This window comes from Bubalus kerabau, chromosome 13, assembly GCF_029407905.1.
Source record: "Bubalus kerabau isolate K-KA32 ecotype Philippines breed swamp buffalo chromosome 13, PCC_UOA_SB_1v2, whole genome shotgun sequence".
Lineage (NCBI taxonomy): Eukaryota > Metazoa > Chordata > Mammalia > Artiodactyla > Bovidae > Bubalus > Bubalus kerabau.
In genome coordinates, this window is record NC_073636.1 from 42851420 (window position 1) to 42989873 (window position 138454).

Below are 138454 nucleotides of genomic sequence, written 5' to 3' on the forward strand. Positions count from 1 at the left end.
TAGTTTCTCTAAAATTCAAGTTTATGGGGTGCCCTGTATTTTAACTGGCAACCTTAGGGAATGGGTGTCAGAAGCCAAGCCAGGCCTTTAGGTGACCTCTGGACAGAAGCCACAGCACTGCCACAAGTAAGACAAGCTGTGTGCAGCGTCCAGGAGCCAAGTCCCACTGTGCCTGTGGTCATAACTGGAAAATCTGGCAGCATATGAGCTTCAGGGTGGGTTTGATCCAGGAGTTTGTTATGGCTGAGTCTCTAAAATTCTCCCTTTAGAGCTTCCTCCTCAGCCAGGCTGTCCTCCTATACCAAGAAGGCTACCAGCAGCTCTGGGGGGGCTATGTGCTGCTTAACTGATGTACATGAAGAAAAAGGGGGGAACAGGATCGTGAAGCAAGACACATTTCCCTCCCCCAGACCACAGACATAAGTCCTTTGGTCATTTGTCCACCTGTTAACCCACTGAGCTAACACGGGCCAATCAGAGCCCACTTCAAGAGCTGGTGTGAGCCCCTCCTAAACAGAACCTCTAGGCTGTGGGGCCCAATGGCCCCCTGCCCCACTGCCCCACTGCCCTGTCCTGACCATGCAGACAGCAACAGGTGTGGTAAAGGTTCACCTGCAGGCTTACCGCAGTGAGTGGTAAAGTCAGGGAGGCAGGGTCCCTTCCAGAGAGGTTTAGCCTTTGATTCTCTCTGGACCCACCCGAGGCAGACATGTCCCCTCCCCCATGCCCTTCTTATGGTGACACTGGCCCTGAGAGATGGGGCCGGCTTTGTTTCCTGTCCTTTGAGTCTAAGTCGGTCTGCTTCCCTGGTAGCTCAGCTGGTAAAGAATCTGCCTGAAAGGCAGGAAATCCCAGTTCAATTCCTGGGTCGGGAAGATCCTCTGGAGAAGGGATAGGCCACCCACTCCAGGATTCTTGGGCTTCCCTGGTGGCTCAGACGGTAAAGAATCTGTCTACAATGTGGGAGACCTGGGTTCGATCCCTGGGTTGGGAAGATCCCCTGGAGAAGGACACGGCAACCCACTCCAGTATTCCAGCCTGGAGAATCCCATGGACTCTACAGTCCACGGGGTGGCAAACAGTGAGACACAACTAAGCGATAAGCACAGCACAGGTCTGTGGTTGTGACAGAAGTATCCCCGTGTGACTTTGAAGGCTAGTTCATAAAAGGCAATGAAGTTTCTGCCTGCTGCTCCAGGAGCCGCAAGCCCGACAGCCCTGCAGAGATCTGTCCAGACGGGGCTTCAGCATCTTAGGTGATTCCAGACACCCCCTGAGGATCTCCGCAGGGACATCCCAGAGCTAGTGGAGCAGCTGTGCCCAGCCATGCAGCCCCCACGTGCAGAAGCATGGCCTTATGAAGGGTTGTGGGTGGCACTGGGTGTGGGAACCCCACCCCCAAGAGCACCAAAATCCCCCAGGATGAGGCCCGGCCTGGGGAGGGTGAAGAGCCCCCAGGCCGAAGACCTGCAGGGTCCTCTCTGCTGAGAACCGCGTTTCCCCAGAGAGAGCCGAGGTCTACTGAAATCCATCACCAAAACAGTGCAGATGTGAGGACAGGAGCAGGGGGGTCCCAGAGCAGAAGAGGAAGCCCCCAGCCCCCAGCCCCGAGCCTGGGAAATGCCAGGCTAGACCTGCTTGTTTCTTGGGTCACAGCACCACCATGTGGGCAAAGTCTGCTCGCCCCCCACTCATACCAGCAGCTCCTTTTGGACCAAAAAGCACCCTCCTGCTTCTCCATTCAGACAGCTACTGTGGACTTTAGAAAATAAAGTACATGCAGACATAAGAGGTCAGAAGCCCATTGGATAATCTTCTCCAGGGGCAACATGTTTTTGTGTATCTTCTGTACATTGTTTGGGTGCGCAAAAGTCACACACACACACACAGACCACTCCCAAGGCTCCCACACTCCCTGTTCTGCAGGGTCTCGTAATGCTTTGGCTAACAGTTGTGCTGGACAGATGTCAGCCCCCTCGGGCCACCATCAGGGACCCCCATGGCCAAGCTGACATCTGTAGGCTTGCCAGCACTTCAGGCTCGGGCCCCTGGGCAAGGTTGGGTGTAGGGGTGCAGGACAGCGGCTAGGACCACACTGCTTGCCCAGGCCCCGGCTCTTCAGAATGCCCTGTAACTCCTCAACCCTTGTGTCTCAGTTTCCCTGTCAAACAGTGTGGGGATTTGAAAAATGGAGCTTAGAAAATGCTGGGCACAGAGCCAGTGCTGGGACATACCCTCCAGTCGTCACCACCGCCGTCACCAGAACTAATGTAGCAGCTCTGCAGGCAGAGCCCCGGCTCCCCGGGCCCGGCCGTGGCCGAGACAGGCAGCACCAGGCAGGAGGCTCAGGACCCGAGAGCCGCAGGACGGCTCCAGTGTCCCATTCACTCCATGGCCATGTGGCTGGGCTGCCCAGGAGGACAGTGTGAGAACTGGATGGCTCCAACCAATCAGCAACGGGCACGGCGTGGAAGTCAGAAGGACACCATGCATGCCAGTGACCCTCCAGGCCAGAAAGCTTGACTTGGAGACCAAAGTTCTCGTGGAGGGTTTGTGGAACATTCCTGGGTCCCCCTCACAGAGCCCGATCAGGAGTAGAGCCCGAGAAGCTGCACTTACATCCGGGGCCCAGGGAGTCCTGACCACACCGGGCAGGGGACCACACACCATGCTTCACGCAGGAAGAAGTGGCAGGAGGTGAGTGATGAATGGACCCTCGAATGAATGAGTGGGGCTCAGTGCAGAGTCTGAGACCGCCAGGCCACGGGTGGGGCAGAAAGAGTGCATGTACACAGCTACACACAATCACACATATGCACAGACACACGCACAGAACAGGCAGACTCGCAAGCTGTATACACTCTCACACAGATACACACACATGCATAGACACACATACACATGAACAGGCAGACTCTCAAGCTGTATACACTCTCACACAGATACACATACCCTGCCCAAGGGTATCAGTCAGGTTCTCCAGAGAGACAGAGGCAGTGGGGAGGGATTTATCACAAGGAATTAGCTTGTGGGATCAAGGAGGCTGAGAAGTCTGGACCCAGGACAGTCCCAGTCCAAGTCTGAAGGCTGGAGAAGACAGATGACCCAGCTGGAAGACAGGCAGGCAGGGAGGACTCCTATTCCTCAGCCTTTGTTGTATTCAGGCCTCCAACTGATTGGACAAGGCCCACCACACAGGAGGGCTGGGTGCCTTAGTCAGTTTACTGGCTTCAACCCTGATCCCTTCTAGAAACATTGCTTATGAACACACACGGGATCATGCTTGACCAGGTGTCTGGGCCCTCAGTGGCCCAGTTAAGTTGACGCGTAAAACCAACATCACAACATACATACGAAACACTCACTCACACAAACTTACACACATCTGCTCATAAGCACCTACACACCTTTCATTCACACTCAGAAACACATGCTTACACATGGGTTCACAATCAGACACATGTTCACAAGACTGAAACAAAGACTGCTGGATGTGCATACACAGTACACACACACACACACTTCCCTGGGGTGCACATGCATACACAGGACACATGTAACACAGTATACACACACACACTTTCCTGGGATGTGCTTGCATACATGTAACACACACACTTCCCCAGGATGTACATGCATACACAGGACACATGTAACAGTACACACGCACACACTTCCCCAGGGTGAACATGCATACACAAGACACATGTAACACAGTACACACACACACACACGCACACGCACACACACTTCCCAGGGTGCACATGCATACACAGGACACATGTAACACAGTACACACACACCACACAAACACCTCCCCGGGATGTACATGCATACATGTAACACACACACACACTTCCCTGGGGTGTACATGCATATACAGGACACATGTAACACAGTACACACACACCACACAAACACTTCCCTGGGATGTACATGCATACATGTAACACACACACACACTTCCCTGGGGTGTACATGCATATACAGGACACATGTAACACAGTACACACACACACTTCCCCAGGGTGCACATGCATACACACACACACACACACACACACACACTTCCCCAGGGTGCACACACACACACACTTCCCCAAGGTGCACATGCATACACACACACACACTTCCCCAGGGCCCATAACACACTCCTTCCTCATCTCCGGGCTTCTGCTAACTCACAGGCCTGGGCAGCGAGGTGGACTGTCACCCACATTCACAGATGACAGGGCCGAGGCCAGAGATGGGCCGTAGGCAGGTCCCATAACCACTCTGAGCCCCCCTACCCCAGAGCTCCTGAAAGTGGGAATGACCCCTGGTCCCGAGGACCGGCAGCAGTGACCACAGGCCCCTGAGTTACTGCAGGGTCAAGGCCATGAGCACAGGGCAGCCTGACTCCCTGCCGCACCTGGTGGAAGGCGCAGGTAGTTGGTGGCTCAGACAGTAAAGAATCTGCCTCCCATGCAGGAGATCCAGGTTCGATCCTCGGGTCGTGAAGATTCCCCTGGAGAAGGTAATCCACTCCAGTATTCTTGCCTGGAGAATCCCATGGACAGAGGAGCTTGAGGGGCTAGTCCATAGGGTCACAAGGAGTCGGATACAACTGAAGCAACTGAGCATGTACACACACAGGAATCTAAAATTTCACACCAAGCAGAGGAGAGAAAGAAGACACCCTTACGATTAATGGGAAAATAGCAGTTTAATCTGGAGAAGGCAATGGCACCCCACTCCAGTACTTTTGCCTGGAAAATCCCATGGACGGAGGAGCCTGGTAGGCTGCAGTCCATGGGGTTGTGAAGAGTCGGACACGACTGAGATTCACACTAACACTAACAGGCTGTAGCAAGGGCTGTTACATTCACAATGTCCACAAATCCTCAGCACAGACTAACTGAGGAACTTAGGCTTGGAGACCCTCGCCCCAGGTCACCCAGGTGTTCAGGGGCTAACCCGCAGGCCACATGGTTCCAGAGCCCCCTCTCCTAACCGGGGATTGGGTTTGTAGAGGGCGCTCGGGCAGGGGACCAGGACCACTGGGCCAGGCCCTGTTCCTTCCTCTCCTTTGCCGGCTCTGAGTCAAAGGTTGGAGGATCAGTCACTCATCAGCAAACCTGCTCCTCACCTGGCTCCTCTGAACTGCAATCTGAGCCCTGGTTTCTGGCCACTTCCCAGGGAGATTGGCCCGTTTATGCCAGGAGGACGGTCTCCTGCAGCGGGCCACTCGGATCCCAGAATCTGGGCCTTTGGGGGAGAAACCCCGAGCATCTGTTCTGAAAATCCCTGCTTGTTTTTCTCTGGACATCTCTTCCACGTGTTTCCAGGGCAGAAAATCGCAGAGGTTTTGCTAGCCGCTCTCACTTCTTCCTCCTCCCTCTGCAAATAATCGTTGTTTGGAAATTCTTAGAAAGGAAGTGGTTGAGTTTGTAGCTGAGAGATGTGGAGGTGAAGAGCAAGAAACCACCAGCCCACCCCAGACAGGCGGTTCACTGGGCGGAGCTCCCCCACCACCTCGGGGAGGCGCCCCTGCCCAGCACAGTCTGAGCACAGCCATGCACCCCGCCGGGGCGCTGCTGACCATCTGTGGCCTGGTCCTGGGTGTCTTGGGGAAGTCTTCACCAGGTAAGAGGGGATCTCCTCACTGCCTGGGTGCTGTGAACTTGCTGCTCACATGTTGTCACCAAGGCACGTTCCAGGGGACCTCACAGTGGCTGCCTTTGTGGGGAGCAGGCTTTGGGGATACTGGGGGCTCTGGGGGCCAGGGAAGCGCCTTCTGTTCCCCGCCACTCCTGGTGTCTGTGGGTGCCCAGAGGAGGCCCCCCAGGGCCCCTCCGAGGGGACAGCTCGCAGGGTCAGGCCATTTCTGAGAGCGCATCCTTCCAGCCTCCACTGCGCCCCTTTGACTTGTCTGGGGGAACCTTTATTCTTCCGGCCAGGCCACCACTAGGGGAAGGCGAGGGGAGCAGCCAGGAAATGAGGCCCAGAGAGGGTAGGTGACTTGCCCAGTCACACAGCCCCTGAGCACCTGTCCCCACGTGCATAAGGAAGCTGTTGGCCGGAGCTGAAATGACCAGCGGCAGTGTGAGGGGTGGGAGCAGTGCCCAGGCAGCATCTGGTCTCTGCCTTCCTCCATCATCAAAGGGGGCTGAAGCATGGCCACAGGTGACCAGGTGGAGATACCCGGGCAGGTGACAAGGAGAGTCTGATCCTCTCAGTCCCTGGAGGGGTCATAGCCTAGGGAGTAGGCGACACTGCCTGGGGCTCTGGCCCATCTCGGGGATCACAGGAACCAGACACCCCGCCTCGGTCCCCTCTCCCAGGCCACAGTCTTAGCTCACACTGTGAACCCCACGGGGCCTCTCTTCTGGGCCGTCTGTCCAGCTGGGACCCTGAGTGCCCATCCGAAGGGAAAGCCTGAGTGAGGGGCCCATGTCTCCATTGCACTGGAATGGGCGTTCCTGCCCTCCCCTGCCCTAAGCTGCTTCTGCTGCCTCCCTTCCTCCCCTAACAAGGGGAATCCTGGCCCAGAGGCACTGGGCACGGGCCTTTTCCCTTGGTGGGACTGCCTGTCCTCTGCCAGGGTTTGGCCCTGGACCCAGCCATCTCCAACCCCGCGGGAGAGGCCTGTCCCTGCCGCCCCACCCACTCTGGCTGGCCGGGCCCTCCCGTCAGCTCTGTTCACAACCCTGCAGCCCAAGATGAAGGAGGGCCCAGGGTCCAACTCACATGCAGAGGCCTTGGGAGCTCGAGCCTCTCTGAGCCTCAGTCTCACCATCCACAAAATGGGCAAATCACCGCACCGCCTGAGGCCCAGGAGGAGCCTGGCTGCTGTGGCCCAAGGAAGGCAGGCCCCCTGGGTCTGGGGCGCTGGGCCCCTAACCCTAACCCTAACCCTGAGCCTCTGCTGGCTGCAACCCCCATGCCACACAGACTCTCTCTGCTGTGACGGAGGCCAGGCCCAGTGAGGGGCTTGGAGGCCCCAGGCTGGTGGTCCAGCAGAGACAGTTCAGCCCCAGCCCCGACTCTGCCCTCACCACAGCCCTCCTCCAAGAACAGATTCCAGAGCCTTCCACAGCAGGGGGACAGGGTCCCCCAGTGTCACGCCCTGGGCACCTGACTTCTTCCCACCCCTGGTGCTGAACTGTGCTAACCCGAGCCCTTTAGAACCTAGGAAACCACTGCTCTGATTTCTTCAGCTGTTCTACCTTCGGTTGAGAATGGAAAGCCCTTCTCTCTCAAGCTGACTCTCATCTCTCCTGGGAAGCCCCCCTAGTCAGGCTCCAAGGGGCCCAGCTTCCCACCACAGGCCACCTGAGCAGGGCCAGGGCACACCCAGAGACCACCCTCCACAAGGGAGGCCCAGGCTAGGCTGCATCCCGGGGGGCAGGGGAATGCCACATCTCGGCAAGGGGGCCCCTGACCCACCCTCTGCATTCTGAGATCTCTGTTTTCCAGCTGGGACACCCTTTACCCTCACTGCAGCCATTTTGCATATGTGACATCTGGCAGTTGCGACACAATTACACGCCCGTTAGCGACAAGACCTTCCTGGGGACAGTCTCCTGTACTTTCACCACAACCCTCAGGGGTAGGTGCCATCAAGAGAGGCTCAGAGAGGTCAAGCAATTTCCCCAGGACCACACAGCCTTTAAGAGACAGAGCTGGGATTCACTCTGGGCGGGTCCCAGTGGGTTAAGGGTGGAACTAATTAGCATCCTGTCTGTGCCGGGGGACACATACGCCCCCTGAACAAAGGGCAACTCATCCCTCAGAGCCCCCAGAGCACGGCCGGTGAGTGTGGCCCCACAGAATTAAGGGCAACCACTGGCTCACTGAGATGTGATATCACTGGAGGGGGCATGGCTCAGGGTGAACCTCCAGGCAGACCATGGACACCAGCACCCCAGTTCCTGGGCACGACCCCTCCCCCCCAGTGTGAGCCCCAGGCCCTGCCCACGACAAGGGCCCCATGAAGCTGGCAGGGAAGCAACCACTGGGAGGAAATCCCCAAGGACACGGGGTTGGGGGTGGGCCTTCAGCAGAGACGTCAGAGTGTTCCACTCGTGGGCACCCTGGTTCTCTTCTCGGGTTCCCCCCGCCTCCCAGGCACACCTAGAAGAACATTCCTGAAACAGGAAGGGGTGGGGAGCCTCTGGCCGCCCAGGAGCCCCCTTGCCCTTCTACTCCAGGAAACTCCCCTCCCCGCAGGGACGCTCATCCACCCACGGGGAGGGACTGCAAGGCCGGGCCCGGCCCCCTCCCCAGCTTCAGTGCGTGGACCACGGCCAGTATCCCAGGCTTCAGTGCCTCCCATGTGTCTTCATCTTTTAGAAAAGCAAGTTAAGGGACATTTGTTTACGCAAAACATTTGCTACTGATTCATTTTACAGCCGGTCCTTGTCAGGAAGTTGCTGTCCTCTCCCGGGACGCTTTCTGAACGTTTGGTGGTGATTCGAGGGCAGACCCCATCCTCTGCAACCTGCATGGAAACAGTTAACTGTTGCTGCGGACAGCATCCCCTGAGCTCAGGTCCACCTGGTCAGCAGTGGACCTGCCCTGACCCCTAGACGCCTGTGAAGTGCCCACACACTCCTGGTGGGAGTGGAGTGCCCCACCCCGTGAGGGCAAGCACAGGGCCTGGCCACCAACAGCACGGAGGGGGCTGGCGCTGGTTCTGAAGAAGGGGTTGTCCGGCAGGGAGGACAGGAGCTGGAGGAGGAGTAACTTAGGATTCTGATGGAAAGTTAACTTTTCAGCCAGAAACATCAGAACGGTTCCTTGATGCTTTGCTTCCCACTCTGATCACCAGGAGAGGAGAGAGTCCTCAATTCCCTTGAATCCAGGGGTGAAGGGGCCTGGGGTGACTTCACAGAAGGGAGTGGCCAGGGAGTCCACTGGGGCGGCCTGGTCCGAGCCGCCCGGAGGTCAGTGGGAGCAGCCTTGGTGATGTCTGCCAAGAGCTGGCCCTGCACAAGTTCCTGCCCATGATCTGTCTGGGCCCAGTTCTGTTACCCTGGTCTGAGATGACACCCCGTCTCCACCAGGGGCGTCTGCTCTGGCCGCGGGAAAGCTGGGCCTCTGCCATCCTCCCCTGCAGGCCTTTGCGCTCCTGCCCAGGGGCTCATCCGGGTGTCATGACAACTGTGTGCCCGGGGGCGGCCAGACCCCCCCCACTTGGTGCCTGCCACCTGCCGCCATCCCCCTAACCTCCCCAAGTCTCTGGCCCCTCCATGTCTTCTTTGCCAAATCTCCTGCCACCTGAGTTATTTCTTCCAGACAGAGTCGTGAGGGAGCTTCCTCTCTCCTTCCTGACTCAGCCCACCCCCCTCAGGAATCTGCCCACCTCCGTCTCCCCTGTGCCCCTCAGGGCTGCAGCCCCCATTGCCCCACCTCATCCGGAGACCTCACTTCCATCCACGCTGCCCCTGGGTGTGGGAGGCAGAGCGTTTGTTCCTCCTCACAACCTCGCTTCCTGGTGGTCCTCTCAGCCCACGTCACCAGGCCACCACCTGCCACCAGGGTGAGTCACAGTCCCGCTCCGGGCCCCACACCCAGCCTCTAGCTCAGGGCTCTCTCTGCTCTCCTTTCCCACCCTCCACCCCCCAGCCCCATGCACCGCCCAGCCCTCTAACTGGTCCCCACCTGGCTCCCTCCTGAAGCCCCTTCTGCCAGGTCATTGTCACCATCACTGTCCCCCGCCTTCTGGACTGTGTGCCCCCCAGCCCCCGGCATCACTCCCAGCACCCCTCCAGAAACACCTCTTGAGACAAAAAGAGCATGGCTTTAGAACCTGGAGTTAAACCTGCCCTGCACTCCTAGGAGGCCTCTTTTCTCCCTGTAGATGGGGTAGAGGTGCGAGAAGACAGCCCCCGGGACCCCCTCGGCGGGGGTGGGGGGCCGGGCTACCTGGCTGGGACCCTGGTTCCCACCCAGCTGCCTCTCTTCTGGAAGAAGAGCCCCCCCAACCTTGGGCTTATTCTGCCCACAGCTTTTCCCTGTTGATGTCTTGAAGAACCATTCTGAAAATAGGTTTGACTTTTCAACTTTTTCAAACTAAAAATGAGGTTCTACCGTTTGCTTTGATAGCTCTGCTGACAAGCCCTCGGTGAACTGAAGCCTATACTTTAGGAAATGTAGTTAAAAATAAACCAAGTTCAATGATTCTCATAACCTCTGTAATTTTACCGAAATCACTTAGGAACTGACGTCACACGTTTGGGAGGGACGTTCATAGGAGGTCTGGCCTTGCCTAGTTTCACTTCGTTATTAATACAATCATGTTAAGTTCAAGTGAAATGAAATCTAATACATTTTATTTAAAAAACAGGTGACAGTGATTATCTTTGCAACACTGAGAGTGAGCTCTAACGTTTCTGTTATACTTTTCTATATTTTTCAAGTTTCCTACCAGATACGTAAGCTTATAATCAGAAAAGGCACTATATGTAATTTGTACAAAGGAAAAATCGACAGCCATGGATATAGATCTATAAACACACGGGAGACTGGGCTGTCCACCAGGTGCTCCTGCTGTTTATAGACTATGCTGATGAGCAGAAATCAAGCTGTTCTCCCAAAAGAAAACCACACTGGACTTCCCGGCGTGAATAGCAGGCCAGGAGCTCTCCAGCACCAGAGTCAGAGCCACGGGCTCAGGGCCCAGACAGCCAACCAACACAGCTGCCATGTCCAGAGACTTCAGCCACAGCCGGCGTCTGTGGGACATCACATGAGGGCCGGGTCACTGCAAAGGAGAGTCTCAGAGACACTGGGGACAGAGCTTTGTGGGGGACCAGTGACAGCATTTGGTGCTGGGAGGTTCTCACCAGAGTGGAGCAGGCCCCTAGTTGAGCGGCCCTCGCAGAGCCATCCAGAGCTCCGTCTGGACCAGGGACCCAGCTGCGCCCACCTGCCAGGAGGGGTCCCACTCAGGCAGCCAGTGCCAGTCCCCCTGACAAAGAGGCTGTCACAGGCACCAGCGAGTCACACGTAGGGTCAGGGGGCCTATGGAGACCCTACCCAGACCCAGATGGGGCCCACGCCTTCTCTGCCCACGGCCAGCGCCCCCTCCATGCTCCACACACACGGAAAGGAAACCCTGCAGCTGGGCTGATGTGGCCGGCCCAGCCAGCCTGGTTCTCACTCCTGGTGGGGGTCTCCTGTGCCCGCTGCCGCATCAGACACCCAGTTCTAAGGGCTTTGTGAAGACCTCAGGCGACGGTGGAACCAGCCTCCTCTGGGAGCCTCGCTCTAAGCTACAGGATCACTGACACTCCAGCAAGACCACCCTGCCAAGCTGAGCTGGGTGCCCGCCACGTCCCTGCCTCTGCCAGGACCCGTGGACAAGGCAGCCCCAGGAAAGGTTCCAGCATCTCTTGACTGACCCCAGCCCGGGATCCTGGGCACACACACCCACACAAGCCATCCTGCCAGGTTCCTGGGCCCCGGCCCAACCAGCCCACTGGCCCTAACCCCCACCCACCCCCAGCTCAAGTTGAAGGTCCTCTCGGCCCATCAGCCTCATGACTGGGGGTCTCTGTCCCCCAGTCTGGCCCCTGAGGAATGAAGCCCCCACGCGCTGCTGACCTCACAGCAGTTTTCCTCCCAGGAGTCAAGATTTCTTCACAACCAGGGAGCTGTGTATCCTCTGATAGTGGGGCCCACACCCAGCACTCCAAGTCTGCAGTCTCCCGTGAAGAGGGACCCGGGCAGCACTGACCCCTTCTCTCCACACTCTACGCCTGGAAGCTCGTCCACACGTCTGTGGCTCCAGCCTGACCACCTTGTGCTGACCCCAGCCCCACTGAATCCTCCAAAAGATGCTCCCCAAGGTCACGGCCAAGGGAGGCAGAGTAACCTCCAGGCAGCGCAGGCCAACAGACCATCCACACTGGCCAGAACGCAGCTGAGCCCTGACTTGGGCTGTGCATGAAACGGGAACCCCATACTCCACGCAACTCAGAGGAAGACCACAGCTGAGCGGTCACTGGGGGATGGGTCAGCTCTGGGTCACCTCGGACACAAGATGACTTCAGGAAAATCGGGGGAATTCCTAGTAAAGAGAAGTAATCTACCGCCCAAACCCTCCTCCCGTTCTCCCTCCCCCACAATTTTGATTTTAATGCACAAGTAGTCTGTGACCACTGCAGCAAAACTGAGAAACGGTTGAAATCAAGTCAGCCTTGAACCACCAACTACAATTTCTGCCATCCACCTGCTTCCTGGACTTCCAGAGGAGCAGCACACAGGTGCCCCGGGGACCTGGCAGCCTGGTGGTTTCAGTCCAGAGTCCTGGGAGTGATGGACGGCCTCCAGGCACCTCCCCCTCGGCCACTTGCTGGAGACAAGTGGAGGGTCAGAGCCAGAGGGCAGCCTCAGAGACCGGGGCAACTTCTCTGCACACCAGAGCTCATTCTGACAGGCTCTGGGGGGCTGTCCAGGTTCCTGTGACTGTCAGAGATGATCTGGCTTCTGAAAAAGGCCAGGTGGGCAGGGACGGGACCTCTTCTTACCCATCTCTCTGCACCGCCCCCCCCAACACTGGCCCTCGGCTGGGGACAGGGCAGCCACGGAGACACACAGGAGATGCACCAGGAGGCACGGGGTGGACAGGCCAGGAGAGTACACGACCAGGGGCAGGGGGGACAGGCCAGGTGGGCGGATGGGGGGGTGGATGGGTGGGGACCACACTGGGAGCAGATGTGGGAGGCGTGATCCCTGGGCCAAGCCCCCACCCCTCAGCAAAGTTCTCATCTGGTTCTGTTTCTCGTCCAGACTTTTGCTCCCAGATCCTTAAGTCAGATGCGAAACCAGGATTTCCCAAGACCATCAAGACCAACGACCCAGACGTCCTCAGGGCGGCGCGACGCAGCGCCGAGAGCTTCAACAACTGCAGCAATGACGCCTTCTTGTTCCGGGAGTCCCGTGTTAGCAGAGCCCTTGTCCAGGTGAGGTCTGGGCTCGCGCAGGGCAGCCAGGTCTGACCAGATCTGACCTCCCAGAACCAGCCTGGGGCCCCCAGCATCAGGCTCCAAGGCCCGCACCATCTCTCAGCAGACCAGGCTTCCCCAGGGTGGACAGTGCAGCCCCTGGGGTGGGGGCACAAGCTGCACTGCTGCCCACCTTCAGGGCTGCCTGAGGGTGGCTCCGCCACAGCCCCAAAGCACTTCTGGCCACGTTGCCCCCACCGTGCCCTGTCCCCACACACGTCACATCCTGGGAGGTCCCCATGCTTCTCAGTGACCCCGTATGGGAGGCCTGATGCTCCCCACACAGGGACCCCATGGGGCAGCCAGGCCTGGCTCCTGAGAACACAGGTCGAGGGTACAGGACCCAGTCACTCGTTCCCTAAAAGCGGGCCCAGGGCAGCTGGTCACAAGCTTCGCATCCACTGGCCCAAGGACACAGGCTGCACAACACCACCCGGCATGCTGACACACACTCACGGTCACCCCCTGGGCACAGGATTGGCAGGTGACTGTGTTATCTCTATTCTCTTTGGCGATTGCAAACTCTGAGAGCAGGATGCTGTCTGGATCGTGGAGGGCGGTCTGCGCGGGTGAAAGCTGCATCAGGGCTCTAAGGGCCCAGACCGGGGGATCGGGGTCTTCCCTCCCCACCGCCTGCAGGAACCCGGGCCCAAGCCTGGAGGGAGGGAGGCGGCCCCCAGCTCACTCCCTCTCACCATGTACTGGACCCAGTGTCCCAGGCCCACCCTCTGTCCCCTCAGATAGTGAAAGGCCTGAAGTTCATGCTGGACATGGACATTGGCAGAACCACCTGCAAAAAGACCGGGCACGCAAACCTGGATGACTGCGGCTTCCAGACCAACCGTACCCTGCAGTGGGTAAGAGGGGGTCTCGCCTCCCGCCCCTCGCACCCCCCAACCGCCTCCACAGCCTCGAGCTCACCCTCAGCGCTTCTCTCCCTGTGAGGCTCCAGATCCCACCCCGACACCAGAGGGTGGGAGGCGGCCCCCTGGGACTTTCCAAACGCCCAGCGCTCCTCGCTCCCAGAAGCACGTGTTCAGGAGCACACACTGAAGGCATGGAGGTGCGGGGAGAGCAGAGACACCTTTGACATAATTCAGAAGTTATATATACACACTCAGGGAGAGCAGAGGCGGCAGAACTTAGGGTCAGTCGCTCAGTCACATCCGACTCTTTGTGACCCCACAGACTGAAGCCTGCCAGGCTCCTCTGTCCGTGGGATTCTCCAGGCAAGAGTACTAGAGTGGGCTGCCAGCAGCAGAACTTGGTAATCTATAAACAGAGGTGTGGAGGATGTGCTGATTTCCTCCTTTTGGCTGTGCTTGGTCTTCGTGGCTGGAAGTGGGCTACTTTCTAGTCGTGGTGCAGGGGCTTCTCACTGCGGAGGCTTCTTTTGTTGCGAAGCACAAGCTCACTAGTGTGGTTCACGGGCTTGGTTGCCCAACAGCAAGTGGGATCTTCACAGAAGAGGGATCGAACTCGTGCCCTCACGCTGGCAGTGGACTCTGAACCGCTGGACTGCCAAGGAAGCCCAAGTGTGTATTCTTGAATTACTCCTGCAACTTTTTTTGATGTGTGAAGAAAGAGGGGAGTTCAGAGCCTGTGTGCTGCGTCAGGTGCGGTGGATTTGAAGTTTTTCAAAATACAGTCAGGGCAGGAAGAGAACTCTTCAGCAAAGAAAACATACATGCCTATGTGTGGGTGCACACACAGACGTGCACACATGTGAACACATGCACATAAGCACACGTGTGTGTACATAACCCCCCCCAAGGCAGTGGCACTGGGAACCCACTTCTGCAGTGGGTGGGGGTGCCCTGGTGGGATGGGCAGCCTCCGGGAAGGGAACCCTCAGGTCACCCCTCCTTTCAGACCCTCAGCTGCTACTCTGAAGTCTGGGTCATCCCCTGGCTGCAGACTACCGAGGTGTCCATCCTCCGCTGTCACTGACTGCCGCCTCCCAGCTCCATCCCCGCTGTCACCCGTCCTCGGGAACGGCATCTGCCAGGAACAGAATGGTGGCACCAGGAGCCCACGGATAGCCACGTCGTTGCTGGGATGGGAAGCCGGTCTGCACAGATGGGGCGAGTCCTCTGGTGCGAGTTACACGGGCTCTCGACCCCAAGGGCCCTCCCACCCGACTGCCCCGAGGTCCCAGGCCCTCGAGGAAAGCCCAGAGGGCCGTCCTTCAGGCTGATAATCATCCCAGCACTGGGCAGGGACCCAACCAGCTCAGTAAGGACCTCCAAGGTGAACACTTAGGAATAAACCTGAATAAAGAACTGATCCCCTCAAAGCTCTGCCTGGTGCTTGACCCACTGAGGGGAGAACTGGAAAGGCAGCTCAGTGACGGGAGGGCCCGACATACGGTGGGGCACGGCAGGAACCCCGGGCCCAGTGCCTCGGGACACCCCTGTGGGGCCACCACACCTGACGCAGCACATAGGCTCTGAACTCCCCTGTGTCTTCACACACCAACATGCACTTAAGCATAAGGCCAGGTTTCTCCTGACAACCATGGGGCCACCCAATGCTGCCCCACAGGCCTCACGGGACATCAGAACGGACAGGTGTTGGGGGAGTGGCCCCAGGGCCCCCCCGCCCCTGAGCCCCCCGTGCCCATGACGGCGTCATGTACCGCAGGAGGAGGGTGTCAGCCAGCAGGGGCCTCAAGGCCCACACTGCCACCCAGTCTGCATGCTTTTTAAAACACAGCAGCTCTGCCCTCAGAGTGAATGATTCTGACAGTGGCAAGCTGGCCCTCCATCTCATTCAGCGTCACCAGAGAAATGTCAAGTTAAGGACCCAGGATTCTAAGACGTACAGAGTTACCACTATGAAGGAACACTCAGGTCTCAAACTGACCAAAACCAAACTCCAGCCAGCAAGCCCACCCTGAGTATTCCCCGGCCTCCCTGCCAGGCCCTCTGCCCCTGCCCATCAGCCGTGGAGACTCTGGGATCAAGCTCCAGGCCCCCTCCCCGCCCCGCCCCAGGCTGCAGATGGACCAGGCTCTGAGGAACACCCGTTGCCCGGTGAACTAACTGCTTGCAAGGCTTAGTCTCACTGCTGCCCAGCCTCGGTGCCAGGGACCCAGGTACCCGTAGGTCTGAGCCCTGGGCTGGGCGGTCACCCTGTCCCTTGCCCCCGGCCGCCTGCACCTCTGGGAAGGTCCCTCCCCAGCCTCCGCTCCCAGTGAGACTCGGCCAGTCTCCCTGTATCATTACGAGGTCAGCACATGTGAAAACCCTTTAGCACGGCAGAGCGAACGCTGACGACAGAACCTCAACGTGAGGCCTCGGTCCTATAAAAGGCAGTGACGGATAATAAAGCAGCACACAATGAATGAATCACTTGCTTTAATTTTAAGAGCATGTTACCAATTCACATTAGAACAAATCCATTTTATGTTACAACAAAAGTCTATCGTATATTTAAGACTAATGAAGCTATACTTTACACCTTACCATAGCAAATAACCACAAAGAACACAGGAAATGACACTTTGAGACAGAAAAGCAACACCTGAGTCAGGGGTAAAAAAAAAAGACACCTTTGCTGAAAACTGAAAAGCTACGAGCTCCTCTGCACTGACAGCGCAGCCCTTGGCTCCCGGCTCTCAACCAAGGAACGTTCAGGGTCAGCGCGCCTGGGCTGCGTTTTCATGGCAGAATGGTCAGGTTTTACCCTACTGTTCCTGCAGACGTCATACACGGGTGCACTGTTGCCTATTAAACACCACTTCCCATGAGGCTGCATCACCCGACAGGACACGGGTCACTGCCACGCAGCCAGTCTGGCTGCTCTGCACAGCTGTGTGGGGAGCTGGCCCTGAGCAGAAGACGACCCGGGACGGGCCCCCGTCAGACTGATTGTTCTCCCCTAAAATGGTCAAGGGGCCTGAGTCAGCACACGACACAAACGGTTCAGGTTTCACCGCTGCTGTCGGCCCTCCTTGACATTGTTCACTGTTGTCATCCATTCAAAATACCATCTTTTCAACTCACAAAGACAACTCCAGACACACAATCCCTGATGTGTTCTCACAAATGCCAGGAAAGGGAGGAGCAGACATCAGCCCTACCTGGAAGGCTGGAAACAGAACAGCGGTGTCATGTGGACTGAGTCAGTGTGGGAGGCCATGGCGGAGGCACCAAGCAAAAGCAAGCATGATCCCAGCAGAACAGCCCTCACGACACACGGAAAAACAGACCTCACTCGCTGTTGGAGCAAATCAAAGCAGAGAACAAAGTCCCGGGCAACACCACCCACAAGTCAATCCACAAGGGTCACCCACCACCAGGACCACGTGTGGGCACATCTGTCAGGCTTGTGACATCAAAGCAGAAGCGACCCCAGCACATGCACTGTTCACACTTGGGTCTAGGGACAAAGAACCAGCTGTGAACAGGACTCCTGGTGCCCAGCGCCCACCTTCCATCCCCATCCTGTGATTTGCACAGCAGGCTGTACACAGAGAAGCCGGCTAGTCCTCTGAGCGGCTAGAATCAACATGTTCTTCCTCCATACACATCCAGGTCCTTGCCTTCAGAACACTGGCGGGGGCCCACGGATGGAGGGAGGGGGCTGGGCTGGGGAAGAGGGTGGGAGCCACAGGAGGGACGCCCGGGGCTGAGGCCCAGTCCCTTATGACTCTGGGGAAGAGTCTTTGCCCGCACAGCCCATCTTGAGGTCTCACACACATTTGTTCTGAGCTCTCCTCACCCTCCTGGGGTCCCTCCCCCAAAGGCAGGTATCACCTGTTTAACAGCAAAGACACCAAGGCTGGTGAGACACAGCCAGCAGCAGCAGGGATGAGACCCCAGCTGCCACCCACAAATCCATCCCCACCCAAGTACACCAAGTCCCCAGGTCCCAGAGATAATCACCACGCTTGGGGAGGTTTTTAAGAGAAAATGACTTTACAAGGACTCATCTTCCCCTCAGCAAATTCAAGGCCTAGCCCAGGTGAAGGTGTCCTGGGGCCACACACCTCCCGGACCAGCAGGCATGGGGGAAGGGCAACCACGTGCCTCCAGGCCCAAGAGCGGCACATAGGGTGACAATGGGCTCCAGGTGACAATGGGCACAGGGTGACAGCAAGCCTAAGCAGACTACAGGCGGAGCCTGCACAGATAGGGGGCCCTGAAGGAGCCCAGGTAGAGGTGCCCGCTGTGTTCGTGCGCCTCGCTCACATAGGTGACCACCTGCCCTTCGGGGTCATGCAGACTCCTCAGGAAGGCCCCGCTATCACTGAGCTCCAGGACAAGGCTGTACCGCGGCACAAATTTCATCACCGTCTCTTGGCTGAATAGCTGCAAAGGAAGCACAGAGCAGAGAAGAGTATGGCAGGGCAGGTGTAGACCCTGGAGCCCAGACAACAGGCCCACCTGGAGACCCGCAGCCAGGCACCCAGTCCTGTCACCTGCTGGGTGCATTCCACCTGCACTGCCCCCCACTGAACCACCTCCCCACCTACTCCCCTCCACACAAGAGTGCGACTGCCTTTTAAAAATATTGGTCCCAAACATTTAGTCAAAAAATGGCTTGTGGGGCTGAGCAGGCTAGGTGCGTGCAGGGGTTGCCCAGACCAGGGAGTCAGTCTGAGTAGGGAGCTTCCACCCTGGAGGAGAGGCCATGGCTCCAAGCAGGGGAGATGCTGTCCTACAGTGGAGTGGCTGGCACAGGCCGTGGGCCCCCAAGGAGACAGCAGGCCCCTACACGTGGCTGGGAGGAGGGAGAAACTGGGAGGAGGGAGAAGGGCTGGCCTGGGTACCAGAGCCCTAACCAGGGCCATGTGATGCTGGGGACAAAGGCTACAAATGTGGACACCCGGGGAATCCGATCGAACAGGCATGAGGGAGCACGGGACCCAGGTTTCTCACCCTGAGAGAAAGGAAGTACCAACATGGATGGTAAGAAGACAGGCACAGATCCTGTGGTGTTGGACCAGAAACATCAGTCTTACTTAGAGTTTTCAGTTTAAAGGAACAGATAAAGATATATGAATGTAGGTACAAAGGTCTGTCCACGAGCACGTGTGCACAGACTCACTCAGGAACCGCCACCTGGCACCTTCTAGGACCTTAGGTTACAAACAGTTCAGTACCAGTACCATGGGCAGGATCCCACAGAGGGCATGACGAGGCTCCAGGGAGGCAGGAGGAAGGGGCACCTAAACCACTTGAGGAAGAGCCAAAGGCTGGGCGTCCGGGGGAGAGCAAGAGGCACAAGCAGGACAGAGGCCCAACAGGTCATGATGGTGAGGGTGACAATTCCAGACGAGGAAACAAGGAGGGAGAGTCAGAGCACTCAAAGACGTAAATTTACATTTTAAGCCAAAGGATAAGTTCAAAGAAGTCACTGAAAGTATCAGATATCATAAGCAGAACTAGAATTTTTAGAGCTTTCACAAGGGTCAAAAAAACCCACAGTGAGATGCAGTTTCATTTTGTTTCTTGAAATCATAGTTTTCATGTTTACCTTAAAAATCACTTTTTTAAGAAAAGGCTTCTCGGATAAGAAATCCAACATGGAGAAGCCGGGATTGGCGCGGATGGCTGCCATGCTGACCCAGTACCCCCCGGAGCTGCTGGCTCGGATGTTGTCCGGGAAGCCAGGCAAATTCTCCACAAACACGTCAGCCCCTCCCTTCATCAGGCCAGACACGTAGAACCTGAAAAAGTCAATCAAGCAGGCAATGAAGAGAAGCCCCCCAAAACAAAAAATTGGAGCCAAACACCAATGCATCCATCACAAACGAGGGCACGTCATGCAAGGGCCCGCTGCATGGGCCTCAGAACCCTGGGTCCAGCAAGAAGCAGGGGCGGGGACTGGGCCACGGCGGGAACCAGGCCGGGTCAGGACCGCAGTCAGCCTTCTGCCGAGACTCTGCCAGCCCATGACACTCAAGAAGGCTTAGGGAAAGAGAGAAGACAACTCTCCCCTCACAAAGGACCGACCTCTGCCACGTCCCAGGCTCTGCAGCGGGTCTCTCACACAGGCCCCGCCCTGCTTCTCACCCAGGCCCCCAGGCCCCGCCCCACCCCTCAGCCCGGTCTGGCGCCCGTCACGCCGGCCAGCTCACGCACCTCCTGATCCTCACCATGGCCAACTCCACCACCAGGACAAAGTCCTCCGCAGGAGACAGCTGCACCCCGTTGGGGAACCGCAAATGGTCCAGCAAAACCTTCACCTCCTTGGTTTGAGTGTCGTACTCCAGCAGGCTGCAGGCGCCAATGCAGAGGGTCACAGGGGGCATCTGGGAGCCCTGCTGGGCTGGAACCCTGGGCCAGGGCCTGTACAGGCACACTTGGCCTCCACTGGAGTGGCAGGGCCCCCATCCTCCTCTCAGACCAGTTCCAGGCTGGCCCTGGAGGGCCACCCAGGCACCCCCCTCCAGACAAGCCTACGGTCAGTTCTCTCGCTGACCTGGGCGCTAGCTCACACCAGGGTGGGTCACCATGGCTCCAGCCTCACAGGAGTTGAGGTTCCCCGCCAAGTGCCAGACCACCCCCCACACCCTCAGATGGCCTGGCTGTTCTTAGCTTCATTTCTCCAAAGAGAAGTGAGAACATCTCGCTGCCCTGTTGTGTCTACCACCTATTTCCAAGAGACATTAAAATCCCCCCTTAATAGCTGAGCAGATGCTCAGAAACACCCACCAACTCCTGGGCGTGATACACTCTGATGTGATCCTGCCCATCTACAGCCGCCCTGGGCAGATTCAGGAGGACACTCACCGCCCGTCATCCGTCCCCTCCATCAACAGGAGCAGATAATCTCGTCTTTGCCATTTGCTGCTAGAATCCGTAAAGTAAATCTTCCTCCCGTCCCGAGTTACTGTAAGATCATTCAAGAAGGACATTTTCCTCCCCTCAATGGGGGTCTCGGAGGACAGCAGCAGTTTTACTTCACCTGAGGGGACAGGAAGGAAGAAAAGGAAAGACACAAAGAAAGAAAGAAGAAAGGGGGGAGACTTACTTTCATTCTAAGAACATGTAGCTCAATAGTTTCAAACTATTAATCAACCTAACTTATTTAAAAGGAAAAACTAAGGGAGTTTCCCCACTCCCTATGTCAGAAGATGCAGTACTTCGCACAGTGTTTCCCTCCTTTCTGTTCAGTGATGAACGTTTTAGAACAAGCCCACTAAAGACAGAATCCTCCCTATGGATGAAGAACTCCTTTCCCCAAGACCAATGGACTTAAAAATCTGTGAAGAGTCTGGGGATAATAAGGCAATTTTCTATTTGAGAGAAATACACAATGCTCCCCTCACCTGCTTTTAAATGTGAAAAGCAGGAGTAGTAGAAAGTCTTTTCAGGCCGTAGCACAAACACTCATGGAGTACTCGTTCTCTTAACGTCCAGCCCCGTTTAAACCCCCACAACAATCCCCCAAGGCAGGCCCTCCCGTCAGCCCTACTCTGTGGTGAGGCAAGCAGACTCAGAGGCTGAGTAACTGGCACATGCCGGCACCCGGCAGAGTGGGGGCCACCCAGGGGCCCTGTGCACTACCCACGATGACATTCCTCCCTTCACATGACCCTCCATGTTAAGCATACACAGCAATATCGCAGCACTGGTCCACAGGACACCATGACCAGTCAGGGGAGGGAAACAGCAGAAGCAGCTGGAGGAAGGAAAAGTAAAAAGACAAGAGATGAAGGGGAAGGAAAGAGAAGACTGAGAAGCAGAAAACAAATAGGGAGCCCAGACGGACACACAGAAAAGTGAAGATAGGAAGAGGAGCCTCACACCCTCGGAATGAGACCTTCTGGGACCCGGTGGTCAGGGGAGAGGAAGGTATGAACCTGAGGCAGGCTCGAGTGAGGAGCCACATGACGTGAATTCTGGTGCTCTCTGCAGGCAAGACCTTCAGTACCATTCGGTACGTAAGAAAAATACCAGGGCCTCCGGTAGGCTGTACTGAACAAGTTCTACTAAACCCATTTATAAATAAATACACACTTATTTAAAAGATCCACAATCATCGCAGAAGGAAGCAAGTTACTGGCACGTACGTTTCCAGGGATTTACTTCAAACAGCCCTTTGTACGCATCAACCACAAAAAGGGTCCTGTTGGGGCCGGCCCGGATGCCTAGGGGTCTCCCACAAGCAGGCTCGTCATCTCGGGTTTCTAGGGAAACAGACAGGAATCAGTGGCTGGTCCCAGATTCTGCCTGTGGCCCATTAGTGTCCAATCACCTTATCTATCCCATCCTAAACCTGCATCGTGCTGCAGAGAACAAAACTGACCATGGCATCAGCCCCCACCGTGTCCCAGGCACTGAGAGCTTAGGATGATTGTCCAGTCTGTCCAGAGGGCCCACCGGAGAGTCAGGATGTGAACACGCGCACAGCAACTGGCACTCAAGAATCACGCTCACATCAGCGTTTGCAGACTTAACGGTCAGCACAGGCATAGGCCCCACCCCCAGATCCCTTAGCAGACACAGGCCCCTCCCCCAGATCCCCCAGCAGGCACAGGCCCCACCCCTGGATCTTCCAGCAAGCACAGGCCCCACCCCCGGATCCCCCAGCAAGCACAGGCCCCACCCCCGGATCCCCCAGCAGGCACAGGCCCCACCCCCGGATCCCCCAGCAGGCACAGGCCCCACCCCCGGATCCCCCAGCAGGCACAGGCCCCAACCCCGGATCCCCCAGCAGACACAGGCCCCAACCCCGGATCCCCCAGCAGGCACAGGCCCCAACCCCGGATCCCCCAGCAGACACAGGCCCCACCCCCAGATCCCCCAGCACTCTAGGAGTGGGGTTGAAGCCCCACAGCTGGACCTGAATGCTGTGCCCATCCAAGAACATGGCAGGGTCCCTCCACCCATCATAAAGGAAAAGCTACCATTTTATTCCTTAGATCCATTCTCCTGCTCTACTACCTATATTCTTTTTAAACCTGTGGCAAAGCATATTTAGTGCTGGGCACTCACTGCAGGGCACTTCCCACAGGATGCTTACTGCAGGGTACTTACTAATGAGTGCTTATTGCAGGGTGCTTACTATTGGGTGCTTACTGCTCAGTGCTTATTGCAGGGTGTTTACCACAGTGCTTATTGCAGGGTGCTTACTATTGGGTGCTTACTACTCCGTGCTGACTACTCAGTGCTTATTGCAGGGTGCTTACTACAGAGTGCTTATTGCAGAGGGCTTACTGCAAGACACTCATTGCAGAGGCACTTACCATGCGTGCTTACATTAGGATGCTTATCACAGGATGCTTACTGCAGAGGCACGTATGGCCACAATACAGAGTGGGAAAGCAGGTTGAATATTCATAAGCAGAGTATGATCCCATCACTTACAACCATGTGTGGGTGTGAGTCCATGAACAGAAAGAGATCTGAAAAGTTATTCGTTACATTGTTAACAAGTTACACCTGAGAAGACTCTAGGTGATTTTTACTTTCTTCTTTGTGCTGTTCCCATTTTACTATAAAAATGCATCATTTTTACAAAAACATTCTAGCTCCTAACAAAAGGAAAGTAAGTCTGTGCTGCTGATGCTGCTGCTAAGTAGCTTCAGTCGTGTCCTGTCCAACTCTGTGCGACCCCATAGACGGCAGCCCACCTACCAGTGCTTAAACAGTGAATTTCTAAAACCTGAGGGACTTAAGGGTAATTCACTCTGGATGAAGGGCTGAGGTCCATGGTAGGCTAGTGCGGGAATGCACTTCGGCACCTGAGGAACAAAGCCTAGCACCTCAAACACAGCAGCTCTGGGGCATGTGCTGAGGTGAGGGGTGTGAGGGGCCTGGAGGGAAAGTATGACCACAGGAGGCCTAAGCTGGACAGCGGGGCTCTCCTCTTCCGAAGAGCTTCCTCTCAGCACCTTCCTTGGGTGCCTGGAAGAGACACAAAGGCGGTCACCAAAACTTACTGCACGGGCCTGAGCCAAATCGAGCAATGGTCTCTACTTCACCATTTTCAAGTTTTACAACTCGGCCATCTGCTGTACCCGTGAACATCACATCTGTTCAAAGACAGGAAGGAATAAGGGTGTTACGAGGTTAGCCTAAGAACTATGCTCTCACCACCACCTGCAACAGAGGTGGCCAGTCTGTGCTTTGTTTCCAGAAAGGAAACGGCAGTTCTGAAAATGAAAGCAAGTGGTGTCTGGGGCCAAAAGCCTTAACAAGTGCAGCGATAATGCCATAGGGGCCTTGGAACCAGCATGGGAGTGACCCTGAGGCTGGAGCAAAGGCACAGCAGACACCAGTCAGAGATAAAAACAGGATTTTCTACCCACAAAGAAGCAGGAACCCTCGGGCTGATGCTCAGCACTTGGGTCTGTTCACATCTGCCTCAAGGCAGTGTCTAATTGCTGAAGGTGACTATCCAACCAAAGGGAAACAACTGATGGGAAGGACCCTGGGTGTAAAATCAAGTGCTCGCTTCAGCAGCACATATACTAGAACCAGAACCATGCAGAACTTGCAGTGATGTGCAAATTCATGAAATGCTCCATATTTTTAAATGTAAATATTGCAAACTCTAGGGGAGCCACTAAAAAAAGTATTTAAAATAAGTATAACTGATAGGCAAAGAATGGACAGAAAAGAGAATCATATAAGATGCTCAACTGAACTACTGAACTCCCAAAGCGGATGAGAAAATAAGGAAGAAAATAACATAAGCAATGAATAGAAAACAGTAGCAAACATGCGAGAGAGTAATCCAACAACTGACCCTTGAACAACTGGGGGTTAGGGGGCGTCAACCCTCTGCACAGTCAAACATCTGTGGATAACTTTATGGTCAGCCCTCACATCCTCAAGGTCCTGAATCTACGAGGTTCTGCATCGCAAGATTCCAGACCCACAGATTTAAGCAACTGTGGATGCAGCAGTGCTGCAGAATGTGTTCAATGGAAAAAAATCCATGTTTAAGTGAACCTGAGTTGTTAAAGGGTCAACTGTATATCAATTATCATTTTAAACATTAATGGCATAAAAACCTCAATTAAAAGACAGAGATTGTCATTGAGTGTATTAGAAAACAAGACACAACGAAATGCAGTCTGTAAGAAGCTCCCTTTAAATATACAGACACATAGAGATGAAAAATGAAGGGGTGAAGAAAAATACACCACACTACCACTAATTAAAAGAAAGCTGCGGGGCTAGGAACATGATCAGGGATAAAGAAGACCATCAGGTAACAACAAAGGTCAACTGTAGAGAAGACACAACAGTCCTTAACATGTATGCGCCTGATAATAATTGTCAAAATACATGAGGCAAAACTGATACAACTGCAAGGAAGCCCAGGAATCCAGGATTAGAGGAGAAGACCCCAGCATCCCTCCCTCAGAAACGGAAAGACCCTGATGGGCAGCAAGATCCAACTGCACAGCACAGTCAGAAAACAGGGAGCTGGATGCAACCTCCTGAGGTAAACCATAATGAAAAATAAAACGGAAAAGAATGTACATATACGTAAAATTGAGTCACTTTAATGTATAGTGGAAATTAACACAACACTGTAAATCAACTATATGTCTAAATAAATAAATATATAAATGGACAGATCCTGCCAACAAAAAATCAATCCTAACTGAAGCCCATTCGCGTATAGCCAGTGCTCCACAAGAGAAACCACCACAATGAGAAGCCCGTGCACTGCAGCAAAACATAGCCCCCACTCGCCACAACTAGACGAAAACCCAGTGCAGCCAAAAACAATAAATAAATAAGAAAATCAATAAAGACACAGTTGAACTCAACAGCACCATTGATTAACTGGATATAACTGACACCCTTCAACACCTCATCCAACAAACAGCAAAATATATTTTTTTCTTGAGTTCACATTAAACATTCACTAAGATAGACCACATTTTGGGCCATAACATATGCCTTAATAAGTTTAAAAGAACAGAAATGATATAATGTCTGCTCTCACACGAACATGAAATTAAACTGGAAATCACTAAAAGAAAGAGCTGAAAATCCCAAAATACTTGGAGATTAAACAGCATACACTTCTAACTAATACATAGGTCAAAGAAGAAATCTCAAGAGGAATTACAAAACATTTGAACTAAGTTAAAATGAAAACGCAACTTATCAAAAATTTCCTGGAGGCAGAGAAAACAGTGCTTAGAAAGTTAAAGCATCAAAGACACATATTAGAAAAGAAAGAGACCTAAAATCAGTCATCTAAGCTTCCATTTTTGGAAACTAGAAAAAGAAGAACAAAGGAAACCCAAGGTAAGCAAAGGAAAGAATAAAATTTAGAGCAGATATCAACGAAATTGAAATAGGAAATCAATAAAGAAAAATCAACAAAATCAAAAGTTGGTTCTTTGAAAAAATTAATCAAATAAATAATCCTTTAGCTAAGCTAACAAAGATAGAAATTACCAATATCAGAAACGAAAGACCCCCTGGGCATTAAGAGGATACTAGAGAAACACTATGAACAACTCTAAGTCCACAAATTTGATAATGTAGATGGAACAGTCCGATTCCTTGCAAGACACAATCTGCCAAAACTCACACAAGAGACAATTTGAATCGGTCTGTATCTATTGATATAATGGTCATCTGAGTTAAATTCACTCATTCCAGTGCATTTAAGTTCACTGATTCCTAGAATGTCGACATTCACTCTTGTCAACTCCTGTTTGACCACTTCCAATTTGCCTTGATTCATGGACCTGACATTCCAGGTTCCTATGCAATATTGCTCTTTACAGCATCGGACCTTGCTTCTATCACCAGTCACATCCACAGCTGGGTATTGTTTTTGCTTTGGCTCCATCCCTTCATTCTTTCTGGAGTTATTTCTCCACTGATCTCCAGTAGCATATTGGGCACCTACTGATCTGGGGAGTTCCTCTTTCAGTAGCCTATCATTTTGCCTTTTCATACTGTTCATGGGGTTCTCAAGGCAAGAATACTGAAGTGGTTTGCCATTCCCTTCTCCAGTGGACCACATTCTGTCAAATCTCTCCACCATGACCCGCCTGTCTTGGGTTGCCCCACGGGCATGGCTTAGTTTCATTGAGTTAGACAAGGCTGTGGTCCTAGTGTGACTAGATTGACTAGTTTTCTGTGAGTATGGTTTCAGTGTGTTTGCCCTCTGATGCCCTCTTGCAACACCTACAGTCTTACTTGGGTTTCTCTTACCTTGGGCGTGGGGTATCTCTTCACGGCTGCTCCAGCAAAGCGCAGCCATTGCTCCTTACCTTGGACGAGGGGTATGACCATTATATCTACTACTGAGGGCAGGAATCCCTCAGAAGAAATGGAGTAGCCATCATGGTCAACAAAAGAGTCTGAAATGCAGTACTTGGATGCAATCTCAAAAACGACAGAATGATCTCTGCTTCCAAGGCAAACCATTCAATATCACAGTAATCCAAGTCTATGCCCCAACCAGTAACACTGAAGAAGCTGAAGTTGAACGGTTCTATGAAGACCTACAAGACCTTTTAGAACTAACACCCAAAAAAGATGTGCTTTTCATTATAGGGGACTGGAATGCAAAAGTAGGAAGTCAAGAAACACCTGGAGTAACAGGCAAATTTGGCCTTGGAATACGGAATGAGGCAGGGCAAAGACTAATAGAGTTTTGCCAAGAAAATGCACTGGTCATAACAAACACCCTCTTCCAACAACGCAAGAGAAGACTCTATACATGGATATCATCAGATGGTCAACACTGAAATCAGATTGATTACATTCTTTGCAGCCAAAGATGAAGAAGCTCTATATAGTCAGCAAAAACAAGACCAGGAGCTGACTGTGACTCAGACCATGAACTCCTTCTTGCCAAATTCAGACTTAAATTGAAGAAAGTAAGGAAAACCACTAGACCATTCAGGTATGACCTAAATCAAATCCCTTATGATTGTACAGTGGAAGTGAGAAATAGATTCAAGGGCCTAGATCTGAAAGAGTGCCTGATGAACTATGCAATGAGGTTCGTGACACTGTACAGGAGACAGGGATCAAGACCATTCCCATGCAAAAGAAATGCAAAAAAGCAAAATGGCTGTCTGGGGAGGCCTTACAAATAGCTGTGAAAAGAAAAGAAGCGAAAAGCAAAGGAGAATAGGAAAGATATAAACATATGAATGCAGAGTTCCAAAGAATAGCAAGAAGAGATAAGAAAGCCTTCCTCAGCGACCAATGCAAAGAAATAGAGGAAAACAACAGAATGGGAAAGACTAGGGATCTCTTCAAGAAAATCAAAGATACCAAAGGAACATTTCATGCAAAGATGAACTCGATAAAGGACAGAAATGGTATGGAACTAACAGAAGCAGAAGATATTAAGAAGAGATGGGAAGAATACACAGAAGAACTGTACAAAAAAGATCTTCACGACCCAGATAATCACGATGGTGTGATCACTGGCCTAGAGCCAGACATCCTGGAATGTGAAGTCAAGTGGGCCTTAGAAAGCATCACTACGAACAAAGCTAGTGGAGGTGATGGAATTCCAGTTGAGCTATTCCAAATCCTGAAAGATGATGCTGTGAAAGTGCTACACGCAATATGCCAGCAAATTTGGAAAACTCAGCAGTGGCCACAGGACTGGAAAAGGTCAGTTTTCATTCCAATCCCAAAGAAAGGCAATGCCAAAGAATGCTCAAACTACCGCACAATTGCACTCATCTCACACGCTAGTAAAGTAATGCTCAAAATTCTCCAAGCCAGGCTTCAGCAATATGTGAACCGTGAACTTCCTGATGTTCAAGCTGGTTTTAGAAAAGGCAGAGGAACCAGAGATTAAATTGCCAACATCTGCTGGATCATGGAAAAAGCAAGAGAGTTCCAGAAAAACATCTATTTCTGCTTTATTGACTATGCCAAAGCTTTGACTGTGTGGATCACAATCAACTGTGGAAAATTCTGAAAGAGATGGGAATACCAGACCACCTGATCTGCCTCTTGAGAAATTGGTATGCAGGTCAGGAAGCAACAGTTAGAACTGGACATGGAACAACAGACTGGTTCCAAATAGGAAAAGGAGTTCGTCAAGGCTGTATATTGTCATCCTGTTTATTTAACTTCTATGCAGAGTACATCATGAGAAACGCTGGACTGTGAGAAACACAAGCTGGAATCAAGATTGCCGGGAGAAATATCAATAACCTCAGATATGCAGATGACACCACCCTTATGGCAGAAAGTGAATTGGAACTCAAAAGCCCCTTGATGAAAGTGAAAGTGGAGAGTGAAAAAGTTGGCTTAAAGCTCAACATTCAGAAAACGAAGATCATGGCATCCGGTCCCACCACTTCATGGGAAATAGATGGGGAAACAGTGTCAGACTTTATTTTTCTGGGCTCCAAAATCACTACAGATGGTGACCGCAGCCCTGAAATTAAAAGACGCTTACTCCTTGGAAGGAAAGTTATGAGCAACCTAGATAGCATATTCAAAAGCAGAGACATTACTTTGCCAACAAAGGTTCGTCTAGTCAAGGCTATGGTTTTTCCTGTGGTCATGTATGGATGTGAGAGTTGGACTGTGAAGAAGGCTGAGCACCCAAGAATTGATGCTTTTGAACTGTGGTGTTGGAGAAGACTCTTGAGAGTCCCTTGGACTGCAAGGAGATCCAACCAGTCCATTCTGAAGGAGATCAGCCCTGGGATTTCTTTGGAAGGAATGATGCTAAAGCTGAAACTCCAGTACTTTGGCCACCTCATGCGAAGAGTTGACTCATTGGAAAAGACTCTGATGCTGGGAGGGATTGGGGGCAGGAGGAGAAGGGGACGACAGAGGATGAGATGGCTGGATGGCATCACTGACTCGATGGAGGTGAGTCTGAGTGAACTCCGGGAGTTGGTGATGGACAGGGAGGCCTGGCGTGCTGCAATTCACGGGGTCGCAAAGAGTCGGACACAACTCAGCGACTGATCTGATCTGTATCTACTGAAGAAATGAATCAATAGTTAATAACCTTCCAAAACAGCACCAGGCTGAGATGGGTTCACTGATGAATTCTACCAAACATTTAGGAAGGAAGAAATGGTACCAACTTTCTATAATCTCTTCCAGAAAACAGAAGGAGAGGAATACTTCTTAACTCTTTCCATGAAGCCAGCATCACTTTAATACCAAAACCAGATAAAGTCATTTCAAGAAAACTACACACCAATACCTCTCAAGTACAAAGATGTGAAAATTCTCAATAGAATATTAGCAAATCAAATCCAAAATGTATAAAAGGAATTATACACCCCAACCAAATGGGATTTATCCCAAGTATGTAAGGCTCGTGTAGCATCTGAAAATCAGTTAAGCAACCCATAATATTAAAAGACTAAAGGAAAATTACATGAACTTATCAACAGATGCAGAAAAAGTATTGACAAAAATCCAACACCCATTTCATGATAAAAACCTTTAGCAAATTAGGAACAGAGGGGAACTTCCTCAACTTGATAAAGAATATCTACGAAAAAACCTACAGTTAACATCATACTTAATGGTGAAAACTAGAAGCTTTCTCACTAAAATCAGGAACAAAGCAAGGATGTCCCCTTTCATCACTTCTTTACAATCAGCTGAAAGTTCTAGCAAATGCAGTAAGACCAGAAAAGGATATAAGAGGTATAAATAAAACTATCTTCATTTGTAGATGACACAACAGTCTATGTAGAAAATCCCAAAAAATCAAGAACAGTTAAGTCTTGGAAACTAATAAGCAATTATAGGAAGGCTGCAGGATACAAAGATAATATACTAAAGTCAATCAGCTTCCTATACACCAACAATGAACAAGTGAAATCCGAAATTAAAATCAGAGTATCAGGTGTTTCACTACCTTCCAAAAAGAATGAAATATTTAGGTCTAAATATAATGAAACATATACACAATCTAGATAAGAAAAACCGTGAAATTCAGATAACAGAAATCAAAGAACTTAATAAAGGGAGAGATAGTCCATGTTCATGGATTAAAAGATACAACATTGTCAATAGGTCAGTTCTTCTCAACCTGAGCTCTAGATTCAGAGCGATCCCAGCAGCTATTTTGTAGATAATCTACAAAATGATCCTAACGCTTACACGAAGAAGCAAACATCTAGAAGAGCCAACACAATTCTGAAAAAGAACAAACTTGGAGGATGGACACTACTTGACTTTAAGACTTACTATAGGGACTTCCCTGACAGTACAGTGGTTAAGACTTCACCTTCCAATGCAGGGGTCACGGTTCGGTCCCTGTTCACGGATGCCTCTCGGCCAAAAAAAAAAAAAAAAACAGAAGCAATATTCAATAAAGACTTAAAAAAAAAACTTACTATAAAGCTACAATAACGAAGCCAATGTGGTAACAGCAAAAGAACAGAAAAACAGATCAATGGAACAGAACACAGAGCCCATCAGTAGACCCACAACTCATCTCTAACAGAAGAGCAAGGGTAACACAATGAGGATAGACGGTCTCTTCAACAAATCTTGCTGAAACAACTAGACATCCACGTGCAAAAAGATGAACCTAGACACAGACCCTACACCCTTCACAAAAATTAACTCAAAATGGACTTCAGACCTAAACATAAAACAAAAAACTACAAAACTCCTAGAAGATAGAAAAGGAGAAAACTTAGCTGACTTTGCGTATGGTGATAACATTTTAAATACAACATCAAAGATATGATCCATATGCACGATACTGGATGCTTGGGGCTGGTGCACTGGGACGACCCAGAGGGATGGTATGGGGAGGGAGGAGGGAGGAGGGTTCAGGATGGGGAACACATGTATACCTGTGGCGGATTCATTTCGATATTTGGCAAAACTAATACAATTTTGTAAAGTTTAAAAATAAAATAAAATTTTTTAAAAAATAAATAAATAAATACAGCTTGAACATCTGGAAGTTCACAGTTCATGTACTATTGAAACCTGCCTTGGAGAATTGTGAGCTTTACTTTGCTAGCATGTGAGATGAGGGTATCATATATATCATATATATATGATATATATGATATGAGTTTGGAAAAGCTACTTGAGCAATCCAGTCCAATTATAGTATCTACTACTACTTTTTTGATGGTATGGTAAATGGATTTATTTTTTTAATTTCAATTTATGATATTTCATTGTTTGTATAAAGTACTACAACTAAATTATGTATATTAATTTTGTATTCAACTAGTTTGCCAAATTCATCAATGAACTCTAATAGTTTTCTGATAGTGTCCTTAGGGTTTTCTGTGTATAGCATCATGTTATCTGCAAACTGTGGTAGTTTTACTTATTCTCTTCCAATTTGGATTCTTTTTCTTCTCTGATTGCCATGGTTAGACTTCCCAAACTGTGATGAATAAAAGTGATGAGAGTGAGAAAAAAAAAAAAAAAAAAGATAGAACTGATAAGCTGGGCTTCATTAAAACTTAAAAACTTCTGCTCTGAGAAAGACACTGTCTAGAGAATGGGAAGACAAGTCACCGACTGGAACAAAATATCTGCAAACAATGCATCTGATAAAGGCCTTACATGCAAAATATACAAAAAATTCTTTAAACTCAACAATAAGAAAATGAACAATCCAATTTTAAAAATATGCCAAAGACTTAAGACACCTCACCACAGAAGATCTACTATGGTGGAAAACAAACACACGAAATGATGTTCCACATCATATACATCAGGGAACTACAAATTAAAATAGCCATGAGATACCACTTCTCACCTATTAAAATGGCCAAAATTTGGAACACTGACAGTACCAAACACCAGGGGTATGGAGCTACAAGAGCTCCCACTCATGACTGCGGGGAGTGCCACTTCTGAAAACAGTTTGGCAACTTATAAAACTAAACAAGGTGAATGGAAAAATGAACTATGATACATCCAGGCAACGGAATATTATTCATTAATAAAAAGGAATGAGCTATAAAGCTATAAAAAGACTTGTGAATGTGAAAGTCACTCAGTCGTGTCTGACTCTGCAACCCCCATGGACTGTAGCCCACCAGGCTCCTCTATCCTTGGAGATTCTCCAGGCAAGAACACTGAAGTAGTAGCCTTCCCTTCTCCAGGGACCTTCCCAACCCAGGTCTCCCACATTGCAACCAGATTCTTTACCATCTGAGCCACCAAGGAAGCCCAAGAATACTGGAGTGGGTAGAAGCGTAAAATGCATAACAGTAAGTGAAAGAAGTCAATTTGAAAAGACTACCTGATGTATGATTCTAACTCTAAAACATTTGGGAAAGGCAAAACTGTGGAAACAAGAAACAGATCAGTGGTTGCCAGAGGCTTGGGGGCAGAGTGGGACGAAGAGGCTGAACACAGCAGATTTCAAGGGCCAGTAAAAATTCTCTGTATGATAATCTGATGATAGATACATGTCATTAAACATTTGTCCAAACCCATAGAACACACACACCAAGAGTAAACCCTGACGCAAACTATGGACGCCGGTGATGATGATCTGACAATGAGGAGTTGTCAACTGTACTCTCAATAAATGTACCATCTTGGGGGAGATGTTAATAATGCGACAAGTAGGGGATGGAGGATATATGGTAAATCTCTGTATCTTCCCCTCCATGTTGCTGTGACTCCAAAATTGCTCTAAAAAGTAAAGTCTAAATGATGTTCATTGGTGACTCCTCTCCTGGCACCTCCCGAGGTGAGTGCCTCTCTCCACTGTCAGCAGCAGTGAGTCCAGGTGCCCTCATGCAGTTCACACCTGCAGGGGATAACCAGAAATGTCACCAAAGGACAAGCAGAGAAAAGAGAGAAAAGGAGATATGATGACAGAGCAAGATAAGGCATCAGGCCCAGTGGAAAAGACAAAAAAAAAAGCATCCTCTGGGAGATATGAGGTGGGGGGAATCACTGGGACGCCTCAAAATTCCAAGTTTAAATGTCAGTACTAGATTTCTTAACCAAAACCACAAAATTTTTGAAATTAATAAACATCAATGTCTTTTTAAGAGAAACACAAAGCTCAATCACAAAATGCCCATCTCTCTTGAGCAATTCTGACTGCCAGACAAAAGCAACAACCAACTACAGAAACACCCAGTCCTCAGGCCAGCCAAAGAGCAAGGCTGGGAAAGGCAGGTGGTTCACAGCTTCGGAGGTGGAGGCGCGGGCCTGACAGGCCTTCAGAAGGAAACGGAAGCATGGCAGCCACCCATGGCCGTTCCACCACGCTCTGGGGTGATGCCAGCAAGCTCAGGTAACAAGTTGCAGGAAATCCTCACGTCTCAATCCTCGCCAACCTCTTCACTAACCGTATCTTTTGACTTCTAAGCTAAATTCTAACAGACAGGAAAGGCTTGTTCCAGGTTTCTACAGACTCAAGAATTAGAAACAGACCCTGTTCTAGTCTGGAGGTTCGGGCAAGTCTAAAGCAGATGGTTACCCTTAAATGTACCTGCCAAGGTGACGGTTAAAAAAAGTGGAAATACTGAGAACGGTTCCTGTTCTTGTCAAAAATGAAATCTACACAAAGACAACCTGTGCTACATCAAGTAACACCTACCCAATTGTGACAAATGAGCTAAAACACCAGTGTTCACGTTTTTCCTTTCTCCTTTCATTTCAAAGGGTCCAACAGTTTGAGCAGAATACAGCTTGTCAGACAGGAACTCAAAATCACCCAGCACTAAAACAGCCTGCAACTCAGAGAGGCGAGAGGCTCCCTCGGCATCTGCTAGACAAACAGGCACAATCACAGCCAAGAAGGCTGCCCAGGACTCCCCTTGGCACTGTCCCCACAGAACCCCGCTCAGGCAGCAGACAGCGCCAAGTCCCAGGGGTCTACTTACCCCCAATATTTGCTATGGACTCTGGCCCAACAAGCTGATTTTCAAATAGCCTTTCCGCCTGTTGTAACTTCGTATTTGGTTGCAGCACACCAAGGAAGAGAGGGGGTTCTTTGAAGCTGTAAAATAATGCAATTATAGGGATTTGTCTATAAAAATATATGAAGAAAGTATTTACTGAAGATCTGCAAGGACCTACATGCATAATTCCCCATTCTTTGACAAAGGGCACACATTTCAATAATATCCTTAGTTGCCAGAAGCACTAGTTAAAAGAAAAAACCTCCCAGGATATCAAGAAAGGTCACAGCACAGAAGAAAACTGAAGGCGTCAATGTGGCTGATGCAAAAACACTCTCCTGTCACCTGAGGCCCAGGGCGCCAGGCCTCCCCAACCCATCCAACAAGCTTCACCCTCCAGCTCACAGAGCCCGGCATTTATTCTGCCACTGGCTGCCCGGCCATCCAGGCCCAACCGAGACAGAGAGAGCGGAGTGGACATTTCACAGGGACGGCCTTGCTTCCTGCTCCATGGAGAGGACAGAAGACAGCTGGGCCTGGGGCCACCCCCCTGCGCCCACACAGGCGCAACCCCCCTGTGGCCTGGACCCCCACCCCCACCCCAGGCTCACACAGAAGTGCCCAGGAGCTCTCCCATCTCCTCCATCAACAGGCAAACACGCTGCTTCTCCCAAACCGTCAGCAACTGTTGCCATCCAGGGCCATGCCACCATCTTCCCTCCCCGCTTCCTCCCTCGTCCCCCAAGTCTGCTTGTGATCCAGCAGCCCACCTGCACTGTGTGAGACACAGATCAAGGGCGTCCACCCCTCAATACCTGCAAACGGGCCCTCTCCCCAGAGCCAAAGTCTCCCACGAACTCCTTGCCCAACAGTCCAGCCACAGCCTCCCCTCGCACTGCTCTCCCAGCCGGTCACCAAGGGCCCTGGGCATCTCCCATTTTAAACCCGCTGCCTCTTCCCATCACCTCCTCAGTGAAGCCTGCTCTGACCACGTAATGTAACACTCAGCACTGCCCCCAGAAGCCCAGACCCCACACCACTGTGTTTGCATCGTCAACTCCTCACTCCTCTGTCAGCTGCCTGTGCCCCCAACTTGCTGGGTTCTCACTGACTTGCTGGGTTCTCACTACTGTATCCTGAACTCCGGCCCCCAGGAGGCTCCCAGGGAGGGAGGGAGCAGGGGAGAGAGTTCCCACACGTCACCCCTCCCCCCCACTGCGCCCGCCCCACCCACCCAGGAGGAGAACCAAGGGGAGGGTGGGGCTGGCGGTCTGGGAGCTCTCCATCCCCACCCCCTCCAAACAAAGCTCTTTACTTGCTGCCGCCCCTACTCAGGGCTCAGCACAACTCCCCTGGAACTAAACCTTCCCCTCCACCCTTGGCCCTGTCTCACAAATACAGCTTCCTAACTGCTCTTCAAAAGCACACTCGTGGTTCCACTAAAGAGCTTTATTTCCAGAGGGGGAGAGTAGGACTGGGACCTGCAACACACTTGGGTTCAAGCTCTGTGCAGGAAGGTCACACCTCCGGAGGGGCAGGGACGTGTGCAGACGACAACGGACAAGCACACGGAGCAGGGGCGGGGGGCTCCCCGAGTCCCAGCCTCCCCGCCGTCCCCGTGGGCGCTGCCAGATTCCCTGCACTCAGGAAGGCCTCGAAGGGCTGCAGCATCAAACTAGTCAGGGTGGTGCACTGTCCCTGCCCCCAAGGGGAGACGGAAAAACACAGGAGAAAATGCAGCGGCGCAGAAGAAAGGCACCAGGGACGGCAGCACAGGCGCTCACTCCTGCTGACTCTCCTAAACTCAGTCACCGCCTACGCTCAGTTTCCGGTTTTCTCCTGTTTCTCCCCATGGTTCTTTCTATCTGATTAGGGTCATTCTTTAATCTTTCTTCTGAAATCAAACTGATAAAAATGTCCCCACCAGCTGTGAGTATGTCTCACAAGCATGGGGCCAGGACATGGCCAGTGGCCTCGACTCAGCAGCGGTCACTGCGGCCTCCACCCCCCGCTCTGGGGAAGGACTGGGTTTCCATCCAGAAAGGAAGAGAAACATGAGTTTTCATGAAAAGACAGGACCGTTTCTGTCATATTTAAACCATATTTCAGTTACTGTAAAATTTAACATAAAAGACACAGTAGTGTTGTAGAGAAGAGACTTTGTGCCTATGATTTTATTTTTATTTTTATTTTTTTTTAACTTTACAATATTGTATTGGTTTTGCCATACATCAACATGAATCCGCCACGGGTGTACACGTGTTCCTAATCCTGAACCCCCCCTCCCTCCTCCCTCCCCATACCATCCCTCTGGGTCATTCCAGCGCACCAGCCCCAAGCTTCCTGTGTGCCTTTGATTTTAAAAACCAACAGGGACAGTAACTCTTCTAGCAACTGAAAGCTATTACTGTTAACTGTCAAAAATTTGCATTTTATTAACAGGGTAAAACTGTAAAACTCAAAGATAATAAATAAAAAGCAGCAACAAAGTGCTATGGGTAGTCAGGGATGTGAGGGGCAACAGAAACACACAGAAATAAAACTTGGGCAAGGCCCACGAGAGACCTGCGGGGGAAGGAGCAGGACGGTGGCCCATGCCCCCGACCCTCAGGCAGGGAGACAGCCCAGGCTCCTCACAGATGCTCCGGAAACCCGTGGAGTGCCCCCCCTCTGCCGCCCCCAATCCCAACTCTCTGGCTCCACAGGTGGACACTCCCCTGTGGTAAGGAGGGAATATCCACCAAGCGGATATTCCTGAGCCCACGTCATCCACGCCTGATGACACCACTGTGATCCCACCTCTGGGAACCCATTTGTCCCAACAGACGCTGGGCAACACCCTCCAGGAATCAGGACATCACAGGTGTCGTGTCCACCAGCCCCAGCTCTTCCTAACGAGGAAAAGAAGGCTGCTGTGCACAGCAGGGTCTGGCCAAGCCTGGAGGCCTCCCTGGTGACTCTGCTTGCTAAAAGGCTGCCACCATCTGCATAACCAGCCACCTGGGAGGGTCTCCCCCAGTCCTGGGCCCTCCAGGTCTGTCTGTCCGCTGATTTCCTGGGTCTCCTGAAGGCAGAGCCCCCAGGCACCCCCCAAGCTGAGCCGCCAGCATGGAGTCTGCACCACTCATCCCAGGCAGTGTCCGTCCCTTTCCTTGCTCTTTCTGCTCTGATGAGAGTTTCACAGAAGACCTTTTTGCTGTTGTTACCAGTACTATTCCCCAAACCTCAGTTCATTCCCGTTCTCACTGTCTGCCAGTCTTCTGCCTTCGTTCTGGCTTCGGGGGCCCACACCCCCAAAGCGGGAGCCAGCCATTCCCCAACTCTGAGCCCAGGAGAGACCCATCAGCCACGCCGGTTTCTATGGGTTTCTCCTCACCAGGCACATCTACTCCACCGACAAGGCTCGTTCTGCACAGCCTCAAAGCCTTCCCGACCTGGCTCCTCTCCGGGCTGCCGGGATGTCGAACTACCTTTCCCCTGAATTTCTTCACCACTCTTGGCACGATTAACAACCTCTACTGAGATCAAAGGTCTTGGGTCCCCTTAGAAGCCGTATGTCCACCTGCTCCCCACCACCTCACTCTCCATGGCCAGCTCTCCAGCCCAGGTTTTGGCCCCCAGCTTTGGACACAAATCTCACTCCCACCTGGCACACTGGATTAGCAGAAAGGCCCAGGCAGTCTGCATTTGAGGCCAGTTTAGCCACCTCCTTCTACACAGTGAGCGGGGCTGGCAGGAGGGAGACCTTCAGAGAGAGGACGCCCAACCCACTGCCCACTATGAAGCCTCAACTCTCACTCACAAAACAACACATCGTTCAGTTATACCTGTTAGCTTCCCTCTATACTGAGACGGGGTTCTTATCTGAACTTTTCAACTTTACATGAACTCACAGCAAACTTCAGGCAGCTTCACCACCCTGAGCAGCTCTGAGGGGAAACCAGACTGCACGGCCCTTGACGTCATGAACAATCACATCAAGAGGAGCCTGGCTCTGCGTGGCTGTAACTACAAATATGAATACCTTCACGAGACCTGAGGTGCACACTAGTTTTTCAAGTTATGATGGACTCCATTACCTACATATCCCCACTGATGAAGGGTAATTTAGGAAAAATAGAACAGTAATTATTATACAAGGTTTATTAAAAATCAACTACTCGTAAATCCTTACTTCAGGAAACATAGTTGTGACTGCCAAATAAATAGCACTTATCAATAATTTTTAAAAATCAGCTACTTAAAAAATTTAAACACGGCAACTTGAACTTAACCTTCGTTTGTGTGTCTGTGCTCTCGACACTTCAAATGAATTCAGGTTAATCACCTCTAACACTTAAGCTTCTCTTGTTTGGGATTTTTCTAGTTTTAATGTTGGTTTGCACAGTTCTGTTTTTGAAAGAGCAGCATGCATAACACTGGGCACATGTTGTGTAACACCGGATTCAACACGGAGCACAGGCACTAACAAGCTCACACTCTCTCCTGCTCGGCATAATCCATCCTGCAGAGCAGGTTGATTTACTAGCCAAGAAGCTCTCAGCCCATTTTTGTCGAGCAGCGCCACCCACCCTGCCCGAGCTGCGCGGCTACTCACCTGAGAGGCTCCGGGTCTATAGGCGAGTCCAGCAGCACCAGGGCGCCAAGCAGGGGGATGGTGAGGAAGGCTGCCAGCATGAGGAAGGTGGCTCGGAACACTCTGCCGCTAAAGGAGCTGCCAGACACAAAGCACATGAAGGCATCCGCAGGGCTCAGACCGACTGGCTGCACCCTCAGCCCTCTGGGCAGGGGCAGCCCTCCCACCCGGCCTGCCCCTTTCGAGGGCACCACCTCCGTGGCAGTGACTAAAGGTCAGCACTGTTTGCTAGGATGGCAATCATGCCCTTGTTCTTTTTTTAATCTTCTGGGGTATGGAACACTCAACAGTTACCTCCCAGATAGTCTGATGAGCGGTATCCTGGATCCTCCAGCAGATGCTAAAAGCCAGTAAACCAAAGAACCAATGAGCACAAAGTGACAGAGGTGTGAGTGAAGCTGTGGGAAGGAGCCACCCTCGTCCACCAGGAAGACGGTGGCCCTCAGTCACCACCTCTGACCACCGAGGCTCAGAGCAGCAAGGGATCAGAGACACATCCACAAAGGAAACGGAGGCAGAACATCCTGAAGGTCCAAACCCAACCATTTCCAGACACTGGAGAACCTGCAAAGCCACACCTCCAGACCACCTCTTCAAAAGCCATGGGGAGACCTGGTAGTGGCCTGGGACCTCAAGCAGAGTGTGTGGACAAATGACCACCGGGGCTGAAACACCCCCCAACAACCCTCACAAACGACCTCACTCACTCATGGGCCAGGCAGCACGTGAAGCCTCCGGCTCAGAAATAAACTGCCGGGATCACTTTTTGCCTGCATCAGGATGTTCAGATTCACTAAACACCTGAAACCAAGAGTAACTTGCTGCTGCTGCTGCTAAGTCGCTTCAGTCGTGTCCGACTCCGTGCAACCCCACAGATGGCAGCCCACCAGGCTCCCCTGTCCCTGGGATTCTCCAGGCAAGAACACTGGAGTGGGTTGCCATTTCCTTCTCCAATGCATGAAAGTAAAAAGTGAAAGTGAAGTCGCTCAGTCGTGTCCGACTCTTAGCGACCCCATGGACTGCAGCCCACCAGGCTCCTCCATCCATGGGATTCTCCAGGCAAGAGTACTGGAGTGGGGTGCCATTGATTCTCCGAAGAGTAACTTAGAGCAAATTAAAATCCTGAGCTCCTAAAGTGGAAAATCTTTTTCTATCCAAAAAAGCTGACTTGAAAAAAGTTAGGACTCACACCTGACAAACTAAGGGCAATGTTTCATCTGCTTTTTGACAAGACAGTTTCAATGGAGAATGCAGAAATGTGTGGGCCGGGGGTGGGCAGTCCGCTGCCAGAAGGACGGGACCGAGGGTCACCACTAACACCTCCTGCCGAGGACAGGAGGAGATGCCTGGACCCGGAGCCCAGAGTCAGGTTTCAAACACGCTGCACAAGCTGACCGTGTCTGCTCTCCTGGGGGATTCTGGGGTGAAGACAAACACCCAGTGTGGCCCCTGTGAGCCTGTGCTCAGCACCACGTGTCCCGCTTCACCCCAGAAGAAGCCCAAGGCAGCACTTCCTGTCATGCCTTCCATCACTCAACAACACAGAAGTTTTCCACTCACCTACTAAGGGACACTTCTTGGGAGGGGATATGAGAAGGGGTTACTTAATGGCAACAAGCAGTTTCATGGGACGAGGACAAGTTTTGAAACTAGACAAGAGTGGTGGTTGCCCAACAGTAAACATTGCTGAACCGTATGCACTCTAAGGAGGTTCCTTTTGCGTTATGTACCCCAACTCAAAAAGATGTCAACGGTGATGAGAATGTTCTTCACTTAGACTGTGGTGATTTGTCCCTTTAGCAAATCTCTCTAAATAAGCTAAAAATCCCTGAATTGAACATTCTAAACTGGTGACTGATGATATGCGAATTACAGCTCCACAAAGATGTCCACAAAATACAAGTCAGTGACCGCCCGTCCAGAGGCTGGGACACACACCACTCAGGACTTCCTTGGGTGCCCAATCTGTCAGTGCGACGACCACAGCCGGCGACTGCACGGGCAGAGGGTGTCTGCAAGGGCTTGGGGCAGGAATGACGTGGTCCTGTGGTTCCTTCAAAAGTCGAGTCCCAAAGGGCGGGCCACATGGCACTGCACAAACTCTCCCTCAGAGCCCACGAGGAAGGACGGCGTCCTGCCAAGGGGGCTCATGCAATCAGCCCGTGCCCACCCAGCAGAGAGTTGCAGCCCCTGGGGGAAGCTGCCTTGTGCAAACTCACCAACAAAAGTGGTGACACTGGCCAAAGTGTCCCTTTCCCTTTTCCTTGCCAAACACATTTCCACATAAAACAGATCCTTCCTGTCTAACTTGGACTCTGTGCTAACTCTCCTTTTCTATGTGATAGTGTATATTTTAAAATCTGAATTTAGGAATGTGATTCAGAGCTTGTGGCAGCGTGCTTGAAGACCTGCTTGCCCCTTCCTATGACGGGGAAAACGAGAAGTCCAGCCTGGATAGAAAGTGACTGCTTGCAGCTAGAAAGGCGACCAGAACTCCAGCAAAGCCTCATGTCCACACACTCCAACCTGCCGGGCAGATTCAAGCCCCAGTTGTTCCTGATGTGCGGTTGGACACCACTGACCTGATCCAACCCCTCTCCAGGGAAAGAAGTCCATCAGCACCCTGGCTGACCGCCAGCCAGTTCCTACTGGAAAGCTCCGTACAGGGTCAGGTTTTAGAACCGGCAGCTTGGCCCCATGCTGTTTACTTCCTCACTGCAGACTGAGACTCTAGCTCTGCAGGGCCATCAAACTCCAACTTTACATATCCAGTAACTTGACAAATGGCCCAAACACGGAAGTTTTTAGCCATTCGGAGCCTGCCTGCTTTATGTGTTTGGTGAAACCTCCCCAGACAGTGGCTCGGTTCAGTTCAGTCACTCAGTCGTGTTTGACTCTTTGTGACCCCATGGACTGCAGCACGCCAGGCCTCCCTGTTCATCACCAACTCCCAGGGTTTACTCAAACTCATGTCCATTGAGTCGGTGATGCCATCCAACCATCTCATCCTTTGTCGTCCCCTTCTCTTCCTGCCTTCAATCTTTCCCAGCATCAGGGTCTTTTCAAATGAGTCAATTCTTCACATCAGGTGGCCAAAGTAGTGCAGTTTCAGCTTCAGCATCAGTCCTCCCAATGAATATTCAGGACTGATCTCCTTTAGGATGGGCTGGTTGGATCTCCTTGCAGTCCAAGGGACTCTCAAGAGTCTTCTCCAACACCACAGTTCAAAAGCATCAATTCTTCGGCACTCAGCTTTCTTTATAGTCCAGCTCTCACATCCATACATGACTACTGGAAAAACCATAGCTTTGACTAGATGGACCTTTGTTGACAAAATAATGTCTGCTTTTTAATATGCTATCTAGATTGGTCATAACTTTTCTTCCAAGGAGCAAGTGTCTTTTAATTTCATGGCTGCAGTCACCATCTGCAGTGATTTTGGAGCCCAAGAAAATAAAGTCTGTCACTGTTTCCACTGTTTCCCCATCTATTTGCCATGAAGTGATGGGACCAGATGCCATGATCTTAGTTTTCTGAATGTTGAGTTTTAAGCCAACTTCTTCACTCTCCTCTTTCACTTTCATCAAGAGGCTCTTTAGTGCTTCTTCGCTTTCTGCCATAAGGGTGAAGTCATCTGCATATCTGAGGTTATTGATATTTCTCCTGGGAATCTTGATTCCAGTTTGTGCTTCATCCAGACAGTGGCTACCATTCAATAAAACAGAGCCTCACCACTTCCACTGAATATTCATTGGAAGGACTGATGCTGTAGCTGAGGCTCCAATACTTTGGCCACCTGATGGGAAGAACTGACTCCTTGGAAAAGACCCTTGGGAAAGACTGAAGGCAGGAGGAGAAGGGGACGACGGAGGACGAGATGGTTGGATGGCATCATCAACTCGATGGACATGAGTTTGAACAAGCTCTGGGAGTCAGTGATGGACAGGGAAGCCTGGCGTGCTACAGTCCATGGGGTCGCAAAAAGTCAGACATGACTGAGTGACTGAACTGAACTGAACTCCACTCCTACCCCAACTCCTGCCCTTGGAGCTCTCTGACCCTCACCTTGACCCAGAAGCCCCTCTCGTCCCCTCCCATATGAGACTGCCCGACATGCAAACCTGTCAGTGTCACCCACAAAGCTCAGGTGGCTGCTGCCACCTGACAGCCATATCAGTTTCCTTCATCAAGCTTCAGCAACCCCCAAACCCGCTACATAACACAAACAAGGAAGTGAGTTTTTAATTTTGGTTCATTTTAATTAATTTAGATTTAACTAGTTACATGCGGCCAAGTGACTGCCACATCAGACGGCACCCCCTGGGAGTCCACAAGCACTCTGTGACCACCTGCGCAAGTGCGGCAGGCAGCCCACCCCGAGAGCAGAGCAGTCAAGTGCCTGCCCTCCATGCAGCCTGGGGTGGACAAGGCCAGACAAGCAGCAACCAGCACAGAGAGGAGCAGTGCCTCAGATCGGCAGAGGGTGGGAAGGGTTTGAAGCCCAAGGACTCTGCACAGAGATTTCAGGAGAAGCAACTGGGCAGAGCCACGCGACCAAGGAAACAGGACTCAACGAGCTCCAGGCACAGGTGAGAGCCACGCGACCCTGGGCACTGAGTCTGTAACTGGCAGGTGCACAGGTCCTGGAGGTGAGGTCAGAGAGCTCCTGACCCAGGCTCTGGGAGCACGATTATTGTAGCCAAGGTTCATTAACTTTTTTGGCAGGCCCATCTCACTGCTGGCTCCTGTGAACTCAGAGTCAACTATAGTTCTGCGTCTGCTCTGTAACTGCCCGACCACACACTGAACTGTGCTCCATTGCGAAGTCATGTCTGACTCTATGCAACCTCAGGGACTGTAGCCTGCCAGGCCCCTCTATCCACAGGATTCTCCAGGCAAGAATATTGGAGTGGGTTGCCATTTCCTCCTCCAGGGGAATCTTCCCAACACAAGGCTCGAGCCTGCATCTCCTGCCTGCGTCTCCTACACTAGCCGGTGGATTCTTCACCACTTGAGCCACATGAGAAGCCCTGCACACCTGCACTACGCCCACTCATCTGAAGGACCCTTCATTTATCCAAACCATCTTCACCAACAAAGTGCTGCACAGGCCCATCCTACTCTCCTCAGTCTGTGCTGACACACCCCGGAAGGCCAGCCCCCTCCCTCCCAGGTGCCACCCAGGAGGTCAGCTTGCTTGCCCCAACCCCTACACCTGGAAGCCATCTCTACACCTGCACCCTCAGAGCCATGCCTGGGATGCACAGAATCTGACAACTACCGACGGCTCAGTCACAACTTACAAAATCCTGTTAAATGGGATTTACTGGGGCAAAATGTGGCGAAAGGTGTCCTCTAATAGCTTCTGCACACAAGACATCAAGGCCTCGAGGAACAAACTGAAGTCCCCACCCACACGCTCCATGAGATCAACACAGACCTGTGATTTCAAGCCCAAATCCACGCGAGACCGGAACCCCGGGTGCTGAGGTGATCCCTGGAACCTGAGACTCAACGCACAATGGCCCAGTCCTTTCAAGTGACCGCGCCCTGCATTGGTTCACTTTCCAGTCCTTTAAACCAGGGCTCCGAGACTGTAGGCATTGCTTTAGCACTGACACCAAATTGAAAACACGGTAAAAGAGCAATTTGAAAATACACACCCAGGGGAAGGGCTGAGAAAACTGTGGAATCCTGGCTCCCCACAACCTCATGAATTACGACAGCCCCAGCTGTCTCTCCCCACTGCCTCCCTTATGCTTCAGTCTTAAAAGGAAAATGGACCTACGAGAGATTTTTAATTAGTCTGAAACCCTTTGGAAGCTTATTGAAAAAGAAGCTGGTAACTTTTCAACTCTTCACTCCTCAACAAGTACACATAAACATTAAACAGTTGTTCTCTCCTCTCAGACAGAACTATATTCCCAAAGGGAAGGAATCCTTTCTGGGTTACAATCACTCTGTCAATAAACTTCTTAAACCTGTGGGGAAACTGATGCCAAATGACAATCATTAGAAACCTGCACTGGGGACTTCCCTGGTGGTCCAGTGGTTAACAATCTGCAATTCCACTTCAGGGGGCACAGGTTCAATCCCTGGACAAGGAACTAAGATCCTGCATGCCACGGCCAAAAAAAAGATTACTGTTTAGATGCAGACACTCAACAACTTTGAAATAGAACATTATCTCCAAAGCCTGATTTTTAAAATACACTTCCCATTGTCCAGAAGCCAATTCTGTCCTTCATTTGTGTTCATGTCTCTTGCGACTCCATTCTTCTGTAACTTTACAAAAACCATGTCACTCACAAAGACTTCAATGGCCTCACCAGTAAAACAGAGCTAATGCCACCACTCATGCCAGAAGCCAGGAGACTAGGCAAGGTATCATTCAGTGTCCCATCCACTAAAATCTATTGTCCTACTTCTGTAAACTGAAGCAAATTTCCTGCTTCTGTAAATTGCCCTTTCTTTATTCTGTTCAGCACATCTAAAGTTTACTATATAGCCATCACATTTCTATTTCCTTCAGATTCCTTTCCTTCACTCATTATACACAATACTTTCTTGTCTTAGATTGAACCCTCAAATTTTAAGGTAATCAAGATGACAATCAGAGGAACTACTAGAAACCACTATAAAAGAAATGAAAACTAGAAAACTGAATGATAAAAATAAGAAAAAGCTAAAGAATTACAATATACACATAGGAAGGAAGGTGGGTGACAGGAAACAGACTTACAAAGACCCAGAAGAGGATCAAAGTAGAGAAGGGGAAACACAGGAAAGCCAAGAAAATGTCTTAAATCAACAGAGAGCAAAAGGCATCCAGGGGAAGACTAGCAACAGGTGAGGACTTTGGAACACAAAGTAACCCTGCCATTAAGGAGGAAATCCCAGAGAAACTGAAAAACAATTAAATTAACTCTGCCCCCTGCCCTGGGGCCTACAGGGCCCAGCTAAGAGTTGGGCCCATCCAACTACTGCCCTTGGGTGCTCAATGCCCTGTGCCTCATAGCAGACCCAGGCCGGCTGCCCACTGGTCTCCTGGGCACAAGTGTGCGGCAACAAGTGGGCACGGTTGCACAGCACTGCTAGTACCAGCCTGTCTGCTCTGAAGGCTCCTAAGTCATCAGCAGATGATCTCACAACATCCAAAGTCAAAAGGGTGACCAACTTGTCGTGGTCTGCCCGCGGTCAGCATTCAAAGTCCCACACCCTAGAATCCAGAGCAAAGCAGAATGGCCGGTCACCCCACAAAGAGGAGTGTATTCCCAACCTTTCCACTGGTCCCAGGACTCTTGCTAGTGAAAAATCTTCTCCGAGTGGATTTTTAGAGACCAAACACTCCTTCCTTTCATTAGCATCAGGGAATAAATTCAGTCTCTCTCAGCAAAAACTGTGCTGCATTCAGTATGTACCACACCCAATGGCACGGCAAAAAATATCCCAATATTACCATCAATATATAAGTCAATCAGTTCCAAACTTTGAACCTGGGTCTATGTGGGACCTCTTGGTTCTTAAAAACCTAAAGTTATGCCCCTCGGGGCACAAAGTTAAGAGGAGAATTTTCAGAACTTTAAAGGCTTATGCTTCACTTTCTAGCTAACAAATCAATGTATATTTACACTCGGGAAGGTTAGAAGAAGCGAAGTTGAGAGAAGATCTGATATACCCTTTATCAGGCACCAACATCACCGGAGCCCTATGCATGCCCGTCCCTACTGGGAAAACGTGCAAGGCTGGACCCTCACAGAAACTGCCCAACGACGTCCCTTCTGCTTCCCGCTCTTTCCGAGAAGGGCAGGTGCGGAAGCGGCTCCGCGGACGCCCCTGCGGCAAAGTGTGGCAGGGCCGAGGCCGGGGGGCTTTGGGCCGGACAATGACGCAGCGGCGGGGCCGAAGGGCCTCAGGTACACCGCGCGGCGAGAGCCCGCTTCCACCCGCGAAGCAAGGCTGCCGAGGACTAAATGAGGCGCCAGCTGCTGTCGCCGCCTTGGGGGCACAGCCCCGCTCCAGGCCCGGCCTACCTGCCGCCCTTGGCCTCCGGTGTCCGGTTGTCGTCCGTGACCACCTGCGGCCGCAGGGGCCGGCGCTGCCGCAGCCCGTCAGCCTCGGTCATGGCTCTGAGGCGCCGGTCAGCTCCCCGCGCTGACCACCTCCCGCCCGGCGCGCGGAAGTGACGACAGAGGCTCCGCCTCCCCACTCGGGCGCGCGCGGGAGTGACGTAAGGCCCGCCCCTTCCGGCCTCCCGGGAGGTGGTAGCTGCGAGGTTCTTTCCCGCGAGTCCCAGCCAGCGCGCCATCCCAGAGGCGATGGCGGCTTCCAGGGTCTGGACTGCCGCGTCCTCGCCCCCGGCGGTCCCGGCCCCTCACGTGCGATCTGACCGTGAGGCGGGCCCCACGGGTGGCGGGCGGGACGCGGCCCCCCACCGGAATCCCGGGGCCGTTTCCGAACTGGCGGGGTTGAGGGAAAGACGCGCTGGAAAAGGGCGGCTGGTCGTGTCCGTCTTTGTGACGGCCACAGCGACAGTGGGCAGTTTATAAGCGTGTGGCCGGGTCTGTTACCGGGCGCGGTGGGCAGGCCGAGGCCCGCGCCCGCCCACGGGCCTGCACGAGGTCCTCCCGGGAGTCGCCTCGAGCCGGTAGTCAGACACTTGGAGGTGTTGAGAAGCAGTTGCGCAGAAGGGAACCAGCGGGCTCGTGGGGGCGTTTGGCAAATGAAGGAGCGAAAGATGGACGGGATGGGAAAGACAATGGGACGGGGCTTTTCCGGCTGAGGAAACCGGGTCCTTTTACTGTGCAGCGTCTGCAGAAAGGACCGCTCAGAATGAAGCCCTGAGAATCGCTTTACTTGCTGCTGCTCCACAAGGCAGTCCCCAGGCCAGTGTGCTCCCCGGGCCTTTTTGGGTGCTGGGGAGTTGGGGGGGGTGGCGGGCGTTAGACCCCCCCACTCGACTGCCCCCGAGAAAAATCTGCAAGACCCAGGGTGAGGAGATGAAGAGTTCTTGGTGAATCGAGGTCTGCAGGGTTCCAGGTTATATAATTAACACCTGGGCAACATCTTCCTCTGCTGATGCACCAGGACGGCCACTGTCCCAGGGATGGGTTTTAACAGCTACAGGATGAGCCCCTTCCTGCCTGTCTGGAGCATCCTTCCCGGCCTGAATCCTGTGTTTCACACACTCAGGATTGCTTGCTGTTTCTAATTCTGTGCCTCCCTTCCTTGGTCCCTATTATTCTTTGTCTCTCTGATACCGCTTTCCTTCACCTCCACTTGGCCAAAACCATTTTTGTCTCACAGCCCATGTCATTTGCTGAAAATCCTTCGCCTAATTTCACAAGCAGGACACCTTTGTGTCTAAGGCACTCTCAATGGAGTTTTTTGTATTCCACGCCAACTGGAAACAGGAATATGGCTGTACAAGAAAATAATAAAAAAAAACTTAGGTTTATTGAACTCGCTTCAGCAAAGAAATGCATCAGAGGACACATGAGTCTCATCCGGATAGCAGTGTAATGGAAGGGTCTCCGAGGGGTCTGGGCTGGAGTTAACCATAGATGGTCTTGGCAAGGATGGGTCAGAGTTTGTAACCAGAAGAGTCACTGGAGGGGTCAGTGGTTTTGGTGCTCTGCACAAGCGGAGCCGCGTGTTGCACGCCACAGTTTAGTCCTGTTTTTCTGTTTAGGTGTCGTAAGAAAGCTAAATTAGCACTAACCTTTTAAGTTAGCGCTAGTTGTGGTTTCTTCTCAGAACCCCCCACACCCCATACCCTCCAGGATAGCTGCCATCCTGTTCCTGGCAGGGGGGATGGGGCCACCTGGTTGGTTAGATCAGGTCCCTCAACGTCTGCACTATTGACAATTTGGGCCAGATAATTCTTTGGAGAGAAGAGAGAGAGGAGCTGACCTGCACGTTGTAGGGCATGGAGCAGCACCCCACCTACTCATGGCTGCACCCTGAGCCTAGGGCTGAGGCCCACTTCCAGCGGTGCTGCCTTCCTAGTTGCTTGCTCTTAAGTCATTTGGGCCAGGAGGACTGTCCCAGCAGCTAGATGCCACAGTCAGTCTCGAGGCCTTCAGTGTCAGCAGCTGGACCCAAAAGCATAACATGAGGGTGAAAATAAACACGTTTGCCAGGCAGCAGTGACAAATGCCCTGCGGGTTGCTGTGATCGCAGTGCCACCACTCCTTAAGGCTGGAGATCTTAACTTTAGCTGCACATTAGATCATCCGGGAATCAGAAATATACTGATGCAAGAGACAGAGAGATGGCAGGTGCAGTGCCCGGGTTGGGAACTTCCCTTGGAGGAGGGCATGGCAACCCACTCCAGTATTCTTGCCTGGAGAATCCCATGGACAGAGGAGCCTGGGGGGCTACAGTCCATGGGGTCACAAAGAGTGGGACACAACTGCAGCGACTTAGCACGCATGCACACATACTTAACATTGTACTGGGAGGGAATAAACAATACAAAGCAGTATGTAAACAACCTCAGTAACTCACAGGAAATGCTTGAGTGAAATGGATGTTGGAATTCAGAACCCTTCACATGTAAGGAACATGAAAAAAAAAAAAAAGGAACATTATGCATGACTTTCTATTCCTGTGATGGCAGATTAGGTGATAGACTCACACCCACAGTGAGGACAACGATGAACTCACCACTAAGCCCAGCATGGTGATCAGGATCCAGGAATGACAGAGGCCTGGGAAGATGAGCCCAGGGCTGGCAGCCACTTTTTCCCCAGGTGCATTCACAGGCCTAGAGGAGATTGAGAGGCCAGCCAGTTCAGAGACCCAGGTGTAGTACTCCTGAGTCCTAGAAGGTCAGCAATGGTTGCCATGGCACTCATTTGCCTGCCTTCCTGTTTCACACCCTTATCCCTCACACTTGTTCCTGGAATCACATTCCTAAGTAAGTCACATTCAAGCCTTTATCGCAGCTCCTTCAGGGCAGGTGAGACCAAGGCAGGGAGAAATGAGAATGTGAGAAATTGCAAGGTGAGACATCTGTGTTCTCAGAAAAGAGAGAATAACAAAAATTATATTTAAAGATACAATAAATGACTGAGATATTTCTAAAACTGGTTCAGGTGGACATCAATCCACAGACTCAAGAAGTTCTGTGGAGCCCAAGCAGGATAAATAAGTTTTATTTGTGAAATGAAATACTGTGAAACAAAAGACAACTGGTGTTCACAAACCAGAAAGGATTGCTTGGTTTCACCCTGTTATGCAGCAGAATTCCCAAACAATGATGAAGGAAAAACCTCCTTAACTCGGGTTAGAGGTCAGCACCCTGCCTCCTCCCACCAAAGTCACCGCCTCCCAGAAGGCTTATTGTGGGCCTGCACCTGCCTCGGCTCTCCCCATCCCAGATAGCATTTCAAAGGCCAACAAGATGCCTTCAAAATTATAAAATAAAAGTTAAATATTGATGCTCCCCTACGTTCTCTCAGGAGGGTTCTGAGCATGGAGGTCAAGGGTGGAGTCAGACAGGCTCCATCCAAACCCAACTCCACCACCTTCCCACCTCCTCTGCCAAGTGGGGACAAGTGTCTATTCAGGAGGCACCGTGAGGGTGAAGTGGGCTGAGTCGAGCACCTGGCAGGGCCTCCTTCAGCAGCAGAAGTGGTTTTGTTGTTTTTGTTTTAACTCACATATTTATTTTTGGCCGTGCTGGGTCTTCACTGCTACTCTCTTGCTTTCTCTGGTTGCAGCAAGATGGGGCTACTCTTGGTTGGGGTGCGCTGGCCTCTCTTGCAGAGCACAGGCTCTAGGTGCTCGCGCTTCACTAGGTGTGTGTGGTTGTGGCATGTGGACTTAGTTGCTCCACAGCATATGGAATCTTCCTGGGCCAGGGATCAAATCCATGTCCTCTGCAATGGCAGGCAAAGTCTCTTAACCACTGGACCACCAGGCAAGCCCCATGGAAGCATTTCCGTAATGACATGGGGTATCTTGAGGGCTGGAGGTGAGGGCGAGTCAGTCTGAGAGGACTTGAATTAATTGCACTCGAGTCAGGCTGAGGCAGTAGAGTGAGAATTGGCACTACCATTCCTGCTCCGCAAGTGCAGCCGCTGTGGGTGACCCAGCACCAGCATATGTGTCCTGGTGTGCCTGTGTCACCTCGGGATGTGCCATGCCATCACAGCACAGTGGTCTTTCTGTCCCTTCTGGTCCCTGCTCTGCTTCCACACCATCAGTCATCCATCTCCGCTCTGCTCTCTGCTGTTGGTGGCTCCAAGTCGGGTCTTCGTCAGTCTTGACAGAAGAGGTAACGCAGGGAGCAAAGCCTGGGGCTGAGTTAGGCAGGACAGTGTGCCGCACTCCGTCCCAGGCAGGCTCTGCTGGAGCTCTCTCCGAGTTCTCTTAGAGGCCAGACGCATCACACAGCCAAAGACTGTGATGCCAGTGTTGCCGAAACTTGGCCTATTTCCCAGCTCCAAGTAGAAACTCGGAGACTGCATTTTGGGTGAAATAGAAAAGAGTAGCTTTATTGCTTTGCCAGGCAAAGCGGGGGCAGAGTAGGCTAATGCCTTCAAGACCAGGTGACCCCCGCTGGAGGGAGTACAGAGGTGTTACAGTGTTTAGAGGGCAGGGCAGGATCAGCTCATGGAGTTAGGTTGGTTGGCATCAAGGTGGAGTTTCAAGTATCAGCCTTCTGGTTTCAACCAGTCTAGGGTCTGTGTTCTTGGGATCAGCAGTTTTCATGCAGAGGGGATCTACTGCCTGTAAAAACAACTTAGGAATGTGTGTCAGACATTTATCCATATCTTTCAAGGAACTGAGAGTTCAGTAGTTCTGCCATCACAGCCCAAGAGCTATTCTTTGCTTCTACATCTTCACATTTCCCAATCATTAACTCTTGAATCAACCTTTTACTTCAAAAGACAAGGACACAGAGGCTTGTATGTGGTTTCCCTGGGAATGATGGTCACAAGCCCCCAGGAGACCGAGATCAGGGTGGCTTTACCAGAAGGGGACGCTGGGCAACTGGACTTGTTAAAAGTCGGCCTGTAACCCTCTCCCTCTAACCTGCCTGGGGCCAGGCTGCTGTGGCTGGGACTTCCCAGGCAGCCAGAGGTAGATCCGGGTCTTTCCCTGGTGAGCCACCTTCATAAATTCAGCATCCTCCCAGCCTCCTCCCCATGCCCGGGGGCTCCAGAGGGACACTGTCCCTGGGCCACCGGGCTCCAGCTCTGAGAAGCATTTCTCATCCCCACCTCTCAGGGCGCCCGTTCGATGTGTCATTCTCTGAAGCCTGCCTCTCATCCACCGAAGGAAACAACTCTTGTCCATCTCTGGGCAGCAGTGGGGGGGGGCCGCTGCCTGGGTGGGCTTCTGCCCCCTCTAGCTCTGTGCTCTAGATCAGCCCCCACAGCTGACAAGGGGTTTGTGTCATCCAGCTTGGTAGCTCCCAGCCACATGGCACCTGAGCATTATTGGCTGGCGCCACCAAGAAACTACATTTTTAGTTGTTTTTTTTTTAACATATCTAACTAGACACGTGTAACTAGTGATTGGCCAGCACCGTGGTCTAGAGACACATCAAGTTAGCCAGATAACAGCCTAAGATAGGTGAGGTTCCTGGAGTTGTACTTCCTCCAGGAAGACAGTGAATTTTTTAGGTTTTCTCTTTTGAGTGAATGGGTCTCTTCCAGTTTTGTTCCAAGGATTATATTCAGCAACCAAGAATAACAGTTTATTTTTTTAATCAGAAAACATCACCACAAAAAGAATGAACAAAATAAAGCTTTATTTGAACAGCCCTGCAGATCATTTTGAGGCCCTGGTCACTGTCCCAGTTTATAGCGAAGTCATTTCCTAAGTAGTGCCCTGACTATAATGAACCAAGTCCAGTGAAACGCCACAGATGCAGGTGTGTGGTCCTGTTAGAGCCATGTGCTACAGCCGAGGCCACCCATCCTCTCCTGGCCACCCAGCACGGCCACAGCAGGTGTTAAGCAACCCGATGCCCTGTGAACACCTGTACACCTGCAGGGCACCGCCCACTGTGGGGCACAGGGCCAGGTGGGGGCAGCCCTCCCTGTTCTCCGGGACCCAGCTCAGCAGGCCATCCTCCCCTTGATCCACAAGTGGGCCCTCATGTACTTGGCTATAAATAGACCCTTTGCAACCTAGTGGTCCACATCATTTTGTTAAGTCCAGAGGACTCAAGGCACATTGGCAAAGGGAAAGACTGGCTCAGAGCAGGGAGGTAGGGCGGTTTGCAGGGACCCAGTTTCAGTTGCATTAGTGAGTCCCCAGCTTCCCTGAAGAGCCCCAAGAGTGGAGCACACCAACCGGCAGCTAAGAGGGTCCCAGGCCAGGGGAGGGTAATCATCCCAGACCACAGCCTGCACACACACACACACACACGACCAGAACTCATCCCCACAGGTGCTTCTAGCAGCTAGGTTTCATCACACACAAACCAAGAGAAGTGGAAACACACCAAAAATAGATGCTGTGGGCTTGAGAGGTTTCAAGATAGCTGTGTTAAGACAGAGGCACAAACATTTCCAACTTAAATTTCCAACAAGCCAAACAGTAACCCAAAGTGCACCCTCCAGCCCGCCATACTTCCCCACGAGCGGAGGCAAAAAAGGAGCTTTTCATAACTGTTAAGAAGAGTGTGTACAAGTACAGCACACACTGCACGTGTGTGGGCACCATGTTTCTTCTAAAATATAAAAGTATAAAAATAAAATCTTCACCTTTTGTTTCTAGAAACATCTGGAGGAAACATGACTGCTGTTTGCTCCCAGTCCACCTGAGCAGACACAGGGGCTCCACCTTCCTGTGCTGTCAAGGGGACAGGGGGATGGACTTTTCACCAGGAAACCAGATTTGGGACAAGCGGGAGGAAGCTCGCCCTGGGCGAGGACCTGTCGTGGGTCCCCAGGAGGGGAGGCAGGGACTTCAGGCTTCGCGAGGAGGGTAGCCTGGGTTCTGCTGGGGCGTCTAGGAACAAGCCGACTCGGGAGCTGTGCTCTAGGAGCACGCATTAGGGGCCTGGTCTCAGCAGAGCCATCACTTGGCACCTCCCCGCTTGTCTTTGTACTCCTGGTAGGCACTCAGGATCTCCGTGATGACGCCAGGGTCCTCCAGGGTGGTGGTGTCCCCCAGGTCCTGAGCTCGGCCCATGACAATCTTCCTCAGGAGCCTCCGCATGACTTTTCCAGACCGAGTTTTTGGAAGACGCTTCACTACCTGGCAGGGAAGGCGCAGTATTAGCCTTTAGGTGGTGCTCAGACTCCCAGCCAGTGTCCAGCTGTACTGAGATGAGGGTGTCCTGGAGGAAGACACCCCTCCCTGAGGACCCAGTAGGAATGGCTGAGGTTCAGCCCCCCCATACAGAGAGTGGCGGGGCTGTGGCCTCCGGTTTTATTCTCCAAGCGTGCATCCTAAGTCACTTCAGTCGTGTTTGACTCTTTGCGACCCCATGGACTGTAGCCCGCCAGGCTCCTCTGTCCATGGGATGCTCCAGGCAAGAATACTGGAGTGGGTTGCCGTGCCCTCCTTCAGGGGATCTTCCCAACTCGGGAATCAAACCCGCATCTGTTACATCTCCTGCATTGGCATGTGGGTTCTTTATCACTAGCTCTACCTGGGAAGCCCTTGTTCTCCTCCATCTGGACCTAAAGCTGAAACCATCCACTGCCAGGGGGTTAGCTGAATCTCCACCGTGGAGGCTCTACCCATACCTGGTGGACCTCACTGCCGACACCCATTCCTCCCGTCAGTTAAGCTGGGAGGGCTCTCGGGTGACAGTAGAACCAGGTGTTCGAGGGGCACCTTGTCTCCTCCCCTGGCTGGGACCATAATTGGCTTTTCTAACATAAGACGTAGGAGCTGCTTGAGAGGAAAATGTCATCTTGCTCAGTGTTTGAAATTTAGCATTTGACATTATCCAACCACAGGCATTCAATGTCAAAGCAATACACGAAGGGCAATACATGAAGGGCCTATAACAGTGGCTGGTCCTTCGAAAGAAACTTGTTCATCGACAGGGAGTTCAGGTGAAGCTCTGGTCACGGGGCCCACAGTGTGACTCATATGGCACCAAGTGAGGCTGGGCCCTCCTGCCTCGGAGGCATAACTCCCAGCTAAAGAAGGCCGTGGGCTGGTGTTGAAAGAAGGATTGAAAAGCCAGCGGGGCTGAGAAGATGGCCCAGTTCTCCCCAAAAACCCACCCCAGCAAAGGCTCCCAGGCAGACCCTGGTGGCATCTCCCCACCAGCTCGGGGACATCTGGTCCAGACCCAGGCCCCTCTATTTACAATGCCTGACCCTCTGCAGCCCAGCCAGGCCTAAGTGCCCGGGCGCTGTCCACGGTGATACTGTATCTCCTCCCCCACTCTGAGGATGCAGCAGCCACCCCCTCACCCACCTCCTGCTGCCACCCTGTCAATGGTAGCAAGCAGAAAGGAGGCTGAAAAGCAGCAGCCTGGTGGCCCCTGAGGGGCGTCCACTCACCAGGACCTGATCGGGCACTGCGTACTTGGCGATCTTGTCGGCCACCACTGACCGGAGCTCCTTCACCACCACGTCCACATCACCCACATCATCTTTCACCACAACGAAGGCGAAGGCAGCTGGAAGGAGAGCAGAGGTTCAGACCACGAACCACCTCCCTGGGCAGCGTGTTTCACACAATCGCCGTTAAGTCCAAAGAGGTTTTAGATCAGAGGCCCGTGCGCCCGTGGCCACTGGTCCCTATAGCTGCCTCCCTGAAGGTGCATTTCCATTTTCATTCAAGGTGGAAGTGACTCCAGCGGCTCCTCTGAGTGCCCCGGAGTGGCGGACATGTGTGGAGAGACCCTGGAGCCGTGACTCACCTCTATCCTTACGCCTGTGACACAGCCGTGACATGGGCTGTCAGAGACTCACTTTCCACCATATGCACTGGGTGTGGAATCACTCCCTGGGCACTTGTCTGTGGACCTGTGTCCAGCCTGTGGGCACCAGACCCGTAGCTATTTAAACACAAATTCAGTGTAAAATGCAGCTGGGAGCCACTGTGCGGACAACACAGATGAATGGCTTGCTTGGCAGGAAGCTCTGTTGAGCTGCGCTGCTGCTGCTACTGCTGCTAAGTCGCTTCAGTCGTGTCCGACCCTGTGCGACCCCATAGATGGCAGCCCACCAGGCTCCCCCGTCCCTGGGATTCTCCAGGCAAGAACACTGGAGTGGGTTGCCATTTCCTCCTCCAATGCAGGAAAGTGAAAAGTGAAAGTGAAGTCGCTCAGTCGTGTCCGACTCCTAGCGACCCCATGGACTGTAGCCTACCAGGCTCCTCCATCCATGGGATTTTCCAGGCAAGAGTACTGGAGTGGGGTGCCATTGCAACCAGTAGTTTAGCATAAACACCAGCTTTTGTTTTCAGTACTCCAGCAAGGATCAGGGCTCCCAGAGGTCTCCTTAACGACGATGTTACATACGGACCCAACTCCATTTCTCTCCGTGTGAGTGGTCACTGTCCCAGCATCACTTTGGACAGTCTGACCTGCACTGCCCCCTCCCACCGCAGCTCCCTTCACATGCAGCCTCCATATTGCTCGCTGGCCTGCCTATGCCTGCCCCGAGCCCACCCCTGATCGAGATGCCCACGAACCCCACTGAACCGATCCAGCTGCCTCTCCCCTCTCCCCGGGCCCCTCCAGCACATGAGCCCATAGGGCAGGGACTTAGGTCACTCCCTAGGTCTGTGTCCTAATCACACGAGACCTGGGGAGCTCCCTCCATCAGGTCAAGTGCAGAGAGAGTGGGGGAAAATACACATCCACAGTTTTTGTTGTTCATGTTTTACAAGGGGACAAATGCTCAAATGTGTTAGAAATCAGGAAAATGCACATAACCATAGCCGATACACAAATTCTCTCCCAAAGCCTGGCAGACAACACCCAGAGCCACTAGGAGGCAAGGGAGGCTGGTGGAACGTGGCACGGCCCAAGGGCCCTGAGACACACACACGAGGACTTGTCCTGTCTCATCCCTTCAACCCGACACCCCCCACCTTGAGTCTCAGCCAGTTCACAAGGGCGACAGCCTCACGGGTGTGTCCTTCCATGGTAACTGAAAACGCTTTTTTAAAGCACTTAATAAGTGTTCAGTCTTCCTAAAGGTTGGCTTAGAGACAGTGAGTAACTCATAGAAGAGCAGCACGAAGACATGGCCAGGAGGCTGGAGATGCTGGGACCCCAAGAGGAAGTGTGCCTGGGCTGCTCCAGGCAGAGAGCTCCGTCTGTCCTGAAGAGCTACACGGAGAGTCAGTCAGGCCAGGCCAGTGTCGCCACTGCCCACCTGGCATTACAGCGCTCAGATGAGCCTGCCCCTTCCCAGATCCACCACTTAAGAAACCGGCAGGCTTTGAAACAAAGTGTGTCAGTGAGGCTCAGTCCTGTCACGGGCTCTGCGCTTCCCTGGCCCACCGCTGTGCAGGGGAACCCAGGTCAGACTCCCCCAGAGAGTCTGGGCCTTCCACATGCAGGCAGCGAGGGGCACTTGCACACATAATCCTAGCAAGGCGGCCAGGGGGGCCTGTGGACCGGGAGGAAGCTCCCCGAGCTCAGCTGGGCCGACAGGTCAGGGCTGCTCGCCACAAGTGAGTGTCCCTCAGACAGCGGAGCTGCGGCGCTGCAGAATCCGGACTTTTTTCTACCATTCGTGCTGTTCGGCCCCCTCCCCCAAAACCCCAGCTTGAAGGAGGGGTGAGCTAGCAGCCTGACCCCAGGGAAAGCCCTGGCCCCGCCCATGAGTCCGCGCCTCCTAGAGGCCCCGCCCCCAGGGCCGGAGGGTGGAGGACGCACCTTCTCCCTTGATGTCGTGCGGGTAGCCAATGACAGCGGTCTCGGGCACCGCGGGGTGGTCAGCCTGGGCAGGACAGAACACGCAGAGGTGAGGCACTGACTCAGACTCAGCCCCCAAACCAGCGGCGGCCGTGCTCACCATGGCGTCCTCGATCTCCGCGGTCCCCAGCCGGTGGCCACTGATGTTGATAACGTCGTCCATGCGCCCAGTGATCTCGTAGTAGCCCTCCTCTGTTCTGTAAGCCCCGTCTCCTGTGAAGTAGTAGCCTGCACCACAGCGCGGGAGTCGGCCCCAGCTCCCAGCCAGGACCGGTAGGGGTCCCGTCATTCCACGAGGGACAGGAGGAAGTGCCGAAACCCTCCCAGCAGACTCCCACGGGGAGACACCCCCCAGGTGCTGCCCGGCTGGTGCCAGTAAAGGGCAGAACGGCTGCCAGACGGCTGGAGGCTGAACCTGGAAGCAGGAGCTGCAAGGAGCCCATTCCAGCTTCCCCATTAGTGTCTCTGACCGTCTTGCCACTGCTGGGCATCAGTTCCCACCGGCACACGTGTTTGCAAACTTCCGCCCAACCACACTACACAAGTCAGGAGGACAACAACAGGGAGACAGGGAAGGCCTGGGGCCACCACCGTCATTGCCAGGATGGTGTCCTTGTGCTTCTCCTGGGAGCCCACAGCCTGAGCCCCCAGGAGGACCCTGAGCGGGGCCACTTCCAGCTCAGAGGGAGGGAAAACAGGGACAGTTCACATAACCCCCGGCCCCTCGGAAACAGTTCTGAGACTGTCTAGCAGCAGGGAAAGGCTCACCAGGGTAGGTCTCGAAGTAGGCGTCCAGGAATCGCTGGTGGTCTCCGTAGATGGTCCGGGCCATGCCCGGCCAGGCCTGGGACAGGCACAGAGCCCCAGACACGTCTCCGCCCTCCAGGACATTTCCCTGCACACCCAGGAGACAGAAGGAGTCACCATCTCCTGTTCTCCAAACTGCTGGGCCCAACGCAGAACAGGACAGGCACCCCAGAGGGGCTTTCCCCTCTAAGAGGAGACCCTGCAGTGGGTGCCTTGTGAGGGGGAGAGGGCAGCGGGGGCCAGGGAGGCAGGACAAGCAGTGGGGCTGGGCAGGGCGCATGGACAGGGTGATTCACCTTCTCATCCATGAGAACGGGAACAATGCCAAACAGAGGCCTCATCGCCATGCAGGGCAGGATCTCTGCCCCCTCCTCTGAGGGCCGCGGAGAGATGCAGATGCCCCCCGTTTCTGCAGGGGGTGAGAAGAAACGCCGGTGGGCCTGGGGCTACTGACACGTGTGTCCAGATTGCATGGGCACTGCGTCCGCACTGCACACAAGGGTGCACTCCAGAGAGGGAGGCGAGGACCTGCCATCCGGGGCAAGGAAATGGCCCCAGTGACAAAAGGACCTCTGTCTGAGGAGAAACCAGGCTGGAGTGCTGGTGCCTCCACTGTGGAAACGCACGCACCCGGGGCAGCCCCAGGAGCTGAGGTCCCCAGCCTGTGTCATGGGGACAGGGGGGCAGCGGAAAGGAGGACAGAGGGAAAGAAGTGCTCAGGGCAAGGACCCCAGAGCGGAGAAGAGCAGCCTGGGTTCTGCCCCTGGGCATTTCTCTGGATCCATCAGCCTGCAGGGGAAGGCACGCCGGGGCTCCGCTGCAGGGAACACCCAGGGCCTTTCTGAACCACGAGGCCTGGACCACCAGGAACATCTCCTTCTGGCTTCTTGAAGGATGAGACTTTAACCACTTCAGTGGGGGTCTCTTGGCCCCCAAATTCTGATAAGTCAGACACCCCAGAAGAGAGGGGCAAATCAAAGCAAAACAATGCAAATAAAACTTCTTTTCCCACTGGCATCTAATCCTAGACTCAAGGTCCCTTAAACAGCAGGCCCCAGGCTGGGTTGTGCCGGGTTCAGGAGGTGGGCTGCCATGGACGGGACCCTCGTGGGCTCCTGTGTCGCCCCCTCCGCGCCCACCTAGACCCCACCTTACAGACGAGGAAAGGAGGCTCGGGGAAGCCTTCACACTCAGGTGTCAGAGCTGCAGAGCAGCAGCAACCCCGAGCTCCTCTCCCCAAACGCCAGGCGCCCATGGGGCTGAGCCTCCCCCCACGGACAGGCTCACCTGTCTGCCACCAGGTGTCTACCAGCGTGCACCGGCCGTCCCCCACCACCCTGTGCAGCCATTCCCAGGCCTCATGGTTGATCGGCTCTCCCACTGCAACCACATGAGACAGAAGTGTTAAGAGACTCAACAGGGCTGAAACCAAAGGAGCAGATTTCATGAGGAAAACAGCTCTGTTAGTTGTCCTGAAAGGCACACAGGAGACTTGAGAAAGCAGCGAGATCATCCTATTTATGGCCACTGAAGAATACAAATGACAGTGAGATATTTTCACCATCAGTGGGTCAAAAACCAAGAGGCTGGCAAGAGTGTGGAGGAAACACCAGCACATACACCACCTGAGTGCAGCTTAGGAGCGATGCAGGCATTTCTCTTCCTGTTTGTTTATGGTCATCCCAACAGGGGACCGAACCCATGCCCCTGCAGTGGAAGCTCAGAGTCCTAACTACAGGACCGCTAGGGAAATCCCTCTCTTCCTGTTTAGAAGTGACACTCCTGCTGCAACTGCTTTAGGAGCCTGCTGCTGGCAGAATCCAGTAAAGCCACACATGCTCATTCTGTGTTGAGAAGGCCACTCGCAGTGCCCAGCCCCAGAAGGAAACATGGACAAGGATGTTCCTGCAGCCTGGAACTAAAAATGGTCCGTGGAGCAGAGAATGGCGAAGTGAATCATGGCACTTTCCTGATGGACCAGCACCGGCCAAAGCACGGAGCGGTCCCAGCGCAGGAGCCGCCGTGCTGGTCACCCCTCTGCCAGTGCGGCCACACGTCGAGGTGCAGGAAAGTCGTTCTGGCTCACATGCCATTTAACCTGGACTTAGGCTGACGACAACAGCCCGTCTGTGGCCTGTCAAACAGATCCTGTAATCTGCTTTAGTCATTAAAGAAAAGGGGAAAGGGCACACCGACCAGAAGTTTAGGAGATAGAGATAAATGCCTCCTGCCTGGGATGCCGACGCTGGGACTCCTTTGATGATAAGACTCTTCTCCCAGGGCCACAGCTGTACTGACTCTGTGTACGTGCTGATGGGCTTCTTCAGAACCTTGAAGGCATGTATCCCTGACTTGTTTGATGTACTTTGTTCTGATAAGACATAGAATTGCTAAAAACCATACTTCTCTGGCAGAGAAAGCAATGGCACCCCACTCCAGTACTCTTGCCTGGAAAATCCCATGGATGGAGGAGCCTGGTAGGCTGCAGTCCATGGAGTCGCTAAGAGTCGGACACGACTGAGCGACTTCACTTTCACTTTTTACTTTCATGCATTGGAGAAGGAAATGGCAACCCACTCCAGTGTCCTTGCCTGGAGAATCCCAGGGACGGGGGAGCCTGGTGGGTTGCCGTCTATGGGGTCGCACAGAGTCGGACACGACTGAAGCGACTTAGCAACAACAACATACTTCTCTGGAGCAGCTCCTCAGATCTAGCCTCCTCAGCTTGGCTTGAATAAAACTCTCTTCTATTCTTATTAGTCGCTCGCAAAGAGTCGGACACAACTGAGTGACTACACAACAATTCTTATTATACACTGGTTACAGACTATTTTCCTCGACAACACCCTGGTCTCAGAATACCACACAGGCCTCTGCTATTGGCACTGGTTATGCGGCTGAGTTGCCCCCTGTTACAGAGGCCCGGCTAGCCTGTGAGGGCTCCCTGGGGCAGGGGGTTTCGGCACACTCCTGGTCCAAGAGAGTGGCTCTGGTCACAGGCTTTAGAGAGTGAGGCCCACAGGAGTCTGCCAGGCCTGGGGGACACACAGACCCTCAAGCAACATCTCCCTCATTACCTGGTACTGCTTCCCTGGCAACTAAATCCCCTATGGGAGAACAGGCCTGAAACCTTCCCCTTCCCAGGACCACCTCAACTCAAGGTCACCTAGGTCACCTTTCCAAAACGCCCTCATGTGACCTGGCGACATGGATCCAAATTACCATACAAGCGAAGGTAACCTCTAATCTCGAAATACTGTCCCTGCCTGGAGACACGCACCCAAGGGCAGAACGGCACGGATGCCAGTGCTAGGAACAGAGCGGGTAACATCCCGGGCAGCCGCGGGGAACCAGGCCGGCCTGACCTTCCCACACTGCTGAGTTTTCATAATGAAGACGGAGCACAGACAAGGTCGCAATGCTGAGCTCCAGTCCCTCCATGGCTGTGGGCTCCAGGAAAGGGCTTCCAGGGAGGACCTCTGCTTTCTACTGGCTGTGGCCACATCAAGTGGACTCAGTGCAGACACGGCCATCGTGATGAAGCATCCAGAGGCCTGCGCAGCTCCAACACACATGCGCCTGCAGCCGCTCACCTGAGCCCAGGGTCCGCAGAGAAGAGCGGTCATACTTCTTCACCCAGGAGTCCTCGAACTTCAGCAGCAGCCGGAAGGCCGTCGGGGCGCCATAGAACTGATTGATCTTCAGCCTCTGCACCGTCTCCCAGTACCGACCTATGAGAGGCCCCGGGTCATGTCACCTCCGTGAGCCTCACTCAGAGGTGACCCACGTTACCATGTGCTGGATGTATGCAAACACCTGCAGTGTCCACGAAACCCACTCTGTACCACTGCTGGAAGGGGAGGGGCTCCCCGTGCGCCACCTCCGCACACCCCACATGGGGGACTGGAGCCATCGCCTGGCCCTGGGCCTGCCAGCCCACGTCCTGACCCACGTGACACAGCAAGGAAGCAGTCAAAGGGATGTTACAGTGAAGTAGCACCAATGCAGAACCCACATCCAGGAGGACATACACGGCCTCCAGAGGTGACCAGTGCTCCCTAGAGCAGCGGTGACACACAGGACGCACAGGCCCTATCACCCCCAACTCACTGAGGCCACCTGAGACGCGCCTTCCATCCCTAGCCAGGCCCCTGCATGTCTTCCAGGAGCTCAGCTGGCCTCTGCAGGAGGCTGGAGAGGACCCAGGCAAGGGACCAAAGTTCTGGGCACAGAGCTATCATCGCCGTGGACTACCTGGGCGACAGCCTCGGCACAACTTCCAACATCCAGTCACATTTGAACAGATGCTGGAGGACGCGGTGGCATGAGGGAGGGAGATGCCAGGAGAGCAAGACGGGGGTCCTCAAAGGAATGCCACTCCATGGCAGCGGCTCCAGGTCACACTGCCCGAGTGGCCCAAAGGACAGGCAGCAGGGGACCCAGGAGGCTGGCCACTGGCCTGGGCTTCGAGGAAGGGCAGGATCCGGTCAGGTGGCCACAGAGGTGAGAGGGACGTTAGGGTGGGTGGTCTCTTGAAGCCTTCAAAGGTCAGACACTCTCCACTGCTCGTGTGACCCCTCTGCACACCTGGCCTGGCCCGGCAGCTTTGTCACCGGGACTCTCCACCACTCGCCCCACACCCCCCCAAACCTCTGCTCCTTCTTCCGGCCCCTCCTGCAGCCCGCACCCGCATTGGGGTAAACCGGAGTGCTCTCAAAAAGGACGCTGGTCGCTCCATTGCAGAGGGGCCCGTACACCACATAGCTGTGTCCCGTGATCCAGCCGATATCAGCCACGCAGCCGAAGACGTCACCTGGCCGGTAGTCAAACACAAGCTGCAGAGACAGGGGAGGGGCTATCAGGAGCTTGGCAGCAGTTCCTGCACGTCACTGGGCGTGTCCTGTCACTGAGCCCGGCTGTGGCAGAGCAGCCACGGTGAGGAGCCGGCCACTGGGGACAGCAGAGAGAGCCAGACTCCAGAGAGGACACTCCAGGAGCCCAGCATGAAGCCCACCCATGTGCCAGGAGCCACCCAGCACTGGTCCTGAGGTGGGGTTGGGGGGCAGAAGTCAGGGCCTTGGGGGAGCCGGAGAAGCCTGTGTCCTAACACAGGTGGGAGCCACACGTGTACCCACAGGTGAACTCCATCCAGTCCTGTGTCTAAAATAAGGGCACCTCTGCCTTTAGTGGTTTAGTCGCTGAGTCATATCTGACTTTTGCGACCCCATGGACTGTAGCCCACCAGGCTCCTTTGTCCATGGGATTTCCCAAGCAAGATTACTGGAGTGGGTTACCATTTTCTTCTGTATTAAGTTACGCCATAATTTTTTAAAATCTTTTAAAAAGGGCAAAAAAACAAAAGCCAAATTGACCGAGAAACACATCAAGCATCATCAGCTTTTAAGAACCTGAGATATGGCCGTCTCCTTATTCTTGCCAAAGGGTCAAACCTGAGCCTGACTCAGTCTGCAGGTCCACCTGCCCGTTTGTAGGAGACAAAGGGAAAGAGCGAAACAGGGCCGGGCGCTACGATGGACAATGTTTAAGGCAGTGAAGGGATGGAGGAAAATCCACCCGTAAACATGGCTTACCCACAACTACCAGTGTGCGGGAGACAGTGAAGGACGGGGAAGCCTGGCGTGCTGCAGTCCGTGGGGTCACAAAGTTGGACACAGCTGAGTGACTGAACAACAATCAGTGGGCAACAGTAAGCTACAGTATCTAGGGATGCACGTTAGGGTGACAAAACTAGGAAACCAGGGCAGGGACACTATAAAACCCAGGATGCATGTCGAGGGGCAAGGGGGGACTCTGATCAGGTGGGCCAGGAAGGGGCTTCTGTGTCAGGCGGAGGTATTCCGGTTTTTGACTGAAGTGGGTTTGCTGAGCAATCATTTGTGAAATCACACATTTCATTTTGATGGCTTTCTGTATCTGTGTTTTTGTTTTATTTAGCTGGGCCAGGTGTTAGTTGTGGCAAGCAGGATCTTTAGTCTTCACTGCAGAATCTTTAGCTGTGGCATACAGGATCTCGTTCCCTGACCAGGGATTGAATCTGGACCCCTCGCATTGGGAGCATGGAGTCTGAACTGCTGGACCGCCAGAGAAGTCCCTGTGTCTGTGTTCTCTTTTGCACTAAAGGTGGTTTTTAACCTTTGGATGAGCAGTCCTATCTCCTGCTGCCACAGACACACCCTGAGGTCCCCCAGCAGTTCCCAGACAGCACAGTGGTCCCAAGTTGGCCAGGACCCTGCAGAGCTGTGAGCAGAGGCTGAATCTCAAGGAAACAGCACTCCTGCTCCACCAGTGAAGCAGGACACCCACACCCCAAAGCCCACAGCATCCTGAGACTGAGAGGGTTTTAATACAATGCATACCCACCGTGCCACATCTTTCAAGAGACTGGTGTTCCGTCTCCTTGCCGTTCTTGGAAGGAGAGCAGGTGCCCGGGACCAGCAAGGCACCCCGACACCACCACTCACATCCCCGAAGCCTGCTCACATCCCTGCCACCCTTGCAGACTCAACTTCCCTTTCCCTGAAGAAACCAACAGTCCTAACACCTTCAGCACATGCACGGACACACACATATGTGCACACTCACAGACACACGCTTACATACAAAAGGCTGAAAGTTTCTATTCCTAATGCTTTAAAATGCCCTCACTGAACTGAAGAGAAATTCAAAAGATGGTCCCGTCCTTGCATCCCCATTGCTTCTGCTCATGCAGACAGTGCCCTAGTAACGCTTGAAAACAAATGAAGACCATTTCACCACATTGACAGCTTCCCTAATGCTGTGTGTGTGTTAGTCGTGTTCATGCTCAGTTGTATCCGATTCTTTGTGACCCCATAGACTGTTGCCCACCACACTCCTCTGTCCATGGAATTCTCCAGGCAAGAATAGTGGAGTGGGTTACCATTCCCCTCTCCAGGGGGATCTTCCCAGGAATTGAACCCAGGTCTCCCACATTCAGATTCTTTTCCATCTGAGCCACCTGCTACTGCTAAGTCACTTCAGTTGTGTCCAACTCTATGTGACCCCATAGACGACAGCCCACCAGGCTCCCCCATCCCTGGGCTTCTCCAGGCAAGAACACTGGAGTGGGTTGCCATTTCCTTCTCCAATGCATGAAAGTGAAAAGTGAAAGTGAAGTCATGTCCGACTCTTCGGGACCCCATGGACCGCAGCCTACCAGGCTCCTCCATCCATGGGATTTTCCAGGCAAGAGTACTGGAGTGGGGTGCCATTGCCTTCTCCGATCTGAGCCACCAGGGAACCCCTAGTGCTAATTTCATTAGCATTAGGGAAATAGGGAAACACTTTGACCCATTCTTCGACTTCTTAGTGTTCAGTCTCAGTAGTTGCATTTTCCAAAGTGTTCTGACTTACCCAACGTTTCAGTCTTTGCAACACGCTCCCCAGAGCTGAGCAAGGGACTTTCAGACAAGAACGGCTCCGTGATGATCACGGTCACCCAGCAGCCAGACGACAGGGGCTTTAACATGGATAGTGTCAAACGTAATACCTCGTCTGCCTGGCCTGGTTCTAGCCATATCTATCGTTCTGCCTCACTTCCACAACCTCAGAGCTGCCCGCAACTGGCCAGCACTCACAGGCCGCATCTCTGCCTTCCAGCACTGGCTCCTAGTCCACACTCATCCATGAGGTCCGCCTCCAAGTGACTGACCTGGCTGATCAGCATAGCATGCCCCCAAGCCCCCCAGTGACTGAAGGGACAGGGCCCTGGACCTCAGCCAGACTGTGGGTGTTCTCAGTGTCCAAGCCTTGCTTGGATAGACCTGGGCTTCTGGGTTACCTGGCCAGTCTGCTCCATTGCTGCTCACGCTGATAGGGGCTGAGTTCTGCCTCTGGCCAGAGAAAGTCAGGTCCACAGATAGTATCCTGAGAGCTCGTCCCTGACCCCCTGAAAGGGTCAGCTCCTCCCCAAGGCAACCAGGGATGCACAGTAACCAGAACCCCCCACCAACCCACTCATATTTAAATGAGTACTGATTTTTAAATGCATTTACTGGAATAAAGCTGTTCCAGATCATTTGCTTCATAATCCTTAAAGGACGGCCCTCTGGATGCAATCTCCATGGACTAAATTTAAGTCTCCTCATAAAAGCAAATCTTTAAAAAAATTTTTTCCTTTTAAATTGAGGCCCCAGTAAGCAGAGCCTAGAGGCCACAGTACTTTAGAGGCCCATGAAAATGTTTTACTTTCTTTTAAAATCAGATCCAAAAGATCTCTTAAATAGAAGAAAGCATTTTAACAAATAACAGCAATGTACTCATCCTTACACCAATGCAGCCATATGGGAGAAGGGCCCAGGAAGGCTGGAGTGTCCAGGGCATCCAGTGCCGGAAAGCAGCTGTGCCAGCAGCAGGGCAGGCCCCACAAAGGCTCAGCACACATGTGATGGGCTGAGGACAAGCAGGAGACACGCGTGCGGGACCCAGGCCCTTCTGACAGGCACAGACACTGCCCCATAAGCCCACCCCACCAACCACACTGATGCCAGCACTTCTGGCCCTGCTCTTGAACACAGCAGCAGTTGTGGCCCCCCAGTCCAGCCTCCCTTGGCCCCTCCCCCAGATCACCCCAGGGTTGCGCCTTACCCGGTGCGTCAGGGCAGCATAGAGCAGGTAACCCGCCTGGGTGTGGACGAGCCCCTTGGGCTTCCCGGTGCTCCCCGAGGTGTACAGCAGGAAGAGTATATCCTCACTGCCCATGCTCTCCGGGGCACATACCGGCTCCTCCTTGGCCATCTCCTGTGAGGAAGAGGACCAGATGGCCCATCTAGGACAGAGACTTTGCCCCACACCCAGCCTCCCAGAGACCTCCTCTCCCCCATAGCCGCAGGACTTGGGAGACCAGGCTCAGAGTTCACCTTATCTAGCCCGCCCTAGTTAATGCCAGATTAAAGGATGGATCCTATCATTTTGTTATGTGAAGTGTTTCCCTCTGTTTGTGGACTTTGAGTTCCATCTTCCCCACCAGGATGGAAGCCCATCAGATAACACAAAGGAACACTGGGCACCTCTGGGGGACCCAGATTGAGAACTACACTCTGATAAGACCCAGTTAATCCAATGGCAACCTCTTCTGCTCAAACTATACAAAAAAAGATAGACTCACCTGCTCAAGGGAAACATCCAGATGCCCCATGTGGACCTTATTGTCTGTCCTGTGAGCCACCAGGACGTGCTGGACGGATGGGCAGACCTTTATGGCTTCGTCCACGATCTTCTTCAGCTGTACCACGCGCCCTCCCCGGAGTCCTTGGTTGAAGGTAATAACCACCTTGCACTGGGCTATCGGAGTCAAATGCAGGAATTTCTGGTCAGTTTCCTCCCCACTGTGACTCTCACAGCCCAGACCACCACACGTCCCAGGCCTAAGGGTGTGATGGAGAAAGTCCATCCTTGAGCAAATGTGAAGTTCCATCTGCTTTGGGAACTTCATGCTCAGAACCTGGGAGGAGTGGGTTTAATGGAGAGAAGCCACCGGAAGCTCAACTCTTCCAGATTCCCACTCCCACCTGCTCTGGGGGGACCCTCCACCACCCACCCTCCACCCACGACACCCAAACCCGGAATAAACTGAAGGGATCAGGGCTAAGGTGGGCTACTGTACAACTGGCCCCTGAGGAAGAGCCTGGAACAAACATCCAGCTGCCCTGCTGATGACCACACACGGCCCTCAACCTGTGGTGTGGGCACAGAGGCCTGATTCGGAGCCATGGGCAGAGGTGCTGGGGAACAACCCCACTCAGCAGCCCTCAACCAGGTCCCTCGCCCCTTGGGGGTCATGCTGATGCATGGGGCCCCATCACCTTCAGGATTCCCATGCGGTCTGAGACCTGGGCACCCATGGGGGCAGGTCCCCAGCCTCACACCCCACAGCCCACAGTGCCTCCCAGGACCCCCTCCCCAGTGAACTGCCTGCACTTGAATTCTCACTCCAGGACCAGCTCCTGGGGCCCTACCCGAGGCACTAGTCTCCCTCAGCTTCGCGGTCTGAGATGCACTTTCGAAAGGCATGCTCACAGCCTCTCTTCCTCCCAAGCAAGAACCCTGGAGGTGGCACAGCCCTCCTGGCCACCTGAGACAGGTGGACAGAGCCTGCCTGAGACTCTCCAGGCCTGTCTCCCTGGGCAGGGACTGTCCAGGGAAGCTCTGCATCGGGCAGGAAGGGAGACGGGCCAGCCGAGGGAAAGGACGTATGGGGCAGGATGCTCAGGATCCCCGGGAGGAGACAGCAGCCCCTGCCCATCCTGGGTGCTGGGACCCCGGCCTCTATGATGCAGGCCTTACTCCTGGTGCCCACCTGTGCAAGGCCTCCCTGCCTGAGCAGTCCTCCAGGACTGGAACCTCCAGGCCCTGGCAGATCCAGTCCCCAGGAGGTGCTTGGGGAGCCTCCACTCCCTGAGGCCCCTGAGGATGGGCAGCAGGGCCGCAGCAAGTGCATCAGCACAGGTGGGACCATAGACACTTTGTCTGTGGGAATTTGCTTTCACCCTAGTTTTCTTTTTTTTTTTTTTACCAGATCTCAGCATCTGTATTTGTGTGTTTTTTTGTTTTAATATTTAGTTATTTTCCTCTATGCTGGGTCCTCGTTGCTGTGCATGGGCTTTCTCTAGTTGCAGTGAGCAGAGGCTACTCTCGAGTTGCCATGTGTGGGCTTCTCATTGCGTGGCTTCTCTTGTTGCAGAGCATGGCTCTTGGACATGAGGGCTTCTCGAGTTGCAGCTCACGGGCTCAGTGGTTGTGGCACATAAGGTAGTTGCCCTGTGGCAACGTGGAATCTTCTGGGACCAGGGATCAAACCCATGTCCCCAGCATTGGCAGACAGATTTCCCAACCACTGGACCACCAGGGGAGTCCTATATTTGTTTTTAATTGCTCCCATGGCCAATTACCACAAATTTAGTGTCTCAAAACACCCTTTTTTTTTTTTTTTTTTTTTTTTTTTTTTTTTTAGCTTATGGTTCTGTAGCCTGGGTGAGCTCAGCAGGGTTCTCTGCTTAGAGTTTCACAGCCAGTATCAAGGGGTCAGGGGTTGGGGATCTCACCTGAAGCTCGGGGTAGAATCTGCTTCCAGGCTATTCAGGTGTTGGCAGAACTCAGTTCCATGTGACTGTAGGACTGAGGTCCCCACCTTGCTGACAGTCGGTCAGGGGTTGTCCTCAGCTTTTAGAATCACTACACCGCCCCCCCCGGGGCAACACCTCCTCATCCTCAAAGCCAGCAAAGGCAGGTCAAGTCCTTGCCCCACTTTGAATCTCTCTGAACTTCCTCTCTGCCACAGCTTCAGCCAAAGAGAGTTCTCTGTTTTTAAGGACTTGGGTGGTTAGATTGGGACAACCCACATCATCCCCCACCTTAGCACCCCATCACACCTGCAGAGGTCATCTGCCACGGAAGGGACATATTCACAGCTACTGGGGATTTGGGCACTGGCAATTGCTTGGGCCACTATTCTGCCCCCACAGCCTTTGCTATGAGGGAGCTTACATCAATCATGTGCAAGGCCACATGAAGAGGAAGAGACCCCCTGGCCCCTCCAACCATCCAAGCCAACCCAGCTGCTGTCCCAGATACCACAGAGCATGGTGAAGCCATTCCCACTATGCCCACCTGACTCCTGCCCCACAGAATCATGAAATATAATAAGAAAGTATACTATTCTAAGTACTAACTTTTGGAGTAGCTTGTAATACAGCAACAGATAACCAAAATACTACCCTCACTGACCCAAGAGAACACAGACATTTGTCCCAATAGGGTCTTACCCCCAGGAAACTGACATCTGAATGGAGGTGTAGGGTGTTGGGGAAGAGTTGCTTAATGGCAAAGTTCTGGAGAAAAGCTATAGGAGTTTTCCCTACTGAGCCTCTTGGAGCTGACCGGGCCCTGCCTTCCCGTGGCCTGGCTGTTTAGGATTCCCGAGGTCTAGGAGTTGCCCTGCATCCAGTTACCAATTCCCCAGAATCAGCTGCTTTTTCTTATTTCAGAGAATCTTAACAGAAACATTTGGTAACTATGACCACATCAGCGAGACAGAAAAGGAGCAGCCTAATGTAATGTTAAAAGCAGCAGCAGGATGCCTGGGTTCAAACCCTGCGTCTGTCACTAAACAGCAGTATGATCCTGGGCAAGTGACTTCACTTCTCTGTGCCTTGGTCCCCAGGACCACATGGCTTCACTGGAGAATTCTACCAAATAAAAGTAAACTAACATCAATCGTTCTCAAACTCATCCTAAAAATTGCAGAGGTGGAAATGCTTTCTCACACATTCTATGTGGCTAGCATTACCCTGATACCAAAATCAGACAAACACATCACAAGAAAAGAAAACTACAGACCAATATCCCTTATAAACACTGATGCAAAAATTCTCAACCAAATGCTAACAGACTGTATCCAGTAGCATAGCAATAAGGTTATATATCATGACTGCTGCTGCTAAGTCACTTCAGTCGTGTCCAACTCTGTGCGACCCCAGAGACGGCAGCCCACCAGGCTTCCCCATCCCTGGGATTCTCCAGGCAAGAACACTGGAGTGGGTTGTCATTTCCTTCTCCAGTGCATGAAAGTGAAAAGTGAAAGTGAAGTCGCTCAGTCGTGTCTGACTTTTAGCGACCCCATGGACTGCAGCCCACCAGGCTCCATGGGATTTTCCAGGCAAGAGTACTGGAGTGGGGTGCCGTTGCCTTCTCCAATATATCATGACTAAGAGGGATTTATTCCTGGAATGCAAGGATGGTTCAACATACAAAAATCAAGGATAGATATATATATATCAGTGGAGCATAATAGAGAACTCAGAAAAGAGCCCTCAAATATACAGTCAAGTTAGTTTTGACAAGGATGCCAAGACCATTCAACGTGGGAAAAATGGTTTCTTCAACAAGTGGTTCTGGTATTGCTGGATATGCACAGATTAAAAAAAATGAAGTTGGACCCTTACTTCCCACCATATACAAAAACTAACTCAAAATGCATCAAAGACCTAAATGAAAAAGCTAAGGCTATTAAAAACACTCTTAGAAGAAAACACAGAGACCAATCTTCATAACGTTGTATTCAGCAACTGAATCTTAAATAATACACCAGAAATACAAACAATAAAAGGAAATAGATGAACTGGACTTTATCATAATTAAAAATTTTTGTGCATAAAAGGTCAATATTGAGAAAGCAAAAAGACAACACAGAGAATGAGATAATTGTGAATCATATATCTGATAAAGGTACAGTATCTACAATATATAGAAAACTCATGACTCAACAACAACAAAAAAGACAAATGACCAATTAGAGCCAAGGATTTAAGTAGACATTTCTCCAAAGAAGACACAAATGGACAACAAGCACATAAAAAGATATCCAGTGATATTAGTCATTTGGAAAATGCAAATCAAAACTACAATGAGATACCACTTCCGACCCACTGGGACAGCTATAATTATTTTAAAAGGAAAATAAGTGTTGATGAGAATTTGGGGAAATTGGAATTCTCACACATTGCTAGTGGACATGGAACACAGAGCAGTTCAATTGGAAAAGTTTTGCAGTTCGTCAGTAAGTTAAAATAGATTTACCACATGTGCCAGCAATTCCATTCCTAGGTATACACCCAAAACAATAGAAAGGAGGTGTTCTTGTACATAAACATTCATAGCAACTCTATTCACAATAGCCAAAAATTAGAAACAAGTCAAAATGCCCATAAACAGATAAATGGATAGACAAAATGTAATCTATCCATACAGTGAGATATTATTCAAGTACAAAAATAAATGAAATACTGATTCACACTACAACACAGGCCCACCTTGAAAACACCATGCTTGGTGAAAGAAGTGGGACACAGAGTGCCACACATTGTAGGAGTCCGTTTTTACAAAACATTCAGAACAGACAAATCACAGAAAGAGAAAGCAGATCGGTGGTTGCCAGAGGCTGGATGAGGGGAAATGGTGAATGCCTGCTTTGTGGGTATGAGATGTCCATTCGAGGGATGGAAAATTCTGGAATAGTGATGATGGTTGCACGACACTGTGAATGTGCTTAATGTCTCTGAATTGTACACTTTAAGTGATGCAATGGTATCAGGAAAAAGGAGAGGGTGGAAATGGCAAAAGTCTTATCTCATATGGTATTTATGAAGACTAAATTAAAATTATAGGAGATGACCTTCACAGATTACTTAGACAGAGCCTGGCTAAAGTAGGTGCTAAAGTTGAGAGAAAGAGAAGGGAATGGCAGCACCAACCCTGAAAGCAACAGGAAATGTTGGAAGGAAGCAGAAAGGCTCCCAAGTCTTTCCTAAAGAGGGTGGTCAGCAGAGGTCTGAGAACTCTGCCCTTCAGCTCTGTCCACTACCCAAAGGCAAGTCTTCCGTGAGACGCAAAGAATTCCCAACGGCCCCCAGAACTTGGCACCCTCCTGGGGGAGCCAGCTCAGCAAGCCCTCCAGGATCTCAAGGGAGCAGGGATCTGGCTGTACAAACATGGGGCCACCATGCAGACACTCTGCCCTCTGACACCAGAAAAAAAAAGGAGATGATATTCCTCTACACACCTGTCTGAGAGCCTCTGACCTACCTGCACACAGAAAGTCAAAGATACACCACAAGGCCCATACCTGACTCCATCATTCCTCACCACAAAGGCTTTCATCTGTTCACTGGTGGAACCTTCCCCAGGCCTCCCCAGCCTCCTTTCACCCTACGTTTCTTCCTGCCTCCACTGCAGCCACATGGCCTCCTCCAGCGGATACCTATGCCATTCCCTCCACCTGGAATCTTCCTTCTTCATGTGGTTCAATCCAGTGCACTTGGATCTCAGCTCATAGAGCAAACGCTCATTCAGCCACGCACTGTGCTTGGCAGTGCCCGTCATCTGTCTCTGTGACTTTCAGTGATGTCTGCCACCACCCTGAGTCCCTGAAGGCCAAAGGAGACCCAGATTTCTCCCTCCATCCCACTGCCCACATGCTCACCATCGTTGATCCTCCCAGCCAAGGACCCCACACTGAAGCCAGCAAAGATGACATTGTGGATGGCTCCGATCCTGGCACAGGCCAGCATGGCAGCCACAGCCAGTGGGGAGACAGGCATGTAGATGGCCACTCGGTCCCCTCGGCGGACTCCATACCTCTTGAGTGTGTTGGCCAGGCGGCACGTGGTCTCCAGTAGCTCCCTGCAGCACAAGGGAGGGAGGGCTGTCAGAGAAGGGGGAGGGCTGGAACAGTTCTGCAAACTGCAGGCACTGCAACCCCAACCAGCCTGAAGAGGGCAGCCGCTGGAACACCTGGTGCATGGAACAATCTTTTCAGAAAACATTGTAACTTTGTAGGCTGGTACTGACATGGATTCACAATCATTCTGCTGAGGAAAATCACCTGCCCCTCGTCTACAGAGAACAGGGCTTCTCAGACCTGGGATATCTGGTCCCCGAGGCTTCTGACACATCCACCCTGAGAGGCCCCAGTTCTCTGGGTCAACACAGGCCTTGCTGAGCAGGGCACCCCCAACTCTGTGAAGCCACAGAACTTTGGGGAGGAAGGAAGCCCATGGCCTGGGGCAGGCCTGCGGGGGTGAGGGATGGGGATGCTGAACACCATGCCCTCACCTCACGCACCCACGAGGCCCCTGTCTCCACTCCCAGGCTTAGGCTCGGCTGGCCGATCAGAGTGCAGCATCCCCCTGAACAAGCTGATTGATTGGCCTGAGGTTTGTGTATGACCCAACCCAACCCTGGGAGGATGACATTCCCCCAGAAACCAGGGGTCTGCAGCAGAACCAGGGGTGGGGGAAGTACAGGAGGGCAGAAGCAGCTGCACAATGAGTTCAACCCTATTTTCCAAGTCGTCCTGCTGAACCTCACTTCCCACAGGAAGGGAAGTTCCCCATTTTTGCTGCTTTTGTTTTATTGTATTTGTTATTTAACAGAAAGAGCTGGCATGGAAGGGCAGAGTAAGTTCGCCCCACACACATGGCTTCACCCTTGTGGCCAGGACCCAGCAGTGTTTGTGGTTGCCCCGTGCTCAGAGACCCAGAAAGCGGCAGCCTGGCAAGGGCCACCAGGAAACAAAGAGGGGGGTGGCGATAGGCTTTGGGGGAGCCCAGATGAGAGCAGATCACTGGCATAACCAAGCAGGACCTTGTGGGACACCGCTCCCCATATACTCTGCTTTAGCTCCTCTCTGAAACACTCAGATAACTGTATCTCATACACGTTCCTGAGTCCTCTTACAGATGCTAAAACCCCCACCAAATGGAAGAAATGAACTACTTGTAGTCTCTAGACCTACTGGAGCCTGAAGACTGATCATGTTAACAGCCCAGTTACCTCATCATCAACCAATCAGAGAACTGTGCACAAGCTGTTCACATACCCTGGGACTCCCCTCCCTCACCTGGACTTTAACAGGCTTTCCAAAACCCATCGGGGATTCCAGGTGTTTTGAGCGCCAGCTACCCTGGACACCTGCTTGGCACCCTGCAATAAACGCTGCACTTTCCTTCACCACAACCTGCTGTCAGCAGGCTGGCTCTACTGTGCATGGGTGAGCGGAGTGACTCAAGTCTGATTTGGTAACACAAGTGCGGCCTGCACTCTCCCCTGACTCCTGCCCAGACTGGCACAGACCCCGTCCCCTCTCTTAAGGCTTTAGGACAAAAGCACCACTCACTGGCACCCCATCCACCCTGCACCTGAGCTTGTGATGAAAGAAAGAGCACCCAGAGGGCCCCCAACAGCAAACGCCCCAGAACCAGGGCCCAGAAACATGCCTCCTGTATGTGACAGCGCTGAAGAGGCAGTCATGGTCAGTCACCCAGAAGGTGACTTAAGCGCAGCCCATGTGCTGTTTTTTTTTTTTTTTTCCACATGCTGTTTTTAACAGCCCTAAAGATTTACGCAGTTGGTGCTGAGGAGATGGAGGCTCAAGTGTGTCAGAGATCAGTGGTGATGAAATCCTGTCCTTTTTCTACAGACGGAAGGATGGAAGGCAGCATTTTGAAGTGAAAAAAGGAACAGAATGGCCCAGACAGAGTGGCCTGGGTTACTCTCTACAGTAGCTGGAAAGGCGTGGGAGCTCAGCTTTCACAGCCGGCACAAGATCACCTGAGAAACAGCAGGCCCCTCCACCTTGTTGGACTGTCACACGTGTGACCGAGAAGCATCACCCACTGAGGACCCTGCCAAACATTCAGTAGAGATTATCTCTACCATCAGGCGTCTTTGTTTGAAATTACTTTTAAAAGTACTAAAATCAACTCATTCACTTTGGTGAATTCATAAGATGTTAAAAATTCTGTTCTCGGTACCATGAGGGCAAGCTGGGCACCAGACCAAGGAAATGAGAGGAGAGTGTCTTCTGGCAGCCCAGCTCTGATGGGGAAGTGAAGGCACATGAGAGCGTGAAGGGCGTTCACCGCCTCAGTTTAGGGTACGATTGCTGAGGGCAGCAGGGAGAACTTTCGGGAAAGGTCAGCGGTGGGGAGAAGGAGGAAGGCAGAAGAAGGGAGAGGATTCCTTCCGGCCAGAAGCTGCCTGGCGACCAGAGCTGGACAACCGACCTGTGTGGCCCTGGGAAGGTGTGGAGACCAAGCGACAGTAGCCAAGGTGTTCCCTGGAGGATCAAGGGGCCTCCCCACGGGCCCTGCCACTGAGTCCGCTAGGTCCCGCACTCTTTTTTTATATTTATTTATTTTTGGTTGTGCTGGGTTTTCGTTGCTGTGCAGGTTTTTCTCTCATTGTGGCAAGTGGGGCTCCTCTCTAGTTGCAGTGTGCAGGCTTCTCATTGTGGTAGCTTCTCTTGCTGTGGAGCACGGGTTCTAGGCACATGGGCTTAGTTGCTCCATGGCATGTGAGATCTTCCGGGACCAGGGATGGAACCCGTGTCTCCTGCATTGGCAGGCAGATTCTTTACCACTGAGCCACCTGGGAAGCCTGGGTCCCGAACTCTTGCTGCTGCCTCCAGAGATGTTTCTGATAAAAAATCTGATCTGGGTAAAGCTCTTGAGTTCACTGCCCTTCCTGTCCTCTCCACCAAGGCCATAAAACTCAAGGTCAAAGAAATCCTTGAAACCTCCTTGGGTTTCCTGACCCCATCAGTCCAGCCTCTGCTTAAACAGAGGCTGGGAGTCACCTCACACAGCACTCCCTCTTTCTTTGCTACTTCAATAGAGAAATAGTCTTCCTAGAATCAGGCCAAGATTTGTGGCTGTTCCACTTCCAGCCCTTGGTCCAGTTCAGGCCTTTAAAGATGTCCAGAATAACTCTGTCATGCAATAACAGCCCTTAAGATTCCTGGAACACTCCCTCCACCATCCCACAAAGCCTTTCTCTCCCAGCTTCTCTCCCCCAGCCCTCCAGGAACCGACTCTCACACCCTAGAAACTTCCAGGTCACAAAACAGACCCCAGCACTCCCATGGTGTCTGCTCGGGTCAGAATAAGGAAACCCAGACCCTTGACCCCAATTTTATATTTAACCATGTAAATGACGAACACATTTATTTTTAATGCTTAACACAGGTGGCCCCAATTCAACATGAGGTCACTAACCCACTAACCATCGCCACACCCAGAACAGGACTAACCAGGGCTTTGCCCTATCACAATCAGGGAATTAATTCTCAAAATCGGACTTTCCGGACTATCTATTTGTCCCTATTTAATTCCACCTCAATTTCTACTCATCTTTCCAGCGCACCCATTATTTTTTTAAACTTGGATTTTTGTTAACAATTTCCTCCAGACTTACACCACTGGAGAATAAGGTCAACAAACCTAGATCTTCAAATCACGAAAATGTACATGTTACGCAAGTGATCCTCCAGGTACTTAAAAATTTACTCCAGGGTACTCAAAAATCATCCAAAAGCTGTCCTTGGATATTCATGACTTCTCAGACTTTCACAAACCGATATGCTGCTTCTATATCAAATAGATAGTGCAGTCACTCAATGACCAGTGCTCTGGGCTATCCCTGCAGGAAACACTGCTTCCTCCTTGCCTGTGGGGTTTTTCCAAGGGACAGTGACATGCAGCTTTCTGAGAAATCACCTAACAAAATAAGTTTGAGTTCTATTTTCCAGTGCGAGGAGCAATACATTATTTGTCAATCAGGTTCTGAACAAGCTATCTACGTTTGTCTGCCAGGAGACGCCTCAGGGCCATGCCTTCCATGTGGAGGCACGAAAATGACAGGCACAAATACACAGAATGGCCTCACCTTCAGGGTGCTGAACAGCAAAAGGCTGCCTGGCCTTGGGGAAGAAAGGAGACCTTTCACAGCCAACTCTAAGCTTCAGCTGGGAGGAACGTCCATCCAACGCTAATCCAACCACAAGTATGTGAAATCAACACAATGCCTGCCTGAACACAGACAGAAGAAAGCCATCTCTGGTCCAGCTCAATAAAAACAGGACACAGCTGGACAGACCCGGGGAATTAAGATAAGCTCTGTGTGTGTGTATGTGTGTGTGTGTGTGTGTGTGTGTGTGTGTGTATGCACGTGCACGTGTGTGTGCGTGCACATGCACAGCTGCTGTATCTAAGAAACTAATGTGGAACACACAACTTGCTTACTTGCTACAATTACTGTGGCTCTTGTGTTCACTAGCTAAGAGGCTACCTCCTTCATTGTCCACTTGCCCCACTGAGTATCAGCTTCCCTTCAGCAGGGATTTGTTCACCGCCTTCCTCCCAGTATCCAGAACTGGACCTAGTGCAGAAAAAGGTGTGTGACAGATGTCTGTGGAATGGAAGAGACCAGCAGGTAAGCCTGAAAGAGCCCAGGCAGGCACAGGGTGACTGGAGCCTGGGGTCTAACCATGAGCGCTGGTCCACCTGCAGATGTCTCCCAGCCTCCTGCACTGAGAGAGGGTCACATTGGAGGAAACATCCTGCCCCTCAGAGAGTGCGATGGGCAGGACAACCCCACTGATAGGCCAGCCCATGGCTACTCCTCTGTCTACACTTCCTTCTGCCAAGAAGGGAAGGAGCCCAGGGAACGGTGTCACTGGGTATGTGGAGGCCCGCGACAGTGTCTTCTCTCCCCTAGTCTGGTGCTGATAGGAGGGGTCAAGCCCAGGGTCCAGATGAAGGACCGGATAGGACAGGTCTTCCTTCAGTCTGCTTCTCTAGACTTGACTTCTTTGGCTGCCCCAGGTCTTAGTTACAGCGTGCAGGATCTTGGTGTGGCACACAGGCTTAGCTGCTCTGCAACATGTGGGACCAGAGTTCCCCAACCAGGGGTAAGACCCACCTTCCCTGCATTACAAGGCGGATTCTTAACCACTGGATCACCTGGGAAGCCCCTACTTCTCTAGACTTTGCTATTCTCTTCAGTAAGCCATTTCTGGAAGGTGAAGATGGTAAGAAAAGCGAAGGTTGGCAAGAGAAGTGGGGCACAGCAGAAGGGACCCCTTCCCACAGGAAGAGGCTTGCCAGGCCTCGGGACCATCCCCTTCCCTCTGGCAAAACTCCTCTGGCCCAGACATTACTCTAGCCACTAAATCTGATCTAACGTGAGGCCATGTGCTTACTCTGCTACTTACTGCCACCAGAGAACAGAAGCCCAGGAAATTCAGCTGAGCGGGCTCATAACCCAAGTATGAAATTCCTCTCACGTCATGATTCGATCTCGTGACCATGACCTTGAGCAAAGGTAAGCTGCAGGGAACTGTAAAGCCACTGCCACATGTCAACACGAATACGCCCAAACTGCCCTTGCCAACGAAGCCCCAGACACACTCAGGGTTCAAAGCAAACAAGAGATGAAACACCACTGCTGACCCTGGGCCAGCCAGTGAACTGAGGGTCACTGAAGCTGCATGTTTTCTAAATTCCTTACGAAAAGTAAATGTATTTTTCTTGAAGCTTTGCTATACTCTGTGGAAAGTTATGAACTCAGAGAATTTCCCTCTCAGGAGAGTATCTCAGTGAAGGACATCTGATTAGAGGTGGGGCTCCCCCCTACCCTCAACTCCCCATACACCTGGGTCTTGACTGACCCAACCATAGTATGGTCCAATAATAGGAGTACTTCTAAGGCGGTCTCCAGGACTCCTGTGGTCTGAATGTTTGCACAGTCCTTACCCCCAAAGAGGGTAGCATTAGGGCGAAATTAGGTCATGAGGGTGGAGCCCCATGATGGGATTAGCGCCCTTATAAGGGAGAATCCCAGGGATGGGGGAGCCTGGTGGGCTGCCATCTCTGGGGTCACACAGAGTTGGACACGACTGAAGCAACTTAGCAGCAGCCGCAAGGGAGACCCCATGGAGCTCCCTTTTTCCTTCCACTAGGTGAGGACACAGAGGGAAGGCACTGGCTATGACCAGGAGAACCCAACCAGCAGACGACCATGCTGGCACCTTGATCTTGGGCTTCCAGCCTCCACAACTGTGAGAAATAAGTCTCGGTTATTTCTCAGCCCCCTCTGTCAGTGGCATTTTGTTATAGCAGTCCAAACAGACCTACAGGGCCTGCACAGCCAAAAAACACAATGTTGTAAAGCAACTATACTCCAATTAAAAAAAAAAGGACAGGACCAAATCTGAACTTCTAGGCACATATAAAAGCATCCTATAAACAGTAGCTATAATTACTGCAGAAAAAGGCAGAAAAAGAAAATGGGTGACAATGGGTGGTTCCTTAACATCAGGAAGGAGAGTGAGGATGTCAGTTTACTTTTGTGTGAATTGCAGGCAGCTGTGTCATTGGCTCAGGGTGAATAAAGGTCACCGCTGTATATGAATACAGTTACAGAAGCCCTCCCCTGCAGCCCCATGCCCTGCAGTGGGTACTGATGGGAAGCCCTTGCTTGAGGTGGGAGGGGTCTGAGAAGGATACATCACCCACAATCGGGGCCGCTGTCAGCAGCAGGTTCTAGGTACTCAGCCACAGCCCGGGGTTCTGAGAGGCTGGGGGAAGGCAGGTGCCCCCACCCCTCAACCACCTGTCGTGTCTCCCCCCCACCTCCACCAGCTGCCCCATCTTCTCCAGCCATGCTCACCACCCACTGTGAGCACAAGGACCCTGCCATCCAGGCAGCCTCAGCCACCCCCAGGCCCCTGAGGGTTCACTGCCCAGAGCACTCTCCTCCTACCCTCCCCACCCCACTCCCATTCACAGTTCCTTCAGTGACAACAGCTACTGAGCAGATGTCCTGTGCCCAGCACTGCTCTGAATCCTAGGCACATCCATGGAGCCTCACAACAGCCCAAGGGTTGGAAGTTACCATCACCCATCCCATTTTTCAGATGAGGAAACTGAGGCACAGAGGAGTTAAGTGACTTCTCAAGGCTATTCAGCTGAAAGGGTCAAGAATCAGGTCAAGATTAAAACCCAGTCTGGCCCCAAGGGCTGCTCTCAAAACCCACAGCTTCAGAACAACTTGAATCCTATTATAAAGGCTCCCAGACTTGACAATTTTGCCATTGGCCAATTCCAATGTAACAATTTTTCTTTGTTGTTGTTATTTAGTTATTAAGTCATGTCCGACTCTTTGCCACCCCATGGACAGTAGCCTGCCAGGCTCCTCCATCCATGGGACTCTCCAGGCAAGAGTACTGGAGTGGGTTGCCATTTCCTTTTGCAGAGGATCTTCCTGACCCAGGGATCAAACCTGGGTCTCCTGCACTGCAGGTGGATTCTTTACCACTGAGCCACCAAGGAAGACCAACATTTTTACTTGGGTTGGTTCAAATTAGCAAGAGAAATGTTGCAGGCCACTCACAGTAGTTGAATTGAGCCTAATCGGCTGCCATCTATGGGGTCGCACAGAGTCGGACACGACTGAAGCGACTTAGCAACAGCAGCAGCAGCAGCAGCAGGACGGAGGAGAATGGGGTGGGGGGTGGATTTACTTCATGATTCAGTGTTTGGCCCCACATTCAGAACCACCTGCCCCAGGGTCTGTCTCCCGCTCAACCTAAGTCTTTCCCACCCAGACACCACCCTGTGGCACAGAAGTGACAGGTCAGACTTCTTCCCTAATTCACGCCTAATTTCCCTTGGACCTCAGCACAGGCCTTCAGCCCAAGTTTTGTCTCTGGAAAAGGAGTTCTTTCCTTCCCAGACTCAGAGCCCCGCTCACAAAGAGGGAGCCAGCACCAACCCACTAAGAACCCCTGAGGTTCCTGCCAGCCCCGGGCAAGAGAAGTCTGCGGCCCCAGTCCAACCATAACCAGCAGGGAGGATGGGGCTGTCAGCCCAGATGAAGCAAAGGAATTCACCCTCCCTATGGCCCAGAAACCTTGCGCCAGCTTCCCAGAGGACACTGACTGTATTTGCTGATGGGAAATTGTCAAGCCTCCCCGGATCTGGACCGCCCCCCCTTCCCAGGTTTGGATGAGGTCCGAAACAGTCATGGGGGGCCAGCAGAGAAAATGAAGGGCCAGACAGCCCCTCCTCCCTCCCCAGGCCATCACCCCTCCCCTGGTACCCACAGTGACCCCTCCTGCCTCTAAAGGCCTGAGAGCCTCAAGCCCGGCCCCCCAGCCACTCCAGCACCTGCATTTTCTGTACCTCAGCCCACAGCCACACCAGGACTCCACTGCCCTCAGGCCCACCTGCTCTGTAGCCATCCCTTGTCCCTCCTGGAGGCCACCTGGAGCTCTCTGGCGCTGACCTCTCCAGTCAGTATTCATGGTTAACTTTGTCCTGGCATGGGTGCGGGGGGCCAGGAACACACGGCCCTTGTTGGTGAAGGGGTGTGTTGTCTGCACACAGGCGTGCAGGCCTGTCACCAGGTTTGGCCACCCGGCAGCCCCACTGTTCACACCTTTACCACCTCCAAGACTCCAGAGCACAACCCACAGAGCAGACATTGCATTGTCTGACCCCCTTTCTGGCCTTTCCAGCTCAGGGAGCCTGAGAGTCCTCGAGGGCGGCTGGGCGTAAGGTCTCACGCTTTACAACTGGGGACGACTGCGAATCCCAGTGAAGATTGTAGGCGTCAGCCACTCACACAGCAGAGGCTGCCCAGCCCTAGGGTCAAGGCCAGGGTCGGGGTCAGGTGACCAGACAGCAGGCCCCTGGTTGGTTATAGGGAACCCTCCAGGCAGCAGGTCTTGGGCAGCAGATGGAAGGGTCTGGCACCATGGACACTGGGGGCTGCATGTCTGCTGAGCCTCGAGGTGGCCCTGCGGGATCTCAGGGCTGCCAGCCCCCTGGGCCGTTCCCTCCAGGGGGCCTTGATTTTCTACCTCCTGGAGTCTCGAAGTGGCCAAGGAGGGGGCGGGGAGGGTGGCGGAGGAGCGTGGCCGATAGGGCCTCCACATCGCCCAGGCACAGCTCTGGCCCCCACACCCCCAGCCCACCGGGTCTGCAGCCGCCAGAAGCCCAACCACACAGCTGGAATAGAAGCCCCTCCCCTCCCGGAAGGCTGGTCCCAAGGGGCCAGGCGGAGGCCTTCGCCCCTCCCCTTACCCGCCCCCGGGTGCCTGCGCTCCGCCCCTCCCCTCGGCAGGCTGCTCGTCCTCCCACAAGGCGAGCCCCTCCCTCATTTCGCACAGCCGAAGGGGGCTCACAGAAACAGGACGCCAGGGCCAAGGCAGGCGATCAGTTCTTCACACTGAACGTCAGCCAGGGGCTTCAACCAGAAAGGCCCCGTCAAGAAGGTCGACTCTCGTGGAGGACATTCCCACTACGGTGCCAAAATAGGGCCATTCTAATATGTGAGATTCCAAGAGCTTGCTCAAAAGAAGAGGGAAAAACAGTACCTTGTAGAGAAGAATTCAAAGCACTTGCCAGCTTCAAACTAAAATCTCAAGGAAACTTAAATATTGGTTTAAAACCAGCTCGATCCAAGTAACTCAGGAGTCCTGCCGGATTCTGGGAGCCTGCACGGGGATTCCTGACCGAGTTCTGCAGTCCGAGTTTCTCAGAGGCAGGCAGGGGACACCGCACACAAGCCTGGCGGCCCTTGGCCTCTTGTGCCCCGGCCCAGAGGAGCCCACCCTCACAAACCCACTTCCCCTGCCTGACAGGTGCCCCTGTTCTGGTGCCTCACAGTAAACTGCGCTGGTTCATCCCAAAGCACCCCACCTCTCCACCTCCCTATACCAGTTAATAATCCTCCCCTTCAGTTGCCCTAATTTGTTAATACAGGAGTTTGCTCGCTGCAAACTGTAATTCATCTGCGGGTGAGAAGCGCCAGGTGCAAGGTTGGGGGCTGGGAGGGGCAGAAGTGCTGCCTTTTAGCAGACCCTAAATTGTTCTCCCAAGGTGAGGTCCTCTTCCTGGAAAACCCACCCACCCCTCCCAGCACCAGCAGCAGCAGGGCCACCAGCCCTTCCCCTCATCAAATCTGAAATCCTTTCCTGGCATCCCTTTGCCTGGCCCTGACCTACAGCTAAATGAGGCTTGCATCCTCCCAGATCCTGGCCTGGGCTTTCATTCCCCTGGGCTGCTCAGCACCCAGCACCCAGGGGAGGAGAAAACAGGCTCCGTGAGCCAGAAATGTTCTCTAGGTCGCCCACAGTCGGGGATAAAGCGGGTGGGAACACAGGGCACCTACCCGGCTGCCCCACCCCGCAGCGCACTGGCCTACGAAACCCTCCTGGCCTCTCAAAACTCACTCCCAGGACTTCCACAACGTCGTCTCCAGCCACGTCCCAGCGAGACTTCCTGCTTCCTCCTGCCAGAGCCCAGGGGGCCCTTCTGTGACAGTAACAAGTGGCCACAACCGGGATACGAGCCAGCCTCTGAGGAGGTACCTCCAGGCTTCAGACCTAGCCGCCCCCTCTGCCCAGGGCTGCTGTCTGACTGCTGCAGACAGAGGGGCGCCTCAGAGCCTGGGGACCATCCTGTGTTCCCAGTGGCCCCTCTGCACTGGGGCCAGTAATGCTCAATGCCGGCTGCCCCAGGGAGGAGGCGCCCTCCATGGGGCGGGGTGGTGGGGGAGGGGGGGTGGGGGGGTGGCATGTGTCTGCTTTGCGCCTCCACAGGGGCTCCTCACTGTGCACCCTCTACATAAGAAAGCCCAGCTGGAACCACCACAGAAATCACCCCCTCCAGGGCTGAAGCCACAATGGAAACTCTCCACCTCCACCTCACTCAGCTCACGTGTGGGCACATGGGGGGCGGGGGGGGGGGGGACAAAGCCTGCTCTCCTCACTGCAGCCCCGCCGCCCAGCTCAGCTGCACAGCCTGCCCGCGACCGCAGCCGCACTGCCCTCACAGTAACCCACATTCACAGCGGAAGGCCAAGCCAGGGCTAAAATCTGCTCCAGCTTTTTTAAAAGGTCACGTCTTGGATAAGTGACAAGGTTCTACTGTAGAGCACAGGGAACTATATTCAATATCCTGTGATAAACCATAATGGAAAGGGATGTGAAAAAGAATATTTATATACATATATGCATAACCGAATCACTTTACTGTATAGCAGAAAGTAACACAACATTGTAAATCAACTATACTTCAATAAAATAAAGTTTTAAAAAAACTGTCAAGGGCTCATGTCTGGACCCCTCCTCAGAGAGCCTCAGATGGGAGATCCTGGGTCAGGGCCTGGTGAAGACTCTCAGCCCACTCTCTGCTCTGACTGGGCACCAGGCTCAGAGGCACCCCCTGCTGAGAGGCCCCGAGTGCAGTACACAGGGGCCAGCCATAGCTGTCCACTCTGCTCCCCGCCCTCTGTCCATTCCCCACTTGGAAATCCTTGGCCCAGACTCCGGGCTCCAGGCAGGCAGTGGTCTTGAACTGCCCCCCACCTGTCTAGAGGAAAGGGACTTGTGTTTGTGCACATCCCCACCCCCAAGCATCTCTAGAATCTGTCTGCTTGAACAGACCGTGAAGGGCCAGCTTGTGAAATAGGTACGTGGACGGCTGGGAGGAGCAGCAGCCAGTGCTATCTGGCTGAACCCCCTCAGGGAGACACCCAGGTTATCTGTGCCTGCCTGGCGTTACAGACCTCAGGCAGTGCCAGAGGGCCCAGGATTGCCGGCCTGCTGGCTCCCTCAGACGGGTTCAGACACACCTCTGCGCAGAGGCAGGCTGGAAATCAGCTGGGTGGCCCTGTGGCCCAGGCTCCGGCCTCAGGTCACAGGCTGCCCCTCCTCCCCGGGAGATGCTTGCCGGCCATCCCAGGCTGATCCCTGCCCCTTTACTTCCCATCAGGAAGTGAGTACCACGCCTGAAGAAGGAAGCGCGTCTGGAGGACAGAACCCCAGCCAAAGAGGCTGTCCTTCTCCCAGAGCCACGCGGCCAGCACCACATAAGGCCCACCGTGCTGCCTAGCTGCCCCCGTGCCTCGGCCCGGCGGGCAGGATGCGCCTGGGAACTGGCACAGCCAGCGCTGCAGACAGGCGTAGGACAGGATGGGGACACTGGGCTGCCCCAGGGTTCCCAAAGCAGGTCCTACCAGACCTCCCGCACCCTAGGGAGGTGGAAATACATGCCAACAGCACTGAGAACTTGAAGGCAGCGTAGACCCCACCCCCAGGCAATGGCCCAACTCCCAGAGTAGGAGCAGGGTGGTGTCTCCGCAACCCAGGAGAGCAGTCCAAGGAGGATCCTTGGACATGGAGAGCAGGCTGTAGATACGTGCACGTTTCGGGCATGTGTGCAAGGGTGTGTGTGCACATGTGGACCCATGTGTCACTAGTATTTGGGGCAGAAGGGGGTTCATGTTACAAGCTCTCTGCTGATTCTTCAGATGCACTTCCTCAGAAGAACTCGGCAGACTCAGAAAGGACAGGCCTGTGCCCCTGAACAACAAGACGGGTCCCCCGAGCTTCAGACAGACGAGGCAGGTGGGGTCCCAGGAAAGCACATTACCCTCGGCACCCTGGTCCCTGAGAACCTCAGCCCCACACAGCCTCCTTCAAGGGCTCTCAGGTCACGGGTCTGGAACTTTGTCTTCAGGCCACCAAGGCCTGTGACCGTCCTGGGGCACCTTGGGTGCCACCACGTGAGACACTTGGCAGGAGTGCATTTCAGTTTAGTGGCAGTTTATATGCTGGCAGGACAACCAGCACCAAGTGTAGGCAGCTCTCTTCTGAGACAGGAGGGAGAAAACCTCACATTGAAAACCTAACATGACCAGGAAAATGATTAATCCAGGTCCCTCAAAAACTAGCTGCCATTACAGACAACCCAGTCACACGCTTCTCTTTTCCCTCAAACAGTAAATAGCAACAGTCACGGGGCATTAAGACTAGCTGAAGTTTGTAAAACCATTTTGTTAGGCTGAGTCTGTTTATTTTTAGAGAGAATAATAAATTCTTTGCCTGCACTTATAGGTTTATACCTGCTCAGGGCAGCTTTGCAATGGAAATGAAGTTGTTCTTTGTTTAACGAGCTGGCAATCTTCCTGAGACTCTCCCACAGTGACAACCACACACTCAGAGGCTCGCCCAGAGGCCCTCAGAGGCCCAACATGGCCCAACACCAGCTCATGGTCCGGGTCCACAGGAGGACAGGAGGAAATTAGTCCATAGCTGGACCCCCTTCACCTCCTCCACCCCCATCACAGAGCCTTCATCTTCTACTGAACAATCACACATAGATCAAGTTGGGCCAGTGAGGGTGAAGAACACTGGAGCGGCTCACCTGTTAGAGCAGCGCCCCTGACTCCAGTGCGCAGAGCCGGGGGCTCCCAAGCCACATGGGGTTCAGAGCGTATCTGTCCAGGGGACCCAGCTCAGTGCAGTGACAGGCAGTAAAGGCTGAAAGGGACTGTGACAGCTGAGGGTATTGGGTGCAGGGGGAGGGATGAGCAGGGCAGGGCCCGCTAGGAGCCACAGCAGATTAACAAACGTCACTTTGCTGCTTCTGCAGGAGTCCACCTGAACACAGCTTCACCAGGCCTGGTGCACTTGATCTGTGATAAAACCTGAGTCTGAGAAACAAGCAGGAAACCAGGGGTCCCTGGGGCCTGGAACTCTGAACTCTCCTCCTGCTGTGTCCCCTTCCTCCCCTCCCCATCAGCCAAGCACACCTGCACCTTCTCTCTGTTCCTGGGATCCCTGGGCTAGGACTGGACGTTCTTTCTCCACCTTCCTCAGGCTGCACCATCTTCCTGAGGCCGCTCCTTGTCAGCAGCACCTCAGCTTGAAGGTCATGTAAAGCGACCTTCGCTGGGTCGCTGGCCCACACTGGGGCCATGGGCTTGGGGATGTTCGTTACTGTAACGCACCCCAGCCTGCCGTGACTGCTACAGTGGCACTCAGTGACACCTGTTGAATGGTTGCCAAGAAGCCCTGAGCCACCCACCAGGAGGGTAATCATGCCCACAACTACCTGGGGTACTAAGGGACCACAACCTAGGCTCCCAGTAGGCCTGCAATAGCCCTGTAAAGGTGAACTGAAGCTTGAGCCAAGGGGTTTTCCCATGCGGATGTGGCCACAGACCAGACACCTCTGAGCAAGACAGTCCCGGGAAGGAGCAGGGCTTCAGGAAGACAAGTACCTGCTCCCGATGCCAGGTCTGCTCAAACCCCGCAGTGCACACACTTGGTGTACAGAATACATGATCACAGATACCCTCTGATCCCTTAAATATCATGGCCCTTGTTTTATTTTAGCCCCATTTCAAAGTCTTGGGTTTACTGTTGTGCCTCTATCATGACACACTAAGAGGGGCTGATTTTAGTTACCCCAGCATGTATGTGATTCAGCTCATGTTCATATCCACTTTTCCTGAGACCAGAGAACATTTCCAAAGTGGAAATGCCCCCTGATATAATGCCCTGCCCAGAACTGGTCACAGGCACATGGAACTGCTTGACCAAGAGTGACCCTGTGCCTTGAACATTCATCATACTTGTTTCTGAGGACCCTGTTCTCTCCAGCAGAATCTAAAGACACCAAGTACTGCCCAGGTGGATGAGGATGCCAGGCCTCCTCCCATGCACAGCTTGGCGGCAGTGTTTGGCACTGGTGCCCACATGCGCACGCAGAGGCACCCACCATCAGGGGACACACCGTACCTGTAGGTGATCTTCACTTCAGTTCCAGGCTCATCTCGCTCCCAGATCAAAGCGATGCTCTCTGGGGACTTCTGAACGTGCTGATCCAAGCAGTTGACTGCACAAAAACAGGAGCACGGACGTTACACTTGGTGCCACTGGAGTCAGAATGGGGAGGGTCCGGTTGGCCTGGTTTGCACCATTCTCCCTAGGTTGAGAGACGTCTCAGGTGCAGGTGACCACTGGGAATTCTAAAGAAGTGCTTCATGTGTGGAGCACTCCCCAAGTCCCAATCCCCAGCCTCATTCCCTGCCCCCACCCCCCCACCCCCCACCAGCGACCTGACCCAACTGGCCCTGTGGTTTTCAAGGCTCCCTGGCGATTCTGACACGGCCAGGGCTGAGCACTGCAGCCCCGGGCTGCAGGAAAGAAGACTCGATGCAAACAGGATGGCCTGATTCCATGCAGTGCATGGGGAGGGTGCTTGTGGGGTAGGGGTGCAATCCAGGACAAGGACCCACATCCCTTCTCAGGTATCCAGCCAGCACCCAGCTCTCAGAAGCGATGCATTGACGAGGGAAACGTCTCGCTAGTTTTCCAGGAGGCTTGCTCCCCTCCCCCTCCGTTACCGAAGCTCAGGTCATATGACTGCCCACAAAAACAGGTCGGTTGTGGTGGTTTACTGTCAACCTGAAGATCAGTAGGATCATGTTCATTGCTAACTTCCTGTTCACCACTGACTGGACTTCAAGGTGAGCTTGGCTCTGGCCGGTTTTTGCCAGAGCCCCTTCCAGCCGGCCCTCGTGGCCTGTCTTCATTCCTCACCTCCCCATCAGCAGGGAAATAAATACCTAAGAACAGCTTTGGGACCAGCAGCCACTGCCCACCTGGTCTTCAGGGTCACCCTCATGTCAAGGTATATAAATTTTTCCTTTCCTGTCTTTTGGGGCAGTTATTTATCTTCTCCCAAACTAATCTTCTTCTACAGAAATGGGAGATGTACCCTTTGCCAAGTCTAACTCACAGGGCTGGGTCAGAATCAGATGGAAAGCAATCCTGAGAGGTTACAAGAATACGAGGTCAGTCACCACCCGATAATCACCCTGCTGGGAGTTCCTACAAATATTTCCTGATGGAAAACCATTCTGACAGAAGTTATGGGAGACTCTCCCCATAACAAACCCATAATCCTCGAGAGGGTGAACTCCCATGGAAACATTTACAAACTTTAGCTTGCGTCTGTGTGTGCCTGTGTGCGTATGAATCCCATTTTTTCCCCCTCTCAGGATATTATCGGAGAAGGCAATGGCACCCCACTCCAGTACTCTTGCCTGGAAAATCCCATGGATGGAGGAGCCTGGTGGGCTGCAGTCCATGGGGTCGCTAAGAGTCGGACACAACTGAGCGACTTCTTTCACTTTTCACTTTCATGCATTGGAGAAGGAAATGGCAACCCACTCCAGTGTTCTTGTCTGGAGAATCCCAGGGACGGGGGAGCCTGGTGGGCTGCCGTCCATGGGGTCACACAGAGTCAGACACGACTGAAGCGACTTAGCAGCAGCAGCAGCAGCAGGATATTTTATCTATCACTTACTCTGGGAGGTGAGAGGGAAGTTCAAGAGGGAGGGACATACGTAAACCTATGGCTGATTCCTGTTAATGTATGGCAGAGACCAACACAATATTATAAAGCAATTATCCTTCAATTAAAAATAAATTTTTTTAAAAATTTCAAGTTTCTAACAGGTATATAAGCTATACCTCACAAACTTGATAAATGAAGGGTGGATGTCATGGGGAAAATTCCTACTTACTGTCACAGGAAAGTTCTTTGAACTACTAGAAAAACAGAAGAAAACAAATCCTCCTCCCCCCGCCCCCCCGCAAAAAAAAAAAAAAAAGAAGAGACAAAAGCAGAAAGACAAACTGAGAAGGGGCTTGGTGGCAAAACTTGGATTTATACAATAAACCTGACATCAGTCATGTATATGTCGGTCTGGTCCAAAGTTCATTTTTTTAATATTTATGTATTTTTGGCTGTTCTGGGTCTTCATTGCCATGCACAGGCTTTCTCTAGTTGCAGAAAGCCAGGGGCTACTCTCTAGTTGTGGTGTGTGGGCCTTCCATCGTGCTGGCTTCTCTTGTTGAGAAGCATAGGCTCTAGGGACATAGGCTTCAGTGGTTGGGCCTCGTGCGCTCAGTAATTGTGACACACAGGCCCAGTTGTCCCATGGCACGTGGGACCCTAGTTCCTGGACCAGGGATCGAATCCTAGTCCCCTGCATTGGCAGGCAGACTCCCAGCCACTGGAGTACCAGGGAAGCCCTGGTCCAAACTTCAGAAGAGTTTTCACACTAAGACCACAGGTTTCTGGATCCTCTTGAACAGTCAGCAGCTGAGGCCATACCACACCTGGCAGCTGAGTGGTGGCCACTCTCAGCAGGGGTGGGCCTGTCACCCCCCTTGCTAGCCATGCCCAGTCTGCTCAGGTCCTGTCTTGGGGCCTTTGCACAGTTTCTCCCTGCCTGGGGGACATCGTCCCCCCCTCCCCACTGCTGCACACCATCTGGTACCCAGCCTCCCCCAGGTCTCAGCCAACACGTCCTCACTCCACTATGGAGCACCACTCTTCCCCGGGACCTTATGCCTCCCAGACTCTAATACCCACTGTGGTGTTTCCAGCCTGCTGCCCCTTTGTGGGCAGGGGTCACATGCCCGGTTCCTCTTTGGACACCTGCAGCCTGACCCAGGGCTCCGAGCACAGGAAGCCCTAAGTTCTGCATGATGGATGGACCTGCCAAGTCCTCAAGTTAGAGGATGATGTGGGGTCCAGGTGACACCAGGCTGGGTGCGTGCCTGGGAGAGGGAACAGACCTCTTCTCATTTTCCTGGCTTTGTCCCTCAAGAAATTTCCTTTTGGGGCCTACATCAAGGCTTCTGACTTCCCCAGGATCTCAGATGACTTGTGAGCATGTAAAGTTTTGAGGCCCCACCCTGAGTCTCTGACTGAACAGGTCTGGGTGGACTTGAGGATTTCACTTCTACCAGGATCCAACTTGATGCTGTGACTGCAGGTCCAGGACCTCTTTCACATAGGCGGGTGCAGACACACATGCACGTATGTCTCCTGGTACGCACAGTTCAGAGTCTAGGGCAGCTTTCTTTTTCCAGTGGTGGTGGTGGCAGTTTAGTCACTAAGTCGTGTCCAACTCCTGGATAGGAGTAATTAAAGACCCTTGCCATCTCTGCAAGACATCCGGCCATGCCCTCACTGGATGGCAGCCTGGGGTCACGGTTAAAACCACACTGTAGAGTCAGGCCACTGTCCAACCACTCACTAACCATAGATTCGTCTATTTATCTCTAAACACCACCTCTAAATCTTACTCTCCTAACTGGTGGTGGTAACGGTTCCGGACTCTAGGAGGCATGGTAGTAATTAGATGCCACTGGAGTTTTCCTGCCATGGGGTGTGACTGTGTCCCCAAGGGAAACTGAGTTCACAGCTGCCATGGACAACCCTCAGATGACAGTGTCCAGAGAAAGCACAGGGCCGGTCTGAGGTGACGTGGCTCTATGATGCCATGTGTATGTTGACTTTTAACACATCTGCATTGCTCCTGCTGTTGCCTCAAGTGCAGAGGGGAGGAAAAAAAAAGGAGGAAGAGAAGGAAACCCTTACATCTCTCATTTTTCAAAAAAAGTCTCCACCGAAGAACTGGGCAGCAAGACAACGGAATTTCATTTCCAAGCATTTCCAAGAAAAGTTGGGCAAGGAGATAGAGCAACTGAAGGCTTGGCTCAAACCCGACCTCTTATTTCGATCCTTTTCCAAACTTCCCAGCACACAGTGATCTCTCCTCCCACAACCCCATTCATCACTGACTCATCTTCCCAGCAGCCCCCATTCTGACACAACATCAGCTCTGCTAAATCCGCCCCCATCTGGGTCACAAGGTCCCTATGTGCAGGGACCACTTCCCTAAGATTCCTTCACCTCGGCAGGGGGCAGGGGATGAAGGGGCAAACTTCCTAATTCTCCCCTTAGCAGCTGTAAAACCTTGAGCACTGTCACCAGTGTGAACCTGCTCCTGTACTGATCTGTGGTCCTTCTCCTCATCAGAACGCAGGCTCCGAGGCACTGGGGCATTTTATGCATGATCCCCACCAAAGATGAGCTAGAGCCCTTACATCCACATCTGTACAATGGGGCCACCAGACACTTCAAATTGGTGTCACAAGGATGTCATGAGATGAGGCATCACAAAGTTCACCTAAGGGCAAGTCTGCACCCAGGCCTGATGTGGCTCTGCAAGCAGGTAAGCGGGTGTGTGTGGTGAGTTTGAGTTTCTTTTAAAGAAAAGGTGATGAGGGACTTCCCTGCCAATCCAGTGGTTACGACTTCGCCTTACAATGCAGGGGTGTGGGTTTGACCCCTGGTCGGGAGGCTAAGATCCCACAAGCCTTGAGGCCAAACTAATCAAAACATAAAACAGAAGCAATGTTGTAATAAATTCAATAAAAACTTTTAAAAGATGGCCCACATAAAAAAATAATTAAGATATTATTAAAAAAAGAAAAGGTGACCAGAGGGTCATCAGTTTCATCATAAACATGTACACACGAATGCAGGCATTTCCATCCAACAAACTTGTTGGTTGTTTAAATGCATCCCTGCCCCTCCTCCCTTTACAAAAATTTAATTTTAATCCAAAGAGATGAGGGAGTTAATATTCACAAGAGGAGTCACAATAGGTTTTCTTTAAATAGAAAACCTCCCTGGCATAATTTGAGGTATTACGTCAATCACAAAAACTGTATTTGCCAACTTTCCAGAAACATCTGCTATTTAAAGTAAGTCATGTCTCTAACAACTGGGGAGGATTCAGAGCTTTCCGAGGGTCCCTCCTCCTAAGACCTGAGGTCATGTGTTCACTGAGAGTTCCTTGAAAGACCTGAGTGAGCTACTTCAGCCACTGGGAGGAAATGCAGCCTCGGAGGCAGGCTCTTGCCATCTCAACGTTTCTGTTTCTGCCGTCTGAATTATTCGAGGCACGTCATGAAGAGGAGAGAGCTACAGCGAAATGGTTTCCACTGCTACAAGGAATGTTCCAAAAAGCGTCCAAGGAATCTCTGTGTTCAATGCTAGTTATAAACAGTCTATCCCCAAGCTTGAAAATAAGAATACACACACGTGTGTTTCAAATTCAGACTCAAAATAGAGTTTCGTTTTGTATTCTGAAAGCAACACGTCACTACCCTCCAGTTCTGCATCTGCAGCTTCCTGATGTCTCAAGTTTATACCCATGGAGCAAACACATCTGTTGAGCCCTGCGAGGGAAAGAGCCAAACTTCAAAAGCTGGAGTTTTTATCAGAACGTGGCTTTCTAAAGAGTTTCGGGTTTCATGCAAACCAGTCACTGCAGGGGGTGTCAGGTCTACCTCCCCACCCCCACCCCGCCCCTCCCAGGGCCCTCTGACACCACAACCCCCCACTGGCCTGGCTCTCCCATGGTCCAGGAGGGCTTTCAGAGCCACGTCAGCCACCTGCGTGCCCTCCTCAGCCTGCTTCCCAGAATAGGCTGGTCAGATGGAAAACCCGTGTGGTCCCATTCAGAGGCAAAGCAACACGGCAGAAGAGCAGGTTCAAGGTTACAGCCTCCTCCCAGGATTCATTAATAAATAACAAAGGCCAGTGATTGGGTGCAAGGAATGTTCTGAAGACAGTGCAGAGTGCTTCACAAGCATTTTCACATTCAATGCTAACAGCAGTCCCAGGTCACCTGCCGCTGGTCAGAAGCCTAGCAGCTTCTGCCTTGGTCTCTGGGACCTCTGGTAGCCAACAGCCCTGGGTCTAGTCACCACCTTGTGAGAAGCTCCTTGTGGGTGCTCCGGGCCACAGCTCCAGCTAAGCCCAGCCTGCAGGCCAGGCCGCAGACTTGGGAGTGAGCAAGGTAGATGACTAGAGTCCCACAAGCAGGGAGCAGAGGCAAGCCACTCCGGTCAGGCCCTGTCCAAAGTCCTGACCCACGGAATCCAAGAGACTAAGAAAATGGCACGGATAGGAACTGGAACAGAATTTCAGTTACGCACTGTTCTCATGTTACAAATGAGGAGACGCACCAAAGAACAGTCAGGGAAGGGCAGGAGGAGTAAATTGGGAGAGTGGGATTGACACAGACACACTACTATACATTAAATAGTGTAAACTAATAAGAACCTACTGTAGAGCACAGGGAACTTTTTATTCAGTACTCTGTAATGACCTATATGGGAATAGAATCTGAAAGAGTGGATATATGTATATATATACTTGACTCACTTTGCTGTGTAGCTAACACAATTGTAAATCAACTATACTCCAATTAAAAAATGAATTTTAAAAAATTAAGCACTTGGCAAGACTTTAGATAGAAAGAAAAAAAAAATGGTCAGGGGAAAACAAGGATTCAAACCCAGAGTCGGACATGACTGAGCGACTGATCTGATCTGATCTGATCTGATGATTCCAAAGACACACCCAGCACTACTGAAGTGTACAGTACCACCCACAGACTCTTTGTTTGTTTGAGAGAGATAGATTGGCATTCATCCCAACCCACCCATTTAGTGGTGCCCCACCTGCCCTGGTTGGACACAGGTCAGTGGTTCTCAACCTTAAGTGTGTATCAGGATCACCTGGAGGATCCACCCCCAGGTTCCTGGCTCTGGCCATCTAGGATGTTTCTACAAAGTTCACAGGTCTTGCTGATGCTGCTGGTCCAGGGACCACACTTTGAGAACTGTATGTACAGACCTTCCTGAAGGGGCAAACTGAGTTTTAAGTGATGCTCCTTTGAAATAAGCCATCATCACACGACCATCACACAGACAGACAGAGCATGCCAAAACACACCCCCTCCCACCCCAGCCCACAACTTTTCTAGTGGCTCCCAGGATAGCCATGACTTGCTCTGGTCCTTTTTCATATGATCACCTCTGATTTACAGACACTGGCGACCATCAGAGATATTTCTGACAGATGAGTGGGTCACATACACATTTGATGAGAGAATGTGGCTGAAATGCTGTTTTTCTACAAGGCAGTTTTCTGAAGTTCAGTTTCTGGCTAAGGTAACCATAAAGGAGAAATAAATGAAGAAAAAGAGGCAGAGGAGTGTCTTGCACACCCTAACCCTGACCTTGAACCTGACCGAGTAGGGCTCACAAGGCCCTGGCTGCCCGTCGCATTGGATCTGTCATTACATCACCACCACCACCACCACTCCCCACTTCTTATCTGAGAGTGAAAGGTGGCACGTGTTCACCTTGAATGTCCCTGGCAGCCTCAGGTCGCCCAAGTCCAAGGCAGCTTCTAAAGGAACTGCAACCTTCTACCCCTTCCCCCTGCACGCAGCTCTCTCAATCCAGGGTGCATTCCACCAACCCTGCAAACCTAAGGGTTTAGTTTTTCTCCCACTAATCCAAGGACACTTTCTGCTGACTCAATTCTAGAGAAGACACTTATCTACTGAGTCATTTTTATTAAATCAGCAAAGCAATATACAATATATAAAAAAAAAAAGTCTGGTCCAAAGTTCCCTTAAATATCTTTGCTTGAAAAATAACTGCAAGAAACTACCTGTAACTCTGGCTACTTCTAAATTTCACAAGTCAAAATCACTACCACTTATTGCTCACTAGTAAGTGCTGGGTCTGTTCCATACCCTGTGTGCCTGGTCATCACAACCAGCCCCTCAGGTGGGTATTGCGACCTCTAGTCTACACAGGCAGAGAAGGCAATGGCACCCCACTCCAGTACTCTTGCCTGGAAAATCCCATGGATAGAGGAGCCTGGTGGGCTGCATGCAGTCCATGGGGTCGCTAAGAGTTGGACACGACTGAGCGACTTCACTTTCACTTTTCACTTTCATGCATTGGAGAAGGAAATGGCAACCCACTCCAGTGTTCTTGCCTGGAGAATCCCAGGGACGGGGGAGCCTGGTGGGCTGCCATCTATGGGGTCGCACAGAGTCGGACACGACTGAAGCAACTTAGCAGCAGCAGCAGTAGCAGCAGTCTACGCAGGAGGATGCTGAGACTCAGAGGAACAGAAAAACTGGACCAGTAAAGAAGTGGAACCTGGAGACTTAGACCCCACTACCCAGTTTAGGCCTTGGTCAGGAAGACCTTTCCTTAAACAGCCCCTAGACTCCCATCTATCCCATTACCCCCTTCCTCCTTGACAGGCAGCCCCTCTGACCACGCCCCATCTGGCTGCTCACACCCTAGACCTAGCCTGCCTCCTCCTTCCCTCAGTTGCTGGGCCGTCTGCCCCTGGCGGACCGGGGGCATGGCTGGCAGTGTGAACCCCAGTCCCAAGTCTGGACAGAACCGTAGGGGATTCAATCTCCAGTAGGGGCCAGAGAGGACAGACTGGGGATGCAGCTGGCTTTTGAGACCTCGGAAGACCGGCCCCCTGGGTCTTCGGGGCGAAGGTGAAACTGAGAGCGGGGAGGTCCCACTACTGCTTCCTTCCCGCCCGCCCGCGGGCTGACTCCGGCTGCCGGCGCGGCTTCCTCCTCCCCGCCACCCGGCGCGGCTCCGTTTGTTTACACGGGCAGGGCTGCTCCCCAGGCGGGTCGCCGGCCGGCACCTGGCGGTGACAACGGCCAGAAGCTTTTCGGTTCTGTCGCCGGCCGGCCCCGGGGGCGGGAAGTCCTGCTCCTGGCGCGCCCCTTGCCTTCCACCCCACGAGCGGCACGCTCGGTGTTAGGGCCAGTGGGGGCCACCGTTAGACTCGGGGGGGCGCCGGGGAGCCCAAGCCACGACCGAGGAGTCGGGGCCGGGCCGGAGGGGTTGGGGCGGGGTGGCCGCGTCGCTTGCCGGGGAGCGACGCTGGAGCGCCGAGGAGGGGGCGTGTAGAGCCGCCGCATGCTGGGCTCGGGGTCCCCCGGCCGCACGAGCTGGGGCGCCCCGGTCCCCAGGCCCACTCACCAGACACGTTTAACTGGCCTCCCAGGAACCAGCTGATCCTGCCGCTGCGGAAGTCGCAGTCGCTCACCGTGTGGTAGGGGGTGTCCCACACGAGAGCGTCCCGCGCCAGTGGCCCCCAGAAGGCGGCGGGCTCGCGAGCTGCCAGCGCGATTCGCTCTTGGTAGGAGCCGGGCGGCGCTACGGGGGCGAAGGCGCTGCTCCAGAGCCGGGGGGCAGCCAGCGCCCGCACCCCCACCCCGCGGAGGCCGCCCAGTAGCCGCCCGACGCCGCGGCCCAAGCAGCGCGCCGCCATCGCGCCTCAGAGTCCCGCGCCTCAGAGCCCTGTGGCAACCCGGCGCCCGCGTGCCCGCGCCCCGCCCCGACCCCGCCCCGCCCAAGGCCCCGCCCCCATGCCACCGCCCCGGCTCTCGCCCAATCCCGCTCCCGCTCCCGGTCCTCGCGCGCTCGCGCCCCTCCCTGGCTCCGCCAGCGCCCCGCCCCTCCGGCCAACGCCCCGGGCCCGCCCTCAGGCCCCGCCCCCTCCCCGCCCCTCCCAATTCCTCCCCTCGCGCTCCAGAGCGGGGCGCCAAGGGAGGGGGAGCATCTAGGGAAGGGGGGCCTCCCGAAGCGCGGGGTACGGGGTCCCGGGGCGGGCTGCCGGCGTTTCAACCGGTGCGTCTTCCAGCTCCGACGGCTGCGCGGCGCGGGGAACCGCAAAGACTGGGAACCCGGGGACGCAGGCTCTCCCGGGCGCGGGAGCGACCGTGGAGCCAGGAAACCACCAGTTAGGTCCATTCAGCATCTTAGAGGCCGAAGGCATTCGTTTCTTCGTGCGCCCTGGAGAAGGAACCCGCAGGTCTGCCTGCACCGGACCCCCGCCAAAATATACACACACAAGCAGCACCCCCGCTCCGTGGACTAAGTGGGATCCTCTGCCCAAGAGGCTATGGGGGTACCCAGGGTGGTGGTCTAGGGTCAGCCGCATTCCTGTGGGAGCGAAGCAAACGCCCGGGGGTTTTGGCCCGCTGCTGCAGCTTCTGTGTCCTGGGTTCAAAACCTGACGTTTCTAGCTCTCTGACCTCCGGTGAGTTCCTTAAACGTCTCTGTGCCTACACCAGCCCGGCTACTGAGCTCCCTGGGTGTCCCTCGCAGGCTGCAAGTTTCAGACACCAACTCATTTATTCTTGTGCAGCCCTGGGGAGGGGGAAACGCATGATATCTCTCTCCCCCAGCTGTACCCAGGGAGCCCGGGAATGGAGGCTGTGTCCCAGTTATCAAGCCAGGAAAGATAGAAGGGAAGCCACAGAAACTTGCTTCAGCCAGACTCGAATATCACAACACCCACAAACTAAACACATAATAAATAAGATAAACAAAAGGGAAAGGGGAATTTTGAAAGTTGGTTGGTTGAGTTCCATCCCATTAGCTGTAAGAGGAACTTCTGCTGTTAGCCCCTGTGTGTGTGTGTGTGTGTGTGTGTATGTGTGCCCCCTCTCCTGTGCGCCTGCATGCACTTGCCTGCTTGCACATGGTGCCTGCTTTTTAAGGCTGGGGGAGCTGGGGTCCAATGAGAAGAGTTAGCACTTACACATGGGCACTGCTCTGTGCCAAGTGCTTGACCTGCATTTTTCTACTTAATTTAAAAATTATCTGGTGCTATCAAGTCCTGCCCACTCTCAGCTCCCAAGTGGAACATATGAGGACGCTGAGCCCTAAGAAATAAACACGTGCTGAGCAGCAACCCCACTCCCGCCCCAATTTCTGCTTCACCACTTGGCCTGAATCACTTTTATTTTTTTTTTAAGCCTCACCACACAGCCGGCAGGATTTTAGTTCCCCAATCAGGGATTGAACCTGGGTCCTATGCAGTGACAGCACAGATTCCTAACCACTGGACTGCCAGGAAATTCCCTGAATCACCATTTTTAATAGAATAAATAATAAAACTGAAATAGAGAAAGACCGCAAGTGTGGCCGGGGGTCCCAAAGATGACTACAGATGCTGGAGCAGAGGGTGAAAACTCCCAGGCATTTGCTCTATAGGTGAGAGGCTCCCCCTCAAGAGGAGGGATCCGTTCCCCACAAGAGGATGAGCAGTGTTGCTCCGACTGTCCCAGCCCAGGCCCTGACAGGCCACAGAGGCAGGCCCTAGAGACCCCTGCAGAGAATGTTACCAAACACAAGTCCACATAAGGCCAACCAACACCAAAACACCTGAGTCTGGAGCAGAGAAAGGTTTATTGCAGGGCCCTGCAAGGAGGGAGGAGGCTTATGCCTTAAAAACCCTGAACTCCCCAAAACTTTTCAGCAAAGCCATTTTCTTGGAAAGGGTAGGGGGGTGGTAGCTGTTGCAGACTTCATGTTGTCAGAGCCTTTGTTCTTGAGGTCAGCTCATGGTCAAGTCATGATGTTCCTATAAACCTCCACCAAAACAAATGTTAGTATCTGTTCTGACCAGAAAGGGAAGGGGAGTCATTTAATTCTGTCTCCATGCCTCCTTGCAGCTGTTAACACATAACAAACCTCCTAAGCAAAACAACATGATTACCCCTCATTTTACGGGTTCAAGGTCCCAAGGCTCAGCTTTTGCCCTGCGAGGCCCAGGTCCTTGGTAAGAGGAGGGGTCCCTGTGCAGGCCAGTTACCCTGCCTAGGAGCAATTGTCCAGCATCCAGTTTGGGTCCTCCCACCAGTGCATGGTGTACTGAAGAGACAGATCTCAGCAGGCAGCCCCTCACAGCCTGGTCCCTAGATCCCACCCAGCCCCAGATGGCACTCAGGCTCCTCAAGCCACCCAAAGTGGGGCGGGGTTCCACAAATGGCGACCCATGGAGACAGCTGTTGCCATCAGGTCTTGGAGGTGGGATGGGGGAGAGGTTTGCTGCCGCTTAGAGCCTGGGCTCGGTGGTGGGCAGCCGAGGTGAGGACTCTGCCAGACACAGTTCTCAGTCCGTCCCCATGGCCCCAGGCTTACCCACCACCACAAGACTGTAAGGCCAGGAGGGCCCGGGGAAGAAGGCCACAATCCACCTCTCACTGCGCTCTGTACCACCCGGGACAGCTGCAAGCTGACTGTTGGTGGAGCAGCAGGGCCTCTAACTGCCGCTGCGGAGTGATAAGAGCGGCTGGCCAGCCCTGCCCAGCCCCCTGCCCGCCCCTACTGCAAGAACAATAGGGAAAGTACACGGAATTGACTCTCAAGAAGTATGAAGCTGGCTTTCCTTCAGGCTGGATAAAGAGAAGTGATTGTGTGTACAGAAAACACTGCAGAGCCAACCAGGTGGTACAGAACTGCATGTCCTGCAGCCCAGGTTACCTAAGGTGAGGTCACGGAGGCCAAGGCCAAGATTGCCTCCTGGAAGCGGCTCTCCTCCGGGAACTACAGCAGGTGGAGCCACACCCGGCCACGTCCACAGAACAGCTTCCCATGGGGCCTGGACTGTTCTGAGAACAGCCAGCCCTCCAGGCAGCCCGCATCACAGAAGCCCCAGCGTTTAAAACACAAGCAGAGCCCTCCACTGCAGAAAGTAGCGCATTGGCAGGTGCAGACGTGGGAGGCCTGAGAGGGAAACTGGGCTCACTTTACATCTCAGCCCCAATATTCAAGTCGGAGACGGCAACCCTCACAATCCTAAGGATGCTCTGATCCTCACTTAGTAAACGCAGAGAGGGGAGAAGCCTACCCAAGGTCTCATGGCTGGCAAGCGGGGAGCCTCAGCCTCCAGCGCTCACAACTTGAGGTGTTTGCCTTCTTAAGCCCCACCTACTGCGTTGCTTGGAGCTGTGCCACTGGACCCTTCTAAGGAGCAGCTTTGTAGATAAGGGTCCAGGAAACCCCCAGCACTGAGTCACCAGACCCCCTTGCTCCTCAGCCCTTGTTATCACTCCCCCAGTTCCCTTCAATGACAGGATTTGAGGAGTCCCTCCCTGCTGTGTGTATGGGCCAGTGTGGAGGCTGTTAGCTGGACAAGGATGAACCAGACACATCCCCTGAGCCCAAGGAGAGGGAGGGGCAGGGAGACAGGCACCAGCTCAAATGACTGAAACGCAAAGCAAAACCAAAAAGAAAAATCCACACTAAGAGCCTTGAAGTGTGTTGGAGGAAGGAAAGGACGCAGCTGCTGGAGGTCTGGGATTGGCCGCACAAGGCTGTCAGGCTTCCTGCCCTCCAGTCCCCATTTCCCAATGTCCCCATGACCTCAGTGGCAGCAATGGAGAGTGGGGACATGCCTCCATGGCTTCAGCAGTGGTGGGCTCCACGACCCCCATGCAGTGCCCCATAACACGCACACTGGACCCCCGGGAGGGAGGGTGAACACAGTGGCCCCAGGGTGAGAGGGTTCACCACTAAAGAGTGGGAGAGGCCACAGGTGAAAACCAGAGAGAACTCCAGGTGGCTCAGGGCTGGCAGTGGTGTCCGCCCAGAGCCAGGGACCCCCATGTGAGGAGCCACCAGACTTCCAGGTAGGTCTGTTCTCAAGCAACTCCCTCAGTGAATTCCCTAAATGCCGATAACACCAGTCCCTGGAAGCCTTTAACTCTCTCCAGCCCCCTGTGAGCAGGAAAGACTGGGGTGTCAACCACCCACACAGCACAGAAAGGATTTTGGCCTTGGGATTCTCTGTGGCCCCCAGGAGACACCCCCTACAGCCCACAGTGGTCAAGAGCACCATCAGAGAAGACAGTGGCTTTGCCTGTGAAGCGTCACTGGTACCTGAAGGAACCGGTTCTCTCACTGCTGGGGCCCACAGGGACCTTACACCCACGGCTCTACCCTCCTCTCTGCGTGGACACTTGCTGTGACAGCAAGCCAGGGGCAACCACAGGACACAGGAGGTCCTGCTCAGGGCCAGTCTCTAACAACTGTGAGCCATGACCACTGTCACCGTGGACCAAGCCCTGGCTTCCTCCTCCGCCCACCTCAAGGAAGCCAGGTAGACAGAGGGCACTGTGGAGGAGCCAAAAGCCCTGCACCAGGCCTCTTCACTGTCCCCAGCCCACCACGTGTAAGGCAAGCACCTCAGTGTTGTCATTTGCAAAATGAATGAATAGGAGAGAGATCCTGAACCCTTCAGCTCTCAGATGTCTAGTGGTGAGTTCATCGCAATAAGGATGTGCTGGCTTTTTCGATTTATGTAAAATCATAGCTTCTGAGGTGTGGGGGCTGCACAGACTTATTTAAGGGCTGAGGGGCTTCAGTTCTGCATACCTTACACCCTCCTTACCCCTTCCCTGTCTTTCTTTGGCTCCCAACTCAGCAGACTGCCATCACCCCAGCTCGAGAGGTGCTGTCCCACCCCCAGTCTGCAGCCGCTGTTTCTCTTCCCACTTCAGGACTCCAGTAGCCATATCACCACGCCCTTCCACCCCCCAACTCATCACTTCTAGTTTCCTGTTGAAGTCAGTTCCCCTGGAACCAACTCCATACTGGACTCAAGTATAATCAGGGGTAGACCAACTGACAGATTTTGGTCCTGTAGCTTCTGAGAAGTGCAGCTTGCAGTTTGGGCTGGGAAGGTTTGTATTTTAACATGCTTAAAATTAACATTCAGGGGCTGGGCAGCTAGGGAGGATGCCCTCTGCTGAGTCTCGGGGTTTCCTTTGAGACCCAACCATGAGCAGCAGGCAGGTGGGGTGGGGGAAGGATGGCTCTACTGCCAAGGGCAAGGGGATAGGTGGGTCAGGATGACAGTGGCCACCCTGCCCCCTCCAGGTCTCAGGCCAGGAGATATCCTTACTTAGACGCTTGTTTGGCAGTGATCACTCTGGATGCTAGGCTCCTCAGGATAAGACAGGGATGAGAGGAACAGAGTGAAACCGGGGAGCAGCCTCTGGGCTGATCTGAGAAGTAAAGTTCCTTTTCCTGTCCAAGACAGCAAAGGTAGCTGAAACCACTTCACCACCAGTCTCTGGGGCTCCCCTGCCTCTCGGCTCAACCACCCCAAATGTGGAGGTTTACGATAGGACCATGACTTGGAGACAAAGCCCACAGCAGGGAAGGGTCAGCAGCAAACCTGTGCTGACCTCCTGGTGTGAACATCACTTCCTCTGGGGTCAGCCCCTGGGGGCCCCAGAATAAACAGAGCCCAACCCTGCAGGCGCCAGCTGAGGACCCAGGAGGGTTATGTGTGGATTGAGTCGGGGCCCTAGGAATCTGGATTGACAGATTATGGACCGATTTAATGAGAAGGCGAGGGATAGCTTACATTTCTAGGCTTGCAGAGTTTGACAAACTTTAAAGCTGGCCAACACTGCCACCTGGCGATGGATTCTGTGTGCTGTGCTTAGTCGCTCAATCGTGTCCGACTCTTTGCGACCCCATGAACTGCAGCCCACCAGGCTCCTCTCTCTGTGGGGATTCTCTAGGCAAGAATACTGGAGTGGGTCGCCATGCCCTCCTCCATGGGATCTTCTGGACCCAGGAATCGAACCCAGGTGGCTCGCACTGCAGGCAGATTCTTTACTGTCTGAGATGCCAGGGAAGCCCCAGGGAAGTGATGGATTCTACCTTTAACTAAGCTGCTTCAGGACCAGGCAGACCAGAGCAGGGGTCTTGAAGCCACATCTCTATCAAGGAAGTCCAGGAGCATCTCCTGAACAAGGCCTTCTAAACAGTCCTCATCTCTCTAGGAACTGGTCAGCAAAGGTTGACTGTGCCCAGGGCAGCCTTGAACTTCGGAATGGGGAAGGAGGGAAGAGATCTACTGTACACAGCCATCAGAGATCAAGGTGGTGAACTGGGCAGAGGGAATAATGGGAATTACAGTTAGGTCACTTCAGTCGTATCCGTCTCTTTGGACTGTAGCCCACCAGGTTCCTCTGTCCATGAGATTCTCCATGCAAGAATACTGGAGTGGGTTGCCATATCCTCCTCCAGGGGATCTTCCTGATCCAGCGATCGAATCTGGGTCTCTTATGTCTCCTGCATTGGCAGGTGGGTTCTTTATTTTAAATGACCATAAATTGAGAAAAGAAGAGGGTTTGTGTCTGAGTCCTATAACAAAATACCATAAATTGGGCACTTAACCACAGCAATGGGTGGCTAACAGGACAATTATGTGACTGAAGATATTTCAAAAGGGAGACGCCCACAGCGGTAGGTGGGTTGGAAGGAAGAGGATAGAAAAACAGAAATTTCTCTACACAGATGTGTTCAACCTGTGCATTTAGATGAATCAGACTTGTGGGACTTCCCTAGCAGTCCAAGGGTTAAGACTCCATGGTCCCAACACAGGGGTCCCAACGCAGGAGGCACTGCTTGGATGCCTGGCTGGGGGAACTAGGATTCCCCCTTGCTACACTGTGCAGCCCGAGGGTGGCCTAGGAGCAGTTGTCAGTTGTTTTGTCAGTTGTCTGACAAAACGGAGTCAGACTCTCAACTCAGGCCCAAGCACAGCCACAGTCTTGCCAACACGTGGCACCACCGTGTTATTCGTGATGTGGGATCTAGCTCCCTGATTAGGGATCAAACCCGGGCCCCCTGCATTGGAAGTGCAGAGTCTTAGCCACTGGACCACCAGGGAAGCTCCTGTGAGGATTTCTTTACCCATTCATTTTGATGGAAAGAGCAAGAAGGCAGTCGGCCTTGGATGAATTTTTAAGTGGAGAGGGTCCAAAGAAGTCAGAACAAAGCCATTGGTCTCTACGGTTCCCTGTTGACAGATAACTCCAGTGCTAAGTCACTTCAGTCGTGTCCGACTCTGTGCGACCCCATAGACGGCAGCCCACCAGGCTCCCCCATCCCTGGGATTCTCCAAGCAAGAACACTGGAGTGGGTTGCCATTTCCTTCTCCAATGCATGAAAGTGAAAAGTGAAAGGGAAGTAGCTCAGTCGTGTCTGACTCCCAGCAACCCCCTGGACTGCAGCCTACCAGGCTCCTCCATCCATGGGATTTTCCAGGTAAGAGTACTGGAGTGGGGTGCCATTGCCTTCTCCAAGATAACTCCAGAGGAAGCCTTAATGTAAGATGCTCCTGGAAGAGAAGTCTTGCATCTGGGCCTTGAGCTCAGATGACATGGGTGCAGTTCTGCTCTCCCCAGCCAGGTTACAGGTATAGGAAAGAGCACAACACACTCTTCAGTGCATTCTCTCCGGAAGTTGTTGCACTCTTTGTGTCATCAGGGAGCCCTACACGAGCATGGGGCGACCACTAACAGGGACTGTCAGTGGTGACCAGGACATGGCATGCTTGTTTGGGCTGAATACAGCTGCATGAGAAATTCCCCAGAGGAGAAAACTTTCGCAGCATTAGAGGGTGTGGCTGAAGGTTATCTTCACCCAAACAGGGTTTGGAACACCCTGTGGGCGCTCTGGTTCGTGTTAGTCCCTAAGTCGTGTTCGACTCTTTGCGACTCCTCGGACTGTAGCCGGCCAGCCTCCTCTGCCCATGGGTGTTCTCCAGGCAAGAATACTGTAGTGGGTTGCCATGCCCTTCTCCAGGTGGGCTCCCTGATAAAATCCCGTGAATAGGGTCTGGGTAAGCAGAAGTTAAGATTGGAAAACAGAGAGTTTCCCAGTAATTCTCTGAGAGAGGTCACCCTAGGGTTGTACACAGGACAAAATCCTTGAGCCCATTCCCAGGATTCTGAAACCTTTGCAGCCCCTGCTTAGCTTCCACAGTGAGGCCCTAAGAATACCCAAAGCAAGATCAGATCCACAGCCCTGGGTTTGCTGGCTGCCGTTACATGCCCAGCAGGAATATAGAAAAATAGAGCAAACAGAAGGCAGGACTCTCGACCTTCTGGGGTCTTCTGAGCATTTAGCAGGCTCCCAGGACAGCAGCTGCAAGAGTCTGTAAATGCCAGGGGTGAGGGAGGAGAGTGGTTTTCGCTACTGGGCAGAAAGGAAGCTTTCCTAAATACTGAGTCTTGGCCTACTCAAAGGATTCAGAAGATGATTAGGCTGCCTGCTTACCTCCAAACTAGGTGCCCTCCAGTAGTACCTTTCTCTTACGCTAAAAAACTGCATCGATGATGTGTACTAAGTTGCTTCAGTCATGTCCGACTCTGCATTCCTATGGACTGTAGCCTGGGAGGCTCCTTTGTCCATGGGATTCTCCAGGCAAGAATACTGGAGCAGATTGCCATGCCCTCCTCCAGGGGATCTTCCCAATCCAGGGATCGACCTTGCATCTCTTACATCTCCTGAATTGGCAGGGAAGCTCGATATGTCCCTATTAAAAACTCAATCACACGGGAAGCTGTCCAGAAGGTAACTTGGGAGTCCCTGGCTTCCTGTCTCTCACTCTCTGCTCAGAGTCAGCCTTTCAGTCCTTGAAGATGCTCACTTCAGTGCTGTTCCCACCAAAAATGGATAACCTGAAATCTCATCATGAAGGAACATTAGGCAGACCTAGATTGAGGGGATATCCTGTAAAATAATTGATCCGTGTTCTTCAAAAATATCAATGCTGGGACTTCCCTGGTGGTCCAGTAGCTAAGACTCCAAAAACCCAATGCAGGGGGCCGGGGTTTGATCCATGGTCAGAGAAGTAGTTCTTACATGCCACAACCAAGACCTGGTGCAGTCAAATAAATAATTTCTTTTAAAAAATGTCTATGTCACAAAAGACAAAGAAAGGCTGCAGAAGGACATCATGTCATGAAGGACATGATAGTTAGATGCAATGTGAGACTCTGGACTGGATCCTGGATGGAAAAGAAAGGATCTGTGGAGGCCATTGTTGTCAGTTGGCAGAACTGGAATGTGAGCAAAGAGGTGGATAAAAGTCTTGTATTCAGATTTAGAATATTGTAATCAATACTAGATAAAGGCACTAAATAATAGCTTTGTATTCAAATGAGAGCACTGTATTTAATCCAGTATTTGATATTGTATCTAATTAACTCTGTATTTGTGTTGGATAAAAGTGTTGTATTCAGAGTACTGTATTCTACTCAGGTTTAGAATTTTGTATTGAGATTTCAAGTATTGTACTCAAGTTTTCTGAAGTTGATAACTACTCAGGTTATGTAAGAGAATGTCCTTATTCTTAAAAAATACACACAGTATCAAGAGATAAAGGGGTAGGTACAAAGAAAGCAGAGCTCTGAAGAATTGATGCTTTTGAACTGTGGTATTGAAGAAGACTCTTGAGAGTCCCTTGGACTGCAAGGATATCCAGCCAGTCCATCCTAAAGGAGATCAGTCCTGAATATTTATTGGAAGGACTGATGCTAAAGCTGAAACTCCAATACTTTGGTCACCTGATGCAAAGAACTGACTCATTTGAAAAGACCCTGATGCTGGGAATGATTGAAGGCGGGAGGAAAAGGGGATAACAGAGTATGAGATGGTTGGAAGGCATCACCGACTCCATGGACATGAGTTTGAGTAAACTCCAGGAGTTGGCAATGGACAGAGAAGCCTGGCGTGCTGCAGTCCATGGGGTCAAAAAGATTAGGACACGACTGAGTGATTGAACTGAACTGAACTGAACTGAACAGCCACTATGGAAAACATGGGGAGGTCTTCAAAAAAATTAAAAATGGAACTACCATATGATCAGGCAATTCCAATTCTGGATATTTATCCAAAGGAGATAAAACTCACTGTCTGGAAAAGTTATCCACACCTCCCATGTTCACTGCAGCCTCATCCACAAGAGTCAAGGTATGAAAACAATGTAAGTGTCCACTGGCAGGTGAATGGGTAAAGATGTAGTGTGTGTAGTGTGTGTGTGTGCAGTGGCATGCTAATCACTATTAAAAAGTAAGAAAATCCAGGAACTTGCCTGGCAGTCCTCCAGTGGTTAACACTCCACACTTCCATTGCAGGGAGTTCTGGTTCAATCCCTGGTCAGGGAACTAAGTAAGATCCCACATGCCACTCGTTGCAGCCCAAAGAAAGAAAGAAAAGAAATCTTACTATCTGCAACAACATGGATGGACCTTGAAGGAATTTTGCTAAGTGAAACAAGTCAGACAGAGAAGGTGGGACAAGGTATGATCTGGCTTGTGCAGAATCTAAAAATATCAAACTTACAGAAATGGAGAGTAGGATGGTAGTGGACAGGTGGCAGAGAAATGGGGGAAATAGGAAGATGTTAGTTAAAGTTTAAAGACTTTTAGTTCCAAGATCAATATATTCTGGGGCTGTAATGACTATAGCACAGTGACTATAGGTAACAGTGTTGTATTGTGTATCTCAAAGATGCTATGAAACTAGAGGTTTAATGTTCATAACAACAACAAAATAGTAACCACGTGGATGGTTTAACTAACCTTATTACATTTCCCAAGTTACACGTGTATCAAATCATCATATTGTATACCTCAAACTTACACAATGGCATATGTCAATTATATCTCAATAAATGCTGGAAAAACAGAGATAACAGCTTCCTCTCAAATGGTTCAGAAAAATGTATCTAATGTGTGGACAGAGAGATGAAATGATAGATGGATGGAAAGAGAAGCTGAGGCTTGGTAAGCCTCATGCTGTAAAAAGACCCATGAAACTGTGAGCAAAATAAAGTTGTTGTTTTCAACCACCGCTTTGGGGCAACTGAAGCATCTTCTACACCCAGACCTCTAAAAGCTCCATAGTTCTGCCTTTCATGTTTGTCTGATTCATCTGGACATATTTTCCTATAAGGCATGAAACTTAGGTCCGTTTCATTTTTCCCCGTTTGGATAAACAATTGTCCCAATAATGTATCAAAAAGTGAACGCTTTCAGGGCTTTCCTGGTGGTTCAGTGGCTAAGATTCTGAACTTCAATCCTTGGTCAAGGAACTAGACCCCACATGCCACAACTGAGACCTGGTGTAGCCAAATAACTATTTTAAAACATAAAGTGACTGCTTTCCTTGGTGGCCAGCCTTGCCACCTCTGTATCTGCACATGTTTGTTCTCCCTGCTCTTCAGTCTGTCTGCTCTCCGGCTTGAGCAGACAGCTTCAGGCAGGGCTCATGTGTGGCCGAGCAAATCACCACCTCCATCTGCTTTAAGGGTGACTTAGCTCTTCTGTCCCTGAGCCCTAGAAATTGAGAATCAGCTTAGTAAGTTCACTTAATTTTTCTGCAGCTCAGTTTCTCACCTGTTGTGAGAATCAAAAAAGACTATACGGACATGATTTGTAGACCACCGAGAACAATAGTTTATTGTATTTATACTGGTGAACCCACAGAAATAACGCTGATTGCCATATCTTGTTCTTCCGTCATTTCTGAAAATATCTCCTGGGGTCATACATGTTTCTCATGCACTAATGGACTGCTCCTGTCACCAAAAGGCAGCCAGGGTGACACTGGTTCATAGTAGGAATCCGTCCAAATGGACCTTGCTAATATTATAATTTTTTAAAATCTCCTTTTTAGGCTTTTACAGCCAAAATTTCAGCTGGCAAGCAATTTTGAAAGCTGGGAACAATTCCTTCCTACTGTCAGTGGTCAGATTCCCATTGGCTGCATGATTTGAATGAGGGTTTAAAGGGACCATGTGCTTCCTATCAACTTGGCACTTGTATCGACCCAACAAGAGATGCAGGCAAAATATGGACTCTGTATCATAAAATGTTTTCACTGTTTTTTAAATGAGATTCTTGTCCTGTGTATACTTAGCCCTAAATCAAGAAAGAGGAATTAGCATTTTAATATTATTCATATTAACTGTTTTATTTTTACGTAAGTTTACAAAACATAGAAAATATGAAAAGAAGAAGTATCCATTAACCCATGATCCAAAGATAAACGCTCTGAACATTTCAAAGGATTTTCATCTGCTTTCTTTTTTAAGTGTCACTTACATTATTTCACATCCTGCCTGTGGCCAGCCTGACCCTTGGCTGGTCAGTGGCCACTCCTTTTTCTTCTTTGCTGGGAGAAGCCCAGTGATACTTAGTTTCAGGGCAAGAGGAGCTTGGGGACCACAGGTGAATTTTTAAGTTCAGTTCAGTTCAGTTCAGTTGCTCAGTCATGTCCAACTCTGCAACCCCATGGACTGCAGCACACCAGGCCTCCCTGTCTATCACCAACTCCCAGAGTTTACTCAAACTCATGTCCATTGAGTCAGTGATGCCATCCAACCATCTCATCCACTGTCCCCTTCTCCTCCCACCTTCAATAATTCCCAGCATCAGGGTCTTTTCCAGTGAGGCTGTTCTTCACATCAGGTGGCCAAAGCATAGGAGCTTCAGCTTCAGCATCAGTCCTTCCAGTGAATATTCAGGACTGACTTCCTTTAGGATGGACTGGTTGGATCTCCTTGCAGTGAATTTCTGCTGCTGCTGCTAAGTCACTTCAGTCGTGTCCGACTCTGTGAGACCCCATAGACAGCAGCTACCAGGCTCCTCTGTCCCTAGGATTCTCCAGGCAAGAATACTGGAGTAGGTTGCCATTTCCTGCTCCAATGCATGCAAGTGAAAGTGAAAAATGAAGTGAAGTCGCTCAGTCGTGTCCGACTCTTCGCGACCCCATGGACTGCAGCCTACCAGGCCCCTCCGTCCATGGGATTTTCCAGGCAAGAGTACTGGAGTGAGTTGCCATGTCCTTCTCCAGCAGTGAATTTCTGGCCTAAGCCAAAGGAGAAATTCTGCCCCCTTGACTCACGATTGGTTTAGACCTAAGAGTGACAGTAATTCTGACCAATGGGAAGTGAGGAGGCCTGAGGCGTGCCCGGTGGCTTTCTGGAGCGGGGAAAGCCAGGAGGAAAGGCAAAGGAGTGAGGACAGACCCTGCCTGCGTCCTCCAGCTGCTGGAAGGCCCAGCCCAGGTTCAAGTTCACCAGGCAAGGCACGTTTCTCCGTGTTGGGCACGTCCCTCTCCTGCGCCCGCAGACACTGAGTGGAGTTAAGCCGTTGCCCCTGGGGCTCTTAACAGCTCTTTGCACGGTGCTCCGACCTGTATCCCATGAGTTATTTATTGGGTCCCATGTTGTTACCTAATGATGATGACAAGTATTTTCCTTGAGCCTTGAAGACTAAGAGGAGTGCCAGTAACAGTGGCAACAATAGTCAATATTTATTTTTCTCTTCCTCTGCCATGCTGGAAACGGAGGTACGCACTTTATTCACATCTTTCCGTTCTCTTCCGAACAAGGGTGTTCTATTATGATTCCCATTCCATGACTGAAAAAAACTGCGACACCCGTGTTCTTATATACTTTTTAAATGGCCTCTATTACTGTCTCTAGGACCTTTCTCTTTTGCTTCTACCTGCCTTCTCCTCCTTTAGGTAATTTTGCCTAGAAATTTGTCCACTATCTGTATCGTTTTTATGCCAGTTAAGTTTCTTTATTGCATTTTTATTCTGCTTTACCTATTTTTTTCTACTTGTATCCTTTGGGGGATTCATTTAGGAGTTTTTCCACTCAGTAACATTTCATGAACATGTTTCCACAGAAATATGCCTCGTTATTTTTAGTAGCTGCATAATATTTTATTTTATGAATGGGATATATATAAATTGCACAGGTTACTAGCTCTCTCCCTCAAACTCAATTCTGGATAAACTAGGAGGAGATGGAGGCAAGAATCTGAGACCTGGCTGGAGGCAGGAGACGGAATGGATTAAGTGTGGCCGTGTCACTTGGGGCCTGCTCTGTGAGTCCAGTGGGAGGCAGAGAAATCAACTTCCAGATTCTCCTCACAACAGCCCTCCCACCATCAGGCCCAGGCTTCGAGCGAGATCTCCAGGTGCCAGAATGAATGAGAGAAAGTGGGGCTTGTGGTTTGCTGCTGCGACGGTAAGGATAGGTGACATTTAATTTCCACAGTAGTCTGGGAGAAGCTCAGCATGAGAAAAGAGGCCACAGGGAAGAGGCTCTGTTTTCTCATCTGCAGAGACTAAAGAGCCATGTCCGGCCTGAGGGGTGCTGCACCCATTCCTGGGGGAAGTCACCTGTAGAAGGTCCCCACCCTCCTTCCTCTCTGCCTCTTCGGGGGGCTGGGGGGCACGTTTTCCCCTTCAGCTTCCCCATCAGTGAGCCGCAAGCTCTGTCTGGACTCTGAACTCAGAAAGGACTGGAGGGAAGGGGATAGTTAAGGAATTTGAGATTGACATGTGGTGAGGGTGGTTTAGTCATTAAGTTGTGTCCAACTCTTGCGACCCCATGGACCGTAGCCGAACAGGCTCCTCTCTCCACCAGATTTCCCAGGCAAGAATACTGGAGTGGGGTGCCAGTTCCTTCTCCAAGGGATCTTCCCCACCCAGGGATCAAACCTGTGTCTCTGCATTGCAGGTGGTCTCCTGCATTGCAGGTGGATTGAAATCAACATGTACACACTGCTATATTTAAAAATGGATAACCAACAAGGTCCTACTCTATGGCACAGGAAACTCTGCTCAATGTTACATGGCAGCCTGGATGGGAGGGGACTTTGGGGGAGAATGGATACATGTATAATATATGGTTGAGTTGCTCTGCTGTGTACCTGGAACTATTACAACATTGTTAATTGAGTATACTTCAATATAAAAAGTTTTCCTTTTTTTTAAAAAAAAAAGGACTTAGATACAGCCACTGCCTTATAGGAGTTTACAGAGCAACACTGGGTAAGAGCTGCAGCCAAGCATGAAGCCTTCAGGCATAAAGTTTGGGACAGAAAATGGGGATGCCCATGGTCAGGGTGGCAGTAGATGAACATGTGGACAGAGTGGGTGCATGAGAACCGAGCAAACCATAAAACGTTTATTTTTAAATAATAAATAAAGGAAGGAAATAGAGGCAAGGAAACATTCACGAAATCAAGTCTCTAAAGTGCTCTCAAACATAAATTTTAAAAAACCGAGAAGCCTGATCTGATCTTAAAACACTGTTTATAGATATTCAACAGTTGTTCAGAAATGGTTCCCTGCTGTGTATCAGAAGGGAAGGGAGAGAGGGCTTCCTTGGAGGAACTGTTCCAAGACACACAGACCCAATCAAATAACGCTCAGAGGGACACAGAAGCATTGTCTAACAAGAAAATGGAAATGTCTAAAGCCAAGTTCAAGGTAAGAATATCATATTTCAATCATATGGGGGCTGCACAAGGTCTTCACTATTTATGAAGATATATGATTCTCTGTAAATTAAATACTTTTGTATTTTTTGATTCAGTGTAAGGACAGCATACTTAGCCTATGAATCCACACAGTCTACTGAACCAAACCTCAGAATGTCTGGCAGTGAGAATGCGTTTGGGGCTTGAAATCCTCCCTCCTCAAGTTCTACCTACAGAAGAGAATGCAAGTGTTAGATCTAATTAATTGATTCACGTGCCTTCAAGGAATGATTTCCATTCTAGAATGCAGTGGAATGTTCCAAGAGTCACCATTTGTCTTCTTAAAGCAAGTGACATTGCATTTTATCCTGACACAGGAAGAAGAAAATCCAGCTGAGAGCGTTTGTCTTGGACAACGTTTGTCTTCTGAAAAATGCTGGTGAGGAATGCACACATTTCCAGCCTTTGCGTGTTGCAGGTAGAGGCCTAGGGTCTCATAAGGCCCCCTCCTTCCCAGGTTGGAGCCCCTCCAGCCCCTCAGAGTCTGGACATCCTTGGGCCCCGACCCCCTGCTGTGCTCTATCAGTCTCCTGGCGTGTGGAGCTGGAGAGATCAATGACCACGTCTTCCACACTGCTCACAGGACTGCCTTCCTCCAAGCCCCTCTGGGGTCCCGCCTGACGGGGGCTAGAACCTTCCTTGAGGCGGTCAGAGCCCCAGAGTCCTGCCAGCTTTTCTTCACTTTCTGCTTTCCTTATTGTCCCTGCAGATTTTTTATGCATCCCTGGCAAAAAAAAAAAAAAGAAGAAGAAGAAGAAAATAAATAAAAACAGATATCTTTAAATATGTGCTTAGTCACTCAGTCGTGTCCGACTCTTTGTGACCCCTACCAGGCTCCTCTGTCTATGGGGTTCTCCAGGCAAGAATACTGGAGTGGGTTGCCATTTCCTTCTCCAATCTTTAAATATAGCAATTAAGTAAAATTTTTTCCTTGTCATTGCTCTCTAAATCCCATTAGAATTTCCATTGCTGGTGCCCATCTGGGGCCTACCAGAGAGTCTTGTAGGTAACTCTCAACATTAGGGTTTGTACACTGGGCACAGCCAGGGCAAATGCCTTATTTGGATGACATGGTGGTTTTTAAATTTTTATTTTAAAGTTTGTTGGCAAGATTTTAAAATCAAAAGATTTACATCAAAAGCCAGATGTCCAGCTTCTCTCAAAAAGTCAGGTGTCTGGCAACCCGAGGCCCACTTTCCTGTAAGGCTGCAGACCTGCAGAATCAGTAAGCTCACCCCACCTGCTCATGTAAGCTAGGAGGGGTGGGCCGGGTGATCTGCCCAGTGCTCCCTCTCAGGCTCTCCAGTTCTTGAGGGCAAAGATAACTTGATATCTTCAGTCCCAGCATAGTTTCAGGTGGGTAGGAGTTCAAAAAAGTTTCACTGAACAAAAACCCTCCTCCTCCCCAGCCTAAAATTGGCCCCCTGCGAGCATCCCCCTAATCCTAACTTTCTGCCTTGTGTTTTCCTCCACCTAATTTGCCTGGATGCTGTCTATAACTCATTTCTCCAAGCCCATGGTTCTCCGGTAATAGCCAACAGACCAGTAAGGATGCCTGCTTCTCAGAACTTCCAGCCTCAAAGCTTGAACTCCAACAGAGCAGACAGTTCTAGCACAAAAACTAGGGGACAGAACAGCTACATCGCAGGTTGTTATCAGCTGAACCGGGACAGAGAACCAGACCTCCGGAGTCCAGGGTGCATGTGGTTAACGGCCTGTAGGTTCACTGCCTGCACCATCTTGCTTCCTATTGCCATGAGCTCTGAACTGTGTGGTTGACAGCACTCAACACTGGAAATACATATTTCATGTAATGAATGTGTATCATTCCACTCAGAGAACCAGGGCCTGACTGGACCTGTCCACACACTGCCTACACAGTTCCAATGAAAAGGCAACCGATCAGAGTCCAGGCCTTGTAATTAATTAAAAATCAGAGTAAATTACACTGTTTGGCTTGGCAGTGGCCCTCCAATCATAGGGACCCCGGACATTGCCTGTGCAGCACGGCCACAAGGCCCTCTTCCTTACCCAGGAGCCAGGGTGCGCAGGAGCCCAGCAGGCCGCCCTCCCCAGAGCCCAGGACGGAGTCAGGCAGCGGGATGCAGTGGCGCACCATCGCCCCGTAGAGCCCGTATTCGGCCATCACGCTGCTGCCGCCCCAGCGCTTCTCTCGCTTCCGCCACTTGGCCCTCCGGTTTTGAAACCAGACCTAGATTGAGGTGGGAGGGGAAGCAGAGAGGCTTATAGGAGGAGACCCCTTCCCCAGCACAGAGGGGTGCAAGGGCCAGCTACCCTCTCTGGGAGCACCTGGCCTGTCTCACAGCTCACAGGACTGGTAGTGCTAGGTGATCCGGATCAATTTCTACCAAAGTTTCCATGGAGTCAAGGATGACAAGACAAAATCAGAGTATCCCACACTGTGCAAAGAAGCCAATTTTTACTCTGATGGGAATGTTCACCAAGCAATGGTCCCTTCTAACCTCAGTTGTTGGATTGTTTTATCTTAACAAAAGATTAGTGTCAAATATTGTTTAAAAAGAGTGAGTGACTCTGACATAAATCACAGCAAGATATTCTATGACCCACCTCCCAGAGTAATGGAAATAAAAACAAAAATAAACAATAGGGACCTAATTAAATGTAAAAGATTTTACACAATGAAGGATACTATAAGCAAGGTAAAAAGGCAGCCTTCAGAATGGGAGAAGATAATAGCAAATGAAACAACTGACAAAGAACTAATCTCCAAAATATACAAGCAGCTCATGCAGCTCAAAACTAGAAAAACAAACAACCCAATCAAAAAGTGAGCCAAAGAACTAAATAGACATTTCTCCAAAGAAGACATACAGGTGGCTAATAGACAAAAGAAAACATCACTCATTATCAGAGAAATGCAAATCAAAACCACAATGAGGTACCATTTCACGCCAGTCAGAATGGCTGCAGTCCAAAAGTCTACAAGTAATAAATGCTGGAGAAGGTGTGGAGAAAAGGGAACCCTCTTACACTGTTGGTGGGAATGCAAACTAGTACAGCCACTATGGAGAACAGTGTGGAGATTCCTTAAAAAACGGGAAATAGAACTGCCTTATGACCCTGCAATCCTACTACTGGGCACACACACCGAGGAAACCAGAATTGAAAGACACACGTGTACCCCAATGTTCATCGCAGCACTGTTTATAATAACCAGGACATGGAAGCAACCTAGATGTCTATCAGCAGATGAATGAATAAGAAAGCTGTGGTACATATACACAATGGAGTATTACTCAGCCATTAAAAAGAATACATTTGAATCCGTTCTAATGAGGTGGATGAAACTGGAGCCTATTATACAGAGTGAAGTAAGCCAGAAAGAAAAACACCAATACAGTATACTAACACATATATATGGAAATTACAAAGATGGTAATGACAACCCTGTATGTGAGACAGCAAGAGAGACACAGATGTATAGAACAGTCTTTTGGACTCTGTGGGAGAGGGAGGGGGGGATGATTTGGGACAATGGCATTAAAACATGTATAATATCATATAAGAAATGAATCGCCAGTCCAGGTTCGATGCAGGATATAGGAAGCTTGGGGATGGTGCACTGGGATGACCCAGAGGGATGGTATGGGGAGAGAGGTGGGAGGGGGGGTTCAGGATGGGGAACACGTGTACACCCATGGCGGATGCATGTTGATGTATGGCAAAACCAATACAATATTGTAAAGTAAAAAATAAATAAATAAATAAAAGAAAATAGGGGGGAAAAAAGAAAAACACCAATACGGTATATTAACATGTATATATGGAATTTAGAAAGATGGTAATGACAATCCTATATGCAAGGCAGCAAAAGAGACACAGCTGTAAAGAACAGACTACTGGACTATAGGGAGAAGGCGAGGGTGGGATGATATGAGAGAATAACACTGAAACATGTACATTATCATATGTAAAATAAATGACCAGTGTAAGTTTGATGCATGAAGCAGGGCACCCAAAGCCAGTGCTCTGGGACAACCCAGAGGGATGGGGTGGGGAGGGAGGTGGGAGGGGGCTTCAGAATGGGAGAACACATGTACACCCATGGCTGATTCATGTCGATGTATAGCAAAAACCACCACAGTATTATAAAGTAATTATCCACCAATTAAAGTAAATAAATATATTTTTTAATTAAAACTTAAAAAAAGGAGTGAGTGGCATGTCTTCTGACTTGGAGACAATGTGCAGTCAGACATAGGATGGCTTAACGTGAAGACAAAGACCAGTCTTCTGTGTGCGTGTGAGTGTGTATTTCAGGGCCAAGTGTGTATATGGCATGGGGCTGGTGTGCAGAAAGTCCTCATCAGCTACTTACACTGGTTTCTTTGAGGCTCGCCGTGGATGGATAGTCATTTTTTTCATTGATATCTTTACATAATTTCTAGATGTGGCACAAATTGTATAATTTTTAAGAATGATTTAATAAAAGGTAAAAAGGCTGGGCAGCTACAGGGGTCATCCTCTCTAAATGAACACAAAGGAAGACTCTGGCATCTAAGTGACCCTCAGTTTGTAGACGGAGGGGCTGTTTAGAGGTGGCTGTGGGCTGACTCGCTGCGTGTGAGAACAGCGTGGTCTCTGGGTGTCTTTGGGAGGAGAGGGGGCCCCTGCACCTGTATTCGGTCTTCGGGGAGTTCAGTCTTCACGGCCAGCATTTCCCGGGCATACACATCAGGGTAGTGGGCCTCACTGAAGGCCTTCTCCAGCTCTTCCAGTTGGTGGGCAGTGAAAACGGTCCTGCAGGGAGGCACATGGGCACATGACCACAGGAGGCGGCCAGGCTTCCCAGCCTCAGAGGACCCCGTGCCTGCTCCCCACCTCTGCCCACCTCATGAGAGCTGGGTGCCCTGTCTCCAAATGAGTAGCCTCTGGGAAGTCCATAGTTTGGTTCAAGCAAAACAGAGCTCTTTAGGTCCTTTTTTCTCTCCTCAATAAATTCCAGCAACTCATTTTAAGAAGACCTATCTTAAGGGCCCACAAAATTGTGTCTTCAAAATGTTCCAGAGTCTAATAGTGCTGTGCTCAAAGTGCTCTGGCAGTCTTGTGGTTAAGACTCTGCTTCCAGTGCAGGGGGTTCCATTCCTGGTTGAGGAACCAAGATCCCACATGGTGTGGCAAAAAACTTTTTAAAATCATCATCATCATTAGTAAAATGCTACAAAGGCTGACCTGCAGCGCCCAGGAATGGCAGAATTACATTCCCAGATGGCTACTGTGTCCTTTCCCATGCCGCCCCAAGGCAGGACCAGACCTTCTCAGGCACAGGGTCTCAAGGAAGGTGGGGTGGGGAATGCCATGTGGGATCTTAGTACCTGTGCCTCCTCTTCTTCCTTTTGCTGGGGGCCGGGGATGCCTTCCGGTCACTCCTGTCTTCAGAAGGGCTGTCCTCATCTGTTAGCACAGGGAGAGGAAGAGGACTTTAGAGGTGAGCACATTTTTCATTTTGCCCTCTGGATTTTAATTTGAGGATTGAAGCTATGAACTTGTCGGGGATGTGAATATTTAACAAGACAAGATCATAGTTTTCACATCTGATGATGTATTCCAAGTGCTGCACTTAGCCGACTGCCCATGCATATCAACATTATTCTTCATAAATTAAAAAACTCCATGACAGCTGCTATTATTATTCTCTTTTTACAGAGGAGGAAGCCAAGGCACAGAGAGATTAACTTGTCCAAGATCACAAAGGTTGTCAACAGTGAAGTTGGGATTCAAACCCCAGATGTGTGTGGAACACTAAGCTACTTGAACACTAATTGCATTTCCTGTTCCCTTCAGCTTCCAAATTCATACCCTTCCTTCTGCTTCCATCTCACGTTCCTCATCTTAGCCATTACGCCAACACTTCTCAAGGGGAAGACTGAGGTTTGTGACATCAAAACCCTCCTCAGAGTTGGCCCCCTGCCCTGCTGTACCAATTTCAAATCTCTGAAAGTGGGACCTGGGAAACTCATTCTTGGCAAGGGTGCCCAGATGATTCACAGATGTGCATCAAAAATTTTAAGAACCCACTCCACTATGCTTTATCTTTTGAAATCCATTATATTGAAAGATTTAGGCTGAAAGAAAGTTTAGAAGACCAAACTATGGTCAGGTTTGTTGTTAAAAAGCATATATGTTTCAAAATACTAAATGTAAATTAATAAAAGCAAAAGTAGTCAAATAATATCAGTTTTACTCCTACATCAATGAGTTCACCAGAAAATTGGATTATGATATTATACTATCTGTGCTGTCCAATCTGATATAATTAAATACATAAGGTTATGGAGCCAGTCTAAATTGAGACCAGCTGTGAGCATGAAATATCCAATGGACTGAAGACAATAGACCCCCCTCCAGAGTAAAATATTAATAACTCTTATATCGGTAACACATAAAATGACAATATTTTGTAGGTATTAGATTAAATGAGACATAGTATTTAAATCTGTTTCACCTATTTATTTTCCTTTTTATTGTGGCTCTAAGAAACTTTCATTACACTCGCAGTCACCTGACGTTTCCACAAGACAGTACTGGTCTTGGTCTTGAGAAATACTCTCATTGGCTAGGATGTGGTTGTATTTTGCCTTAGCTTTATGGGTCCTCATAGGGAAAAAAAATCCACAGTATGAAATCGGTGCCTGCATTTTTAGTGAGACAACTAATGGAGGGGGCGGTTATTTGCTAGATACTGGTGGTAATGAACCCCCCTGCCAATGCTGGAGACACAAGAGATGCAGGTTCCATCCCTGGGTCGGGAAGATCCCCTGGAGGAGGGCATGGCAACTCACTCCAGTATCCCTGCCTGGAGAATCCCATGGACAGAGAAGCCTGGCGGACTACCGTCCATCAGGTCTCAAAGAGCCGGACAGGACCAAAGCAACTTGGCACCTAGTAGACACTCATGAAATAAAGTCCTCTCAGAGTGCGTGTCTGCTGACCGCGCCTGCTTCCTTTTATCAGCAGTGGAGACCAGCGCAGTTTCTGCATTCAGCCGCCTGGATGCTCAGCTCTGCGGTTTACTATCACATAGCTGTTCTCCCTCGAACTCTGCTGAAATTCTCCGCTCTCTTCCCCCATGCCCCAAACCTCTCGACTTCTCCGTCCTGTCTTTGTCGATTTCCACTGCTCCCCGCTTTCCCCCACAGTCCGTACCGACTTCTCTGAGGATCTGGGCACAGCTGCCGTAAGATGGGCGAGCTCGCTTCTTCGGTGCGGGGAGTAAGGGAGAAGCGGGGTGCCCAAACTCGCTCTTCAGCACCCGGAGGAGGACAGATCCAGGCCTCCGCCCCGCGCTTGTCAAGGGCCTGTCAATCCGTCAATCAATTCGTCTAATCCCTCCTGGAGCCGGCGGGTACCGGGTTCCATGCCGCAGATGAACGAGGCAGGCCCACCCAGGTTTCCCGACCCCTGCGGCACCCAGAGGCCGAGCCCCGCGTGGCGGCAAGTGTCCCCCGCAGGCTGAGTCGCCGAGACCCCAGGGCGGGTCCGGATCGGGTGTTGGTGTCCGCGGGGTGGCGGCGACCAAGCCCAGAGGAGAGGCCGGGGCGGGGGCAGAGGGTGCGGGTGCAAGAATGAGCCTCCCGGCGCGGCTACGCTCTGGGGTCCCCACTTCTGTAGATCTGGGGGACTGGGGTGGGGCCCGACAGGGCGCCAGAGTGTCACTCTGCCCACCCGAGCCGAGGGAAGAGACAGTAGGGGCGCGGACTGGCCTCCTTACCGGACGTCGACACGCTCTCGCTGCGTTTCTGGCGGGCGGCCGAGGGCGGTGGGCGGCCGGGGAAGCGCGGGGCGAGGGGCTCAGGCCCCTCGGGAGGCAGGAAGGGCATGTCGGCGAGGAGCAGGCAGGGTGCCCGGGCAGCCGCAGGGGGCTGCGCGCCGAAACCGCAGAGGAGGCCGAGGCCCAACGGAAGGGCTCCGCGTGCCGGGCAGGAGCCTCCGAGCCCTGGGCCCGCGCGGGGCGCGGCTGCCGGGCCTTCGCACCCAGATCCCGGCCCAGGGCCCTCAGGTGCGGGCAGCTCGGCCTCCAGGCCCAGCAGGTCGGTGATGGCGAAGCCCCGGGGGCGCGAGCCGGTGGACGGGCCGCCGGGCACCAGCGCTCTGCTTCTGGCACGCCCGTCGGAAAGTGCGTCTCTGCCGGTCATGGCTTCTCCGGTGGCGAGGCTGGGCCCTCTGGTCCGTCACTTTCGCGGAGGGGGCGCAGCTCTGAAAGCGCTTTATACAATCGAGCGCCCGGAGGGCTCCAATCAGCGCGGCGCGGACGCGTCACGCCCGGGACCCCGCGACATGGGGACGCCACCTGCCCCCCTCCCTTCGGTCGCCGCCCTCCCAGCTGCGGTCCCCTCCATCAGCACCCTCTCTCCTCTCCAGTCGTCCCCGCTACCAACCCCACGGCGGTTCTCGGCGCGAGTCGTCCCCTCCCTAAACCTCTAAACACCGAAAGTTCCAGATTCCTTCGGAGTCTTCTCTCCCCTTCCGGGTGGATTCCCCGGTGGAGGCCCAGCGCGCAGCCGCCCTCCCCGCATCCAGTCGCCCATTAAGACCAAGACTCTGTTCCCAGCCACACTCTCCCTACTACCACCAATATGAACCCCGCCAAGCCCTCCAATGCCACCGCCTGAGCCAAGGCCTTCCCTGAAAATCCCCAAGGGGAAAGGAGTGGAAAACATTTATTTAATCCGTGCCTACTCCACCTGTAGCCAAAGCCACCCCAGCGCTCTAGCCGCCGGACTGTCCGAGGTCGCAAAATTCACGGGAGCTGGAGAAGTAGAGACAGGCCTGAGCGGACTGGCCCGGGCAGGGCAAGGAAGCCACGTTTAGCAAATTGCATTACAGGAGGCCCAGTGAAATCGAAATTTCAGATGAACAGTGAGTTTTAAAATTACAAGTATGTACCAGTATATTATCTGGCAAGCCCTAAATGGGGAAGGTAAGTTGGAAAATAGGGCATGTCTACTGGGACTCACCCTACACAGAAGCTAGCAAATTATTGTCAGATTTTATAATTTTTCGAAGAAAGCCTGATTTTCACGTGAAGCGCCCGTATTTGTTAACGCTGTCTCGAAACGCAGCACGTGGGTAAACCTCTCCTGGTTCCCACTCAGAAAATCCGAGCCTACCCAACCCGAATTGCTCGGAGTCCATCCTTCTCAAACCCGGGATCTGGGAAGCCGAACCTCTCAGTGCAGCCCTTGAGAGGGCGAGCGGCGGGTGCGCGCTCAGCGAGGGGTGCGGCAGCTCTCCCAGCACAGCGTGGGCGCCCGGTGGGTCTCTGCGCGCACCGGGCGGTGTAGCCTGAGCCGAGCCCGAGCTCGAGCCGAGCCGAGCCGGAGCCGGGACTACCGGAGCCGAGAAGGATCCCGAGCTGGAGCTACACCCGGCAAATTCTGCGCCCCCGGATGGGTCTTCTGCAAACCCCAGGATTAAGCGAGGGGCTTCCGATAAAGATAATTACAAGAGGCTGCGCATTAACTTTTCATTATTAAAAGAAGACCCAAATCTCCCCCTCGCAAGCTGTTCCTGAGATTAGCAAAACCATAACTTTCCTTTAGGATAATTGTCTTTTGAATCGCTCTGGACTGGGGGCGTCTTTAGGGACCAGCGTCGTTTGGGGCTCTGCCAGGAATTTCTCCCCAAATTTATCTCTGGGTTTAGGGGAAAGTGTTGGAGGTACAAGATCCAGCGACGATGCTCTGGCTCTCGGCCCGGCAGAGCAGGAGTTCGTAAATCAGGATTTGGGGCCGCAGTTAAGGAAGACTGCTAAAGATGCACACGACTGCAGACATCCCGGCCAGGAAGGCGGGACAACCGGCTTTGAGGTCGCGGTCCTGGGGGCCTTCGCAGGGGCTGGCCTCAGAGGCGGATGTGTGTGTGCCCTGTCTGCAGCTTGGAGGGCCGACGGCGCCCGCTGGCCTGGGCCGGGGTCTCGAAGTTTCTGTCCCCCAGTCCCTACCAGAGCAGGCCTCAAATAGATGGCCAGGGACTCCCGGGGTACCAAAAGGCCGGCCGAAAGGAGCCCAATTTCGACCGCCACTGAGTGCCAACCAGTGCCACTGGTTTCCAACCCCTTAGGAAGGATATTACAAAACCCATTTTGCAGATGAGAGAAACTGAGGTGTATTAACCCGCTCACACCGGACACGCAGAGAGAAATCGAGAAAGCAAAGCGAAGCAGAGGAAAGATTCGGGGTGGGAGTTATAAGGAAATCTTGCAATTCCTGGATGGAAGAGTCACTGCCGCCGGCTCCGGCCCCACCTACAGGAAGGGGCTCGCGGGAGGGACCAGGATGGAGGGAGAGCTGAGCCCCGGGCGCCTCCATTTCCGCCTCATGGTGGCTGCGGGGGCGGGCAATCTCACTGCCCTCTCTCGTGTGAGGATTGTCCCCACCCCGCCACGCTAATCTGCGCCCCTATTCCACCCGCAGACGTTGCGTGGGATCCTGGGTCTGCTAGGGCCGCAGCTCCTGGGGATCGCGTCTAGCGCTCCGCCCAAAGTCGGCGCAGTGAGGGAAGCGCGCCCAGAGTTTCAGAAGATGTGGAGGGAGCGAGCTGGCCCTGAGCCCACCCACATTGCACTGTCCCCCGGCGCCCTGGCGGGTGCCTCGAATCCAGATAATGCTCTGCGGCGACAACATTGGGAAACGGAGGAAGGGAAGCGCCTCCCAGCCCCCTCCCAACATAGACGAATCTGCGGACAGAGCCGGAGCCCGCTCCATCGTCGCCGCCAGGGTCACCCCCCCAAGTCGGTTTTTGAAACCCTAAATCCGTTAAGGGGTCCGGGTCTGCCTTCATCAACCAGGATTATCTAGGATTTAACTAATCAGTAAAGGTTTCTCCGCTCATTATTTTCCAAGGAAGGTTTCCAGACGCTGTCTGTGGCCAACCACCAACGTGCGCTCTACTTCCCTCTCTCCGCCTGCCTGGAGGCGTCCGGGGTCTTGCCCACACCAGGCCGAGAGGCTGGCCCGGATGTAAGTGGCTCAGGGAAACCAGTCTCAGGCTTTGGGGAGCCGCTCCCTCACCAGGCTGCAAGTATAAAGCCCAGCTGCGCTAGGAGAGGGATTCGCACTGCGGAAATAAAGAGCATCTCTGTATCTACACCAAGATGTCCTAGGGCTCTGCTCCTCTGAATTTTCCTCCTGCCTCTGTATCCTCCTTCTTCTTTGCGGGGTTTTTTTGGTCGCCTTTAATGGCTGTTGTAGTCGAGGCTGTTTGGCCCTCTTCACATCTGTGCCCTGACCATTCTGCCTGCAGCCTTCAGTTCCTCTAGTGCCCAGGCCCCACATCTTTGCCTGCGGGCTTTCTCTGGTCTCTACAGTCTGCTGGCCAGAAATACCAAGGGGTGACATGCCCTGAGAAGTCCAGGACCAAAGACAGCAGGAGTTGGAGTATAAACACCACCCCAGGTGTTCGGTGGGATAACTCAGGCCTCCCAGAAGCCCCCAGCTGAGTCTGCACCAGTTTTCACTAATTGTGCATGGTCAGTCGCTTCAGTCGTGTCCGACTCTTTGCAACCACGTGGACTGTAGCCCGCTTGGCTTTGTCCCTGGAATTCTCCAGGCAAGACTGCTGGAATGGGTCGTCATGTCCTCCTCCAGGGTATCTTTCCCATCCAGACATGGAACTGGAGTCTGCCTGCATTTCCTGCATTCCAGGCAGATTCTTTACCCATTGAGCTACCTGGGAACCCCTTATCACTAATTATCACATCCCAAATTGCTTTCTTCCTAAGTGCTGTGGTTGCCCCTTTCCAGAGCTCTTGAACCTCCCCTACCCCACACCAGCCAGTCCCCCGGCCCACACCCTACTCCAATGCAGGCTCTTGCCCCTAGTCAGGAGAACCATCCTCTGCTGACAAAATCCTCTAATCCGAGCCACACCACCCACAGGCACACCCACATACACAGCGGGTGATCGGCTGAAATGACAGTGGTACTAGGCTGCCCCCTTGCTCTCAGAGGAACAACTCTACAGACCTATCTCTGCTTCAAACCCCTCTCCACTCACAGGCCAGGCCAAGGCTTAACTGGACCCAAGTGTTCATCCATGTCCACCCTTTCCCTCCTCTCTGGCCCCCTCACTACCGCCTTCCGCCTCCCTCCATAAAGCTCATGCATCCAGGCCAGGTTTGTAGCTCTGCTTCTAGACACCCGCTCCATCTCACTGTCACACTCCCCTACTGGTGTTGCCTGAAGTCTCCTCCCAGATAAACGTTTGTCCAGGGGCTCAGAGCCCACTCTGGGTTTTGTGCAGCAGCAGCGGTGAGTGCCCAGTGGCTACTCTGGGCTCCCTGGCTCCCCCTCACTGTTTCCTGCATAATTTGGCCTGGCCTGCCATGGCCCTACTCTTTTTCTCCAACCTTGCATTATTCTGGAAAAAAAGAAAACAGTGATGCCATCCTGTAAACTTCTCTGGAGCATGAGTTGGCTGGATGTGGTTTGCATCCAAGAGCCCTGTCTTGGGCACTTGGCTTCCATCTCTGGCATCTCCCCCACCTTCTCTGTGCCCCACCATGCCCCAGAAATCCATCTTTATTCCACAGCTATCGTGACCCCTGCCATGGAAGCCCTGTCCAAAGGGTTCCTCTGGCTGAGTCCTTCCCAGATTCCCTTCCTCTGGCTAGAAAAATCTCTTCTGGGCCAGGTGCTGTGCTAAGTGCTTGACACATGTCAATTAATTTAATACTTGTGATAACCCTAATGAGCAAGGTCTATTATTATCCCCATTTTGTGGTTGAGAAAACTAGGGCAGGGCTGTAATGAGGCTGGCAGGGAGTAGAGAGGTCCGGACCCAAACCTGACTTTCACACTGGAAGCAGCTAAGTCACGATGAGGGACATGACAATGTCAGGAGTTCCCTACATTTGTCTGAGCTTTAGCATTGGACTTGTGTTTAATGTCCTGTGAAGCCCTCAATCTTGCATTGCTCCAGGTGCTGTCAGTGCCTGGTGCCATGGGCTCGAGGCAGATTTCTTTTTTTTTTTTTTTTTCCTCATCTGTTAATTCACTTATAATATGCCTTATTACTTAACATAGATCGCGACTTTGTGTATCATCAATATGCATTTAGGACATCATTTTCAAAGGCTTTTGTCCCTTCCAGACACACACTTTCAATCCATCCTTCATGGCTGTCTTTGGTTTATTTTCGAAGAGAGGTGTGAAGTAAACATCTTCTTTCTCCTGGTTTCTGAAACTCCCTCACCTGCCAATCATTATGTGAATCCATGTGACCTCAGAGAGGGCTGGGGTTGTGTGGACTGAAGGACTAGGGGGAACCCTGGGAAGAGTTCTGAGAGCAAAGCATCACACAGCCCCAAGGCCACCATGTGATTTCGTCAACCACTAACCTCCCACCACCCCTTCCTGGAGGGCCCAGGACTAGGCAATGGAGGGCCATGCCCCTTCCCAGGGGAGTCACTCCCCCAGGGATCAAGCTGACAGAGTCAGGCAGTTTTCTGCAGGAGGCTCTGGTGCCCATGCTCCAGCTCTTCTCTTTAGGTCCTAAGATTAACAGGGAAATCCCAGGTAGGGAACCAGGTAACTCTTTGGCCCCCTAGAAGTGTATTTTCCTTCTCTCTGCCCTTACTCCTCCCATGTCTGTCCTCTTTCCTCTTCATCCCCACCTCCTTAGCTCCTCCCTCACTTCAGCCCCTCAAAACAGGTCATGGCCACACTCCTCAAGTCCCATCTGTTCCCCCAGGAATCCCAGGTCAGTAGAACTCAGGAGACAATACAGCACCGAACACGGATAGAGAAATCCCTGAGCAGAGAATCCAGAAACGTCTGTTGTAGCCCCCACAGGGGGATAGGGACCAGCAGATGGAAACAGGTGTGTTTCTTGGACATGGGGCGGGGGAGGCATGACATCGGCCATGTCAGCCAAAAGGTTATGGGGAGAGGTCACTAAGGGCAGGTGGGAGCTGTGGGTGACTTTCCAGTGTCAAGCATTCGGTCATCTACTGGCAATTGAGAAACCTGTCTAATAGTAAACAGCGTGTTGTTAGCCCTTTGTCAGTGACTGAACACACAATCACCATCCTGACTCACATGTAGTCACTCTTGGCCAGGGTGAGAAGGATTCTCCCAGGGAGGTGGGGCTGCAAGTTCCCCGTTGGACACAGTGTCTCCCACTAGAAGGAGGTCCTCCTTCCTCCACTGCACTCGCTCCCACCTGCTCCCCCAAAGGCACCCCCTACGACTGTAATCACTCCTTTGCCTGCTGGTTTACTGCGCTTTACCTGGTCCCCTTATGAGATGCCCAAGCTGGCACTGTCTGCTGGTTTCCCATCAACCCACCCCTGTGCTTGACGATGTTCATAGGCCCCAGGAGTGCAGCAGCCAGGCCTGAGGGCCTGGGGAGGTAAGCCCCCAGCAGCCACTCTCCATGGGTGTTTGGGAGTTGGTGGGCCAATACCCCAGCATCCTTGTCCCCTGGGGCTGAAGTGGGCTCCGCACAGTTGCCCTAAGGGCCTGATCAGGAGAGGACCCACAAATCCCACTCAGTTATCAGAGCTTTCTCTGTGTCCTGCCCCTCATCAGGGGTGCCTCCTTTTACCTTCCAGACGAACTAGTTCACCCGATCCTTGTCTCGGGGTCTGCTTTGGAGGGGAGGGGACCCACTCCTGGACAGTCCGTTCACTTCAGTTCAGTTGCTCAGTCGTGTCCTGACTCTTTGTGACCCCATGGACTGCAGCATGCCAGGCTTCCCTGTCCACCACCAACTCCCGGAATTTACTCAGACTCCTGTCCATTGAGTCGGTGATGCCATCCAACCATCTCATCCTCTGTCGTCCCCTTCTCCTCCTGCCTTCAGTCTTTCCCAGCATCAGGATCTTTTCCAGTGAGTCAGTTCTTCACATCAGGTGGCCAAAGTATTGGAATTTCAGCCAGTAAACTCCACAAAACCAGGGCCTTCCTGGCGCCTGTGGGCCGGATACTCAGCGTACCGCCCAGATTTGCGGAGGAAAGGAATCCGCCAAGGGGCTCCCCTCCCGCCGCTCCCCCCACCCCACCCCGGCCTCCGCCAGGTATCCTAAGTACTCCTCCCCTCCCGTCCTCTCCCCTTCCGGTCCCCCCTCCCCTTCCCGTCCCCCCTCCCCTCTCCCACTGCCAGGGCTGAGTCTGAGGAAGGTGGACTGAAAGCTCCTCCTGAGTACCCCTAAGGCTGGAGGGGCCGGAAGGACCACCCCACACACACTTCAAAACCGCAGTCCAGCCGGGCTCTCCGCCCTCCGCTCACAGGGCTGGGCTGTGCGCTTGATGCCTGCCTTCTGTCTCTGTACAAGGCTGTGTGGCTCATGGCTTCCAGCGGAAGATGGAAGATGTGGAGATGTGTGCGCGGGACCGCCTCCCCGGGACTGTGTTTGGTTCGCGCCGGGTCTCCACCAGCGGAGGCCGAGGCAGGCGGGGGCGCACGCGGTGACCTCCGGGGCCTGGCCGCGCACTGGGGGAGCGGTCCGAGTGCAGAACCGCACTCACTGCCCCAGACGTGCGATCTTTACTAACAGTGAAGGAGGGAGTGGGAAGGGAGAAGGCACGACTGAAAGTCCGGACAGTCCTCGTCTGGGCACCGGCGTTAGCTGAACCGCTTCCTCAGCACAACAGAGATGCGTCTGTTCAGAGGAAAGGGCGACCTCTGGGACACAGCGTTCCTCAAGCGCAGTTACAGGCCAGGCTTTCAACTGCCCAACCGACAGAGCCCTCCCAGCTCTCTGCTCCTGGTCCTCTGGCCCTCGATCAGAGGGGCACTCCTTGCCTCCTGGCTGCCCACTGTGAGTTCTTGGCCCCAGGTCCCCTGCATTTCCTTTGTTGGGAAAAATTAACAGATTTTATCCTTTTTAGTATTACTACTCCTCCCATCACTTCATGGCAAATAGATGGGGAAACAGTGGAAACAGTGACAGACTATTTGGGGAGGCTCCAAAATCACTGCAGATAGTGACTGCAGCCACGAAATTAAAAGACGCTTATTCCTTGGAAGAAAAGCTATGACAAACCTAGACAGCATATTAAAAAGCAGAGACGTTACTTTGCCAATAAAGGTCCGTCTAGTCAAAGCTATGGTTTTTCCAGTAGTCATGTATGGATGTGCTGCTGCTGCTGCTGCTGCTAAGTCGCTTCACTCGTGTCCGACTCTGTGCGACCCCATAGATGGCAGCCCACCAGGCTCCACCGTCCCTGGGATTCTCCAGGCAAGAACACCGGAGTGAGTTGCCATTTCCTTCTCCAATGCATGAAAGTGAAAAGTGAAAGGGAAGTCACTCAGTCGTGTCTGACTCTTAGCGACCCCATGGACTGCAGCCCATCAGGCTCCTCCATCCATGGGATATTCCAGGCAAGAGTACTGGAGTGGGGTGCCATTGCCTTCTCCAGTATGGATGTGAGAGCTGGACTATAAAGAAAGCTGAGCACCGAAGAATTGATACTTTTGAACTGTGGTGTTGGAGAAGACCATTGAGAGTCTCTTGGACTGCAAGGAGATCCAACCAGTCCATTCTAAAGGAAATCAACCCTGAATATTCATTGGAAGGACTGATGCTGAAGCTAAAACTCCAATACTTTGGCCACCTGATGCCAAGAACTGACTCATTTGAAAAGACCCTGATGCTGGGAAAGATTAAAGGCAGGAGGAAAAGGGGATGGTTGGATGGCGTCACTGACTCAGTGGACATGAGTTTGAGTAAACTCTGGGAGTTTGTGATAGACAGGGAGCCCTGGCATGCTGCAGTCCATGGGGTCGCAGAGTTGGACACAACTGAGCAACTGAACTATGACTATGACTCCACCATTATGTTAGTAGGGTGATGCTGGGAATGAGTTAGGAAGAGTATTCCCTCTGCTTCTATTTTCTAAAAGAGATGGAAGAGAATTAGTGTCCATTCCTCTTTAAATGTTCACAGTGAACCCATTTGGGCCTGCTCCTTTTTGTTTGGGAAGGATATGAATTGCCCACTTAATTATTTGACAGGTACAGGCCAATTCAGGTTGTTTATTTCTTCTCACAGAAATTTTGGCAAGTTGCGCCTTTCAAAAAATTGATCCATTTCATCTGTGTTATCAAGCTTGTGGGCATAGAGTTGCCATAGTATTTTTATTCAAGGGTATCTGCTTCTAAGGGAGAAACTGATTCTAGTTGTCTCATGTTAGGGAAGTAAAAATGCAACCAACACAGAGAAAGAGAAAGAAAGATAACTGATTCACTGGGGGACAAGCTAATAGAACACAAGTGTGTAAGTAGCTTGAAAGAGACTACAAAGTCAGAATAAAATCCCACACAATTTATACAGCATAGAGACTCAAAGTCCATGGGGGAATCAAGACAGCTATTTGTTTACCTAACTGACCTCCTCTGAAAAGGATAATAAAGCTTCCTTATCTCCAGAAAAACAAATGGTTACACCTTAAGATATGCTGCTACATCAACTCCGAATTTCAAGTGGGACCCAACAGAAGTGTCTGCATTTTACAACTGAGTTTTTCTAGTCCCTGGGGAGACTTATCTACTTTCCAAAGGTTTGAGAAATGACGCAAGCCACTGTGTCTCCCAAATAGACACTTTAAGAAGGGGAGAGTGAGAAAACCGCCTCTTCCCCCTTTATCCACTTTTATTTACCCTTACACTGCTTCATACAGACCCAAGTCCTTTCCTTCTATTAAACAAAATCCCCTCAATGTTGTATTCTGGCTTGGGTTCCAGAATAGAAAAAGAGCACTACTGGGAAAAGTCTGAATAGAGGGTGAGGTTAATTAATAGTAATGTGCCAGTGTTAATTTCTTTATCTTGATAAACATACCATGGTTGTATAAGATGTTAACACTTGGTCCTGAAGTGTATATGATTTTGTGTGTACACTTTAACACCAAGCTTTGTTTCCTACAGCCCTCCATTTCTCCTGTTTACAAGCCCCACTGGTCTGCAAAGCCGGAGGTTCTGGGGGCCAATCTTCCCAGTGCAGGACCCCCCGGGGCTGGGAATCCTGATGTGGGGTTTAGACCGCTCCCTCCTGGGGGAGAACCTCGGCAACTGTGATTATCCTCCCGTTTGTGAGTCGCCTGCTTAAAATGAGTCTTTACTGTGTCTGCCTCTTCTACCCATCTCGTTGTGATTCCTTTGTTTCGTCTTTAGTTGTAGATCTTTCCTGCTAGTGTGCAAGTTGTTCTCTTTGATTCTTGCTCTGTAGATACTTGTCATCTGGGAGACAGTGAGTTCTGGGGTTTTCCACTCCCTCCTGTAAAACATATAGTCTTTTCAACAAATGATACTGGAATAATAATTGGACATTTGTAGGCAAAAAAAAAAAAAAATAAGTCAAGACACAGACCTTACACCTGACCCCAAAATTACCTCAAAATGGACCATAGACTTAAAATGTAAAGCACAAAATCATAAAACTTCCTGGAAATGATCTAGGAGAAAACCTGGGTGACTTTGTGTTTGGCAACGAATTTTTAGAAACAACACCAACAAAAACACTATCAATGAGAGATAAAAATAAGTGGAAATTTATGAAAATTAAGAGTGTCTGTTCTACGAAAGACATTGTTAAGAGAATGAGAAGACAAGATGCAGACTAAGAGAAAATATTTGCAAAAGATCAATCTTTTTTTTTTCTTTTTTGGAGGGGGCACTCAGATTGAAAGGCGTATCTTTGAAGGACTTGTACCCAAACTATAGAAAGAACACTTTATACTCAACAAAAAGGAAACAAGTGACCCAATTTAGAAATGGGCAAAAGATCTGCACAGACCCCTCACCAAAGAAGAGAGACGGGTGGCAAATGATCCTATGAAAATGATAGTTAACATCATAGGTTGTTAGGGAACTGCAGGTTAATATAATGATGAGATGCCCCTACACACTTAGATGGAATCCCAGATGCTGACAACAGCAGTTGCCGCCCAGTTGTGGGTAAACAGCAGGAATCCTTGTTCACCCGTTAGGGATACAACCTGGTGCAGTCACTTTGGAGGACAGCTTGGTGGTTTCTGATACAGCTAAACATAGTCTTAAAGCACAATCCAGCAATCATGCTCTTTGGTATTTCCCCAACTGAGTTGATAATTTACACCCTCACAGAAACCTATGTATGAATACGATAGCCACTTTTTTTCATAATAGCCCCAAACTGGAAGCAACCAAGATGGCTCTTCAGTTGGTGAATCACATGTCCAGATGACAGAACACTATCCAGTGTTTAAAAGAAATGAGCTGTCAGCCCACAAGAAGACATGGAGGAAACTCAGATGCTTGTTTGTCAGTGAAAGAAGCCAGTCCGAAAAGGCGACATGCTGTCCAAGAGTGACATGATCCCCACTCTATAACATTCTGGGAAAGGCAAAACTCTGGAGACATAAGAACGTCAGTGGTTGCCAGAGAGTGGGGGAAAGGATGGTGAGGTAGAGCACAGAGGATTTTCCAGGTGGTAAAGCAATTCTGCTGTAATGGTGTATGGGTGACATTATGCATTTGCCAAATCTATAAAATGTGCAACACAGAGAGCAAACTCTAATGTAAACTATGTACATGTGTGCTAAGATGCTCCAGTCATGTCTGACTCTTTGTGACCCCATGGACTGTAGCCAGCCAGGCCCCTCTGTCCATGGGATTTCCCAGGCAAGAAGACTGGAGTGGGTTGCCATTTCCTCCCCAGGGGATCTTCCCGACCCAGGGATCAAACTGTATCTCTTAAAAAAGTCTCCTGCACTGGCTGACAGGTTCTTTACTGCTAGTGCCACCCGGGAAGCCCAATGGAAACTATGGACTTTACTTAATAATGTACCACCATTGGCTCATCGAGTGTAATAAATGCAAATTGTTAGTAATAGGTGGTACCTAGGGGCAGGGAAGAGGGGTGTACATGGGAATTCTCTGTACTTTCTCCTCAATTTTTAAAAATAAAGAGGGAAGGAAAGTCTAATTACTGACGCTGGCAAGGCCCACAGAGCTGGCTTCCAGTTCTCTTCACACCCCTGGTTCTCACCCTTATTTTTGGTCCTTGGAAATTCCCCCAAATGTTGACAGAGAAGTTATGACTCTAAGAAGATGTGTGCTATATTTTCTTTCTAGGAGAGGTTTTCCATTTAATCAGTTCACAAGTTGTGCCTGGAAATGGAACTCAAATCTTCTCCTTCAGGTAAAATTTTCAAGACTCTCTGGTTACAAGTGTCAGAATCAAGCTGAATCAATTTATGCACAAGGCAAGTTTACTGACTTGTGGAATGTGACACCAAGTCTGACACCTGGGGTGGGGTAAAGGAAGGGGTGCAGCTGGACACACAGGAACCCCTACAGGCTCTCTTCCTCCAGCCCCCACCCCTGGGCACAGCTGGCCCTTCCTTGCCCAGACCATGCCAGGCCACCGCCAGCCCTGTGAAGCTTTGGGGGGATCGGTGTGAAACCTACCTGCATAAGGAACCCACCAATCTAAAGACAAAAAGTTTTTCCTCTTTTCTATTATAGGAAAAAGGTCTGTTACAGGCACAAAACTGTAAAACCAAGGTAAAGTTGGAAAATGTACGTTTTAGAAATGTTCCTGGCAGTTCTGGATAAAAACTAACACAGTCCATTGATTTCCATTTTATATGTGACCTTAAAGTGCTTAAAAATAAAAGACATGACAGATGGATGGGGAGGCAGATACACACATACATAAACACACATAGGAATTGACTCTATAGTTACTTTTATGACGGATTTAGCACAGCCCCTCTGGTCTGAGTGGGAGGAATTAATCCCACTCACATGAAGCCGGTTTTCTCGAATTCAGGGAATTGGTTCTTCAATGATGCTTTCAGAAGCTGTTTCTGCTGGGAGCGGGCACTGTAATCCTAGCTTAGGCACCACTGGCCGCAGTCGCCTCTAAGTGCCTCCACAGCGGCCCCACCAGTGACAGAGCGGAGCGCCGGATATTTGTACCCAAGTTTAAACATGTTTTGATTTACACTGAGTTGGCCAAATTGGTTCATTTGGGTTTTTCCATGACATCTTATGAAAAACCTGAACAGACTTTTGGGCCAAGCCTATATTTTATATTTCATGGATCTCAGTACCCAACAACCTTTTGGTAAAAGTCAATGAACCTATTTCTCCTACAAGCCTAGATGAACGTCTTGTTTTTGTTTTTATTGATTTATTTATTTTGGGCTGCACTGGGTTCTCTGTTGCTGCCGTGGGCTTTCTCTATCTCTAGTTGTGGGGCATAAGCTTCTCATTGCAGCGACTTCTCTTTGGTGGCGTACGGACTCCAGGGCGCATGGGCTTCAGAAGTTGGGGCTCGTGGGCCCAGCTGCCCTGCCGTATATGGAGTCTTCCCAGACCAGGCATCAAAACCATGTCCCCTGCACTGGCAGGCGGATTCTTTACCACTGGACTGCCAGGGAAGTCCTAGATGAGTGTTTTTAAAATGTATAAACTAGAAACTTATTTCTAACATATGTCTTCTTTTTCCATGTGGATAGAATGTTGATCAGTGAGAAGTAACAGTGATTATGCCCCCCGACCTTTGCCCCGACATCAAAATGTGCAGAAGACACACATGCTCCCTCTGCAAGCTTCCTCACGACCAGCAGGTCGGAGGTGCAGGGTGCGCCCCCTCCCTCCTGCACGGTGTTTCCAAGATGGCTTGTGTGCGTGTTGAATGTTCTGGTTCTCAGCTGGATGCAGGGTGCCTGCCCAGGTGACTTCTGGGCTGGTGTGGCCATTCCCCAGCTGCCATGAATGTCCATGGCCATGAGCTTACAGGGGCTCCCTCCCTGGAGAACCAGTCGGGGGGCAGAGCCACCTGCCGTGAAGTGGCTGGGTCCCAGCCTCCCCTAGGACTGGCCACAGGCTGACCAAAGGGTCCTCCAGGCTGGCCCTTCTCTCAGAAGGGCTCTGCTTCCTGGAAACCCTCCTGAGCCACAGGACTCCTAACATTGAACCTCCAAGGCTTCTGAGGATTGGTGACCAGTCTCATGGATTATATGCTAAAAAGGATGGCTCTTTTTTTAAAATTTTTATTGGAGTATAGTTGGTTACTTTTCAATGTTGTATTAGTTTCTACTGTATAGCAAAGTGAATCAGCCATACCCCTCTTTTTTAAAATTTCCTTCCCATCTAGGTCACCAGAGAGCATCAAGTAAAAGGATAGATCTTACTGCTCTTCAATTTTACCTCCATAAAGTTACCTTTAAAAAAAGACAAACCATGGGAAAGAGTTGCTGTGGCAAGGAGAGAATATATCTGTTTACAACACGTTCACCAAGAAAAAACTTCAAAAAAGTTAAGAGAAGCATGACCTGCTTCCTGTATTTGAAACTTTTTCCTGCCTCCGGGTGAAGAGCATCTCATGGGAGGGGAGGGAGACTGAGCTTGGGGGTAGGTCGTTCCCACAGGGTCCCCAGTGCTGACCAAGGGCAAGCATGGGACAAAAATCTCCCTTTGGGGAGGAAAAGAGGAAGCAGGAGACAGAGAAGGGAAGACAGAGGCAGGAAGGGAAAGTGTAGACCCAGGGCCATCCAGAGGCCTCTGGGACTCAGCACAACGTCAAGACTGCGGTCTCTGTCTTGTTTTCCCTTCAGAAGAGCGCCACTCAAAGCTCTAAAAGCCAGTGTGTGATTATCTAGAGTCTGGCTTGGTTTCTCTCTTGTTTGTTCTAATTTTCACTTAACAGCTGTGTGTTAATAGAAAGTCCCCCCTTGCTGAAGGATTTGCCGGGATTTCTGTAATAAAATAGAGGGATTTTCAACAAACGCTAGAAGAACCTTCTGCAAACGTGAAATTTTTCAAGTGATTATGAGGCTCAGAGCATATTGTCACAGGGGCTGCAGGCGGTCCTCCCCAGTGAGCACAGCGACAGATGTCCCCATTAATGTCCAACAACCAAACGTCGTGCAGAGGCCCCTCCCCTGGTCCACAACCTGTTCCCCTATTCCCGAGGCCAGTGTCACCGCTTGTCAAGAAACCAACCTTTCCCTGCAGGGTTCTGGCCTTCCTCAGAGGTGAGCCCACATGCCCTTCCTTGCCCCATCCTTGGCCCAGTCCTGGGACACCATGCTGAGCACAGAGGACACTTGGGGACAAAACAGCAGCATTGCAGCCAATTGAAAATAAAAGTTGATGTAGACACATCCTCAGACAAGCATGGCTACAGGCCAGAAGAGGAATAGTGGACAAAGCTCATGAAGATGGTGGCTAGTTCTCTCCTGGGAAGTTATCCTAAGGAAGCAATTTAACAAAAGAAAAGATGCTCAGCATCACTGACATGTGAGGGAAGTGCAAGTCAAAACCATCACCTCCTACCTGTTAGGGTGGCTCTTATCACAAAAGACAACAAATGTTGGTGAGGATGTGGACCCAGAAGCTTCCAGGATTGGAGACAAGTCCCAGGGTGGGCGGGATAAAGCCTGCCACTGAAAGTGGAGAAGTCTGCAGGAGGGACCAAGTAACTTCCAGGATGCTTTTGAACTGTGGTGTTGGAGAAGACACAGCAAAGCGCCCACCATTCTTGCTGTCATGTCTGCTGAGAAGCTCGGAATACCTGGCATCTTGTCCCTGAGAACCCTGCCCTATACACTTACTGGGTGAACTTTATGTGCATGAATTATACCACAGCAAAGTTACCATGTTTTTAAAAGGCCACCCTAGTGGCTCAGCTGGTAAAGAATCTGCCTGCAACGTGGCAGACCAGGGTTCAATCCCTAGGTTGGGGAGATCCCCTAGAGAAGGGAACGGTTACCCACTTCAGTGTTCTGGCCTAGAGAATTCCATGGACCATATAGTCCACGGGGTTGCAGAGTTGGACACGACTGAGCGACTTTCACTCACTCACTCACTCACTCAACCCAAAACCTGAGGAGCCTGGGCGCCATCCACTGACGCAGGTCAGGCGTGGCCTGTGGCCTCATCCACAGGGAGGTCATCTCGAGTTGCCATTAATTCACTGTGAGTTCATATTGAGTGCTCATTAATTACTGATTTTTTCCAGATAATACTTGTTAAAGAAGAATTAATACTATTGTTTTAGAACAAATACTGCCCAAATACTGTCTTTAGTGGGATTGTAATCAGCTTTACCAACTTTTCATCTAATCTGATTGAAGCAGATTTTACACAAAGTCTGTTTCTTTTTTAATTTTGTTGCTATTAAAAGGTCACCTAGTTGGATCTGCCTCAAACTCTTAGTTCCTGAGATGAATTTATAATAATAATTTCATAGATGACCTAAACAGGGGTTCAATTACTATACTTTTAATTAAAATAGAAAAGAAGGGAGAAAGAAAAGATAGATTTTCAGAGATTGGAATTTGTGGGGAAACGTTAGTACTACGTTACTAGTATATTTTAGCCTATTTTTCCCAGCTCTGTGTTTTCAGTCTGTTCAGCATAATGTCCTTTGACTCTCTGCACTTACCCCATCATAATTATCCTTTAATACTCTTATAAATGAACTTTTAGCTTATCCTCCATTAATT

The 138454-nt window shown here is 51.8% G+C and overlaps 4 protein-coding genes and 1 long non-coding RNA gene across 11 annotated transcripts; 2 read left to right on the forward strand and 3 right to left on the reverse strand.

Annotated features, from left to right (window-relative positions):
- Positions 1-5547: 5547 nt before the first annotated feature.
- Positions 5548-15366, forward strand: CST7 (cystatin F). 2 transcript variants are annotated; one of them, XM_055544130.1, is made up of 4 exons: positions 5548-5625; positions 12778-12950; positions 13733-13849; positions 14865-15366. In XM_055544130.1, exons 1-4 carry the CDS (start codon positions 5556-5558, stop codon positions 14940-14942), a joined length of 438 nt encoding a protein of 145 aa, XP_055400105.1. In that variant the 5' UTR covers positions 5548-5555; the 3' UTR covers positions 14943-15366. The 2 variants fall into 2 exon arrangements, with proteins under 2 accessions (XP_055400105.1, XP_055400104.1); XM_055544129.1 differs by lacking the exon at positions 14865-15366 and having other exon boundaries at positions 13733-13945.
- A 968-nt stretch (positions 15367-16334) lies between these two features.
- APMAP (adipocyte plasma membrane associated protein) lies at positions 16335-47610 on the reverse strand. Of its 4 annotated transcripts, none has more exons than XM_055544122.1 (9): positions 47452-47610; positions 39380-39496; positions 34765-34880; positions 23890-23982; positions 22018-22134; positions 20735-20834; positions 20084-20218; positions 19476-19668; positions 16335-18307 (listed from the first exon to the last, which is right to left on the reverse strand). In XM_055544122.1, exons 1-9 carry the CDS (start codon positions 47541-47543, stop codon positions 18107-18109), a joined length of 1164 nt encoding a protein of 387 aa, XP_055400097.1. In that variant the 5' UTR covers positions 47544-47610; the 3' UTR covers positions 16335-18106. The 4 variants fall into 4 exon arrangements, with proteins under 4 accessions (XP_055400097.1, XP_055400096.1, XP_055400098.1 ...); XM_055544121.1 differs by having other exon boundaries at positions 20735-20909; XM_055544123.1 differs by lacking the exon at positions 39380-39496 and having other exon boundaries at positions 20735-20909.
- Positions 47611-53125: 5515 nt separating this feature from the next.
- ACSS1 (acyl-CoA synthetase short chain family member 1) lies at positions 53126-98336 on the reverse strand. 3 transcript variants are annotated; one of them, XM_055544132.1, is made up of 14 exons: positions 98008-98336; positions 89053-89149; positions 74101-74300; positions 68230-68405; positions 67710-67862; positions 63772-63919; positions 62678-62815; positions 60372-60464; positions 59381-59493; positions 59046-59172; positions 58378-58487; positions 58239-58302; positions 55906-56024; positions 53126-54640 (listed from the first exon to the last, which is right to left on the reverse strand). In XM_055544132.1, exons 1-14 carry the CDS (start codon positions 98297-98299, stop codon positions 54461-54463), a joined length of 2010 nt encoding a protein of 669 aa, XP_055400107.1. In that variant the 5' UTR covers positions 98300-98336; the 3' UTR covers positions 53126-54460. The 3 variants fall into 3 exon arrangements, with proteins under 3 accessions (XP_055400107.1, XP_055400106.1, XP_055400108.1); XM_055544131.1 differs by having other exon boundaries at positions 58378-58505; XM_055544133.1 differs by lacking the exon at positions 60372-60464 and having other exon boundaries at positions 58378-58505.
- A 13289-nt stretch (positions 98337-111625) lies between these two features.
- On the forward strand, positions 111626-114560 carry LOC129624941 (uncharacterized). The gene is made up of 5 exons (XR_008701201.1): positions 111626-111981; positions 112440-112669; positions 113749-113919; positions 114287-114348; positions 114427-114560. It is a non-coding gene; the product is annotated as an uncharacterized LOC129624941 (long non-coding RNA).
- VSX1 (visual system homeobox 1) lies at positions 114301-122175 on the reverse strand. Its single transcript, XM_055543138.1, has 5 exons — positions 121723-122175; positions 119327-119405; positions 118628-118751; positions 116001-116181; positions 114301-114693 (listed from the first exon to the last, which is right to left on the reverse strand). The coding sequence occupies exons 1-5, from the start codon at positions 122144-122146 to the stop codon at positions 114404-114406; spliced, it is 1098 nt and encodes a 365-aa protein (XP_055399113.1). The 5' UTR covers positions 122147-122175; the 3' UTR covers positions 114301-114403.
- Between the last annotated feature and the right edge of the window lie 16279 nt (positions 122176-138454).

Bases quoted from the DNA above. Each gene is read 5' to 3' on its own strand.
- APMAP (XM_055544121.1), bottom strand. From the start codon at position 47,543: ATGACCGAGGCTGACGGGCTGCGGCAGCGCCGGCCCCTGCGGCCGCAG. The intron at 20,910-22,017 runs GTACGTGCCAGT...CTGTCCCCTCAG, and splicing joins TGAAGTAAATCCCTGGAAAC to GTGAAGTAAAACTGCTGCTG. The intron at 18,308-19,475 runs GTAAACATGAAA...CTTCCTTTGCAG, and splicing joins TTAAAAAAGTGATTTTTAAG to CTATTCAGCCAAGAGACGGT.
- ACSS1 (XM_055544131.1), bottom strand. From the start codon at position 98,299: ATGGCGGCGCGCTGCTTGGGCCGCGGCGTCGGGCGGCTACTGGGCGGC. The intron at 62,816-63,771 runs GTGCGGGCTGCA...GGCCTCTCATAG, and splicing joins TCCGGTTTACCCCAATGCGG to GTCGGTACTGGGAGACGGTG. The intron at 59,494-60,371 runs GTGAGCCTGTCC...CACCCCCTGCAG, and splicing joins AGACACCTGGTGGCAGACAG to AAACGGGGGGCATCTGCATC.
- VSX1 (XM_055543138.1), bottom strand. From the start codon at position 122,146: ATGACCGGCAGAGACGCACTTTCCGACGGGCGTGCCAGAAGCAGAGCG. The intron at 119,406-121,722 runs GTAAGGAGGCCA...CTGTGCTAACAG, and splicing joins CGAGAGCGTGTCGACGTCCG to ATGAGGACAGCCCTTCTGAA. The intron at 118,752-119,326 runs GTACTAAGATCC...GCCTCCCTGCAG, and splicing joins AGGAAGAAGAGGAGGCACAG to GACCGTTTTCACTGCCCACC.
- CST7 (XM_055544129.1), top strand. From the start codon at position 5,556: ATGCACCCCGCCGGGGCGCTGCTGACCATCTGTGGCCTGGTCCTGGGT. The intron at 5,626-12,777 runs GTAAGAGGGGAT...TTTCTCGTCCAG, and splicing joins CTTGGGGAAGTCTTCACCAG to ACTTTTGCTCCCAGATCCTT. The intron at 12,951-13,732 runs GTGAGGTCTGGG...CTGTCCCCTCAG, and splicing joins TTAGCAGAGCCCTTGTCCAG to ATAGTGAAAGGCCTGAAGTT.